Here is a 129,934-nt window from a genome sequence, read left to right on the forward strand (position 1 = left end):
CTTTTTCTCTTGCTTTATTTATCGTTATGTCTAGCTAAATTTCCTACTAGGATTTAGGGGATTCAATGATTGTTGTTAGTTGATAATTAGGTTTACAGATCTTTCGTTGTTATTACGTCTCTGTTGTTAATCATTGCAATTAACTGTAACTAGCTTATTTAATCGATGCATTTAGCTTAATTAATCTTGGTAAGCCTTGACCTAGACCGGAAGGTTGGAAGGGGTGAGACCTGCAGTGAACATTAGGATGCTTTAGTGAGGGCGGAAGCTAAGCTAATAGTTTTTAGGGCGAATTGAGACCGGAAAGAGATATTCGTTGCCCCTTAGACCGATACACGCGACTGATCTGTGACCTTAGCTGCAATTATCGACTTTCATTGATGACCCGACAATCCTAGTTCTCTCTCTCTTTCGTTAATCACTCTTACCCTTTTCTCTTGCCTTAATCTCTTTTAGCTTAGTTTAAACAATTTAAACCCCTCAATTATGACCGTAGACAGACTAAATTAACAAGTAGATAGTGACCGCCTCCCTGTGGAGATCGACCCTACTTACTACTAGCTTCTATTAGTGTATCTAGGTTTTATTTTTGGTACCTGACGACGGTATCAAATTTTGACGCCGTTGTCGGGGAGGCAACTATTTTATTTGCTTGTTTATTTTTGTCTGTCTTTAGTCTCAAGGGATTTATTCCTTGAGGCAGTTCTCATCTTTTTCTCTAGTGTTGTTTTGATAGGCCACAGGTCCTACCTAGACAGTTCTAGGTAAAAGATCATCAAAGGGTAGACTTAAGTACCTTTGATCTTCCACCTATGTTCCATCCTATGGCGCGGCAGGTGGTTTATTTTGAGAGATGTGGTACTGCTAGGCATGGGGCCGTTATCTGCTTGGCAGGGAACGACGAAGTCTATGCGTTTAAGCAGCGTAGGCAAGTCAGTTATTCCTTTGCATATTTGCCACCACATCCGCTTCAACAACGAGTTTATCAAAAACCTTCGTTTATCTTGCCCCCGCAAACAAAACCCTTCCTCCCGTTGAAGAGAATGAAGAGGTTGCTGAATTGAAATCCTTGGTGGAGGCACTTGCACTTCTAGTACAAGAATCTGATAAAGCTAGGGAAGCTCGTGTCAAGTTATTTGAATCTGAAATAGCTCAATTAGCTGCCGAGATGGATTATAGGCATTCAGAGGAGGTACTTGCTATTTGTACCAAGAGCGGTCCTTCCTATGAAGGACCTAAGCTGCCTATTGATGATCAAGATTTGTACGACTCAGAAATTGAAGAGCACGAAGCATTTCTCAAGCACTTCATTACGGTTCAGCATCAAACGCTCGATCGAACAGCCCACCTTGTTCAATCAAGTGAATTATATGACGAGGAATTTGATCGAGTAGAACCAACCACTCGATCGAACGGTTTGTATGAGGAAGACCTCGATCGAACGCCCCACACTGTTCGATCGAGTACTGCTGATGAAGAAACTCCTCGATCGAGCAATATGCATTCTCGATCGAGTGATATGGCTATGAAGAGCAATGAAATATCATCTTGGTTCGTTTTGGATGACGATTTTGATGAAGACAATGATTACGGTGAATCTTCCCTTTTCAAAGCCGAGCTCGATGCCTTGGAGGCTGCGATATATGGGACAGAACCCACAAAGGAGGGAGATGAGAAGGTAGGTGAGTCAGTAATCGTTCCTAGCACGGAGGAGGTAATATACTTTTTTGTCAATGATTCCGACGTTAGGAGCAATCAACCTGAGGTAGTTAATGATAACTTCATTATTGTTGATATTGATAGTACACTATCTCATATGACTCTTGCTTTTTATTTTGATGCCCCACCCCCTCCCGGATGGACGAATAATTTAATAATGTTTCACCGTATTTGTCATCGGAAATTTGTTAGGCTCAGATGATACTTTAGATTTCTTTCATATGCTCCTTCTTTATTTTGGTGCTACTTATGCTCTTGTGTAGCACATGCGCAGATTTATGATCTAATGCTAAGGGCCTTGAATTGCTTTGATTCTGACTAAATGGAGCGATTGGTTGAAGAAAAGAAGGTCAAGCTGGGACCTGTCTGAAACTAGCGCTACCCGGGAGGCAACCCTGATTATTATTTTTAGTTGTTTTCCAAACATTTCAGTGTGCGTGTAATAATTGGTTTTTAAATCATAGACTCTGCGGAACAATATTTAGACTTGGTCTTTTGTCGTATTTGTGGTTGCTTTTACGTCTTTGCAGGTGTCATATTGTCGCCTTGGAGAGCGCACAATAGAGAGCTCTTGATCGAGTGACATTCTACTCGATCGAGTGTTTGCAGCTATTGGTCGAATGATAATCTTCCTCGATCGAGTGACCACAAATAATGACCATTCGATCGAGACCTTATGTTTCCTCGATCGAACACTGTTGCAGCCCATTCTACTCGATCGAGTCCTTTTCCCTCTCGATCGAGTAGATTCATTCTGATTCATTTCCTGTGACGCCACTTTGAAGCTGTTTGTGACCTCCCATGTTGCTGACTGGTTTGGGGAGATCCCTACTTCGCGTTATCTTGTAAGTTTTCTACAGCTTCACTCTCTTCTTTTTAGTTTGCATTTCCTTTCCCTATTTTTGAGTATAATGAGGGCATTGTACGGTTTGTTTTGGGGAGGTTATGCATCCATATCTGTGTCTGCATGTTGTTTATACTGCATTTTTGTTATTACGTTTAATTTCTGTATACATTGTTGTTTATTTTTACAAAAAAAAAAATCTCATAAAAATTAGAAAATTGTGAAAAATTCAAAAAAATTCACGTTTACTTTTGCATATAGGTTGAGTCGGAACGGTGGATTTCAATGATGAAATTGCACTGCAATTGTGTTTTTGCTTAAGCCTTGCATAAATTAATGTATTTAACATTGTCTTTTTGCATATCTACGAGTTAATGTTAAAATTTAGCTGAACAAATAGACTTGACCTGAAATTTTGGCAACCTACTTATAATTTCTAAGTTTTAGAGCCTTATAGCTGGTGTCATTTATGACCAGTTCATATAGGATTGTGAGTAGTTACTCCTTGCATAACATGTATCATCAATTTGCACGTATATGAAATTCGATTGCTTTTTGCCTACATACATTCGAGTTAGTGGTTGCTGTCACATGCAGGGAGGCGCTTGCATTTCCCTTTTCTTTCGTTTTTACCCATTTTACTCCACATTAGCCAAATTTTCCTGTTGACCCTTAACTACATCCAATTTAGCCTGCCTTGTCAAGCTAGTTAGTGTGTGTTTTGCGGTATATAATTTTATCGATCAAAGTTTGGTTCGTATTATATCGTTCTAGAGTTGGTAGAAAAGAGAAAAAGGAGGATGATGAAAAAAATTGAAAAATGAAAAAAAGAAAACGTGAAGAAAAAAAAAAGAAAAGAAACCGAGAAAAGAAAAACATGAAGAAAAAGAAAAAAAAAGATGTTTGATTGTTGACGGTTTCACTCCTATGCTTTATTTATATCTATTGAGGAGTATGTTCGGTTCGGTTTGATGAGTTTGAATGCCAAATATGGGCATTGTGCTTAATTTTGATGGATTAGAAATGGATATGTTCCATTTGGTTATGTTTAGGTACTAGCTTGGCCGCCTATACCCTCACATTTCCAAAAATGTTTTGCCTTTTCTTACCCATTGCTTCACTTTACCATACTTTTGTAAGCCCTCGGCTGTGACGGACCTTGTTTGGTTGGAATGTGTGTACGGTAGTTAGAATTGTCTATCATATTAGTTGCATGCATGTTTATGTGGGTCGTAGTCTAGGTGAGCGACTATTTTTCTTCTTCTCTTACAATTCATATGCTTGCCCTTTGCTTCATGAGAGAAGAGTGACCCGTGAGAGTCCATTATCAAAGGTCTTGCAAGGTCGACGGTTCAGCTTTATTATAAACATCTTACAACTCGTTTGCATTTGACAAGTTTTGCTATAAGTGTTAGTTCGCTGCATTAAATTGGTTTAAGTGGACAATTTGTAGCTAGCTCTGAGTTTTCCTTTCTGTTCCATTAGTTTTGCATATAGTTTGCTTTGGGACAAGCAAAGGTTTGGTTTGGGGAAGTTTGATGCGTGCATTTTATATAGGCATTTCGTACTTCATTTGCACGTATTCCTATGCTTATTTAGTAGTGTTTAGCTACAAATGTCCCCCGAATTGTCTACTTTGGTTTCTCTTGTATTATTTGCAGGTATGATCCGGATAGGAGCGTAATCAAGTCTAAAACATGTCCCTATGCATGTATTTAGGAGATGACTTGATTCGGAGCTTGGAAACTACTAATTGTGGTGCGCAAAGAAGTAAGGTAGCTAGGCGAGCAAAGGAAGAACTTCAAGTTACTAGTGCCTAATTTGGAGAGCCATATCTCGTGTTATACAACATATTTTCAGTTGATTCAAATTGGAGATGAAATCGTGTCCTCCTAGCTTTCCAACGCTACCGGAAACGCACTGTTTGGCCAAGTAACGAAGAAATGGCAGCCGCTTGAAGTTCAGTGCGCGAAGCAGGAATTGTGCGCTAGAAATTACTCGATCGAGTACAATCTTGTTCGATCGAGTCCTTTTTCTACTCGATCGAATTGCTTATTATTGATAGTGTTCGATCGAGTACCTAAAGTTCTCGATTGAGAGGTTTTAGTTTGGATTTGTTCGATCGAGTGATATGAAGTTGCTCGATTGAGTAGTTTGCTTTAATACATGGGTTAGTTAGTCCGTGATTAGGTTTATGTTTGTAAAATCTCGCTTCCCTATATAAAGGAAGTCGGGATTAGGTCATAAACACTTATTTTTACATCTCATACACTCTAAAACACTGTTTTACCTCTCTTAATGGCTGCTACTTTGTTTTGCTCTCTTTTCTGGATCTCTTGATCTGTAATTCTTCTTTTTACTCTTTCTCTTTCTTTACTCTCCTCTTAATTTATGATGTTGATTATTCCTTTACCTTTTGCTCTTTCTTTATTTATCGTTATATCTAGCTAAATTTCCTACTAGGATTTAGGGGATTCAATGATTACTGTTAGTTGCTACTTAGGTTTACAGATCTTTTGTTGTTATTACGTCTCTGTTGTTAATCACTGCAATTAACTGTAACTAGCTACTTGAATTGATGCATTTAGCTTAATTAATCTTGTTAAGCCTTGACCTATACCGGAAGGTTGGAAGGGGTGAGACATGCAGTGAACATTAGGATGCTTTAGTGAGGGCGGAAGCTAAGCCAATAGTTTTTTAGGGCGAATTGAGACCGGAAGGAGATATTCGTTGCCCCTTAGACCGATACACGCGACTGATCTGTGACCTTAGCTGCAATTATCGACTTTCATTGATGACCCAACAATCCTAGTTCTCTCTCTCTCGTTAATCACTCTTACCCTTTTCTCTTGCCTTAATCTCTTTTAGCTTAGTTTAAACAATTTAAACTCCCCAATTGTGACCGTAGACAGAATAAATTAACAAGTAGATAGTTACCGCCTCCCTGTGGAGATCGACCCTACTTACTACTAGCTTCTGTTAGTGTATTTAGATTTTATTTTTGGTACCTGACGACGGTATCAAGTCTAGTCATCTCGTCTCGTCGTATATCTTTTGTTCGTCGTCTTAGTATGCATGATACCATGTCGAATCAAGTTGTAACACGCGTTATTTTCTTCTCGATAGGAATTCTACAATTTTCAATGAAAATGTTCAAGAACGTTTATCTGTCGACGTCAAAGAACTAAGTACTGCAGTCACTAAGCTTCAGGCCACCGTCGAAGATTTGAGTGCTCATGTCATCAATATGGAAAACCAAACTGACATGATGAAACCTTTACCATCTTCTCGTACCCCAGGGCCAGGTCATAGCTTCAACAGAACTCACCCATCTAAGAAGGCCAATGAAGACAAGGGAGTCAACCTCATGGAAACTCCCCTCAGAAGGCCGGGATGAGCTCATAGGGAATTCCTTGACCTCGGAACCACATATGAAGTAGCTCTACAAAGACTGGTTTCCCAGGGAAAACTTCATCCAATTGGTCCAACCCCAGACCCTGAAAAGATACTGCCTAGGTGGAAGGGAAATTCATATTGTCAGGGGGCACAATACGAAGGAATGCTTTTGTCTAAAGCATATTATTCAAGATATGATCGAGGATGGCAAGCTTCTTATGCCACCTTCCCTCAAGAAATCCAAGAAGATTGACCCTCTTGGGTCCAATATCATTAAACATGATGAAGAATCATTCCTAGACTGTTCTCATCTCCTCGATCCCCGTGACGACGAAGAGATCAACGTGCTTGAAGAAGACGATATCCAAAGTGGAATGCTCATGTTTTCCATTACCTTCAACAATAAATTTTCCAAGATAGAGGGAGCCATTGATAATCTAAACTCTCGGCTTTCCAACATGGAGAACCAGTTTGCTGAAATGGGTAAGAAGCTTGATGCCCAACCTCTCAAGATGGAAAGTGTCCAGGCAAACCCTCAACCTGATAGTCCTAAAGCAACAAGTGAGCAATATATTCCTAGTTCTTCTCATCCAGGAATCAAAATCAACAAAGGCAACCTCATGAAGCTTTCGTCAAAGAAAACTAACAACTCTCCAAGGTCATTCACAAAGGCTTCCGGCAAGAAGGATACACCTCCTATGAAATTTACCAACATTGGTATTACATACGCCGATGCTCTTCAGAGACTCATGGAACAACGAATGTTGAAGCCTATCGGTCCTACACTAGATCCAGAAAAGAAGTCTAGGTTCTGGGATGAGAATGTCTACTGCAAGTACCATAGAGGCAAAGGGCATGATACAGAGAAATGTTTCAAATTAAAACATGTGATCCAAGATATGATTAAAAGTGGGAAATTGTCCCTCTCAACCTTCAACAGTCCTCATGGATATATTACTTATCAGGAAACCCTTCTTAACTGTTATCCTTCCAATGTTCCCAATGATGAGGACGAGGTGCTCAAATGGGTGAATGCTCAAAAGTCAGATGCCGAAGCCAGTTGCTGGAAGAGTAAATGTTCAAGCGTGGGCCGATGATTACGAGTCTGGATCTAAGATCAAATCGGAGTCCGAGTCCAAGTCTTAGGCTTTCTATCCCATAATTGTTCAAGTATCTTTCTTGGTGTCCATTTCCATTCCTAGTGACAACCTGGGGGCTGTCCCACGAGTCAAATGTCTTCTCGAGTCTATGTTAAATACATTCGTTATCCATTTCAATAAAAGTACACTTTTTCAATCCACTTATATTCTTCTTTTCCTTTACCATGTCTTGTGACAACAAGAATTGGTTTGAGACATTATTAAAACGAACGACAACACATGCCAAGTCGATGTTAGTGCACTTAAATGATGTTCCCTTCCGAGTTGTAGAGGACCCGAAACTCTGTGTCCATTCTCTTGCCTATTCCATTTCTGGCAATAGAAACCTCACTATAACCCTAGTTTAGTACGAGCATATCTCAAGAGATTCTAGGACGAATCCAGGCCATCTCCCATGTTGACGATCCATGACGGAAGGCAAGCCCATTCCCCACAATAAACAACCCGTGTTACTAAAGACCAACCCGTTTCACACCAAAAGTGCTAGTCTGACCCAAATCCATGGTAGCAAACAAATCCGAGACTATACGAGCCATGATCAAAGATAAAGGCTCACTCAAGAGAATTGACCAAGCTCAATATCCAAGGCCGCAGTCATGCCCGTAATCCAAGACAAAAGAGTCAAAAGAACGAGGCCCAATCAAGTCAAAGTCAATATCCAAAGTCAAAGTTATCTTCAAAAACCTTAATCAAGAATCTGAGCAAAATCCGAGATATATTCCAGACCAAGAATCTAAGTCTGAATCAAGAACAAGCCTGAAATCAAATGCTATACGGAATACTGCTGAAGTCTATATAGAATCAAGACACCAATAAAGATGGTCATCTAGCACCCTCACTTAGCCTTTCACACATCACACACCCTAAGTCCTTCTCGAGACCGTTACAGGGAGATAGTTAGGAATTTTGAGAATCCTCTCAAGCTCGTCAAGTATACCCATCCTTTAGGGCCAAGACATGGAAACTTGAACCCACGTCATTTTAACCTACCTTTATGTGCTCAGGGTACATCAAGCCAGGAGACTCTATTTCCAAGCCATATTACAAGCCATAATCCCATCAAGCCTTAACTCCACAAAATCAAGCTCCAGAGAGATTTGCCCATCAAAGCCTCTTATTTCCTAGCTCTACATTCCAAATATACAATCCAGTTTCACCTTGACCCAGACACGAAGTCTTCAAATACTTTGCTACCTAGAATGGGACGAACCCATATCCATCCTTAGGGTCCGCTTTCGAGTGTGCTCACATGACAAGGAAATTTTTACAAAATTAATTATACCTCTTTGGTCTATGACCAGAGGGAGTTATCTCAAATCGATTCTTTAAGTCACTAAAGGAATATACCCTCATGACCCATGCACTTTAAGGCCCTGACAGCATAGCTTAGGCACACACGAGAACTACGATCCGATTTGATTTCACCTCTTCAGGTGGATACGTAGGCAGTCCTTTCTTACACAAGAAGGATACAACCACAACACCCAAACAAAATTAACCAAACCTCAGAACTACGATCTGATTTGATTTCACTTCACGTGAATACATAGGAAGTCCTCAAGGACACAACCATCCCAACCATCAACTTTCAACCTCAATTATCGACACCCATTTTACAACCATCCCTTTCCATTTCATAACCTTCAAACCACAATTCCCATTTATACCCAGTCTCTTTTTTACCAAATTCCAGAGTCATCTTCTCATCCCGGGGGTTTCTCTTCTGAGATGCCACCCTTCCTTTATTCTTCATTTATTGTGAGTCGAGCTAGTGCTTGGTCCGGACAATGACAAAGGTCTTAGATCGATTCTCCAAGTTATCGTGCCTTAAGAGGAGTCCCTTTTACAGCAAATGATGGCGAAAGATGTCCAAGTAGACAGCTGATCCGTGGCTCATGCCTTGCCTTTATATGCCGTCATCATTCTTGCAATTCTTCTACCTTTGAAACTGATACGCATTGTCACCCACACTTGGCTTGGGGTTGCGCATACTTAAGCAAAGTCTGTCAGAGTCATCCCCGTGTCGCGTCCTAGTAGGTCTGCGTCCGCGTCTGTCACGTGTTTAAAGCCCATTTGAATATGCGTAACGCATTACAAGCAACAATTTTATAAATAAACAAACTTTGCAAAACCTATGTGTTTCCTCATTTGAGGTCCATGTGCTGATTGCTTACGTGCATATGTGTTTATGTGCTATTTTCCTGTTAGATTGCGTTCTTCTGTGGCTACTAACCATGCAGGTAAGTATCGGAAGCATAGCTCGCTCCAACTGGGGGCTTCGCCCAAATATTCATTTTTCCCAGCGATGGTCAATGTGTTCCCCAGCAAGAACTCATGATCACTAAATACAGTTCATGTGCATCTCCTCTTTATCGGAATTTCGCTTGCGGCGACCCAAGCGGATTTTCTCCTCAGCGGTACCAAGGACGCACCATTGTCAATCAAACACCTTTATTTTCCTCAACGATGCTAAGGATGCATCGTTGTCGATCCTTTGTTTTCTCCTCAGCGGCGCCAAGGGGGCGCCGTTGTTGACTCAACATATTATTCTTCCCCACGGAGGTCGAGAGAAACAATTCCCGGAGAGTTATGTCCTTTCAGATACCCTTTCACGATAAACCTTCGGATCTTTCAGAAATTTGCAATAAACCTTCAGATTTTTCAGAAAAATGCCTTAATATTTCACATAACCCATTCAGGATAAACCTTCAGATCTTTCAGATCCTTTAGATATCTTTCAGACAACCCTTCAGATAACCTTTAGATAACCCTTTCAGGATAGTCCTTCAGATAATCCTTCTTTCAGCCTTCCTCCCTTCAGATAATCCTTTATTCCTTCAGGATAATCCCTTCATATGTTCAGACAACTTTCATATAATCCTTTCAGTAACCTTCAGATAACCCCTTTTTCAGTAAATTCCAGAAGTTATTTTCAGTTAAGTCCTCATGTTTAGTCCTTCAGAGAGATGTCCGTCAACCTTTCCTTTGGAGATAGCCTTCATAGTTAGCCTTCAGAAGTGTTAAGAAGTTTCTTCAGAATCCATGTAACCCCTAATGCCTTCAGACACCAAGATCTTCAGACCAAAGAGTTTTTCCGAAGCGCTTTCAGTCTCATTTCACCCAGGGGTGTCTAAGGTATGGTTTCTTCTTATGGCTGGAGAGCTTCCTTACGTAGTCTAATGGACTTTAAATGACCCTCCTCGATAGTCAACAGACTCTAAAATGTTCCCGACGACAGGTCCTTGGCTCAGACCCCTTGAGCCGCCTCGCGTCGCCATAGTCGTCAGGTTGTAATCTTTGATTGACCTGATGGCTATACTTTGACTTTCGTCTTGTCCAAGCCTCACTCAAAGTGGGGGCTCTGTAGATACCTCATTTCTGCACCTCCCGCCAACCACCCAGTGATGATTGGGCCGCTTGTTTGGTACGCGGAACGATTTATGACAGTCCGTAAGTTTATCGTCAAGTGATAGCTCAAATACTTGTATCTACCCCTTGGTCGTCATCTGCGCGCCGATACGGTTGTTTTGACAGTAATAAGAGTTCATTTGGAGTCCGGGTCAAAAAAAACGGTTCATTTTCTAAGAAACCGTTTAAAAATGTCGAGTCGGAATGCTCTAGAATATTCTGGATATTTATTCCATAATTTAATTTTATATCTTTTGGTAAAATATATCCTATAAATCTATTTTACTAAATAAGGAAGTAGAGATCCACCGCAATTCCCTAAAAGAAACGCGGAATTCTTTCTTCCGCAGCAGGAAACCTCTGGCGAAATGACGCAGCAGATGCTGTGCCTCTTCAAAGGATTGCAGCAGCTGTTGCGCCTCTTCCCCAGCTCTTTTCTGTCTGTTTTCAGATTTTTCCGTGATTTGTTTCCAAAGTTTGAGTCATTCCATAACTCTTCATATTTTTTAGTATAAATAAGGACCTTCGTTCCACATATTTTTCACGCGAGTGTCCGCCCTTCTCTTCTCCCTTTGCATTCTAAGACTTTGCTCTAAGCTTTCGACGCCTACATGCTTGATCAATCGACCACGTAAACTCATATCATTCTAAGTACCAGTCACATTTGCATGACCGTCCAATTTGACCACTACACCATAATTAATCAATAATTCAATCTTTTTAATTCATTTTTCAAGGGCACTTTCATATTTGCATAGATCGAGTCGAGTTACCACTAAAAACCGATTTAGTTAAATCTCGCGACGCTAACATGTAAGTCTGAGGGGTTAAAATCCCAATTTTATTTATTGTACTTTTATTTTGTATTTATTAATATAAATTTACATCAAAAGCATGCTCGAAACCAATTTTAAAACCACTATTATCAAACCGTTTTTACGGATTAGCAGTAACCAGGCGTCGAGAAGAAACGCAGCAACAGTTGCGCCTCTTCGAAGGATCGCAGCATCTGCTGCGCCTCTTCTAGAGGCTACTTGTTGCTCCTGCTCTTCTTCTTCTTCCTCGGGTTTCTACGGTTTTCATTCCCTTTTTTATTTTCTCTCTTATTTTTCTTCTTTCTTCGTATTTTCAGTACATAGGCCATGTTTTAATAAATTCTCTTAAATTATTAACATTTAATTAGGCTTAAATCCCTTATAATCAATATTTGCGGGTTTTCGTCACTAATTCAAACCCGGATTTTAGAAACTAGATTTGTCCATATCCAGTTTCAGGTATTCACCCCTTGTACATATTTTCATATTATATTTTGTTTCGTTGTTATTTCATCTTTTAAACCAAGTTTTGTAAATAAATCAATTCCGACATCGCAAATAATATATAACTTATAATAATTCGTTTTTAATTATTTTCTTTCACTTTATGACGATCCCAGATGCATGTAAATCAATTAATGACTTCTACTTGAGTCGTATACTAATAATCAATGTAAATTAACCAACGAACATTAACAAACCACAAGTCTGACTTTCACAGTCAGAACCCAACTCAAGAACAGACGCATGAAGTGCTGCGCCTCTTCCAGAAGACGCAGCAGATGATGCGCCTGTTCTGAGGTGGTTTCTGCCTTTGAACTCGTCTTGTTTTGACGTAGGGTTTCTAATTAGGATTTTAATCAACTATTATTCTTATTATCGCTATAATTCGACATATTTTCCATAATCCGACATATTTTCCATATTTTCTATTTTATTTTTAATTCTCTATTTTTTTTTCCTAATTTATTTTATTTCCTATTTTCTTTTAATTTCCTTATTTAAATCAATTTTCAATTTTCTTATTTTTCCAATTTTCCAATTTTCCAATTTTCTAATTTTCCTTATTTCATTTATTTTTTTCTTTTATTTCTAAAACTCTTTTGGACATGTTTATGATGCAAATATAATTATCCATTGTAATTCCATTGTAATTCATTTATTATAATTTACTTATTTATCGTTCTTGTATGATTTATTTATCTGCAATTCACATGTAATTAATCTAACTTCCTAATTCGACTCAATTGTTTGCTAATTCTTTGTTCACCGGCATAGTTTAATTCACATGCTAGGATTAATCTATTGTTTGTTTGTTGCATTGCATGCATATAATCGACGACATATCAAATATGAATAACTTCCCTAATCATTAGTAGAGGCCGCTATCGAGGCGGGTGATGTGACCATAATTAGAGCATATTTAGTCCCCGAATTAGCCTTGTTCCCATGCTTTTTAGTGCATATTTGGGTCATTTATTATCTTTAGTCCTTTTTTTTGCATATTCTTTGAGGTTTTGTGTCCTTGGTAGGAAAGGAGTGCAAACCTTGCATTTTCATGGCAAAATGAAGCTAAATTGATTGAATTCAATGACCAAGCATCAAAGAGAAGACAAGATTAGAAGGCCTTTGTACATACTATAGTAGATGGGCAATGATGAGAAAAGATCCTTGCATTCCCGAGGAAATCCTCAAGGATTTTATGAAGAAAAAGGAAGAAAAGAAGAAGGAAAGAAGCTGTAAGACAATCCGAGCGGATTGTCCACAAGTCGCCCGTCCAGCACCTCCTCCACAAGACGCCCGTCCAAAACACCCAGAATCCGCCCGTCTTCCCCTTCTGAACGCCCGTCCAGAATCACCCAAATCCGCCCGTCCCGTGCCCTGGACACCCGGATTCTCTAACAGCCTTTTCATCTTCTACAAGCTTCAAGGAAGGATGCGCATATTTTTCGAAGACCGGCGAAAAGGAGACCGGAGTCTCCCTAGAGACCGGCGATTCCTCAAGGACTTAATTGTCATTTAAGCCCTTAGTAAACCCTAATCTATGTAACTAATCTCCACTATAAATACCCCATTAGGCTAATTAGAAGAGTATGTTCTTCTTAGCAATCTTTAGTGTAGTTAATATCAATCAAATCTCTCTTTAATCTTGTAATCAACATTTAATCAAGTTTTAATACAAGTTTCATTTCCTTAATCTCTCTTTTGTTCATCCTTTGTTTTGGGTAATTGAAGATTATTTGGGTTATTATTGGGAGATTGACAACCTTCCAATCTATCATCAAGTACTTCTATTATTCTTTGCTTCATTATTGGAATCATTAGTAGGTATAATTCTCTTAATCCCTTTTTTAATTATTGTTAATCATTTTCATTTATTCATCATGTTTCACTTTGTTGGTATGATTGACAACCTTGCTAGCATGTTCAACATGATAATGAGTGAGTAGTTTCCTTAGCTAGGGTTAATGGGTAATTAGGGGAAACCAACATGGGGGATGATTCATGCTTAATTTAATATGTTTTCATAGTTTATTTGCTTGCTTGTTGTAATCTCAACTTATGTACAAGTTATGTTTGATGAAATGCGAGCCTATGAATCCTTGCATTTTTTACCCATCACCTATCTTTTCAATGAGACTTGTAAGACATAAACCAACTCGATTCTCATTAGACCATGCATATAGTTGAGTAGGGAAGATTAAGTCGACTTGTAGGTGTTGTACAATCTAATCGATTCGGCTCCGGGACCCAAACTTTCCTAGGATTGTAAGATATAAACCAACTCAATCCATCACAACAATAATTGCTTGCTTATAATTTGAGAATATGTTTGTATGATCAATTCCCATGAATACCCTATGACCCCATGATACCCTAGTGCTTTTTATCAATTGTTTACATCCCTTTTATTTCATCTTGCTTGTTTACTTTCATTGCTATTTAGTTTACTAATCTTCTACTTCAAACCCCAAATTGTGACACCCTTAGATACCACTAGTTGCAATAGAAAATCTCATCTCAATTCCCGTCCCTTGGGATCCGACCTTTACTTGCCTCTTTACTAATTGTAGAGTTGTTTATGAAGTTATAAATTGTGTTTAATTGGATGTGTGACGACCAACTCTTGTCCTATCAAAATGGCGCCGTTGCCGGGGACGGTGTTAACTTGATTTAGATTTTCTTATATTGTTATTAGTTGTGTCTTTCTTTGCCTTGGGGAAGTAAAACTCCTCAAGGTTTGTTCTAATTATTTTCGAGTTGTTTGATATTTTGCATGTCTAGAAGATCACAAGGTAACTTGTTACCCTTTGATCACGAAATTGAAAGGACTTTGACAACCAATAGAAGACTTGCTAGGAGAACTTTGAGAGGTATTGGTGAGGTTGTAGATATTCAACCAAACACTATTGAGTTCATCAACCCTTTTGCAAGAGAAGGTGAGGAGAACCCAACACAAAATACAACACAAAATCAACCCACAATGCCTAAATTTTCATCACATTCCGTACCCACCGAGGAGAACCTACCCAATGGTACTCCCACACCACAACACTTAACCGGAAATTTTATTGCCAAATCCGCATTTACCCAATTAGTCGAAAGAAGCCAATTTGAGGGGATGCCTAGTGAAGACCCTCACTCTCATATGGAGACTTTTTGTGACTATTGTGATGCGATATCTCAAACCGGTGTAACTCAAGACCAAATTCGATGGGTCTTATTTCCTTTTTCTCTAATTGGCACCGCGAAACAATGGTTGAAAGGCCTTGATAAGGCTACTCTCGAAATTGATTCTTGGAAGAAATTGGCTCTAGCTTTCTACAAAAAGTTCTATCCACCGGAAAAGACTAACATGCTAAGAGCTCAAATTACGGGCTTTAAGCAAAGAGATGAAGAATCTTTGTATGAAGCTTGGGAGCGATTCAAAGGAATTTGTCGCTCATGTCCTCACCATGGACTTAGCGAGTGGTTCTTGGTACAACAATTTTGGAACGGCCTTTATGAAGACTCAAGAAACATTCTCAGTATGGGATCAAATGGGATGTTTACGAAGTTGATGACAATCAAACTTGGAACAAAATTGAGGAAATGGCGGTCCATAACTCACAATATAGTAGACCTCGCAAGGGTACTAGAGGAGGAAAGCATGAAGTGGACTCTATTACTCAATTGGGTGCTCAACTTAGTGCTCACATTGATACCATCAATTTGAAGTTTGAAAAAGCAATGGCTAGACTTGAAGAAGCCTCAAAATCACCAAAGCATCATGTTAATGCCATGAAGGCATCTTCATCAATCCCAAGTGGGATATGTGAGAATTGTGGAACTTTGGGACATGACCAAAGTGAATGTAGAGGAACAAATGAACAACTGAATGCTTTTCAAGCATACAAGAGTGGTACCCCTTATTCAAACTATTACAATGAGAACACCAAATTCCATCCAAATCTCTCATACAAAAGCCAAAATGTTCAAAACCCTCAACCAACATACACCCCACCTCCCATGAGAAACCAAAATCAAAGACCCTTTTACAACCAAAACCAAGGTTACCAAAATCAAACTCCATACAATCAACAAAATGACCAAGGTTTTGATGTTCAAAAAGCGGTCCTCCAAATGCAAAAGAATCAACAAGAAGTTTTCACTCAAATGCAAATGGATAGTCAAGCAAAAGAAATCACCATCAACAACATCCTAGCCCACACCAAAATGTTGGAAACCCAATTGACTCAACTAGCATCTTCAAACTCACAAAGACAAAAGGGGCAATTACCACCTCAAAGTAATCCCCCAAGACATGAAACGGTTAGTGCCATCCACTTGAGGAGTGGTACAAGGTATGAAGCACCGAAGAAGCAAGTTGAGGATGAAGTTGTGGAAGCTAGTGACAAAGAAGAAGTTGTGCAAAACTCCAAGGATGGAGAACCATCAAAAGAATAATTTTCAAAGAAAAATGAAGACAAGGCCAAGGAGAAGGAGCCCATTGTGATTAGACTTCCTTTTCCGTGTCGTCAAGCAAAGGCCAAATTTGATGACCAACTTGGAAAATTTATGGCGATTCTGAAGAATTTGGAAGTCTCGATTCCTTTTACGGAATTAATCAATCACGTGCCGGCCTATGCAAAATACATGAAAGACATCCTCACAAAGAAGAAGTCGATCCGGAAGCTTGAGACTATCACCTTCACTAAGGTGAGTAGTGAAATACTTCAAGGGAGTTCACCTCCAAAACTTAAAGATCCGGGAAGCTTCTCAATACCGTGTACCATTGGCGACACCACGATCAACAAAGCCTTATGTGATCTAGGGGCTAGTGTGAGTGTTATGCCGTACTCGATGAGTAAAAGGTTAGGGATGGGAGAGCTTAAATGCACAAATATCACACTCCAAATGGCCGATAGATCGACGAAGACACCATTAGGGATATGGGAAGATGTTCCCGTAAGAGTTGGGAAATTTTTCATCCCGGTGGACTTTGTCATTGTTGACATGGAAGAAGACTCCAATATTCCAATCATTCTAGGAAGACCTTTCTTGCACACCGCGGGTGCGGTGATTGATGTGAAGCATGGAGAGCTCACTCTAGAAGTGGGAGAGAGCATAACTTTCAATCTTGACAAGACCATGAGAGCTCCCCGTTTACATGAACCATGTTTTATGGTTGATCATTATAGCCGGAAGGATAATAGGAAGAAGTCGGAATTCCAATGGAAGAAGAAAATTGATGATGCTCCATTCAAAGAGCAAGTGAATTGTAGCAAAGAGAGCTTGAAAAGCTCACCAAAGTCAAGCAATGAAGAAGATGGCCTCATTGGCCAAGACAAGAAAGTGGGAGAGTTGTCTCTATCAACTCAAGAGATCTTTAGTGACCAAGTAGATGAAGTTTGTGGTCTTTGGGACGATGAGTTTGAAGAGATTTTCAATCCCTACATTGGTAATGCTATCAATAAAGACCAACATGAAGGACAACAAGGGCAAAGCTCTATTGAAGATCTTTATCATGATAATGAACAAGATTTTGACTACTTCTTCAAGGTGTTGAGCAATATCAACAACACCTTGGACATGCCCCTATGACATCTCACTAAGGATGAGAGTTTGGTGGAGTCCTCTCCAAACCACCATTTGTAAATATTTCTAACCCCTTAACTTGCATTTTAATTCTTACATTGCATTTTTGTTATTTCTGGATTTTTATGCTTTGATCAAGATAATTATCATTTTTGAGAGAAGTGAGGGAGGGACTAATGATTTTAATTGATGTGTGGTGCTTTAGCTTAGTGTGGGGATAACAATTGTCTAGGCTATTCATGCCTTAGTAGTGCCCCTACAATGAAGAACACGGGATTTGGAGAATGAAAATGACGCGGGATATGCAAGTGCACGGATGGAACTGAATCCGGGTAGACTAGGAGGAATCCGAGCGTCCTTAAGGGGAATCCGCTCGTCTTTAGGGAATCCGAGCGTCCTTGGCTGAAACCGTCCGTCCAACTGAACTGTAGAATTGAAAATTTGGGACTGTCGAAGAATCCGAGCGTCCCAGCAGAGAAGACGCTCGTCTGAAAGAATCCGCTCGTCTTTGCAGAAAGACGCCCGTCTTTTTGCCAGTGCAAAATAAGAAAACTCGCTGTAACAAAATCCGCCCATCTTTGAAAGAATCCGCTCGTCCTGCAGTCGAAGAATCCGAGCGTCCCAGCTGAAAGACGCCCGTCTTTAGGCGAGAACTACTGAACCCAGATTAGGCAAAATCCGAGCGTCCCGAAGGAAAAACGCTTGTCTTCCCCCTACAGTTCGAAATTTTCGGGTGTTTTTAAATACCCCTCCCACATTCATTCCTTCATTCAAAACACTACCCATAAACCCCAAAACCCAAAACCCTCATCCTCTCCACCACCAAAACAAGATTTCCTCAACCAAATTCAACAAAATTAAATCCAAACTTCCTTTAACAACAATTAATCACTCCTTTCCCAACAATAATCAATCCAAGCACCAAAATCTTCAACCTTTGAGTCAATTTTTGAAATACAAAGGCAAATCCTTTCATCTTAAAATCGATTTGGGTATAATTGAAAATTGAAGATTTTCAATCTTTTCTTGGTATAATCATCAATGGCAAGAACAAAAGGGTCAACAAAGGCGCACTTAAGGCAAAAGCTCTCTCAAAAAGGCAACAATGCCTTCAAGCAAAGAAAGCTTCAATGGCTATGGTGGTTGCTAGTGCAAACTTGGAAGTTCAACAACAACAAAATCCTCCCTTGGAAGCAACAACATCAACAATGATGCCTGTCGTTGTGTGCACCAAAAATAATATTTATAAATTCCGAACTACAACTAGCAAGCGGTAGTAAGGGTCGATCCGCAGGGAGGTAGGGAGATAATAGTTGCTATATATTTCAGTCTGTCGGGTAACCGTTGTGGGGGTTTTGATGAGAATTATAACTAAATCTAATGACCAAAACTAAATAAACGAATAATAGAAGCAAATGATGTAAACAATGATAAAAGAAATGCTAAGACGGTCGGTTCACTATAGCTGCGATGGCACAAAATCCTAGGTAAGTCCGAAATATAGTCGTGTAGGATGGGTAAAACAAGTCCTCTCGGTCCAAGTTAACTAGTAACTCCTTTCGGCCTATGCTACCCGTCCCTAAGTCTCACTAATGCTAGCTCTCGCCCCGATTAGTGATTCCTAAAGCCTAAATTACATTATCTCGCGATCTCAGCATTTTAGTCGTGTCAACTCGTTAATTAATGCCCTTCCCTATCTTTCGATCTACGGGTTGGTCAAAACTAAGCATCTAACAAGTCTCCTCTCGGTCTCATTGTTAAATATTGCACTTAACGAATTATACGGTGCTAATCAGACACGAAGTCATTCGATCAACCATCTACCCCAGTCGATCGACCAACCGGCTCAGTCGGTCGACTAGTTAAGCCAGTCGATCGACCAAGCCCTAATGCGGGGTTACCTATTCTACTGCCATCTACGCCATAGATCCCCTACATCTTAGCAAGGTGATTTAGCTGCTCATACTGAAGGTAATAACAACGATAAAATTGACTAATAAAACAGACAAATTCATAATTGAAATAGCTAAATAAACGAGTAACATAAAACAATATTTTGGCTTCGGGTGATCTAACCTAGCAATTCTATACTACGAACGAAAGCAATAAAACGGAATATAAGAACAGAAGAATACCGTATAGAACAGGAAGGAAAGATCAAAACTGAATGCAAGAGTAAACTTTATTGGCCGAAATAATCTAAACTAACGAATGTTGAATTGTATTTAAGAACTGAATGATAAAAACTCGATCCTTATTCTGAAAACTAAGGTTATGTTATATAGGAATAATCCTGCGTAACCTCTATTCCTAAACCTAATCACAATGGGCTTTGGAATTCTCGATCTTTTAACTTGCGCAACAGCTCGTGGGGTGGTCGATCGACCACTTGGACCAGTCGATCGACCACATGCGCTGTACAGAATTGCATTCTGTCGATTCCTACAGCGCGCACCGATCTTAAACAGCTGTCATTTCTTCGTTACTTGGTCAAATCAGGCGTTCTACGCGGCGTTGGAAAGCTAAGAGGATAAGCTTTCACCTCCAATTGGAATCACTTGATTATCAGCTCTAGAACTCGAGATATTGCCATCGGAAGCAGGCTGCAATGTCGAGAAGCATTCTGACAGTATATAGACCATGTAGGTCAGTCTATAGACCACTGTAGCTGGTAGTTCGCTTCTAAACTCTCGCAAATATGTCTTTCAGGCCTTGAAATGCGCATCAAGTTCGCTTCCCGAGTCTTTACTCCATGTCAAATGCAATGCTAAACACTTAGGGACGGATTTGGCTCATTTTCCGCTGAAATCTTCATATTTCTGCAATATCACCCAAAAAGGAAGAAATACACGAAACAAGGGAAATAGTAGCATAAACTACTCAATTGAGCTCTGAAATGCGTATGAAATGAGGTGCAAAACATCATATATTAGACACGCATCAAACTTCCCCAAACCAAACCCTTGCTTGTCCCCAAGCAAGAACTAGACTCTATCCTAGAACCTAATGGAACGAGTTCAATCTCAGAGCGAAATGCAACATGTAAAGCCTAAACTAATTTAATGCAACAACTAACAATCAATTAGTAATATGAATCATGCAAACGAGTTATATAGCCGTTAAAAATAAAGCTGAACCGTCGACCTTGTAAGACCTTTAAAATTGGACTCTCACGGGTCACTCTTCTCTCATGAAGCAAAGGGTAAGCATATATATGTAAGAGAGGACGAGAAATATCCGCTCACCTAGACTACGACCCACATAATCATGCATGCAACTAATATGATAGACAATTCAAACTAACGTACATACATACCAACCAAACAAGGTCCTGTCACAACCGAGGGCTTACAAAAAAATATGGTAAAGTGAGGCAATGGGTAAGAAAAGGCAAAACATTTATGGGAATGTAGAGGTATAGGTGATCAAGCTAGTACCTAAACAAAACCATATAACAACATCCATTTCTCACTCAATTATTGAATTAAGCACATGCCCTTCATTTGGCACAAAACTCACCAAACCGAACTGAAAATACTCCTCAAATGATATAAAATAGAACATAGGAGCAGAAACCGTCTCATCAAACAACATCTCTTTTTTTTCATCCTTTCTTTTCTTTCCATCATTTTTTCGAATTTTTTATTTTTTCAACTTCTCTTTCTCTTTTTTTTTTTCATCCTCCTTTTCTTCATTAAATACCAACTCCAAATCACTGGATACAAACCAAATTTGGCACAATAAACTATATTTCGCAAAACAATCTAAACTAGCTTGACAAGGAAGGCTAAATTTGGATGTAGCTAAGGGTCAACAGTTAAATTTGGCTAATGTGGAGTCCAATGGGTAAAATGAATTAAGGGGAAATTGTAAGCACCTCCCTGCATGTGACACCAACCACTAACCCGAATGTATGCAGGCAAAAAGCAATTGAATTTCATAAATGTGCAAATTAATGACACATGATATGCAAGGAGTAACTACTCACAATCCTAGATAAACTGGTCATGAATGACACCAGTTATAAGCTCTAAACCTCAGAATATAAGTAGTTTGCCAAAATTTAAGTCAAGTCTATAATCCAGCAAATATTTTAACAAAAACTCGTGGGCATGCATATGTGATTCTACTAATAACATGTCAATTAAGCACGGCCTAGGCATAAACAGATGAAAATGCAATGTCATCATTGAAATACTACCGTTCCGACTCGACCTACATGCTAAAATAAACGTGATATTTTTTGAAATTTTTGAAATTTTTCAAGTTTTTTGAATTTTTTTTGAATTTTTGGTATATATAAGGGAAAATAAATGACAAATATAAGACAAAAATGTAAACGTGAATGCAAGCAAATGAAATACAACGCAAAACCCTTCCCCAAACCAAATCACACAATGTCCCCATTGTGCAAAATCATGTAATGAAGAAAAAAAAAGGAAATGGGATTTTGCGTTAAAATTAATTAAAAAGACATGAAAAGGACTCGGAAACTCACAAGACTTTAAGCGCAGCAAAAGGAAACCTCCCCAAACTAGCGTGAGCTAGGAGGTTTCAGTAGCCAGCAGTGCTACCAATAAATACCTGAAAGGACAGAAAATACCGCGCGTAATTCCGATAAAACAATTTATTAAACGCAAAATTATGTGTAAAATAAAGAAACAGAAGAAAACAGAAATGAGTTGGAGAATAAAGTGGAGAAAAGACTCCTTGAACTCCGCAAATCGACCAAACACAGCAGGGGAATGATCGAAAACAGGTACAGCAGCGAACATGGTCGATCGACCGCATCACCCAGTCGATCGACCAGAGTGAACAGGAACAGAAGCTCCTGGAATTCGCAGCCTAGTCGATCGACCATAGGAGGCAGTCGATCGTCTGGGAAACCTGCTGTAAGTTCTGATTTTCTTCGAATTAGCTCAATAAATTGAGCTAATATGGTCTATAAACTTGTAAATGCACATAATAACACGCCCAAAATTGCGCAAAACCCAAAGTAACAGACTAAAGCCTAAATAAATCCTAAGCAAACATATTAAAGTGAAGTCTCACGCAAACCAAAACAATAAATAGTCTAAAAGCAAGAAAATAGTCTTTAAAAGGTCGAAGAAACGAATCAACGGAAACTGCGGAAAATCTCCGACCAAGGCTTCTGTCTACATGAAGTAGCTTCCGCAGTGCTCATCTCAGAAGCTGGACTCCACTCTACTCCGACTGGAATACTCAATGGATCATCTCTAGCATCTTAGCAAGCATGGCCATCATCTTCTAGCTCCTCACACTCAAGATCCGACTCCGAAATTTTGACTGCCTCCTTCTTCTTGGGCTTCTCATCCGGCTCCCCGTCAGTGCCATTGCTAAGACATCCTAGACCACCTCTCTGAACAATGGGTTCCTTCACAGTTGAAGCAGCGAGCGGTTCTTCCTTCCCCAAACCAGTTCCTGCAACAGTCAAAATAGAAGAATCTTCCTCCAATTTGCTCCCATTCTGGGCGGAGGTGTCATAACAGAATAGGCACACGGGGTGCCCATCGAAAGCACAAAATAAGATTTCTTTTCGAAATCATATTACAGTCATGGCCCACATGGGGTCTTTTTTCCTAGGGACCGGGCAAACATAATAGAGTGCTTCCCTACCTTAAATCTCAAAGTTCTTTCCCTTACATCAATTATTGCACCAAAAAGTGTGCGAAACGGTCTTCCCAAAATAATTGGGGTGTTGACATCTTCAGGAATATCCAAAACAACAAAGTCAACAGGGAAAAAGAATTTTTCAATTTGAAAGGCACATTTTCTAAGACCCGCATCGCCGAATCGCAGAACGGTCGACCATTTGCACGATCATGTCGGTAATAGCAAATCTAGTCAATCCCAATTTCTTAGCCGACTCAAGGGCATAACACCGACACTAGCCCCTAAATCACATAGTGCCTTCTCAATTGAGAAGGTACCAATATTACAGAGGACAGAGAAACTACCGGGTCGGACGGTTTACGGCGACTTTGTGAGTTAAATATGAACTAGACTCCTCAGTTAATTAGACAGACTTAACAACATTCAAAGACCTTTTCTTAGCTAGCAACTGTCTCATAAACTTCATATATGCAGGTACTTGATTAACTAGCTCTAAGAAAGGTACTTGCACATTAAGACTACGCACTAAATCTTTGAATTTATCGAACGTTACCTCATCTTTGGTTGGCACTAGTCTTTAGGATAAGGAGTCGTCGAAGTAGCTTTGCCCTCTCCTCTAGATCTCTCATCGGCATCGTGGACTTAGGCTGAAAATCCACTACTTTGTCTTTGTTGTAACTTGACCCTTCTTTAGTCCGTCTCAGGAATGAACCATTGACCGTCGTAGGGTCGTACTTTGGAACCGGAACGGACCCATCAACATCTGGATCTTGCCTCGATGATTTCGGAGCTGTAGTACCCCGAAACAAGTAATCCCTCAAGTTGTCTGGCATTGGAGGATGGAATGGTTCGTCATCAGCTGCTTCCTCAGTCGATCGACCATATTGGTCAGTCGATCGACTGGTTTCAACAGTACCAGAAGCTATGTCATTTCGCGGATCGGTCGATCGATAGGTGATATGGTCGATCGACCGTGATTTCTTGTTGATCGTCTTTTTCTCACCCTTTTTCTTCTTCCCTTTCGCCAGCTTTCACGGGTCCATCGAGAGCGGCACCCGCTCCTCGTGTCATTGCATGTACGGTCTCAATACGCTGATTCGAGAGTGGAATTGACTCAGTATCTCACTGCATTCTTGTCTAATGTAGCAATTTGAGATTTCAGCTCCATGATTGAGACCTCATTTGCCGCATTACTTTTCTGTACCTCTACCATAAGCAGCTGTACTAGACTTATCAATTCTGCAACTTCATTATTTGACTCTTGCTGTGACGGAGTGGATGGTGGTGGGGCTTCATAAGGAGGCTCATATGGTTGATGCAGTGAAGTAGGATCGTAATTATACGAATTGTCGAGCTGAAGTTGATGAAAAGCAAACCTTTTCTCATTAGGGTGCCTGCATGCCTCAGATGTGTGTCCCGCTCCGCCGCATCTCCCGCAAAACGGCACCTGCTACTCCTGAGAATGGAATATGGGTACACCGTTCTGAAGTATTGTAGATAGGACCCCTAGGACCTAACAAAACAACACTAGAGGAAATGGTAAGAACTGCCTCAAGGTACTCAGTCTTCCCTTGAGGCGAAACACAGACTAAAATAAAAAACAACTAAAACTAGCGCTGCCTCCCCGGCAACGGCGCCAAAATTTGATGCCTGTCGTTGTGTGCACCAAAAATAATAATAAATTCCGAACTACAACTAGCAAGCGGTAGTAAGGGTCGATCCGTAGGGAGGTAGGGAGATAATAGTTGCTATATATTTCAGTCTGTTGGGTAACAGTTGTGGGGGTTTTGATGAGAATTATAACTAAATCTAATGACCAAAACTAAATAAACGAATAATAGAAGCAAATGATGTAAACAATGATAAAAGAAATGCTAAGACGGTCGGTTCACTATAGCTGCGATGGCACAAAATCCTAGGTAAGTCCGAAATATAGTCGTGTAGGATGGGTAAAACAAGTCCTCTCGGTCCAAGTTAACTAGTAACTCCTTTCGGCCTATGCTACCCGTCCCTAAGTCTCACTAATGCTAGCTCTCACCCCGATTAGTGATTCCTAAAGCCTAAATTACATTATCTCTCGATCTCAGCATTTTAGTCGTGTCAACTCGTTAATTAATGCCCTTCCCTATCTTTCGATCTACGGGTTGGTCAAAACTAAGCATCTAACAAGTCTCCTCTCGGTCTCATTGTTAAATATTGCACTTAACGAATTATACGGTGCTAATCAGACACGAAGTCAGTCGATCGACCAGCTACCCCAAATCGATCGACCAACCGGCTCGGATCGGTCGACTAGTTAAGCCGTCGATCGACCAAGCCCTAATGCGGGGTTACCTATTTCTCGCCATCTACGCCATAGATCCCCTACATCTTAGCAAGGTGATTTAGCTGCTCATACTGAAGGTAATAACAAAGATAAAATTGACTAATAAAACAGACGAATTCATAATTGAAATAACTAAATAAACGAGTAACATAAAACAATAATTTGGCTTCGGGTGATCTAACCTAGCAATTCTATACTACGAACGAAAGCAATAAAACGGAATATAAGAACAGAAGAATACCGTATAGAACAGGAAGGAAATATCAAAACCGAATGCAAGAGTAAACTTTATTGGCGGAAATAATCTAAACTAACGAATGTTGAATTGTATTTTAGAACTGAATGATAAAAACTCGATCCTTATTCTGAAAACTAAGGTTATGTTATATAGGAATAATCCTGCGTAACCTCTATTCCTAAACCTAATCACAATGGGCTTTGGAATTCACGATCTTTTAACTTGCGCAACAGCTCGTGGGGTGGTCGATCGACCACTTGGACCAGTCGATCGACCACATGCGCTGTACAGAATTGCATTATGTCGATTCCTACAGCGCGCACCGATCTTAAAACAGCTGCCATTGCTTCGTTACTTGGTCAAATCAGGCGTTCTACGCGGCGTTGGAAAGCTAAGAGGATAAGCTTTCACCTCCAATTGGAATCACTCGATTATCAGCTCTAGAACTCGAGATATTTCCATCTGAATCAGGCTGCAATGTCGAGAAGCATTCTGACAGTCTATAGACCATGTAGGTCAGTCTATAGACCACTGTAGCTGGTAGTTCGCTTCTAAACTCTCGCAAATATGTCTTTCAGGCCTTGAAATGCACACCAAGTTCGCTTCCCGAGTCTTTACTCCATGTCAAATGCAATGCTAAGCACTTAGGGACGGATTTGGCTCATTTTCCGCTAAAATCTTCTTATTTCTGCAATATCACACAAAAAGGAAGAAATACACGAAACAAGGGAAATAGTAGCATAAACTACTCAATTGAGCTCTGAAATACGTGTGAAATGAGGTGCAAAACATCATATATTAGACACGTATCAAACAACTCCGGAAATTGCTCAATTATCAAACTATCCGGAGGTAATTTTCATTTCTAACTCCCATAGGGATACATTTTCCAAGTATGCTAAGAAATCCATTCTACCCACAAAATTCATATGTGAAGATTGTTGGAGTAGTGTCCTCCACAATGAGTGCGTTTACATATTAAATCTCGTAAAAGGAATATCGGGGATTTATTTTATTTATTTGTCAGCTGGTCATCATTAATCGGTAATGATTGGCTGACTAGAGTTTTACATTATTGTCGTGTGACGGCGTTGATCAGCTGATCCCTTTAGGTCACACCTATAGGATGACGCCCAAATAGAATAAATTAATTGTTTGTATGAGATACGAGATAATTAATTCCTTGTATTACTTGAGTTTTAATTAGTCACGTAAAAGTATTATTTGATGACGGGTTACGAACTCGGGACAAGGAGATTTATTATTTAATTATGTGATATTTAAATAATAAATAATTAGAATTTATTAATAAATTGTTAATTAATTAATTTTATACGATATGTGTTTTTGTTTTGAAATGGAATTAATTAGCTATTTAATTTTTACAAGAGGTTGTAAAATTAGCTAAGTGGGATAATATTGACACATTGTATGTTGATAAAATGGTCTTATGATTACTTAATGGTTAAGTAGTTATTGGTAGTTAATTTGTATTATTTAAGTGTTAAATAATTAAATTAATATTTAATTATGTAAGATAATTAAATATAAGACTTATAATCATTTGTGGGGCAAATGTCGAAAACCGAAATGGACTCAAATATGTCCACTTGACCGATTTTTTGAGAGGACAACAAGTGTCCATTAAGTGGCAATTTCCACTTAGTTTTGTTCCCCATTTTTGCCTATAAATACCCACTTAATCACACCATTTCTTATGTTTGGAAAAATTTGAAGAAAATTTGGTCCTTTTGGTGTGCTTTGGCTGGTTTACCTTCATCACCAAGAGACCAACTTTTCTTCTTATTTTGTTCATCATTTTTCATCTTAAAACACATATAAAAACTAACTAATAATATTATCAAAGTAATAATATTAATTAGTACATCAAATATACAATTACAAGGTTACTACTATTATTAACTAGTTATTAATTTTAGTAGTATTTTGGGTTATTCTTGGGTGCCACCAAAGGAGATTACCTATATTGGTAATTGGTGTTCTTGGAGGATCATCCATAGTTGCATAGCTCAAGAACTATAAAGGTAGGAGACCTTTATAGTGCCCATATTTTGCCTTATAGCAATGTAAGGAACTTTTGTCTTAAGATGGTTTAATACCATCTTTTATACATTTTATTTGCATGCATGTAGATTTAGACCACATTAAATTAATTTGTAATTTTAATATCATAAGATGAGTATTAATTTGGTCTAAATAACTAACAAGTGGTACCAGAGCATTGTTAAATACATGCATGTTGTCTTAAGACGATTTTAGTAATTTATGAGATAAATTAATAAAATTGATATTATGTTACTAAAATTCGTTTTATCACATAATATAGTCTTGCATGTAAATAATCTGGTCTAAGGATAATATGGGATGAAAATTTGATTTTGTAAAATTTTTCCACTTTTTATAACTTAAATTGGCATAAAATTGAGTAAAAATGCATTAAAATTAATTAAGAGTTAATTAAATTGGGTTGCATGTTAATTTTATGCATATTTATTTATAAATAACCACATGCATGTTCTATTTATGAGATAAGTAGATACTTTAGGTTAATGTGATTAATTTAGGTAGTTTATTGATTTTTATTTGATAAAAATGGGTAAATAATGGTTATTTTATAAATAAATATTGATTTAACTTTAGGGCTCGAAATTTCTGAATTTTTAGCTCCTGGAAATTTTTCCAAAATGTACAAAATTTTATTTTAAGTCATTTCAATTTTTATGGTTTGATTTAGAATTAAATCGTAAAAAGTATCGCTTTACCGATTAAATTGTGGAATCTTTTTAAATAAATTTTAAAAACAAAAATTTTCACTTGCATGGCATTTTTGGTGTAAGGTCAGAATGTTCATGGTTTTGAAATTTATTTTTCCATTAATTTTTATATTAAATGGAATTTTTGTATGATAATTGTGAATTATTATATCATTTTTGTCACAATTGTGTTTTAATTCCCATATAAATTCAAGATAATTGTTGAAAATAATTATTTTGATGTTAGAGCAGATTAGTATGATGAGTATTTCTTAAAATTGTTTTAAGAATTGATTATGAATTTTTATTGGTAAAAATTCCGTCAAAGCAAGCTCAAACGATCGTTGTTGGTAAGTTAGACGATTTGGCATGTCATTTTCCATAATGCATTTTATTATTCATTTAGATGAATGGTTTTTAGAATTATTGTTATGTTATTTTTCCTAATATGGCCATAGGTAGAAGTTGGTATTTCCCGAAATGTAAGGGAATATCGACTTGTTTTGTAATTAATTGCGATTTCGCATCGCCTAATTTGTAATTAATTAATAGTTTTATTTTAATTTTATTACAAATTGTATAATAGGGTATTGTTATGTAATTTAATTATTAGTAATTAGATGAAGCTACTAAAGACGGAGTTTTCATGAAGACGGTGTTTTCGGAAAGGCGTTCCGAAATCCTAAAGAAGGAGGCCAATTTATGAAGACTCAAGGGGCCAAGGAGTTGGTTTCCGAAGTGTAATAATTTTAGTTAATTAGATTAACTAGGTGGTTATATTAGGACTTGTTTGTTTTAATTCTTTTATGCATTCATGCCAAATCGTCACTACATGTTTTTTTTTTTTTTTTTTTTTTGTTGTTATCGATTTAATCGTCTAGCATTCACTAATTTTGTTCACTTAAAATTGATAGACAATTAAATTGATAAGATCTCTCACATTTTGTTTAAAATTGAGATTAAGCCTTACCAAATAATAGCACCTATGAATCCCTTCTTCATTAGAGGTAGGTTCGGATCACCGAGGTACACTCTTTTTACGTTGGGTAAGTAGGGTAATAAAAGTTATTACGCGTGAAAATTGGTTGGACTCAACGGGATAAATATGGGTTGAATCGGTCCACCGTGCCCATATTTATTCTGGGGCTAAAAGATAGATTTTAAGAAAATCCGTCAACCAAGAGTCCTAGTAGTAGAATCAGTCAAAATGTTGACTCACCAAATTTATATAAATATGGGTTGAATCGGTCCACCGTGCCCGTGTTTATATAAAATTGGATCTTGGAATCATTTATATAATTCAGTGGGAGATCATTATATAAATGGGAACTTGTTAAATAGTTTCACAAGTTAAATATTTCTAGACGATAAATGTTAATCTTTCCTTTATTTCCTTTGTAGTAATCACGATGACTTCTACTAGTGAAACCGCCACCATAGCTAGAGATTCATGGCTACGTTCTTTTATGGACAAATATGTATTAAAAGCCGACGGTAGTAATTTTAAAGATTGGGAAAAACAACTTCGATTAGCTGCCGCAGGTGATGGCAAATTACGCTACCTTGTCGATCCCTCTCCCCCTTCGCCTAGTACTAGGGCCACTGCCGATGTAAGGGAGGTCTTTTCAAATTATCAAAAAGAATCCGCTGCAATAAAAAATGTTTTGATTTTTTCAATGGATCCTGCTTTACAAAGGCAATGTGTCAAGTTTCGTGATGCACATGAAGTATTCTCGAGGCTTTCCACTATGTTTTCTCAAGCCCCGAGAATAATTCAGTATGACACCGTTGTTCGTTTCTTTGAGGCTAACCTCAAAGATGGTCAACCTGTAAGTCCACACGTACTTAAAATGATTGAGTACGTGGAAACTTTAGAGGGGTTGGGATGCAAGATCCCCGACGAACTTGTGGTGGACCGAGTGCTCCACTCTCTCTCGCACGTCAAGGGATTTACCCAATTTAGGGTAAATTACAATATGACAAACATGAGAAAGAGTTTACAGGAGCTCCATTCTCTGCTTATGCAAGCAGAGAAGGACATGGGATTGAGTGGGAGTACGAGGAAAGATGTGCTTGCGATTAACGTGAAGGGGAAGAAGCAGTTTTAGAGGAACGCAGGTAAGAAGCCCGTTCAGGGGGAGGGCAAAGGTAAAGCAATTGCGAATTGCTCTACCAAGCAAAAACCTATAAAGGGTAATCCTCTTGAATATACTTGTAATTATTCTAATAACAAGGGACATTGGAGACGTAATTGTACAAAGTACCTGGATGATATAAAAGCTGGCATTGTGAAGCCGACATGTAATTTCTCAACTGAATCTTTTATGATAGACATAAATTATGCTTCAAATACAACTTGGGTATTAGATACTGGTTGTGGTTCTCACTTGTGTAATCATTTGCAGGGCCTAAAAAGCATAAGAAACCTAAACAAGGGTGATGTCGATCTCCGAATGGGAAACGGGTCTAAAGTAGCTGCCGTCTCTGTAGGAACTTATGTACTTAGTTTAGCTTCGAGGTTGGAGTTACATCTTAATAATTGTTATTTTGTACCAACGCTATCTAGAAATATAATATCCGTATCTGTGTTAGACACAGAAGGGTTTTCCTTTGTAATTAAAGACAAGTGTTGTACTTTTTCCCTTAATGGGATTGTATATAGTCAAGCTATTTCAATCAATGGTATTTATATTCTAGATATTTGCAACGATGTTTATCATTTAGATAATAAAAGAGTCAAAACAGGTGATCCTGATCTATCTTATTTATGGCATTGTCGATTAGGACACATCAACGAGAAACGCATTAAAAGACTAGTGTCGACTGGTGTAATTAAACCTTTTGATTTCGAATCATTTGGTACATGCGAATCTTGTCTTCTTGGCAAGATGACTCGTTCACCTTTTCTAGGAAAAGGATCTCGAGCTAGTGAGTTATTGGGTTTAATACATACCGATGTTTGTGGCCCAATGACGATCCCGCTAGAGGTAATTATGACTATTTCATTACTTTTACCGATGACATGAGTAGATATGGGTATATCTACTTAATGAGGTATAAAAGTGAAGCTTTTGATAAGTTCAAAGAGTTTCAGAATGATGTAGAAAACCAATTAAATAAGAAGATTAAAGCATTACGATCAGATCGTGGTGGGGAATATTTAAGCAATGACTTTAAAGATCACCTTATAAAATATGGTATTGTATTTCAGTTAACTCCTCCTGGCACACCACAATTAAATGGTGTGGCTGAAAGGAGGAATCGAACTTTATTAGATATTGTTCGATCGATGATGAGTCAAACAGATTTACCTAAGTCATTCTGGGGTTTTGCCATTTTATCTGCTGTACAATCACTTAATAAAAGTCCCACTAAAGCAACAGACAAAACTCCATATGAGATATGGAAAGGGAAAGTCCCGAATCTGCGATACATGAAAGTATGGGGTTGTGATGCTTATGTCAAGAGCAAGTTTGACGATAAGCTTGCACCTCGTTATGAAAAGTGTATTTTTGTAGGCTACCCTAAGGAAACTTGTGGATATTACTTCTACAATAGTAACGAGAACAAAGTGTTTGTGGCTCGTGAAGCTGTCTTTCTAGAAAAAGAATTTATTTCTAGAAGACAGAGTGGGAGAAAATTTGAACTTGACGAAGTTCAAGAGCCACAAACTGATATGACAATACAGGAAGATGTTCCTTCTACGTTTGAATCGGTTATTGTTCCTTCTGAACCTAGGAGGTTAGAAAGGGTTAGTCGCCAGCCTGATAGATACCTTGGTATTATCGAGGAAGATGGTGACTATGAGGTTTTACTTTTAGAAAGTGATGAACCCAAGACCTATAAAGCAGCTATTATGAGTTCTGACTCTAAGCTATGGCTCGAAGCCATGCAATCCGAAATGGATTCCATGTACGATAATCAGGTATGGGACCTGGTTGACTTACCTAAAGATGTTCGACCTCTTCAGTGTAAGTGGATATTCAAGATTAAAATCGGCATGGATGGACATAAAGATGTCTACAAAGCTAGATTGGTTGCAAAAGGTTTCACTCAGGTTCATGGTTTACACTATGATGAAACTTTTGCACCATTTGCTATGCTTAGATCTGTTCGGATAATGTTAGCGATTGCTGCATTTCATAATTATGAGATATGGCAAATGGTTGTCAAAACCGCTTTCCTGAACGGGTTTCTGGAAGAGGAAGTGTTCATGACACAACCTGAGGGTTTGGTGGATCCTAAAAATCCTAACAAAGTATGCAAACTTAAGAGATCCATTTATGGTCTTAAGCAAGCGTCAAGGAGTTGGAATTATCGTTTTGATCATGTTATTAAACAGAATGGTTTTTCTCGAAGTGTTGAGGAACCATGTTTATACATGAAGTTTAGTGGGAGTAAAGTTGTTTTCTTACTTCTTTATGTGGACGACATATTACTCATTAGGAATGATGTAGATATGCTTGCTTCTGTTAAGAAGTGGTTGGGAAATCACTTCGAAATGAAAGATTTGGGAGAAGCTCAGCGCATCTTGGGTATCCGGATCTATAGGGATAGATCCAAAAGGATATTAGCATTGAGTCAAGAAGCCTATATCGATAAGATTCTTGACCGATTCAATATGAAAAACTCCAAGAGAGGTTTTCTACCTATGGGCGGTGGGATCACTTTGAGTAAGTCACGGTGTCCTCACGAGCCTAAGGATATTGAACGCATGAAATCGATTCCCTATGCTTCCATTGTTGGATCGATCATGTATGCTATGATGTGTTCTCGTCCGATGTCTCGTATGCTTTGAGTATGACGAGTCGTTTGAGAAAACTCCGGTGAGAGTCATTGGATAGCCATCAAGAATATTCGAAGTACTTGAGAAGGACTAAAGATTCATTCTTAGTGTTTGGAGGAGAATCGGAATTACGTATAAGAGGTTATACGGATGCCAGTTTCCAAACCGATAGGGATGATTTGAAATCCCAGCCTGGTTTTGTCTTTTTGTTGAACGGAGGGGCGGTTTCTTTGGAGAAGTTTTAAAGAGTCAGGATCGCCGATTCTACAACGGAAGCTGAGTACATTGCGCCTCGAAGGCTGCAAAAAGGAAATTTGTTTGGATTAGGCAATTTTTAGAGGGTGAAAGTAGTTCGACAAAGTGAGGATCCTATCTCTTTGTATTGTGATAACAGTGGGGCTATTTTTCAAGCAAAAGAGCCCAAGTCTAGTAACAAGTCTAGGCATGTACTTAGGAAATTTCATGTAATTAGAGATTTAATCGAAAGGAAAGAAATTACAGTTTGTAAGGTTGGGACGGTGACAACATCATCGATCCTTTAACCAAGCCATTGTCTCAATCTAAACATGATAGTCATGTAGTTTCGATGGGGTTGAGACGAATGCCAGAACTGTTGCAAATTATATGATATGTAATAATCAAAATATTGTATTTATTATTTCATATATGATAAGTTGCATTTATCGTTATATTCAGTTTTATGTCTGAAATTATATACTTTGTTTTCTCCAAATAGGTTGTAAAGACAATGTCGAACCCTATTAAGTGAACTGGATTAACATTGTATTTAGTCCTTAGTTACTTAATGAGGTGACGTCTCGGAGTGACTAGATTGTAAGGCGATAGATGACGAGTTCGATTGTCATATGGTCATAGTGATGATGGTCGATTACATAGGCATATTGTGAGACAATTTGTCGGACAGTGACCGTTTATAGAGTCCTTTTGTTGCTAGGTCGTGGCGAGGACTTCTATTTATTCCTTCGAGTCAATTCTTTAGACTGGTGACTATTTGTCTGAGTTGGTACGGTTTTCCGGTGGCTTTGGTTTTTGTTCTAGGTCGCACCGTAAAAGGAGGCCGATGAGCATTTACTGGGTCATTGTGATCTGTATCGAACGAAGAAAATAGGTCAACAGGATTGTCCTTTTAAGTCATATTTTATCTCAAGGCTACTCGAGGAGAGATGACTGTGAATGCGTGGCCACGCTCGGATGCGATCTATAGTAGATTATCCGGTCAGACAGTCATTCTCCTGATCGAGGAAACCACTTTATGATATGATGACGTGCAAGAACGACCTGAAAGACATCTTGCATTGAGTGGGAGATATTATTGGACAAGAGAATTGGTAACGCACACTTGTGTCAGACAAGTGGGAGATTGTTGGAGTAGTGTCCTCCACAATGAGTGCGTTTACATATTAAATCTCGTAAAAGGAATATCGGGGATTTATTTTATTTATTTGTCAGCTGGTCATCGTTAATCGGTAATGATTGGCTGACTAGAGTTTGACATTACTGTCGTGTGACGGCGGTGATCAGCTGATCCCTTTAGGTCACACCTATAGGATGACGCCCAAATAGAATAAATTAATTGTTTGTATGAGATACGGAATAATTAATTCCTTGTATTACTTGACTTTTAATTAGTCACGTAAAAGTATTATTTGATGACGGGTTACGAACTCGGGACAAGGAGATTTATTATTTAATTATGTGATATTTAAATAATAAATAATTAGAATTTATTAATTAATTGTTAATTAATTAATTTTATACGATATGAGTTTTTGTTTTGAAATGGAATTAATTAGCTATTTAATTTTTACAAGAGGTTGTAAAATTAGCTAAGTGGGATAATATTGACACATTGTATGTTGATAAAATGGTCTTATGATTACTTAATGGTTAAGTAGTTATTGGTAGTTAATTTGTATTATTTAAGTGTTAAATAATTAAATTAATATTTAATTATGTAAGATAATTAAATATAAGACTTATAATCATTTGTGGGGCAAATGTCGAAAACCGAAATGGACTCAAATATGTCCACTTGACCGATTTTTTGAGAGGACAACAAGTGTCCATTAAGTGGCAATTTCCACTTAGTTTTGTTCCCCATTTTTGCCTATAAATACCCACTTAATCACACCATTTCTTATGTTTGGAAAAAATTGAAGAAAATTTGGTCCTTTTTGTGTGCTTTGGCCGGTTTACCTTCATCACCAAGAGACCAACTTTTCTTCTTATTTTGTTCATCATTTTTCATCTTAAAACACATATAAAAACTAACTAATAATATTATCAAAGTAATAATATTAATTAGTACATCAAATATACAATTACAAGGTTACTACTATTATTAACTAGTTATTAATTTTAGTAGTATTTTGGGTTATTCTTGGTTGCCACCAAAGGAGATTACCTATATTGGTAATTGGTGTTCTTGGAGGATCATCCATAGTTGCATAGCTCAAGAACTATAAAGGTAGGAGACCTTTATAGTGCCCATATTTTGCCTTATAGCAATGTAAGGAACTTTTGTCTTAAGATGGTTTAATACCATATTTTATACATTTTATTTGCATGCATGTAGATTTAGACCACATTAAATTAATTTGTAATTTTAATATCATAAGATGAGTATTAATTTGGTCTAAATAACTAACAAAGATGCCTTGAACAAATTGGGTGTCCTTGAACAAACAAAAGCCTTCTTTGAAGCCATGGGGTTGGGAAAATTGTTTGCTACAAGAGAATTGACATACCCCTCCCTTACCTTGGAATTCTTGAGTTCTTTGAAAGTGACTAAGGTAGAGACTAGAGAATACATCGAGTTTCGCCTTGCCAATGTGAATAGGCGCATCACCTTTGATGTTTTGAGTAAAGCATTAGGTCTTAGTGATACACCTCATTATTATAAGAAGCCCGAAAAATATGACCCCGCTCCTCTTTGGGAGGCGATTTCCGGGAAGAAATTTGAGAACTTTCATGCTAGTCGCGCTCTATTAGTCCACCATCCGGGCATTAGAGTGTGGCACAAGGTCATCGGGAATACTATTATTGCAAGAAAAGACACTAACCACTTTACCAAGCTCGATTGTGTTCTCCTTGAGTCGGCCTTAAATATTGGAAGGGAATTCACCAAGCCTTACAATGCTCTAAGGCTTTTGGTGGAAAGTTGGCTCAATGTTGATTGTGGAAAGCAAGGCACCGCTTTTATCGTAAATGGAGGTCTAGTTACTCTCTTGGCCAAGTACTTTGATCCGAACTTCAACAAGGATAGCAAGTATGTGGCGAAAAAAGGGGGTCATCTCATTGACATGGATGCCATGATTAACAAGTACAAGTGGGTTACCCATAATCCTCTTGACACCAAATATGGGTGGTTCACCAATGATGCTAGATCTTTTACTTTGCCTTCCAAGATATGCCGCTTGAGTGTTCATAGAACAAACTACCTTCTTCCTCTCTCAAAGGAAGCTGAGTACATCATCCGTCAACAAAGGGGTGAAATTGAAATGCCCTCCTCCTCCATTGTCACACCACCCTATCCATTTAAATATCAAGAGTTCAAACCTGAAGGTGTTGAAGTGGGCAATGACTACATGACTCTACTTATGCAAGAGATGCACAAACAAGCTTATAAGGACCGGGAATATGCATACTTGGCCCAATATCCACCCCTCCTTCATTTAGCTAGGCAAGGACTACTTGATCCTTCATGTCCTTTGCCTAGTTGGGCGGATAAGGAAGTCTTCTTTCCAAGTGCATCTAGGGGTGAAAGACCGGGTGACGATGAGGTTGTCGGTGATGAGGTCGTTGTTGATGAGGGCATTGATGAAGAGGTAAATGAAGAAGAAGAGGCTAATGAATATGATGAAGAAAGTGATGAAGGAAGGGAGCAAGGAAGTGAAGAGAAAAGTGGAGATGAGTCCACTTCTATTGAGGAAGATGATGACAATGATGATATGGTGGAAGACTAGCAAGCTTTGGAGGCTCCTACCCTCTTAAGGTTTGTCTACTTCTTTCTTTGTTTTATTTATTTTATCTTGATCATAGTTGGAGAGTCCTAGCAACATAGAGGACTAACACCTCGGCCCCATTGAAGTGTTCTTATTTCATTGTTCCCACTTTTGAAAATCCAAAATGACAATTTAGTTTCATGCATTGCATCTTGTGTGCATGAACTACCCCATACTTTAAGACATTAGAAATAATGTCTATCTCGGTTTGGGGAAGTACATGCATACGCAACGGGAGGTAATCTAAATTACACTCTCCGTCATAAACAAAAACCCATGCATCATGTAGTATAGATTAATATAGCTTGCATGTAGTGTAGAATTCATGCATCATGCTTGCATAGTTTCCCATCATTTTGGGCATTGAGGACAATGCCCATGATAGTGTGGGGATGGGGAATTCTAACTTAACTTTTATTCAAAAAACCAAAAAAAATCAAAAAATTTGAAAATCCAAAAACAAGTTCATTTCCTTTGTAGTGTAGACTTGTATATATTGTTGTATATATTGTATTTGTTCTATCCTTGTTCACATTGATCGACTACGCCACATCCGAGACATGAGGATATTGAAGACCGCATGGTATGATCTTTCCAATCTCCTTTTTCCTCTTTATGTTAATGACTATGTGGCTTTATTTTGATTGATGCGGTATAACAATGTGAATTTAGGACTTGCATTTAGTTTATATGGCATATTAGTTGGTAGAATCATTTGCATTAGGATGTTTATATGCTAGTTGCATCATGGCTTGTAGTTTGCATGTTAGAAAATTTTGCGAAACCGTCTACTTGGGAAACTTGACAAGTGTACATAGGCCCTAGTAGATGCTTTTTCTTATTAAGACTTTTCTTGTTAGAATACTTGTAAAACACCCTAGGATGTGTCATGCTAGTATCCTTTGACCCATGGATTAAGGCCTAGTCAAGAGTACCTTGTGGTGTGATAACTCCTTGGCTACCGTTTATTCCAAGGTGACCCTTGAAACCATGCATCCATCATCCATGTTCTACCATACATTTTGTCATCAAAAAGGGAATGGGCACAAAAATTGTTCAAAAGTTTGCAAAATGCATCAAATGAAAAGAGGAGCAAAAATAGACTCCTAATGCTTCAAATATAAGGCACCCTCACTACATATGGGGTGACTTTGAAAATATTCAAAAGAAATGCAAAAAGTTGTCAAGTATTGAATTGCCAAAAATCAAAAGAAATGGCAAAATAAAGTGTTCTCAAATGTTACATGCCACAAGAAATTGGGGGGGAAAACAAAAACAAAAGCAAACTCCAAAAATGAAACTCAAAAATCTATCGATCCCTTTATCCATCGTATCCATTTTTGTGCATGGTAGAGAGGGGACGACCCTTCTTCTTGTCTAGGCAAGAGGGGGAATTTCGCGATCCTCCAGTGTTTCTAACACCATAGGGATTCTATTCTTGACGAAAGCATTTAACGATTGAGGACAAAGGTACCCTAGCTTGACACAATTTGGAGGTGATTTATTGGTATCCTTCTAGGCTTAGTAGTTTGAAGAAATTGCATCTATGAAGGAGTGTGTACCCTTGAATTGCTTCCCTTGTAGATAATTTCCGCCACTTAGATGAGGAAAGTGGCTATTCTTTTGTAGATGCATCTATTACTTGATTTTGTGTGCTTAATGTTTGGATGTGTCGCCATTTTGGCAAGACCCACCTTGCCTTGCAAGAAGACATCCTACCTCATGGTTGTCTTGTTGTGAGTTGAAGGGGCGGAGTGAGACCCGCTAATTGTCTCATGTCGGCTATGCTATTAGGTTAGTTTAAATAACGGTCCTAGTCTTTGTCACCTCTTTACTCGGGACGAGTAAAGGTTCGGTTTGGGGATATTTGATGTGACCATAATTAGAGCATATTTAGTCCCCGAATTAGCCTTGTTCCCATGCTTTTTAGTGCATATTTGGGTCATTTATTATCTTTAGTCCGTTGTTTTGCATATTCTTTGAGGTTTTGTGTCCTTGGTAGGAAAGGAGTGCAAAGCTTGCATTTTCATGGCAAAATGAAGCTAAATTGATTGAATTCAATGACCAAGCATCAAAGAGAAGACAAGATTAGAAGGCCTTTGTACATACTATAGTAGATGGGCAATGAGGAGAAAAGATCCTTGCATCCCCGAGGAAATCCTCAAGGATTTTATGAAGAAAAAGGAAGAAAAGAAGAAGGAAAGAAGCTGTAAGACAATCCGAGCGGATTGTCCACCAGACGCCCGTCCAGCACCCACAATCCGAGCGTCTTCCTCCACAAGACGCCCGTCCAAAACACCCAGAATCCGCCCGTCTTCCCCTTCTGGACGCCCGTCAAGAATCACCCAAATCCGCCCGTCCCGTGCCCTGGACGCCCGGATTCTCTAACAGCCTTTTCGTCTTCTACAAGCTTCAAGGAAGGATACGCATATTTTTCTAAGACCGGCGAAAAGGAGACCGGAGTCTCCCTAGAGACCGGCGATTCCTCAAGGACTTAATCGTCATTTAAGCCCTTAGTAAACCCTAATCTATGTAACTAATCCCCACTATAAATACCCCATTAGGCTAATTAGAAGAGTATGTTCTTCTTAGCAATCTTTAGTGTAGTTAATATCAATCAAATCTCTCTTTAATCTTGTAATCAACATTTAATCAAGTTTTAATACAAGTTTCATTTCCTTAATCTCTCTTTTGTTCATCCTTTGTTTTGGGTAATTGAAGATTATTTGGGTTATTATTGGGAGATTGACAACCTTCTAATCTATCATCAAGTACTTCTATTATTCTTTGCTTCATTATTGGAATCATTAGTAGGTATAATTCTCTTAATCTTTTTTTTTTAATTATTGTTAATCATTTTCATTTATTCATCATGTTTCACTTTGTTGGTATGATTGACAACCTTGCTAGCATGTTCAACATGATAATGAGTGAGTAGTTTCCTTAGCTAGGGTTAATGGGTAATTAGGGGAAACCAACATGGGGGATGATTCATGCTTAATTTAATATGTTTTCATAGTTTATTTGCTTGCTTGTTGTAATCTCAACTTATGCACATGTTATGTTTGATGAAATGCGAGCCTATGAATCCTTGCATTTTTTACCCATCACCTATCTTTTCAATGAGACTTGAAAGACATAAACCAACTCGAGTCTCATTAGACCATGCATATAGTTGAGTAGGGAAGATTAAGTCGACTTGTAGGTGTTGTACAATCTAATCGATTCGGCTCCGGGACCCAAACTTTCCTAGGATTGTAAGATATAAACCAACTCAATCCATCACAACAATAATTGCTTGCTTATAATTTGAGAATATGTTTGTATGATCAATTCCCATGAATCCCCTATGACCCCATGATACCCTAGTGCTTTTTATCAATTGTTTACATCCCTTTTATTTCATCTTGCTTGTTTACTTTCATTGCTATTTAGTTTAGTGATCTTCTACTTCAAACCCCAAATTGTGACACCCTTAGATACCACTAGTTGCAATAGAAAATCTCATCTCAATTCCCGTCCCTTGGGATCCGACCTTTACTTGCCTCTTTACTAATTGTAGAGTTGTTCGTGAAGTTATAAATTGTGTTTGATTGGATGTGTGACGACCAACTCTTGTCCTATCAGCGGGCGGGATTAGGTGTTCAGTAAAAGGACTTCCTAATACGTACCCTCACCCCTTACTCCAGATCTCTGTGAACATCCGTGTTCATTGGAATCCACGAGTGTCATTCTAGACATAGAATTCTAAGGGTACGAGTTCTTAGTGTTCATGTCACTTCTTTGTGTCTTAACATGACACGAGGTATTAGAACGGTTTCAATTTCCCATAAAAATTGGTGGCGACTCCACAAAATGCAAACGTTTGTCCCAAGCGCCCCCATGGCCCATGTCCACAAATAGGTAATCCTCGCTGCTAGTGGAGGATCACAGCCAATCCCCACCTAAGCCCCGCTCATCAACGAGCGATAACCCTGTTCATTAATGTGCACATCCCCTTCTGTGGCGTGTTCCACAGAGGGCGAAACTAGAGCGTAAAGCCACTCATGTAAGTGACTCCACTCAACAACCATCACAACAACCACACCAACTCCAACGCTCCAACAATGATCAGCAGATAATCAATCGTACACATTATAAACATAATCTTAAATCAATTAACGGTAACTGAGCAGGGAAACCCTACCTTTCCGCAATCCAAGCACACACATACCATCACTATAAACCCTTCCCCGAAATTAACCCAAAACAATAATTAGGGCCAAACCCTAAAAGACAACCTATTAGCTGATTACAAAGAACTAGAGACTTACCAAAGAAATCGAGACAAGCGACGGAAGTGTAGACTTGCGATCGATCAATTAGCCTTGAGAGTGATTAGGGTGATTAGAGAGATATGAGCGTCATTGAGTTTTTGGTAAAATGATTTAGAAATCGTAAAAGCGTAATTTATAATAATCCCTAATCACCTTAACCAAACCGCGTAATTAAACCCGTCAGGCCGGATACTTGGTTGAGTATAGAGTATACTCGACCGAGTATCCTCTACTCGATCGAGTATTCCCATACTCGGACGAGTATTCCTGGGCAGTAAACTGTCCAGAAACACACGACACACTTACTCGGCCGAGTAAGCCATATTCCGCCGAGTAACCCACTTAGAAAACCGTAGTATTACAAAAAATCTCAATGCTATCATGACATTATCCGAAATCGCTCGCCCGGGTGTAAAGGCGCTTTGATTTTCCGAAACAATCTCACCAAGGAACAACTTCAGCCGGTTTGCAAGAACTTTAGACACTAATTTATATGCGACATTGCAAAGGCTAATGGGCCGAAAATCACGTATTTTATCAGGGAATTTTTTCTTCGGAATAAGTACAATATTTGTCTTGTTCAAGTCTTTTGGTGACCGGTCACCACGCAAAATAGCCAGAATTGTACCAATCACCTCCGGACCCACCGAACCCCAATAGGTTTGATAGAAAAACCCATTCATACTGTTAGGCCCCGGCGCTTTCAAAGGGTGCATTTGGTTCAGGGCGTCCACCACTTCTTCTTCTGTGTATTCACGGTAAAGCTGGGCATTCATATAATCCGTAACCCTATGCCCCAGACCCGACAACACCTCAGCTGGGACGGTTGGATTAGACGATAAAAAGAGGTCTTGGAAATATGAATTCGCTACATGTGCCACGGCCTCATCCCCTTCCCGTGTAATACTATCATCGTCAACTAGTTTAGCAATGTAGTTCTTACGCTTTCTTTCACCGGCTCTAGTGTGGAAAAATTTTGTATTTTTTTTTCTCCGTCTTTCAACCAAAGAGCACGGGGCCGCTGCCTCCAATATTGTTCTTCTTGCCGTCTTAAGTTAGCCAATTCAACAACGAGTTTCTTCCTTTTGTGGACATTCTCGGCCGTTCTTGTGCTCTCATTTAGCTTCCCCAACTGTTTTAGTTTCCGCCTAATATTCCTCCTGATACTATTTATATTCGCACCCTTCCAAGCTCGCAGCTCTCTCCCACACTCCTCTAACACCCTCACCAGGTTTCCCCTCCCTCGCTCTACACCCCGTTCTACAGCCTCATCACACCCATCTTCTCCAACCCACATTTGCTCGAACTTGAAGTTTCGTGGCCTTTCCCCTCCACTCTCCCTCCTATTCAAAACTAGCTTAATAGGAGCGTGATCCGACCACTCTCGAGCTAGGTAAAAGAGTCTAGCAAACGAGAAAAGATCGGACCAAGTAGACGTGCATAGAGCCCTATCAATCATGCTTTGGCGGTTTGCTTCACCTGGTTGACCGTTATCGAAAGAGAAATTATACCCCTCCCACGGAACATCCCTCAGGCCACAATCATCAATAGCATCTCAAAAATTGTTCATTTGCCATTGCGGTCTGCTTCCTCCTTTCATTTCTGTCGAATATAAGATTTTATTAAAATCACCCATATAATCTAATAAAGTATTGACATTTTACTAAAAAATTAGTTCTTATAAGACGGACTTTTACCGCTTTTTTATTGTTTGTAATAATCATTTGTATTTGGATACCATTTTACATAATCCGTGATTATTTTGCAACTTTTGCGCCATTTGTACTTATATATAATGTTATACTAGTTTGAAAGTCCGTACTTCGTACGGGCTAATGACCTTGATTATTTTAAAACTAAGTTATAAAACATTATCAAACTAGTATTGGTGCCTGGCTACGCCCTGGCTACCTCTATTTACCATTAAAATTTATTTTCAATTAAATAAAATTACTTTAAAGTTGCATAACTTATAAATTTATGTTTAATATATTTTTCTATGTCATATGTTAAAATAACGATGAAATAAATTAAGAGATAAATTCACTACTCCCGCTATTAATATTTTATTTAAATCAGTTAGTTAGCTAATTGTTCATATATGCTTTCTTTTGTTGTTAGTATTGTTACTTTTATTACATTTGTATTACTACGGTTACTTTCATTACTCCCGCTGTAATTATTGTTACTTTCACTACTGCCGCATGAATATTGATAATTTCACTACTCCCGTTGTTGCTTCTATTATTTTCACTACTCCCCTTGCTAATATAGTTACTTTGACTATTTGTGATTACTAACATATTATTATATCCAATGTCAGTACAATTATTTTCCTACTAACATAATTACTTTTACTATTTAGCCATGCATTTTTAAGAGGTTATATAAATATATTACATATATGCATTAAATCAATCGAAATAATCATAGAATATTATATCTTTTGGAAATCTAGCTTGATTTATTTATCTTTTAATAACTTTAAAATATAACCTACTTATATTATATTTGTGTATGTTAAATAGTTGTATAATTATATGATTATACTAATTAATAACAACATAAGTAAGCCATGTTTATTTTAAGGAAAATAACCATATTTTGATATTCTCTAACGTTATACTTCGGCCAAAACTATATAATATTTACATTGAAGTCCCTTGGTCGGGTCCATCACACAGTGCTATCGACTAAAACTACATAGTATAATTAAGTTGTATAAATTTATTTAATTATATTGAAGTCCCTTGGTTTCTGGAATATATATATATAATATTGATAGGTGTTCCAAAGTTCAAATCCGGGTGTCACATAATTCTAAAAAAAATAATATCCTAATCCCTTAAGGTCTCGTGATACGTACTTGATTCTAAGCATTAAGTAGCCTTTAAAGCTTTGTTATCTCGAATTCTAGAAAAATTTATTAAGTACTAATCATCATAAGTGTAAGGGAATCGTGACGCTTTGATAGCCCTTATGATTAATATAAAGACAAGTGTGAAATTAATAAATAGTTTACATTTACTGTATTTTGTGAGGAGGGGATAAAGTAAATGTAAACTATTGACTGGGACGGAGAGAGTATATATATTTTGGTTGAACCATATATCTACCCTTCAAATATGGACAATTTACTTACACATGTCATGCTTTTTAATTAGTTATTTCAAATTTTTTTGTTCAATTAATAAGACCACCTTACATAATAATAATAATAATAATAATAATAATAATAATAATAATAATAATAATAATAATAATAATAATAATAATAATAATAACAATAATAACAATAATAACAGTAATAATAATAATAACAGTAATAATAATAATAACAGTAATAATAATAATAACAGTAATAATAATAATAACAGTAATAATAATAATAATAATAATAATAATAATAATAATAATAATAATAATAATAATAATAATAATAATAATAATAATAATAATAATAATAATAATAATAATAATAATAATAATAATAATAATAATAATAATAATAATAATAATAATAATAATAATAATAATAATAATAATAATAATAATAATAATAATAATAATAATAATAATAATAATAATAATAATAATAATAATAGCAACAATAGCAACAATAATAATAATAATAATAACAACAATAATAAGAATAATAATAAGAATAATAACAATAACAATAACAATAACAATAACAATAACAATAACAATAACAATAACAATAACAATAACAATAACAATAACAATAACAATAACAATAATAATTATGAGATGTTTTCTAGAGATAGAGAGAGAAGGAGATTTTCTCTGAATTTCATGACCTACAATTTAGAGCCGCTGTCAGCTTCAACAATGGCGGTTATGACATTTAGCGATAATCAATTCTGATCTTTAGCTTCATCTAGTACTCAAAACAAATCAAAAAACTCAAAAAAATCTACGAATACAAATAAGGAGACTATTGTTTCTTCCTCAACTGTCTCAACTCAGGATAAAAATGAAAAACAGACAGGTCAGGCTTCAAGTTCTAAGGGTCCTATTTTAGCGGATGCTCGAAAGTCTAAATCTTTGGGGGAGCTGAATGGGATACCGATTCTTAACTTGGGTGATGTTGTTGAGGCTCCAGGTCCTTTTGGTTGGTCGATGAGAAAAGGTGGTAAGGATATACCTATCATGGAGCCAATTACAGAGGAGGCAGAACCTGTGGATATGCTCCAATTTTCGCAGGCTGATATTCATAATGAGGTAGAATTTTGGAAAAAATATGTTTATTGTTATATCCTTGGTGCTAACCCTCCATGGGAGATCATTGAGGATTATGTGTATCAAGTTTGGCAGGAGTTTAAGATTGATAGAGTCTCTTTTATGGATAATGGTATCTTTTTGGTGAGACTTCAATCTTCTGAATGTAAGGAGGCTTTGTTATCTTCTGGGTATTATATGTTTGATAACAAACCCATTGTTATAAAGCCATGGAATGTTGATGTTGAGTTGGTTAAGGCGAAAGTGGATGTTGTGCCTGTGTTGATTAAGATGGCAGGAATTCCTCTAAAATTCTGGGGGGATTGTCTTCCAAAAATTGCAGGTCTGGTTGGTAAGTTTGTGAATAAGGATAAGGCCACTGAAGATCGTGTTCGACTGAGTCAGGCTAGAGTTATGGCTGAGTTGCAGGTTGATCAGGCTCTACCTGATAAAGTGAAATTCCTAGATGAAACTGGGAAAGTGGTGGAGGTGAGGGTTGAGTATGAATGGTTGCCTGTTACATGTAGTTTGTGCAAGGGTATGGGGCATGTGAAGGAGAAATGTAGAAAATCTACTCAGAAACCCAGAGTCAAGGCAGTTCAGAACAAACCTCAGAAGGTGTGGAGGCCTGTTCAGAAGGCTCAAGTCACTCCTCCTGTGACTGAACCTCAGAACCAGCTGTTTACTCCTGAAGTGTTCCCTCCTCTGGTTCGTACTGTTAAATCTACCCCAGCAAGGACTATAATGAGAATGAATAAACAAGGTGGGCCTGTTGGTGCTAGGGGTACTGGCAGTGTAGGGCCATTTACATTTATTGAGGCTTTGAACAAACTGGCTACACCAAAGGAGAGTGTAGGTCAGAGTCGTAAGGATCCCCCCCGCTATCTGGTTTTAAATGCATAGTATGGGCTTTTGGAATATTAGGGGTTTGAATGATATGAATAAACAGAAGATAGTTAAGTGGTTTATGCAAAATAATGGTGTGGGCTTGTTTGGCTTACTTGAAACCAAAATAAAACCTAGTAATTTGTTAAAGAGACTTACTACTTTATGTGATAGGTGGAGTATTTCAACTAATTGTAGTTGGCATAAAGGGGGGAGGATTTGGGTTTTCTGGAAACTTGAGTGCTTCTCTATTTAATTTCTTGATTATGGTGCTCAATATATTCATATGAGGGTGAATTCTTCTACTGATGGAAAGGAGTTTTTGTTGACTATGATTTATACTCATAATGATGTTTCTGAGAGGCAATCTTTATAGAATTTTCTCAAAAATGTTGCTGGGTCTTGTAGTCTTCCTTGGCTTTGGCTAGGGTATTTCAACACCGTCTTGTCTCCAGTAGAAAGGTTAGGTGGTAACTCTACTAAAGTGGAGATGGAACAGTTTCAGGATTGTGTGTCCATTTGCTGTATGGAGGATGTCCAAGCTACTGGGGCTTTATTCACCTGGTCTAATAAACAGGACCCTGTGGATAGAGTCTATAGTAGACTTGATAGAGCTATGGGAAACTTAGAGTGGGTTGAAGAATTTGATGATTATTGGGCTCACTTTCATCCACCTGGTCTATTTGATCATTCTCCTTGTACTCTATCTGATAGGAAGAGTGGGTTGCAAGGTAAGAAGTGTTTCAAATACTTCAATATGTGGGGGCAATCTGAGATGTTTAGAGTGTCAGTGAAGTTTGGCAAAGGCAGTTTAGGGGTACCAAGATGTTTCAAGTGATTAAAAAATTGAAGGCCCTCAAACCTGTACTTAAAAATCTTAGCAAATCTTGCTTTTCAAATATTGAAAATAGCTACAATATTACAGTGGTATTGTTGGAAAATATTCAAAAAGAATTGGTTAATAAGCCTGGTAATACAGATCTGATGCAGCAGGAGCATGATGTGGCACAAGAATTGAAAGAACTCCTTGCTGCAAGGGATAATTTTTTGGTTCAAAAGGCTAAAATCCAGTGGTCTTTGGAGGGAGACATTAACACTGCGTTTTTTCATAACTCTATTAGGAAAAGAATGATACAGAACAAGGTTTTGAGTATTGAAGATCAGAATGGGATTGTCTGTACTGATGGTGAACAAATTCAACAGGCTGTCCTGAGTTACTACATGGAGTTGTTGGGTTCTCAGACTTCAACTGTGCCTGTTAATGTTCATGTAGTTAGAAGAGGGAAGTGTTGTACTGAGAGTCACTGGGAGGCATTGAATAGACCTGTTACTGCAGATGAGGTGAAGAAGGCTCTTTTTAGTATTCCAAAGGATAAATCCCCTGGACTTGATGGATACACCAGTCAATTTTTCAGGGACTCATGGGATCTTACTGGTGGTGATGTTACTGCTGCTATTCTGAATTTTTTTGCGACTGGGAAGTTACTAAACGAGATGAATGCCACTCTAATTACTTTGATACCTAAGGTGGATAGGCCTGTTAGTGTGAAACATTTCAGGCCTATAGCATGCTGCAATGTGATTTACCAGACCATTTCCAAAATTCTTTGTTCTAGAGTAGCTGGGATTTTACCTGACATTATTAGCAACAACAAAGGAGCTTTTGTTCAAGGAAAGAGTATTTTGGAAAATATTTTAATTTGCCAAGACTTGGTTAGATGTATAATAGGAGGAATGTCTCCCCAAGATGTATGTTTAAGTTGGATCTGCAGAAAGCTTATGATACTATTGAGTGGGGTTTCCTGGATCAAATGTTGAGTGCTCTAAACTTCCCTGAGAAAACTAGGCAACTAATTATGACATGTGTAACTTCCACTAGTTTTTCTCTTAATCTGAATGGAGCTTTGTTTGGGTATTTTAAAGGCAAGAGAGGGTTAAGGCAAGGGGATCCCATCTCTCTCTTGCTATTTACCATTTGTATGGAGTACCTGACAAGAGTGTTGGATTATGCTACTTATAAATGGACTTTTAGGTTTCATCCTTTGTGTAAGGTTCTGAGGTTGAACCATCTCCTATTTGCAGATGATTTATTGTTGTTTTGCAAAGGGGATACTCAGTCTATTATGCTTTTGCTTAGAGCATTCTCTACGTTCTCTGCTACTTCTGGTCTGAAGGTGAATGCTGCTAAGTCTAAAGTTGTTTTTAGGGGTGTGCCTGAGAGTATGAGAGCTGAGATTCTCCAAATTTCTTGTTTTAAGGAAGGGGATCTCCCTTTTAAGTACTTGTGGATCCCTATCCAGGCTGGGAGATTAACTAAGCTGGACAGTAACATCTTGGTTGAGAGAGTTGTGGCCAGAATTAGAAGCATTGGGGCTAGAAAATTGAGCTATGCAGGAAGACTTACTCTAGTCAATTCTGTTTTGAATACCTTACACAACTATTGGGGATCCATTTTCTTGATCCCAAAGGCTGTGGTAAAGAGAATTGAGGCCATATGCAGAAGTTTTTTTTTGGGATGGTGGGTCTGAATATCAGAGGGCCCCCTTGATTGCCTGGGATAGGGTCTGCTGCAGGAAACAAGAAGGTGGTTTGGGTGTCATAAAAGGTGAGAATTGGAACATTGCAAGTGTTGGGAAATTGGTGAATTTGTTGTATACTAATGCTGACAGGTTATGGGTTCAGTGGGTTCATCATATCTACTTAAAAGATCAGGAATGGCATAACTATGTTCCCCCTACTGATTCCAACTGGAATTGGAGGAACATATGTAAGGTTAAGGGTTTGATGTCCAGTGGGTATGTGAATAACCATTGGATTCATGATCCTAAGGGTTATAGCATTAAGTCTGGTTATGGTTTGTTGCAGGGAGGACACCCCTCTGTTGGATGGTATAAGGATGTCTGGGATGCATGGTGCTTCCCTAAGCATTCTATTATTTGTTGGTTGATTCAGCATGAGGCTCTTAACACATGTGAGAAAATGTCATTGGGATTTGCAGATCGTGTGATAATCAATGTGTGTTGTGTGAAAATGGGACTGAAACACATGAGCATCTCTTTTATAGGTGCAAATATGGTGAGCAGATTAAGAATCAGCTGGAGCAATGGTTACAGATTCAGCTTGATCCAAATTGTATGGGAATTTATATGCTTCAGCAGAGAGTGTGCAGGATGGCTCTTGCAGCTTTCTGGTGTTGCTTATGGATTGAAAGAAATTCTTGCAGGATGGAACAAAGACTTAAGTGTCCTGAGAGATTGGTGCAGGAAATAAAAAGATTGCTACGTGCTCGGATACAATTGAAGCTTGCAGGAGGTGTTAGACTGCAGGACAAAAATTGGCTGCAAAAGTTAGATATTATTGTATAAGTAGTAGGCATTGAAAATGTCTTGATCATTGGAGTGTATGGAACCTATGTAATCTTGATTGAAAATTTAAGTAATACAACAAGCTCCCATTTAACCAAAATAATAATCATAATAATAATAATAATAATAATAATAATAATAATAATAATAATAATAATAACAATAACAACGACAATAATAATAACAACGACAACGATAACGACGACGACAACGATAATGATAACGACAACGATAACGACAACGACAACGACAACGACAACGACAACGACAACGACAACGACAACGACAACGACAACGACAACGACAACGACAACGACAACGATAACGATAACGACAACGATAACGATAACGATAACGATAATAACGATAATAACGATAATAACGATAATAACAACAATAACCACCAAATAATAACAATAACAACAACAATAATAACAACGATAATAACGATAATAACAACAATAACACCAAATAACAACAATAACACCAAATAACAACAATAATAATAGTAATAATAATAGTAATAGTAGTAATAGTAGTAATAGTAGTAATAATAGTAGTAGTAATAATACTAATAATAATAGTAGTAGTAGTAGCAGCAACAACAATAACACCAAATAATAACAATAACAACAACAATAATAACAACGATAATAACGATAATAACAACAATAACACCAAATAACAACAATAACACCAAATAACAACAATAATAATAGTAATAATAATAGTAATAGTAGTAATAGTAGTAATAGTAGTAATAATAGTAGTAGTAATAATACTAATAATAATAGTAGTAGTAGTAGCAGCAGCAACAACAACAACAACAACAACAACAACAACAACAACAACAACAACAACAACAACAACAACAACAACAACAACAACAACAACAACAACAACAACAACAACAACAACAACAACAACAACAACAACAACAACAACAACAACAACAACAACAACAACAACAACAACAACAACAACAACAACAACAACAACAACAACAACAACAACAACAACAACAACAACAACAACAACAACAACAACAACAACAACAACAACAACAACAACAACAACAACAACAACAACAACAACAACAACAACAACAACAACAACAACAACAACAACAACAACAACAACAACAACAACAACAACAACAACAACAACAACAACAACAACAACAACAACAACAACAATAATAATATTTCTTACAAAAAAATAATAATAATAATAATAACAATAATAACAATAATAACAATAATAACAATAATAATAATAATAATAATAATAATAATAATAATAATAATAATAATAATAATAATAATAATAATAATAATAATAATAAGGGAAAATGGCAAACTACTACCTATTATAGTTAGTAATTTTCAAAATACTACATAATATACTTAATTTTTCAAAATACTACCTATATAGTTACAACTCTTCTCAAATTGCTACCAAATAAGCTAAACTAGGTTCTAATTGAGGTTAAATCATCAAAAAAATCTGAAATTAATGTAGTATATTATCCATTTTGCCCATCTTTACCCACTTAAACTCACCACCATCACCAAAGTCCCACCATGTTAGATCACCACCAATACCTCTACCACCTAACCATGGTATCGTTATCACCCCTAATTAGCCATGCCGCACATTCTAACAAGGGTAGATGTTAGGGTGTGGTGGGTGGATGTTGATAGTAGTGGTGGGTAGATGAATATTATGAAAAAGGAAAGATTGGAATAAGGGGTAGGATTATTAATAAGGGTATAATGGGGTAGATTATTTAGAATTGAATTAATAGAGGAGAAATTAATGAAAATCATCTTATAATGGTTAATTAAGACCTTATCTAGGTTATTAGGTATCAATTTGGCAAGAGTTGTAACTATATAGGTAGTATTTTGAAGAAAACATTATAATATGTAGTATTTTGAAAAATCTTAACTATAATGGGTAGTAATATGCAAATCAGCCTAATAATAAGGAAAATAATAATAATAATAATAATAATAATAATAATAATAATAATAATAATAATAATAATAATAGTAATAATAGTAATAGTAATAATAATAATAATAATAGTAATAGTAATAGTAATAGTAATAGTAATAGTAATAGTAATAATAATAATAATAATAATAATAATAATAATAATAATAATAATAATAATAATAATAATAATAATAATAATAATAATAATAATAATAATAATAATAATAATAATAATAATAATAATAATAATAATAATAATAATAATAATAATAATAATAATAATAATAATAATAATAATAATAATAATAATAATAATAATAATAATAATAATAATAATAATAATAATAATAATAATAATAATAATAATAATAATAATAATAATAATAATAATAATAATAATAATAATAATAATAATAATAATAATAATAATAATAATAATAATAATAATAATAATAATAATAATAATAATAATAATAATAATAATAATAATAATAATAATAATAATAATAATAATAATAATTGTAATAGTAATAGTTATAATAAAAGTAATAATAATAGGGTTGGTTAGGAGAGGGTTTCTCTCTAAAAGAAAGGCGATTTTCTGGCGATTGCAATTTTGCGATGATCTCCGATTAATTTCTTTCCTTTCCAACCATGGGTCGACCGAAGAAGCTTACTGTTACTGTTCTGCAGCCACGGCGGGGTAGATCTGAGACGGAGGATCAAATTTTTACACCCATAGGTAACCCTAGTTCTGTTAATTCTTTAATAGTTACGGTGCTTGAGAAGTCAGGGGGTAAAACTGTAAGTGGGAAGACCATCGGAGTTGCGAAATCGACTCCTAATGTCAGACAGTCCGGGGGTAAGGTAGCCAGTACTAAGATAGTTGAGGTAGGGCAGTCCTCGACTCCTGTGATTAATACTACGAGAGTTGTGGGTGAGCCTGTTGTGGAGGATCCTATTCCAAACCCCACTCCTGTGACTCAGGATGCTGTTCCTGTAGTGGTTGTACCATCTGTGGCGGGGAAAACTCGTTGGGTTGATAAAGTTACAAATTCTGCTGTGGGAATGGAACTACATTCTGTTCCTGATGCTTGTTCTTCGGGGGTAGTGGTAATAGAGGTTGAGGATATACAGAGTGAACTTGTCTACTGGCAGAATACTTTAGTTGGTCAATTTATTGGAGGGAAGCCGGCTATTGCACAAGTTAAAGAGTTTGTGAAGAAGCAATGGACTCATGTTAGTCCACCTGATGTTCTTTACTTCAAAAAGGGTTGGTTTTACTTTCGTTTCACAAAGTTGGAAGATATGAATACCATTCTTAGGGGTAATGCCTGGAACTTAAATGAGCACTCTCTCATTCTTAAACAATGGACTCCACAGTTTCCTACTGAGCTTGACAAGATATCCAAGGTGCCTGTTTGGGTCCTACTTCATAATTTAGACCCACACCTCTGGTCTGCCAAGGCTCTTAGTAAGATTGCCAGTCAAATTGGGACTTCATTGTATGCTGACCCTGTGACTACGAGTAAGGGGAGATTATCCTTTGCCCGTATTATGGTTGAAGTGGATTTAGCTAAACCTTTGCCAGATTTTGTGGCCATACACACTCCTTTTTTGGGCCAGATTCTGCAAGGAGTGAAGTATGAATGGCTTCCATTTTACTGTACTCACTGTAAGAAGCTTGGTCATGAAGAGAAAGTGTGCAAGTTAAAGAAAAAAGAAACCAATCAATCTCAGGGAGAGCAGGCTAAAGACAGTGGGAAACTGACTGTTGAGGAGCCTACTGTTATCATTTTGGACAAGGCTGTTCTTGTTCCTAATGTTACTAAGGAGGTTGGGGATATTGGGGCCTCTAGGGGGGAGGGAGTGGTGGTAACAGTGCCTGATGGGGGTGGTCAGTCAGGTACTGTGCCTACCCTTTCTTCTCTTAGGGTGTCTAGTGGGAGGGCTTCCTTAGATCATCATGAGCATGGTGTTTGCCCAGCTCATGCTTTGCCCAATAGCTCACAGATCACTAGTACTGAATTGGTCCCTGGTACTCAGGATGAGACTAGGGGGAGTCCCAGGCTCAAATTCCTGTTTCACCAAACCAGTTTGCCCTGCTGGAGGTTAGAAATGTTGAAAGTTAAGCAAATTCAGGATTTAAGGTCCCTCAAAGGGCACAAATCTCAGTGGTCATGCAGATTCAGGTTCCTGCCAGATCTTGGACAGAGCAATAGGTTAGCGATGAGGATCACCCCCCCTACATTCTCCATGAATATAGGGGTTTGGAACATTAGGGGAATGAATAAGCTACTAAAGCAATCAGAGGTTATTTCGTTTTTCAATTCAGCTAGGTTAGATATTTTGGGTATTGTTGAGACTCGTATTAGAAGGAATAAAGCTAATAAAGTTCAAAGGAGGCAGTTCAAACATTTCTTTGTTCTGGATAATTATTCTTCATATATTAATGGTAGAATTTGGGTTATTTGGAAGGATTCCAGTATTGTGGTTACTGTTCAGCAGAGCACCAGTCAGTTGATTCATCTTTTGGTTACTAAGGGGGCTCTCTCTATGGATTTAACTTTTGTGTATGGCTTCAATCATCCTGCACAGAAGTTGCCTCTTTGGGAGTATATGGTGGAAAAACATCAGTGTAATGTGCCTTGGATGATTCTAGGGGATTTTAACTGTGTCAGGACTCTGGAGGAAAGGATTAGTTCTGATCCTCCAAACATGGTGGCTCTGGGGGAGTTTAATGATGCAATTGCTCATGCTGGTTTGGTGGAGCTGAACACGCAGGGCTGCTGATACACTTGGACCAACAAACAGGAACATGATGATTGTAAGTGGATGAGGTTAGATAGGGCTTTGGTAAGTTCTTCTTGGCTCTTGGCTTATCCTGATTCTAGTGTTGAAGTTTTGACCCCTGGTATCTCTGACCATTCTCCGCTAGGGGTTAACTTGGGGGTTAGAACTCAAGCTAAGAAGGCCTCCTTTCAATATCTTAATTGTTGGGGGCAGGATAACCTCTTCCTGCCACTGGTGCAGAGAGAATGGCACAAATATATCAGAGGATGTCCTATGTATAGACTGGTTCAGCACCTTCATGGGATTAAAAATCAGTTGAGGAGCCTTCATAAGGATAAATATTCTAACATCTCTGAAAGGGTTGCTAAGCTTCAGCATGAACTTCATCTATGTCAGCAACAAGTTCAATCTGATCCTACTAATAAGACTTTCCATGACGAGGAGGAGCTGCACAATAAAGCTTACTGCAATCTCAGAAATACTGAGCTTAATATTGCCTATCAAAGAGCCAAGGATTTTGATATTAAACAAGGGGATGCTGGGAATGCTTATTTTTATTCTAAGGTGGCTTCTAGACGGAATACTGCTAATATTTCCAAAGTACTGGATATTTATGGTCACTCTTGCACTGACATGGATGGAATTTCTAAGGCTTTTCTGGAGTATTACACTAGTTTGCTGGGTAGTAAGGAGTCTGTGGCAGGTTTTGATGGCAGGGTTATGGCAAATGGTCACTGCCTTACTAGGGCTGAGAGTCTTGCTTTGCTGGGCCCTGTTACTCCTCAGGAGGTTCAGGACGCTTTATTCTCTATAAATGTTAATAAAAGCCCTGGACCTGATGGTTTTTCTGCTGGGTTTTTTCGTGCTGCTTGGGGTGTTATCCAACATGAGTTCTCTGCTGCAATATTGGACTTTTTTTGCTACTGGGAAGCTCCTAAAGGAAGTTAATGCTACCATTATCTCCCTTATCCCAAAAAGTGCTTCCCCCTCTTCAGTGTTAGACTATCGTCCTATCTCGTGTTGTACCACCATATAAAAGACCATTAGCAAAATTTTGACTGCCAGGCTTAAAAAAGTCATGCCTCTTATAGTTCGTATGGAGTAAGCTGCTTTTGTATCAGATAGGTCTATATATGATAACACAATGCTTGCCACTGAGCTGGTGAGGGGTTATAGCATAGGATATAAGACTCCTCGATGTGTGGTTAAGGTTGATATAAGGAAGGCTTTCGACTCTGTCAGCTAGGATTTTCTTGCTTCCATTCTCCCCCAATTTGGCATTCCTCACGATTTCTGTAACTGGATTATTACTCTTGTTACTAGCTCTAGGTTCTCTCTGATGGGTGATGTCGTCGGGTCCCCCAATCAAACACATTTATAATTCTCAACAAACAACTAGTTAGTGGTAAGTCGAGGTCGATCCATGGGACGGTGGTTACTCAAATTATTCAATCTAATTATGGTTGTGCTTGGGATTGTCACAATTATAATGGGTTGATGATTCTAATCTAATAAAAGCAATAAACAAGCAACAAAAGGAAAGATGTAAACAAATGACTAAAAATGCTAGGATATCATGGGTTCATAAGGAAATCATGGGAGTTGATCATACAAACATGTTCTCAATTATAAGCAAGCAATTATTGTTGTAAAGGAACCGAGTTGGTGTATGTCTTACGGTTCTTAGGAAGAGTTGGGTCCAGGAGCCGAATCGATTAGATTGTACAACACCTACAAGTCGACTTACTTTCCCCCTAATCACTTCTATTCATGGTCTAACAAGACTCGAGTTGGTTTATATCTTACAAGTCAAGTTGAATAGATAAGAGATGGTTATAAATGCAAGGATTCATAGGCTTAGCATTTCATCAAACATAACATGTGCATAGGTTGACATCACAACAAGCAAGCAAATTAATTATGGAAACATATTAGATTAAGCATGAATCAATCCCCATGTTGGTTTCCCTAATTACCCATTAATCCTAGCTAAGAGACTACTCACTCATTATCAAGTTTGACATGCTAACAAGGTTGTCAATCATATTAACAAGGCAAAACATGATGAACAAGTAAGAAAGATTAACAATAATTAAAAACAAGGATTAAGAGAATTATACCTATGGAGATTCCAAAATAATAATGCAAAGAATAATAGAAGTACTTGATTATTGATGGAAGGTTGTCAATCTCCCAATAAACCCAAATGATCTTCTAATTACCCAATAATAAACTTGAATTACTCAATAATAAACTTGAACAATAATTAAAGGAAAGATTAATGTGTGATTTGTGGAAAGATTAAAGAGTAATCTATTCTAATCAACTCCTAATGAAGGCTTATCCTAATCTAAAGAAGGATTGATTTAATCTAATGAAAACTTGATGGTTTGATTATTACAAATGGGGTATAGATAGTAGTACATCATTAGGTTAAGCAAGGGTAAATTAGTAAATAACAATGCTAATTGTTGAGTAGGGAATCACTCCTCTCAAGAAAAGATGCGGGTCTCCTTTTAGCTAATCTTTCAAAAATATGCGCGGATCCTGGATCACGTAGCAAGGAAAAGCTTCCTGTCCAACAATACGCTCGCCCCGTGCTGAAAATGAGTGTCCTGGGCCTCAACCCGAGCGGGTTGAATTTGACCCGAGCGGGTTGATCAGTATCCTGCTCCAGATAAGCTTGACCCGCGCGGGTTGAGCTGTTGTTCCCTTTCTTTTTGCTTTTAAGCCTAAGATGCCTCTATATACTCTTTATTTCTTCTTCCTTGGTCATCATTCTTGCCTCCTCTTCATACTTAGTCCATCAAATATTGTCAACAAGCTTCCAAATATGCATGAAAGACGGGAATTTCCGCCTTATTATCTCCTTTCCTATAAAACATGTAAAATGCACTAGGAAAGCAAAATAGAAAGCATTTGACGGATAAAATGGTCATGAAATGTTATAAAAGTATGCAAAATAGGTTCAATTAGGGAACTAAATGTGCGCAAATAATGTTCACATCAAATATCCCCAAACCGAACCTTTACTCGTCCCGAGTAAGGAGGTGACAAAAACTAGGACCCTTATTCAAACTAACATACTAATATAGCCGATGTGAGACAATTAGCGGGTCTCACTCCGCCCCTTCAACTCACAACAAGACAACCATGAGGTAGGATGCCTTCTTGAAAGGCAAGGTGGGGCTTGCCAAAATGGCGATACATCCAAGCATTAAACCACACAAAATCAAGTAATGGATGCATCTACAAAAAGAATAGCCACTTTCCTCATCTAAGTGGCGGAAATTATCTAAAGGGGAAGCAATTCAAGGGTACACACTCCTTCATAGATATGGTTTCTTCAAACTACTAAGCCTAAAAGGATACCAATAAATCACCTCTAAGTTGTGTCAAGCTTGGGTACCTTTGTCCTCAATCGTTAAATGCTTTTGTCAAGAATAGACTCCCTATGGTGTTAGAAACACTGGAGGATCACATAATTCCCCTTCTTGCCTAGACAAGAAGAAGGGTCGTCCCTTCTCTACCATGCACAAAAATGGATACGATGGATAAAGGGATCAATATTATTTGAGTTTCATGTAGAAGTTTGCTTTTGTTGTTGTTTTTCCCCCCAATTTCTTGTGGCATTAACTTTTGAGAACACTTTCTTTTTGCCATTTCTTTTGATTTTTGGCATTTTCAACACTTGACAAATTTTCAACTTTTGCATTTTCTTTTGAACATTTTCAAAGTCACCCCAATTAGTAACTAGGGTGACTTATATTTGAAGCATAGGAGTTTTCATTTTTGTTACTCCTCTTTTCTTTTGATGCATTTGCAAACTTTTTCTTTTCTTTTCATTTCTTGAACTCAAATTTGAATAATTTTTGTGCCCATTCCCTTTGATGACAAAAATATGGTAGAATATGGATGAATAATGGTTGCATGGTTTCAAGGGTCACTTTGGAATAAACGGTAGCCAATGAGTTATCACACCATAAGGTACTCTTGACTAGGCCTTAATCCATGGGTCAAAGGATACTAGCATGACACATCCTAGGGTGTTTTACAAGTATTCTAACAAGCAAAGTCTTAAGAAGAAAAAGCATCTACTAGGGCCTATATACACTTGTCAAGCTTCCCAAATAGACGGTTTCACAAAATGTTTCCTAAATGCAACTACATGGCATGATGCAAGTAACATTTATACATCCTAATGCATATGCTTCTACCAACTAATATGCCAAATAATCTAAATGCAATCCTAAATTCACATTGTTTATACCGAATCAATCAAAATAAAGCCACATAGTCATTAACATAAAGAGGAAAAAGGAGATTGGAAATATCATACCATGTGGTCTTCAATATCCTCATGTCTCGGATGTGGCATTGTCAATCAATGTGAACAGGGATTAACAAACACAATATATACAAAACAGTATATACAAGTCTACACTATAAAGGAAATGAACTTGTTTTTGGATTTTTCAATTTTTGTTGTATTTTGTTTTCATGAAATTAAAAGACATATTTTTGTGATTTTTCGAAAATTTTCAATTTTTATGCATTTTTGGAATATAAATTCCCATCCCCCACTTTATTTTAGACATTGTCCTCAATGTACATGTAAGAGTAGGAATAAAAAGGAAATACATTTTTATGGATTTTGATTTTTTTTTTTTTGAAATAAAGTACAAATGTAATGATATGATATGAATGAATGCATGCTCTAACTAAATGCAATTCTAAATGACATATATAACAAATGAATGTAATCTAAATTATACTATATGATGCATGATTTTTAGTAAACTATGGTCACCTATGATCAAACCTCCCCAAACCGATTTAAACACTATTTCTAGTGTAGAAAGAAATAGGTTTGGTCATTAATGACTATGCATGAATTCTAATCTATATGCAACTATCTACATGAATCATGTGAGATAAAATACAATGCAAACTAATCTAATCATGTGAGATATATTACAATGCAAACTATACATGAGAGATAGGGAAAGAAGGGTCTTACAATCACGATCTCAATCAAAGCCTCTATCATTAAGGCTAACATCATCTTCACTTTATTCTTCTTCCTCTCCTCCTCTTTGGTCATCTTCATTCATGCCTTGGTTTGGGAACAATAGGTGTGGTTGCACCCAAGAAGGCCTAGGACCATTAGGATCAATAAACCCTTGTTGTGCCATATGGTAATATTGAGGATAAAGGGCCAAATAGTTGTCTTCTTGCCCTTGGTGGATCCTAAAATCCATGTTGCTCATCATACCCATCAATATATCCATGGCCGATGGTGGGGAGCTCGAAGGAGGAGAAGGAGGAGGTGAGTAGGGTCGGTAGACATGGGGGAATGGAGGTATCTCCGCATAAGAGGGCTGAACACCATGAAGGAATGGTGGAAATCCAAGGCTTGGACCTTGGGACGGTGGTGGTGCATGAGAAGGAGTAGAAGGTGCCTCCTCATGTCTCCTAGGTGGTGGAGCCGCAATCCTCTCAAAGGGGAGGAGGTAGCTCGGCATAGGTGCAAAGTAGCTCGACCTAGGTGTGGTTGGAGGAAGGTCCCAACAAGGAAGGGTGAATGTAGTGCTTCCCTTGGTGTACCAATCAATACCTCCCAAATCATTATATTTGCACCATTTGTGATGCCTAAAGATGACCTTCTCATCAAGTAAAGTATCTCCGGGTAGAGCCACATACCTCCCATCATCATTAAACCCCGGACATAAAACATCGGCCATCCTAGTCACAAGACCACCCATCACAATTCCCTTTGATTTTGTCGCACCCCTTGATAGATTTCGAAATCGGACAAGTAATTCAAGAGCGGGATTAAAGTTGTACTTTGGCAAACCTTGGAGATTCAAATATGACTCAAGAAAAGTCATGTCAAGTTGACTCACACATCCCGTGTCACTCCTACCATGAATAGTCCCCGCTATAAATTGATGCCACATCCTAATAACTGGATGACTAAAAAGACAAAAAAAAGGCTGAATAGAGAGAGAATGCGATTAGGAAGCGATTTAGGGTTCTTCTAATTTTGTTACTGCAATGGCTCGACAAAAGAGGAATAATCCCAAATCTAATAGAGTAATTAGAGTAATATCACATAATAATTCATCAAAATCCAAAAAAATTAGTAATACGCCACATAATAACGCTAGTGGATCGCGATTTCAATCTTTGGAACATGATGATGATGTTCTTCCTGCTGATATTCAGTGCGAGGAACACGCTTCTGCTTCTGAAGATGGTATCCGTCCATTTACCCTTAGTAATAGAATGAGTTCGATTGTGGAGGAGGAATCCGATGATGGTAGCGACTGGACGGAGGTTTCTCATCGTTCCCAAGAGTCTGAATCGTCTAGGGTAAGTCCTCTTCAACTAACTAGTGCTGATGTTGAGAATAAACTTGAATATTGGTCTACTGCCGTATATTGTTACGTGTTGGGTTCGAATCCGCCGTTTAAAGTGGTTGAGGGTTTTGTTAAACGGGTATGGGGATATACTGAGTATGAGAAAATCTCTTTTCATTCTAATGGTATCTTCCTTGTTCGGTTCAAAACTGAAGCCATGAAGTTGCGTGTGTTGCAAGCGGGTCCTGTGTTTTTTGATAACAAACCTGTGGTTGTTAAGGAATGGACCCCTTCCTCGAAATTGGTCAGGGAAACTGTGGATATGGTGCCTATTTGGATCAGATTCTATGGTTTGCCACTGAAATTTTGGGGAAATGCTCTGATGAAAATTGCTAGTTTGGTAGGGAAGCCAGTGCGTGTTGATAGTAATACTCACCTTAAAACGTTCATTGGACATGCTAGGGTGATGATTGAGGTTAAGATGGGGGGAAACTTTCCTGATGTTATTGAGTTTGCTGATGAGATGGATGTTGTGCACAGGCAGATAGTCCATTATGAGTGGAAACCTGTTTTGTGTGCTGGGTGCAATGGACTAGGTCATATACAGAGAGACTGTAGAAAGCAACAGGAGCCTAGGCAACAGAAGAAGAGGCAAGTCTGGGTACCTAAGAGGCAGACCCAACAACCTGTTGAGCCTGTACCTCCTGTGGTTCCTGTGGCTCCTAATCCAAATCTTCATGTAGTCCAGTCTCAGTCTGCTGGTGGGGGTTATGCTAGAGGGATGGTTACTCCTATACCATGCTCATTCACTCCATTGTCTCCTACTAGAATTATCACTAGATTGGCTAGGCAGGGGACTCAACAAGGAGGTGGGAGGAGAACTTTTATGGAGGTCCTTGAGCATTCTGTCCACTACAGGAGGGTGCTTGAGGAGGACATGCCTGGGGGACATCCTTTGCTGGAAAATGGGTAGCATTGGGTTCTGGAACGTGCGTGGTATGAATAATGAGAATAAGCAAAAGGACATTAGGTGGTTTTTGCATAATAATAATGTAGGTGTTTTTGGTTTACTAGAGACTAGAGTTAGATTTCCTTCTATTAATAAAGTTCACCAAGGCATTGGAAGTGAATGGGCTATGGTTAACAATATTGATAGTCATGATGGAGGCAGAATTTAGATTATTTGGGATGAGACTAATTACAAGATGGAGGTCTTGAGTTCTGAAGCTCAAGTTATCAATGCTAGAGTCACTTTTATCCCTACTGGGGATATTTGGTGGATTTCTATGGTCTATGGTTTTAATAGGGTGGGTGATAGGCTACCTTTGTGGCATTCTCTTCAGTTGATGCATCAGGTGGTGGCTGGCCCTTGGGTGGTTATGGGTGATTTCAATAGTGTGCTTGCAATGGATGAGAGGATTGGTTCGAGATTTCATTGCAGAGATGAGAGATTTTCAGATTTGTGTGGATAATTGTGGTATAGGGGACATTCCTGCCCATGGAGCCTTTTTTACCGGAACAATAAGCAGGATGTGGGGGATGTGGTGTTCAGCAGGATTGATAGAGCCATGGTTAATGATGAGTGGCTAATCAAATACCCTGATACTCTTACTATGTTCCACCCTGAAGGCCTCTTTGACCATTGCCCTTGCACAATGGCTTTGAAACCTGATGGGGTAAGGAAGAGAGGAAGTTTTAAATACTTTAACATGTGGGGCAAGGACTCTGAATTTCTCAAGATAGTCAAGACTGTTTGGGAGGCTCAAATTCCTGGTCATAAAATTTTTCAATTTGTCAAGAAGCTGAAACAGTTGAAGAGGCCTTTGAAGGAATTAAATGGTGCTAGCTTTGCTCAGATAGAGACTACTGCCAGATTGGCTCAATTAATGCTTCAAGAGGCTCAGACCAAATTGCAGTTGGACCCCAGGAATGTCTCTCTTCAGAGGGAGGCTCGTGATGCAGCTTTAATATATAAGGATAGGGCTGAAGCTAAAAGGAGCTTTCTAGCTCAAAAAGCTAAAGTTCAGTGGTTCTCTGAGGGGGATGGAAACACTAAATTTTTCCATAGTGCTATTAAGGCTAGGAGAATGCAAAACAAGATACTAGCTATCAAAGACATGGATGGGAAGATGGCCTCTACTGCATTAGAGATTGAGGAGGCTTTTATTCATTACTATCAGAAGTTGTTGGGGGCTTGCACACCTGTGACTAGGGTTCATATCCCTACTGTTAGGAAGGGCTCTGTTATTAATTTGGATCAGAGGAATCTCCTTACTGCTGAGGTAACTTCCAGTGAAATTAAGGAAGCCTTGGATACTATTCCTCCTAATAAGGCACCTGGGCCTGATGGGTTTACTTCCCAGTTTTTTAAAGATGCTTATGAGGTGGTGGGAAATGACTTAATTGAGGCAGACAGAATTTTTAACTCTGGCAGGATGCTGAAACAAGTCAATGCCACTACTCTCACCTTGATTCCCAAGAAGGTCAGACCTGAGAGTGTAGCTGATTTCAGACCCATTGCATGCTGCAATGTGATTTATAAGGTCATTTCTAAAGTCATTTGCAATAGATTGGCTAGAGTGTTGCCTAGTATTGTTAGTGAGAATCAAAGTGCGTTTATAAAAGGGAGAGATATAGTGGATAACATTCTTATTTGTCAAGACTTGGTGAGATTATATAAGAGGAAGTCTTGCTCTCCTAGGTGTCTTATGAAAATTGATTTGAAGAAAGCTTATGACTCCATTGAGTGGGAGTTTGTTAAGCAAATGATGAAGGCTCTGAAATTTCCTAGGAGATTCATTCTTTGGGTTATGGAATGCATTTCCACTCCTTGGTTTACCTTATCACTTAATGGTAATAGCTTTGGGTACTTTCAAGGCAAAAGAGGCATTAGACAGGGGGATCCTATGTCCCCTTTGCTATTTACTCTTTGTATGGAGTACTTAAGCAGAATACTTCTTGAGGTTACTTCTACCATGGAGTTTAGCTTTCATCCCCTATGTAGGCCACTCAGTTTGACTCATTTGTGCTTCGCAGATGACTTATTAATGTTCGTAGGGGGATAGAGGTTCAATAAACTGTCTTGTTGAGAGCTTTTGCTACATTTTCAAAGGCTTCTGGATTGGTGATGAACTGTGAGAAATCTGACATTTATTTTAATGGGGTGAGAGCTGAGGAGGTTCATTACATTTTGAGCATTTCGGGTTGAGAGAGGGATCCCTTCCTTTCGGTACCTAGGGATACCTATATCTCATAAGAGGATGGCCATAGGTGATTGCTCTAGACTTGTAGAGAAAGTGGTGCTGAGAATAAGAGGATGGGGGGCTAGGAAATTAAGTTATCTTTGGGAGATTGGTCCTTGTCCAAGCCGTGTGTTGACACAACCGCATTCTTTTTGGGCACGCATTTTTCTTATTCCAGTGACTGTTCTTGATAGAATAGAGAGGATTTGCAGGAATTACTTGTGGGGTGGTTCTGAACAATTCCATAAAATTCCTAATGTTGCTTGGGAAAAAATATGTTGTGATAAGAAGTATGGAGGTCTAGGAATTGTTCATTGCAGGAAGTGGAATATGGCTATGATGGGCAAATTTGTTTGGTGGTTGGTGTCTAAGGCTGATCATATGTGGATTAAGTGGGTTAACCATATTTATATTAAGGGGCAAGAATGGCTCTCTTACATTCCCCCTGTTCAGTCTAGTTGGTCTTGGAGAATGATCTGCAAAACTAAGGAGATTTTGAAGGATGGGTTTTCTGTTTGGGAGTGGGTGAGCACCATGGTTACTCTGTTGCTCATGGGTACCACTGGTTGCAAGGCCCCAAGGATAAAGTGAGCTGGTGCCCTCTGATCTGGAATAAACTCAACCTCCCTAAGCACTCGTTCATTGGGTGGCTTGCAGTCCAACATAGATTATTGACAAAGGATAGGTTGATGCAGTTTGGGATCATCACTGATGGCCTCTGTGATTTGTGTATGGCTCATCCTGAAACACATCAACATGTACTTTATGACTGTGTTTTTAGTGCCAGATCTTTGGAGTTTTTGAAATCTTTGGCTAGGTGTTAATATGCCTTGATGATATTATTGGTTGGAGTTTACAGTGGAGATGCAGATCATTGATGAAGAAACACATTGTCTTTGCTGCTATACTTGCAATGATATATCATATCTGGCAAGCTCGTAACCTTTGCAGGATTGATCTTTTGGTACCTAAACCTGAGGTGCTTATTGCTAGGGTGAAGACTGATGTTCAGCTGCGGGGTAAAAACATTACATGGGGGACTAAGTTTCAACAGATGAAGTGGTTGCCATGGACTAGTATGATTTGAGTGTGTATGCTAGTAGGCAATGTTTTTTTTTCGGTTTGATGTACTTGGTGAACTTGTAATCTGTAACTCTATATATTTCTAATATATTTCACATTTCACCAAAAAAAAAAAAAAAAATAACTGGATGATGAATGTAAAAGGCACGACACCTCTTAAAACCATCTAATTCTAACCCGGTGATCGCTCTCCACAAATGTGACTCCGTGAACCCCACGGGTTTCTCAAGGTCGATCTCGGGTATCGCAAGTCCAAAAATTTCACCAAAGGTACCCAAGTGTATTTGATGGGTCTTGTAACACCCGCGAATTTTCTATTTTGGCAATTAACCGTTTCATTGTCTTATTTATATTTTAATTATTTAATTTAATTAATTTCATTATTAAACATGATTTTTATAAATATTATATTTTTAAAGCTTAAGTTATACAAAATAAATATTTTGGTCGGATAATAATGATAATAATAATAATATCTCCCGTCTTGAGTTATAGTGGGCTTGAGACGAAAATTCTAGCGGAAACCGACTCAATTTGAGTTGTTGGGCTTTTTATAACTTATGGGCCTTTTCTTCTTCTCTTTTCTTTTCATAAAACCCTCACCTAACACCTCACAACTTCATCTCCCTCTTCATTTTTCTGAAATTCATCTTCAACAACCCTCACCATTTTTATACATCTATCTTACAAATCTTCAAAACACCATAATTTGCTCAATTCTTATCCGATTCAAGTGATTTTCGCGTCTATCTCTTCCTCTCATCGCCCTCCTTCTTTCTAGGTAAGAAAAGATCCGACTTTCCTCCATTATTGGGGCTGTCGAGCCATCCTCTATATGGTACCCTTTTTCTAGTTTCGATTTTTAGTCTTATTTTGTGTTTTCTTATGTTTAGGAGAAAGGTGAGTTGGCCCGGAAGTGGATTCTTGCTTGTGAGACGATTACATTAGAGATTAAGAGCAAAAAGGTAACGGTGATGGGTTACTCGACATTATGTCAAATTTGTGTGTTTATATTTTGTAGTTTGTTCATATGTATGTTAAAGTTTGAATCTTTTCTTGTTTCACATGTATGTTGTTGAATGAGTTTGTATGAACAACCATCTCATGGTTGGTTGAAGAGTTTTAAGCATGTTGTTACATTGATTTTCAATTGGGTAAAGTTGTGATGTTTGGATGAATTAATTGTTTGATTTTGGGTCAAAATCTTGTGCTTGAATCCATCAAGATGTGTGACAATTACATTCTTGTGGTTTCTATTAGGTATTATTGTGTTAACATGTATATTTAAGAGGAATTTGGGATGAAAAATTGGTAGGAATCGACTTTCGGAAAGGGTAGGAAATTGTCGTGCAAACAGTCCGGTGGCAGGGGAAAACCGCAGGCTCCGGCACCCACCGCACTCGGCACCCACCGCAGCTCCGGCCACTATCGCAGGCTGCGGTTTAAGCCTGACCAGTTTTCGTAAAATGGCCATAACTTCTTCGTTACTTGTTTGTTTGAGGCTTATGACCTACCGTTAGAACCGTAAGAGGATAAGCTATCACCTCCAACTGGTTTCACCTCATTATCATGTATAGAACTCAAGTTATGACCGTTTGAAGTTGACCCTTGTTGTAGTCGAGTACTAAACTTGTTGTTATAGATTGGGTTTTGAGTTTCTTGTTGGGTATGCATCTTAACTTTGGTTCTAATGCTTGTGTATGATGTGTTGAGACTCTTTTATCATGGGAGTACTTGATATTTGTTATACTCTTATACTTATACATGCTTCACATGAATTGTTTACGTTATGTTTGTGCAATCATTGTTACTCGTACTTGTGACCGGAGCGTGACGGTTTACATTGTGTGACTACTCGACATTCCTTATTTATTTGCCCTTGGCCATTGGGTCACGATTATGTGCCATTGTTTCCGAGTTGGGCTGTCTTCCTTCCGCCTCTTCGGACCTTGGGGTACGGATAGGTACCATGGTTCCGATTTGGGGTTACTCGACCTTGGGACACGGCTAGGTGTCATGGATCGAGTCTTGGATACGATTTGGGATTGTATGTCGAATCGGGTGTCATCCATCCCGAGAGTCTGGCCAGATTTAGACTAGGACCGTATTATGATCGTCGTCCTACCAGGAGGTTGGAGTCTAGAGGTTTGTCTTGTTTTGAGTCAATCCTTTGTAAATGTCTTGCTTGTTACGGTCATTGGCGTGTTCTTATATACGAGAGTGCACGTCTTCTATAACTATTTGTGAGAGTCTTGGTCCTATCGGATACTAGTGGTGAGATGCAAGCCCCTAGTTGCGATATGATCGCCGGGATTGATGTTCCCATCCGTTCTTATGGTGAGATGTAAGCCATAAGTATGAATGTGACATTAGTAGCCACGTCCCGTGCTATGGTTGTTAAGAGGTTTTCAAAGGAATGGCTATTGGTTTCCATCCATGTATTTTCTATTCAATTGATCCGTTGTTTACCTTCTTCATATGATTCGATGCCTAATCTCATATCCATGTTTTGGTTACCTTGAATGCATGTTTAATATAATGTACCATGCCTATCTCATTAAGAATGCAATATGCCTATCTCGTTATGATTATCGTTATATTCCCTTGTCCATATTATTCAAGTATGATGCATGATCAATATGTTTAATTAAGTTCTTGCTTATGTGCATTTTGACATATTGTGGCTGGGAGAACCCTGAGTTACTCCCCACTGACTGTGGCGTTCATGTTTACATGAATGACAGGTTTGTGATGCAGATTATGGGGAAGACGTGTGAGCTAGCGAGAACGTTGAACCTTGGACCTTAGTTATAGGTTGCTTAGACTCACCTATCGTTAGACTTGTGTTTATTCGTGGGATATCTTTTCCCCAACGCACTTGTTTTAAATTGTAAAACTTAATTATCTTTCTTTTCATTTTTGTTTGATCACTTATGGTGAATTTCGCACTTTAAACTCTTAAAGGTTCTTTTTTAAATCTCGTAATTTCCGCTTTATTTTTGATGCCCTATCGAGGGGTCTCACAGTTGGTATCAGAGCATATGTTGCTCCCGGCGCACACACATGTACCCCGAATTTAAATTGAACTTGACCTCAAATAATAAATGAGAGATGGGTAGGACTAAGGACCTAAGTTGGTAGTCTCTTTGTGCATGCTATATGTTAGGTGCTAACATGGTTGACTCTTTGGTGTCTTGAGAAGATGGTACGACCAACCAAGGTGGAGAATACTATCATGGAAGCCCTTACTCTAATTCTTCGGAATCAACGGAATGCCAATGCTCATGTGAATCATCGCCCTATCCGCCGTGGCAAGAGGCCATCTGTGCCCTCATCCTCGTCTTATCCTAGCAAGAAGAGGTTGGTGCCGAGAGTCCAAGGACAAGGAGTACAAGACCATGGAGGACAAGAGCCGTAGTGCAAGAGCCGAAAGGACAAGTACCTACATCTACTAATAGGCTTAAGGAGAACCGCAAGTGCTTCAAGTGTGGGCAAACTTATCACCCCGGGATTGGATGCTATGCTATGCCCTTGAAGTGTTACCATTGCAAGAAGCCCGGACATCTCTTCAGGAATTGCCCCGAGAAGAAGACTATCCCTCCTCCTCTCCCTCATGCTCCGGAAACCGAGCCAAGAAGAGTCACTCTTGTCGAGAATCAAGTCGGAACCGCCGTTCCTCCCGACACCGTTATGGGTGTGTTTTCTATCCTTGATCCACCTTTCCTTACTTTTATCCCGTGATGCTCATCCCTCCTTTCTAAACTCTCTTTTGCTTTACCTTGGAAGCTAGGTTGGTACCCGCCCGACCTATCCCATGTTTTTGTTTCTCCTTCCATAACATCTTGCTTAAGGAACTCTTTCTCTTGAAGGATTTCCTTACCGTCTCGAAGATACCTTCCTCTCTTTGAGTGCCTTGTCATATTCCCTTATCTGTGTGCTTCTATGCCTTTCGCAACTCTTATTCCATATCTTAGGAGTTGTCTTTGTACCTTTTCTCCTTATAATGCCCCTCGTGTATACCTTCATCTTTGCCTTATGGAATGTTAACTCGGTCGGATAAGTTGGCTTTTGTGGAGTTTGTTTGTGTTTTGACCCTTAACCCAGTTTTGAGAGGTCAGGATGTCAGAAAAGACTTAGGTAAGGTGATGATAAATACTTAGTGATTCTTATACCTAGTTCCTTGACCAAGTAAGTATAATTGATTGGTGGATTCTTCGTGTCAGGAATAAGTTGCCTATGTGATTAAAGTTATAGAACTTGGCTTTGTTGTTTATGTTTGGGATTTGAAAGCTTAGTAGGTTGAGCGTCGTCACCTTAGGAGAATATGAGATAGATTTATGATAGAAGCCTTGAATAGAACCCATTCTTAGATGTTAAAGGTCCCAAATAGAATGGTGATGTGATTTGATATTAGTTTTCCCTTGAAGAATTTGGTTGAGAAGTCTTTGTTAATTCGTTCTTTGGTTTTTAAAACATCGAGGTTGTGTCGAGAACTTGAGATAAAGAGACGTTGTTATACTTGAGTGGTAGACTTACTTTAGGGATATCCTAATATGTGATAGGATAGGTGAACAATGAGTCTAACCAATGTATCAACCCTTAAGCGAGCGTTTATTTTTACCTTGATCAGCCATAGAGGTGTAACCCTTGAAGAGAGACTTGCATATAAGGAATGAGATGAATTGTCTTAACCCATGTTTTGGAATTTGGTTGTTTTGTTATGATGGTACAATATCCTAATAGGCGTGACCCTGTTAGAAAGAACCTTAAGTCTTAGAAAGCGTATGGGTTAAGCCTTGAAGTCCTCATTCGTACCATTAATCATCTTCCTTCCCTCCGCTTATACCTTGATTAGATTTAATTCTTAAGCATAAAAGTTACTTGTCGTTTCCTTGACTTGAATACCTCTCTAATTCTAATGTCTCTTACTTGTGTTAACTAGTTACCTTTATTGTTGACTCCTTTAATCTCACACCTCGTCATGTTCATGTATCCCTTTGAAATTTCCTATCATTTCTTGACCTAGTTATTACCCTTTGTTTCTTTAGTGGAGTGATGGCTTTGTTGGCTACGTTGTAGAGTGAGTGAGATGCCCTTGAGGATTCTTTGCAAACCTTGATTTCGTCAAAATTGGATTAGTGGCACTTGAGTTGAGTTGGGTAGGAAAAATTGTATGACAATCTATTTACTTTTGGTTGGTGGTCTTTAAGATTTGGGGAATGTGATCATTTAGGCTTGTGAATTCGGGTGTGAATAAGATTTTGGTTTGGAGTGTTAGAAAGTATAAAGACCTGGAGATTTTGACCTTTGATTTAGGATTTTACCATAGTGAGAACTCCTAGTAGTCGATAGTTGGTTATGTGTGTAACTCTTTTAGTAGTTTTGATATTTCATGGAAATCGTTTATAGATGATTTATATTTGAGAGTTATGGAATCACAATTGTGATGGAGTGACTTGACCCACGGGGTAGCATAGGAGTAAATTGTGAGTATTTTGAGGAAATTTTTGGGAGTTATGTGGTTATGAGTTTAGTGGTTAGGAAGTTTTCGGAACCGTTCAGGGTGACTTTGTTGTTCGAGATTTAAGTATCTAGTGTTTCCTTGTTGCCTAACTTCCCGTCCTCTTTGACCATAAGTGTTTCCGTTCATACCTCTCTTCCTCGTTTATGCTTGCTCCTCCTTTAGAATTTGATGCTAACCTATGGAATTCAATCTTTGATAGCCTGGTAGATTCGATTTCAACTCTTCTCCTAGGAAGTTCATCCTATCTCTTTGTTGGTTAAGTTTGAACCCTCTTAGCGTATCTTGTTTTCATGATATCTAAGTTACTTTTCAATTCATAAAATTTCTAAACGTTTCAAACTACCATTTTTGGTTCGTCGTTAAAGGTTTATGTTACTTTTACTAAACCCTACCTATTTTAAGAGTTCAAAAATGAAAATTTGATTTAGTTATCCTTTTGTCCTACGAGTATAACTCCTTTTTATTGATTTTTAATTGCTAAACCCGAGTTACTTTTAACTTTGCTCAATTTCTAACTAGCTTTGGTCTACTTATGATTTCGTTGTCAAAAGTTTAATATTATATTTTCAGGAATTTGACTTCCTTTTTAATTTAGAAATGAAGCCTCTACTTCTATTTTGACCTTTGCAAAAGAAAATTTGAGTGAATTGCCTTCTCTTTTGATTTTGACGTTGATCGGATGTTAGAACTCGTTATTTGAAACGTTTAATAACTTGTTCTGCGCTTGTCGGCGAATGATTTTTGTTTTAAATTTCTCTTAGACTTGGAAAGTTAGCGTTCTTGTGTGCACGACAAGAGCAATTTCGTTCCATGAATGAGACTTATACTTTTGAAAACTCTTCATCAATGTCTTTGAAAGTATTTTGATTTTTGATTTATACAAATGATTTGCTTTTGACCATATCTTTGATTTGGAATGTGATGTTCTTGAATGCGCAACGAGAGCATTTTCGTTCCTTTGATGAGAATCAGTTATTTCGGAAAATTTTAATTGAGACTTTGAAAGGATTTTGATTCTTACGATAAGTAACCTTTTGAATGTTTTGGTTACCGAATTCAAAATTCCGGTTTTATTTTATACGACATTTCATTTCCATTTTCAAGTTTCGAGGACGAAACTTTTTAAAAGATGGGGTGATTGTAACACCCGCGAATTTTCTATTTTGGCAATTAACCGTTTCATTGTCTTATTTATATTTTAATTATTTAATTTAATTAATTTCATTATTAAACATGATTTTTATAAATATTATATTTTTAAAGCTTAAGTTATACAAAATAAATATTTTGGTCGGATAATAATGATAATAATAATAATATCTCCCGTCTTGAGTTATAGTGGGCTTGAGACGAAAATTCTAGCGGAAACCGACTCAATTTGAGTTGTTGGGCTTTTTATAACTTATGGGCCTTTTCTCCTTCTCTTTTCTTTTCATAAAACCCTCACCTAACACCTCACAACTTCATCTCCCTCTTCATTTTTCTGAAATTCATCTTCAACAACCCTCACCATTTTTATACATCTATCTTACAAATCTTCAAAACACCATAATTTGCTCAATTCTTATCCGATTCAAGTGATTTTCGCGTCTATCTCTTCCTCTCATCGCCCTCCTTCTTTCTAGGTAAGAAAAGATCCGAATTTCCTCCATTATTGGGGCTGTCGAGCCATCCTCTATATGGTACCCTTTTTCTAGTTTCGATTTTTAGTCTTATTTTGTGTTTTCTTATGTTTAGGAGAAAGGTGAGTTGGCCCGGAAGTGGATTCTTGCTTGTGAGACGATTACATTAGAGATTAAGAGCAAAAAGGTAACGGTGATGGGTTACTCGACATTATGTCAAATTTGTGTGTTTATATTTTGTAGTTTGTTCATATGTATGTTAAAGTTTGAATCTTTTCTTGTTTCACATGTATGTTGTTGAATGAGTTTGTATGAACAACCATCTCATGGTTGGTTGAAGAGTTTTAAGCATGTTGTTACATTGATTTTCAATTGGGTAAAGTTGTGATGTTTGGATGAATTAATTGTTTGATTTTGGGTCAAAATCTTGTGCTTGAATCCATCAAGATGTGTGACAATTACATTCTTGTGGTTTCTATTAGGTATTATTGTGTTAACATGTATATTTAAGAGGAATTTGGGATGAAAAATTGGTAGGAATCGACTTTCGGAAAGGGTAGGAAATTGTCGTGCAAACAATCCGGTGGCAGGGGAAAACCGCAGGCTCCGGCACCCACCGCAGGCTCCGGCACCCACCGCAGGCTCCGGCCACTATCGCAGGCTGCGGTTTAAGCCTGACCAGTTTTCGTAAAATGGCCATAACTTCTTCGTTACTTGTTTGTTTGAGGCTTATGACCTACCGTTAGAACCGTAAGAGGATAAGCTATCACCTCCAACTGGTTTCACCTCATTATCATGTATAGAACTCAAGTTATGACCGTTTGAAGTTGACCCTTGTTGTAGTCGAGTACTAAACTTGTTGTTATAGATTGGGTTTTGAGTTTCTTGTTGGGTATGCATCTTAACTTTGGTTCTAATGCTTGTGTATGATGTGTTGAGACTCTTTTATCATGGGAGTACTTGATATTTGTTATACTCTTATACTTATACATGCTTCACATGAATTGTTTACGTTATGTTTGTGCAATCATTGTTACTCGTACTTGTGACCGGAGCGTGACGGTTTACATTGTGTGACTACTCGACATTCCTTATTTATTTGCCCTCGGCCATTGGGTCACGATTATGTGCCATTGTTTCCGAGTTGGGCTGTCTTCCTTCCGCCTCTTCGGACCTTGGGGTACGGATAGGTACCATGGTTCCGATTTGGGGTTACTCGACCTTGGGGCACGGCTAGGTGTCATGGATCGAGTCTTGGATACGATTTGGGATTGTATGTCGAATCGGGTGTCGTCCATCCCGAGAGTCTGGCCAGATTTAGACTAGGACCGTATTATGATCGTCGTCCTACCAGGAGGTTGGAGTCTAGAGGTTTGTCTTGTTTTGAGTCAATCCTTTGTAAATGTCTTGCTTGTTACGGTCATTGGCGTATTCTTATATACGAGAGTGCACGTCTTCTATAACTATTTGTGAGAGTCTTGGTCCTATCGGATACTAGTGGTGAGATGCAAGCCCCTAGTTGCGATATGATCGCCGGGATTGATGTTCCCATCCGTTCTTATGGTGAGATGTAAGCCATAAGTATGAATGTGACATTAGTAGCCACGTCCTGTGCTATGGTTGTTAAGAGGTTTTCAAAGGAATGGCTATTGGTTTCCATCCATGTATTTTCTATTCAATTGATCCGTTGTTTACCTTCTTCATATGATTCGATGCCTAATCTCATATCCATGTTTTGGTTACCTTGAATGCATGTTTAATATAATGTACCATGCCTATCTCATTAAGAATGCAATATGCCTATCTCGTTATGATTATCGTTATATTCCCTTGTCCATATTATTCAAGTATGATGCATGATCAATATGTTTAATTAAGTTCTTGCTTATGTGCATTTTGACATATTGTGGTGGGAGAACCCGAGTTACTCCCACTGACCTGTGGCGTTCATGTTTACATGAATGACAGGTTTGTGATGCAGAATATGGGGAAGACGTGTGAGCTAGCGAGAACGTTGAACCTTGGACCTTAGTTATAGGTTGCTTAGACTCACCTATCGTTAGACTTGTGTTTATTCGTGGGATATCTTTTCCCCAACGCACTTGTTTTAAATTGTAAAACTTAATTATCTTTCTTTTCATTTTTGTTTGATCACTTATGGTGAATTTCGCACTTTAAACTCTTAAAGGTTTTTTTTTAAATCTCGTAATTTCCGCTTTATTTTTGATGCCCTATCGAGGGGTCTCACAGTCTCATTACACAACCTAAATTCCAAAGACATCCCATATCTTTCTCCTTAAAATACTTTGAGACTACACAAGAATTCCAAGGTGAGGCTAAGATATGTTTCCTCATGCATATTAAATAAAGTCTCAAGACCCATTCCTCTAAACAAAGACTCGGTTTGTTCTTTGACGTGGAGTGATGTCGTCGGGTCACATCCAATCAAAACACATTTATAATACTCAACATACAACTAGTTAGTGGTAAGTCGAGGTCGATCCGTGGGACGGTGTGCTTTGGGTTCTAAGTCTATCTATCTCGATTTATGCTAGTGTCACAATTTGTTTTTTTTTTTTGATAAAATGTGAGTATATATATATCAAAAATAGGATTTACATGGAATGCAAATCCTTAGTTACATAAGGTTCTTATGGCAAAGCCAAGATACATCATTAGCACTCAAATTCTCCCTCCCTCTTCCTCTAATTCTAGCTTTCATACCATCATTTATCTGCAAGGCAACCTGTCTAGGATGCATTAGAACCATATCAATCCTGCACTTGTTCCTCTGGAACCAGATAGAATAGAGTGCCCCCAAGAACAAAGCAATCTGAACTCCTCTCTGGACAACTGTACCTCCTCTATTAGCCCACCACATTAGATCAACCGCCAGAGGAAAGCAATTTGTTTGGGTTTGATGATTCTAATCTAATAAAAGCAATAAACAAGCAACAAAAGGAAAGATGTAAACAAACGATTAAAAGTACTAGGATATCATGGGGTCATAGGGGATTCATGATGTTGATCATACAAACATGTTTACAAAGTTGCAAGCAATTAATGTTGTGGAGGAACCGAGTTGGTTTTATCTTACGGTTCATAGGAAGAGTTGGGTCCCGGAGCCGAATCGATTAGATTGTACAACACCTACAAGTCGACTTACTTTCCTCCTATTCAACTTCTATGCATGGTCTAACAAGACTCGAGTTGGTTTATATCTTACAAGTCAAGTTGAGTAGATAAGAGATGGTAAAAATGCAAGGATTCATAGGCTTAGCATTTCATCAAACATAACATGTGCATAAAGTTGACATCACAACAAGAAAGCAATTTGATTATGAAAACATATTAGATTAAGCATGATTAATCCCATGTTTGTTTCCCCTAATTACCCACTAATCCTAGTTAAGTAACTACTCACTCATGATCAAGTTTAACATGTTAATAAGGTTGTCAATCATACTAACAAAGCCAAACATGATGAACAAGTAATAAAGATTAACAATAATTAAAGCAAGGATTAAGAGAATTATACCTATGGAGATTCCAAAATAATAATGCAAAGAATAATAGAAGAACTTGATGATTGATGGAAGGTTGTCAATCCCCCAATAAACCCAATAATCTTCAATTACCCAATAATAACAAACTTGAACAATAATTAAGGAGAGATTAATGTGAGATTTGTGGAAAGATTAAAGAGTAATCTTTTCTAATCTACTCCTAATCTAATCTAAGGAAGGATTTGTTCTAGCTAAGAGAGATCCCCCTTTTGATTATTACAAATGGGGTATTTATAGTAGGGATTCATTAGGTTAACTAAAGCTAAATTAGTAATTACACTTTTGAGTTTTAAGGAGGGAAACGCTTGTCTTTTTGGAAGGATGAGCATCTTTCATGGAGAAAGAAGAAAACGAAAGTTGCTGCAAGGGAATCCGGGCGTCCAAGGCATGAAGACGGGCAGATTGTAGGGAAGACGGGCGGATTGGTCTCGGGACGCTCGAATCCTGGGCTGTGTATTTATTTTTTTTTCTTTCTGTCTAACAATCGGAGGGTCTTGAGGGGAAGACGGGCGGATTCCTTCAGGGGACGAGCGTCTTCAGTCTCGGGACGAGTGGATTGGCGAACAACTTCTTTGTTTGAGCTCGGATTGTAAAACGGACGTCATTTTCTCATCTGGACTCCTATTGGAGTGATTCAAAAGCCTAGATCCCTTGTTTTTTTGACGCCGTTCCATTTAGCATATTTTCAGAGCCAAAAGAGCAACCCTTGGTTCGGTTTTCGACCTATTTCTTCATGCAATGCCTTCCTTCTCGTCATCCATGCTTTTTAACCTTATGAGCCTTCAATATACTCTTTATTCCTACATACTTGGCCATCATTCTTGCCTCCTATTCATACTAGTCCATCCAATATCATCAAAAAGCTTCCAAATATGCACGAAAGACGGGAATTTCCGCCCTATTATCTCCTTTTCTATAAAACATATGAAATGCGATAGAAAAGCAAATAGGAAGGTTTTGACGGATAAAATGGCCATAGAATGTTATAATAGTATGAAAAATAGGCTCAATTAGGAGACTAAATGTGCGCAAATAATGATCACATCAAATATCCCCAAACCGAACCTTTACTCGTCCCGAGTAAAGAGGTGACTAAAACTAGACCTTTATTTAAACTATCCTACTAATATAACCGATATGAGACAATTAGCGGGTCTCACTCCGCCCCTTCAACTCACAACAAGACAACCATGAGGTAGGATGCCTTCTTGCAAGGCAAGGTGGGTCTTGCCAAAATGGCGACACATCCAAGCATTAAAGCACACAAAACAAGTAATGGATGCATCTACAAAAGGAATAGCCACTTTCCTCATCTAAGTGGCGGAAATTATCTACAAGGGAAGCAATTCAAGGGTACACACTCCTTCATAGATGCAATTTCTTTCAACTACTAAGCCTAGAAGGATACCAATAAATCACCTCCAAGTTGTGTCAAGCTAGGGTACCTTTGTCCTCAATCGTTAAATGCTTTTGTTAAGAGTAGACTCCCTATGGTGTTAGAAACACTGGAGGATCGCGGAATTCCCTCTCTTGCCTAGACAAGAAGAAGGGTCGTCCCTTCTCTACCATGCACAAAAATGGATACGATGGATAAAGGGATCAATAGATATTTGAGTTTCACTTTGGGAGTTTACTTTTGTTTTTGTTTTTCCCCCAATTTCTTGTGGCATTTGACATTTGAGAACACTTTCTTGCCATTTCTTTTTTATTTTTGGCATTTCAATACTTGACAACTTTTCAACTTTTCTTTGCATTTCTTTTTGAACATTTTCAAAGTCACCCCATATGTAGTGAGGGTGGCTTATATTTGAAGCTTTAGGAGTTCTATTTTTCCTCCTCTTTTCATTTGATGCATTTTTGCAAACTTTCTTTCACTTTTCATTTCATTTCTTGAACTCAAATCAATTTCTTTTTGTGCCCATTCCCTTTGATGACAAAATGTGGTAGAACATGGATGATGGATGCATGGTTTTAAGGGTAACCTTGGAATAAACGGTAGCCAAGGAGTTATCACACCACAAGGTACTCTTGACTAGGCTTTAATCCATGGGTCAAAGGATACTAGCATGACACATCCTAGGGTGTTTTATAAGTATTCTAGCAAGCAAAGTCTTAAGAAGAAAAAGCATCTACTAGGGCCTATATACACTTGTCAAGCTTCCCAAGTAGACGGTTTCGCAAAATTTTTTAACATGCAACTACATGCCATGATCCAACTAGCATATAAACATCCTAATGCAAATGATTCTACCAACTAATATGACATATAAACTAAATGCAAGTCCTAAGTTTACATTGTTATACCGCATCAATCAAAATAAAGCCACATAGTCATTAACATAAAGAGGAAAAAGGAGATTGGAAAGATCATACCATGTGGTCTTCAATATCCTCATGTCTCGGATGTGGCGTAGTCGATCAATGTGAACAAGGGTAAAACAAACACAATATATACAATAACATATACACGACTACACTACAAAGGAAATGAACATGTTTTTGGTTTTTCAAATTTTTATGGTTTTTTGAAATTTTCAATTTTTTTGGATTTTTGAATAAAAGTTAAGTTAGAATTCCCCATCCCCACACTAATATGGGCATTGTCCTCAATGGCCAAAATGATGGGAAATCATGCAAGCATGATGCATGAATTCTACACTAAATGCAAGCTACACTAATCTATACTACATGATGCATGGTTTTTGTTTATGACGGGGAGGATAATTTAGATTACCTCCCGTTGTGTATGTATGTACTTCCCCAAACCGAGTTAGACATTATTTCTAATATCCTAAGGTTGGGTGTAGTTCATGCACACACGATGCAATGCATGAAACTAAATTTGTCATTTTGGATTTTCAAAAGTGGGAACAATAAAATAAGAACACCTCAATGGGGCTGAGGTGTTAGTCCTCTATGTTGCTAGTACTACTCCAATCATGATCAAGATAAATAAATAATATACGAGTTAACAAAACACAAACTTCTTTTCATGAAAATTGAAACTTAAAGAGAGGAGATGAGGAAACTTCACTTAAGCTTGTGATGGATGCCTCTCGCCCGCTCCACCTAGCTATGAAGTAATCCTCTAGAGATCGGCATCATCTCCTTCTAGATCACTATCCCATATCTCCTTTGATGCATCACTCATATTCGGGTCCATGAACTCGTCCTCTTCACTTTCAAGCTCCACCGTGTCCCCTCCGCAAGAATTGTTGCTCCCCTCCTCTTATCTCCCGTTTGCCCCTTCATTTGCCCTCTCTGAATTGGGGAAGAGTAAGTCCATTTGTGCCCATGAGGGAAATGCTCCCTCCTCACTAATCTTTCCCTTTTGAACCATATCGTGGTATTGAGGAAAAAGTGCATAGTAATTATCCACGGTGGTTTCGTATTGGCGGAAGTGCAAATCTTGTAGAATTCCCGTGACAAAGTCGTCACGGGGGAGGATGAAGGGGTTGGGATGGTTATACGGTTGATAAGGAAATGGGTAGGGAGGCACTTTGATCTTCTCATCTTGAGATTGTTGCTTTTGTTGTTTTTGTTGATTTGGAGGTGGTGGTGCTTGTCTTGTTTGAGTTGGGTTTGGAGGGATGAGGTAAGATGGGATTGGTGATAAAGGTCCTCTTCTTGGGGAAATCCATGGTAGGCCGGTCATTGGTAGAAAAATCGGATCACTTCCTTTCGTTATCCACTTGATCCGCTTTTCAACCCTCTCAAGGGTTATCCAATGATGATGAATAAGAAGAAGATCTTCATTTATCCTCGTGTTTCCCGAAAGAGGGGCAAACTCATTATTCTCATTGAATCTCGGATTGAAATGCTTCGCAAGCCTAGTAATGAGCCCTCCATTCACAATGTGTTTCATCCCATCATCATCACCATTCCTAAACTTTGCCCATTTCTCGAGTAGCACTAGAGGTGCATTGAAGTGGTACACACTTCTTCCTTGAATATTGAGGTAGGATTCTATAAACACAAGGTCTAGTTGGTTCACGATCGCCGGATCTCGGCGAGCAAAGAGGGTGCCCGAGAGGAATCGATAAGTAAGTCTCAAGATCGGATTTTGAATATGAAAAGCGAGACATTCCTTGTTGTGTATGAAATCCCGGCCGGTCATGGCCCTCCACAAAGGTTCAACACTGTATTTCTTTGGCTTCGATGTCCGGGTAGGCGAAACATCGAGTCCAAGCACATTCACGAATTCTACAAGGGTCATCATCCTTGAAACATTTTCCAACCTAAATTCTATGCAAATTGTTTTGTTCAAGGTTGTAATCTTCAAAAAGCTCAAAAACTTAAGCACAAGGGATCGATAAGTTTGCTCATACATGTGGAAAAGGGTAGAGAGACCAAATACTTCAAAGAGAGCTTCCACTTGGTGATAAATCCCAAGCTTCCTCAAGGTATCATGACATAAAAACTTAATAGGGAGAATGTTCTTACTTAGAAGCCGGTGGAAGACTAGTCTTTGCACATCATTGATAAACTCAACATTTGAGAAGTCATCAAGTCTTGTAAGATCCACTATTTCTTCATGCTCCCTTCTTAATGTGTTGACATGGGAGGTAGAAGAACTTCCCCTCATCCTTGGTCTCCTCCCATTCCTAAAAGAAGGTCTCCTTGGTGCCATTCCTTGATTATTGAGCTGGGATTTTTGATTTGTTAAAGAATAAAGATGCTCCTTGTGGGTTGAGTGTTGCCTTTGAAACCCTAGCAATTTGAGGCTTTTTGATTTTGTGGGGTAAAAGAGTGATTTGGATGTGCTTTGGAGTCATAAGGAGGTGGGTTTTTATAATACAAGTGGAAGGAAGGGTGATGTGTCACAAATTGTGTGGTGGGGTGTAATTAAATTAAGAAAAGTCGGGCCAAATTATCGCAGGAAGACGGGCGGATTCGAGCATAAGACGCTCGGATTCAAGCTCCTCGGGACGGGCGGATTCTAGGTAAGACGCCCGGATTCTGTCATAGTTAACTTTCCAAAATATAACGCCACAAAGACGGGCGTCCCGACTGCAAGACGCTCGGATTCTCTGAAGACGAGCCGGGCGTCTTTTCTCAAAGACGGACGGATTCTGAGACAGTGAAATTTCTTGAAATGCACAGGCAAAAAGACGGCCGTCTTTCTGCAAAGTCGGGCGTATTCCTTCGGACGAGCGTCTTACCTGCCGAGACGCTCGGATTCTTCGACAGTCCTAAAATTTTCAATTTCACAGCTTAGCAGGACGGACGGATTCTTCCCAATGTGCCCGGATTCCAGCCGGACGGGCGGATTCCATTGAAGACGCACGGGTTCAAGCTGCGAATTTTCCTTTGATTTCCTTTCCTCTCATAAATGCTTCCCCACACTTGAAGATTGGTTCCTTCCTTCATTCAAAATTCGTTAGTGACCCTCCCTCACTTACTCTCATGGAAAGAGTTTATGCCTATAATTAAAGAAATGCAATAAAATTATAAATACAAGTTAGAGGGTTAGTATATTTACAAGTGGTGGTTTAGGGAGGACTCCACCAAACTCTCCCTTTGATGGTTCTTTCAAGGATGAGGAGGCCCGAGGTAGGTGACCTCGACCTCTCCAATAAACGCTCCCTCATAGTATGGCTTCAATCTTTGACCATTGACCTTGAACTTGCTTCCATCTTCCGCCTTTAGTTCAAAATCTCCATATTTTCCAACTTCGGTTATCACATAGGGACCCATCCATCTAGAGTTCAACTTTCCCGGAAAAAGTCGGTAGCGGGAATTGAATAGAAGGACTTTGTCCCCTTTATGCAAGGCATTTTGTCTAATCCTCTTGTCATGGAGCAATCTCGTCTTTTCTTTGTAGATCTTGGCATTCTCATAGGATTGTAGTCGGAATTCCTCCAACTCTTGAATTTGAATCATCCTCTTTTGGCCGCTCAATTTGAGATCAAAATTAAGTGCTCGGATTGCCCAAAAAGCTTTGTACTCCAATTCGATTGGCAAGTGACATGCTTTTCCATAGACAAGCTTGTAAGGGGAGGCTCCTATGGGAGTCTTATAGGCCATCCTATAAGCCCAAAGAGCATCATCAAGCTTTGTGCTCCAATCTTTTCGGGTCTTGTTCACAACTTTCTCAAGGATTTGCTTGATCTCTCTATTTGAAACTTCAACTTGACCGCTTGTTTGGGGATGATATCCCAAGCCGGTTCTATGTTGAATACCATACTTGGTCAAAAGAGATGCAAGTTTCTTCTTATGAAAATGCGTTCCTCCATCACTTATGATTGCTCTAGGAACTCTAAATCTTGGGAAGATTATCTTCTTAAAGAGCTTGATGACCGTTTTTGCATCATCATTTGGAGTGCCAATTGCCTCCACCCACTTTGAGACGTAGTCGACGGCTACAAGGATGTACTTATTCCCATTGGATGTCACAAACGGACCTTGGTAGTCGATCCCCCAAACATCGAAGATCTCCACCTCTAGAATGCCCCTTTGTGGCATTTCATTCCTCCAAGAGATATTCCCCGTTCTTTGACAAGCATCGAAATGAATGATGAATTCTCTTGTGTCTTGAAACATTGTAGGCCAATAGAAGCCCGATTGAAGAATTTTTGCAATGGTCCTCCTTGCTTCATGGTGCCCACCGTAGGGTGATGAGTGACACCCTTCCAAGATTCCTTGGACTTCCCAATGAGGGATGCATCTCCGGTAGAGCCCATCACTACACTCCTTGTAGAGGTTTGGGTCATCCCAAAAGTAACTCTTCACTTCGAATAGGAACCTCTTTCTTTAGTTGTGGTTCAAATTTGGAGGGACAACTCTTCCAACAATATAGTTAGCATAATCGGCAAACCATGGGGTGATGTGCCTTTCAAGTTGTGTTTGAATGGCCATCAAAATATCATCAGGAAATGAGTCATTGATCGGAGTTTCTCCATGTTCATCATGAAACCGGATCCTTGACAAGTGATCCGCCACTACATTCTCGGCTCCTTTCTTGTCTCTTATTTCCAAGTCAAATTCTTGAAGAAGTAAAATCCATCTCAACAACCTTGGTTTTGCCTCCTTCTTTATCAAGAGATGTCGGAGAGCACGGTGATCCGAAAATACAATCACCTTGGATCCAAGTAAGTAGGAACGGAATTTGCCTAAAGCATAGACAATGGCAAGAAGCTCTTTCTCGGTGGTATCATAATTCACTTGGGAGGGATCAAGAGTCTTGCTTATATAGTAGATGGCATGAAGAGCTCTTCCTACCCGTTGGCCAAGAACCGCTCCAACGGCGTAGTTACTAGAATCACACATAATCTCGAACGGTAGTTCCCAATTTGGAGGTTGAATGATCGGTGCCGAGATTAGTGCTTCCTTGATTCTATTAAAGGCTTCAACACACTCATCAGTGAAATGGAATTGGGCATCTTTGAGCAAGAGTTGAGTGAAGGGTTTCGCTATTTTTGAAAAATCCTTTATAAAACGGCGGTAGAAACCCGCGTGACCGAGAAAACTTCTCACCCCTCTAACATTTACGGGAGGTGGGAGTTTCTCTATCACCTCAACTTTAGCTTTATCGACCTCGATGCCCTTTTCCGAAATTAAGTGACCCAAAACAATTCCTTCATTGACCATGAAGTGACACTTTTCCCAATTTAAAACAAGACTAACATCTTCACATTTTTGCAACACAAGAGAAAGATTATGCAAACATGAGTCAAATTCCTTTCCATAAACACTAAAATCATCCATAAAAACTTCCATTATGGTCTCTAGGTAATCGGAGAAGACACTCATCATGCATCTTTGGAAAGTGGCGGGGGCATTACATAAACCAAAAGGCATCCTCCTATATGCAAAAGTACCATAAGGGCATGTGAAGGTGGTCTTATGTTGGTCATCCGGGTGTATAGGGATTTGGAAGAATCCCAAATACCCGTCAAGGTAACAAAAGAATTTGTTGGAGGCTAACCTCTCAATCATTTGGTCAATGAATGGTAGGGGGAAATGATCCTTTCTTGTTGCGGAATTCAATTTTCGATAGTCAATACACATACGCCAACCGGTGATCATCCTTGTGGGTATTAGTTCATTCTTTTCATTTGTCACTACCGTGGTACCTCCTTTCTTGGGTACCACATGAACGGGGCTAACCCACAAAGAATCCGATATGGGATATATGATTCCCGCATCAAGTAATTTCATAACTTCTCCTTTGACAACTTCTTGCATGTGGGGGTTCAATCTTCTTTGAGGTTGAATGTTAGGTCTATGGTCTTCCTCTAGATGAATCCTATGCATGCAAAAGTTGGGACTTATCCCCTTAAGGTCATCTAGATTATAACCTATAGCCTTCTCATGTTGTTTCAACACATCAAGCAATTTTCCCAATTGGTTCTCATCAAGTTTATCATTAACAATCACGGGTTTGGTCTTTGATTCATCAAGGTAAGCATATTTCAAATTTGGGGGAAGGGGTTTTAAAGTAGGAGTTTGTACCTCACTTTCCTCCTTTGGAGTTTCATTGAGAATTTGCTCCATCTCCATTAGGCATTCCATTCTCATAGCGTATTCAACTTGTTCTTCATTCTCATCAATCTCATCACATTCAAATTCCATGATGGATTCCTCTTGCTCTTGAGCTTGTAAGATGTCTTCTAGGATGGATTGCTCATCTTCTATAGATTGACATGCTTCCACAAGGATGTTATGCACTAATTCGGATTGTGCATGAGTAAGTTCTTTGTTAGCTAGAGCGGCCTCGAAAAGATCTACCTCCAATTCCCAATACATATTTTTAGCCTCACTTGCTTCCAAGGCTTCCAATGCTTGCATGGGATCTTTGAAGAAAGGTATACTTAAGTGGTCCTCTACAACACAATCTATAAGGTCCATCTTGCAAAATATCAAACAACTCGAAAACAATTAGAACAAACCTTGAGGAGTTTTACTTCCCCAAGGCAAAGAAAGACACAACTAATAACAATATAAGAACATCTAAATCAAGTTAACACCGTCCCCGACAACGGCGCCATTTTGACGTGGAGTGATGTCGTCGGGTCACATCCAATCAAAACACATTTATAATACTCAACATACAACTAGTTAGTGGTAAGTCGAGGTCGATCCGTGGGACGGTGTGCTTTGGGTTCTAAGTCTATCTATCTCGATTTATGCTAGTGTCACAATTTGTTTGGGTTTGATGATTCTAATCTAATAAAAGCAATAAACAAGCAACAAAAGGAAAGATGTAAACAAAAGATTAAAAGTACTAGGATATCATGGGGTCATAGGGGATTCATGGTGTTGATCATACAAACATGTTTACAAAGTTGCAAGCAATTAATATTGTGGAGGAACCGAGTTGGTTTATGTCTTACGGTTCATAGGAAGAGTTGGGTCCCGGAGCCGAATCGATTAGATTGTACAACACCTACAAGTCGACTTACTTTCCTCCTATTTAACTTCTATGCATGGTCTAACAAGACTCGAGTTAGTTTATATCTTACAAGTCAAGTTGAGTAGATAAGAGATGGTAAAAATGCAAGGATTCATAGGCTTAGCATTTCATCAAACATAACATGTGCATAAAGTTGACATCACAACAAGCAAGCAATTTGATTATGAAAACATATTAGATAAGCATGATTAATCCCATGTTTGTTTCCCCTAATTACCCACTAATCCTAGTTAAGTAACTACTCACTCATGACAAGTTTAACATGTTAATAAGGTTGTCAATCATACTAACAAAGCCAAACATGATGAACAAGTAATAAAGATTAACAATAATTAAAGCAAGGATTAAGAGAATTATACCTATGGAGATTCCAAAATAATAATGCAAAGAATAATAGAAGAACTTGATGATTGACGAAAGGTTGTCAATCCCCAAATAAACCCAATAATCATCAATTACCCAATAATAACAAACTTGAACAATAATTAAGGAGAGATTAATGTGAGATTTGTGGAAAGATTAAAGAGTAATCTTTTCTAATCTACTCCTAATCTAATCTAAGGAAGGATTTGTTCTAGCTAAGAGAGATCCCCCTTTTGATTATTACAAATGGGGTATTTATAGTAGGGATTCATTACGTTAACTAAGACTAAATTAGTAATTACACTTTTGAGTTTTAAGGAGGGAAACGCTAGTCTTTTTGGAAGGATGAACATCTTTCATGGAGAAAGAAGAAAACGAAAGTTGTTGTAAGGGAATCCGGGCGTCCAAGGCATGAAGACGGGCAGATTGTATGGAAGACGGGCGGATTGGTCTCGGGACGCTCGGATTCTGGGCTGTGTATTTATTTTTTTTCTTTCTGTCTAACAATCCGAGCGTCTTGAGGGGAAGACGGGCGGATTCCTTCAGGGGACGAGCGTCTTCAGTCTCGGGACGAGCGGATTGGCGAACAGCTTCTTTGTTTGAGCTCGGATTGTAAAACGGACGTCATTTTCTCATCCGGACTCCTATTGGAGTGATTTAAAAGCCTAGATCACTTGTTTTTTCGACGCTGTTCCATCTAGCATATTTTTAGAGCCAAAGGAGGAACCCTTGGTTCGGTTTTCGAGCGATTTCTTCATGCAATGCCTTCCTTCTCGTCATCCTTGCTCTTTAACCTTATGAGCCTTCTATATACTCTTTATTCCTACATACTTGGCCATCATTCTTGCCTCCTCTTCATACTAGTCCATCCAATATCATCAAAAAGCTTCCAAATATGCACGAAAGACGGGAATTTCCGCCTTATTATCTCCTTTTCTACAAAACATATGAAATGCGATAGAAAAGCAAATAGGAAGGTTTTGACGGATAAAATGGCCATAGAATGTTATAATAGTATGCAAAATAGGCTCAATTAGGGGACTAAATGTGCGCAAATAATGATCACATCATTCTTCAATACCAAGTTTATCCAAAATCTGACGACAAATGAAACGAGCAGGCTCGAATTCCTTACCAAGTAGTTTCAAAAATCGCCTCCTATGCTCATTTTTGATGAATACTACCTCCGGGAAATCATCAAGTTGCTCAATCTCCGGTACTAGCTCCTCTTCTTGCATTTGGAACTCCGGTGGAGCATTAGAATTGATTCCTTTCCTTCTTTTTGATCCCTTAGTAGTAGTGGCCTTACTCTTGCCCCAAAAACTCATTGTTGTAGTCTTGAAATCCACCAACTATCACTACCCAATAATGCTTCAAATTTCCACAAATAAGAGCCAAACAACCTTGAAAATGCCTTACTAGAACACTAAAAGCAATGTAGTGAAGCTAGAAGGCAAAAATCAAACCCGAAAGTCAATTGTTGCTCACGGATTTTTGGAGCTCCAATTTTTGAAATGATGAAAATGGGTGATTTTGAGCAATTAGAAGGTTGGAAAGTTGGTTTTTATTGTGTAGAAATGGACTGGAATGATTTTTAGAGTAAATTGATGGTGATTTGGTTGGATTTTATGGTTATTTGAGTGAGTTTTGTGAGTTGAGGTTAAGCTTGAAGGTAGAAGATGAAGATGGTAGGTGAGATTTGAGTGTAGAGTAAAGTTGAGGCTGAAAAACAAGAGGTATACATGGGTTATAGGCTGAACACGGGTGGGTTGGAGGTATCCTGCCCGTGATTCTGGGCATATTCTGCATTCTGGAGCTGGACCCGCTCGGGATAGATCTGACCCGCTCGGGTTGTCAGTGAACCCGCTCCAGATGAACTCAACCCGCTCGGGTTGACAGTGACGACGAGCATTTTTCTTAAAATCTGCGCGGATTCTTTGTCAGAGAACTTTTCTTCTTTTCTTGTCCTTCAACCCGCTCGGATTTGTCTCGGGATGCTCATCTTTTTTAAAATTTCGACCCAACACCTTTCTCATGATAACAAACTTACTCACAAGCCCAAATTCTCCATTTTCTTCATTTCTTTACATTTTTCATCTTCTCATTTTCATTAATTTCCTTCAAAAACTCAATTAAAATATGAGATCCCTCCCTTTCATCTCTCATGCAATTAAATGAATGCAAAACTACACTAAATGCATATATACAAATTAATGGTTATTAAGGAACTCCATCAAACCAAAGATTGAAAATTAACAATTTCATGGAAGATTATCACTAGCACTCAAAGCACGTAGAAGTCGATCAAATTCTTGGGAGTGAGAAATAAATAAGCATGGATAACAACACAAGATTATGCAATGAAATAATGCCCAAGTAAGAGACCAAACAAGTATGTCAAGAACATTATGACAAAAATCATAAGAGAAATGATAGATGGTAGGAACATGAAATGGGTAGTTGGTTGGCAATTCACTCAACTCGTCCTCCAAATAATCAAAATCACCATATTCAATGCAAGTACTATCATTATCATCCAAGGTGATTTTAAGGGTGTCTATTTGGGGTTCCCAAATGTCCTCATCATATTCCTCATCCCAACAACGTCCATTATCAAAGGGATTGTTGTAACAAGGTTCACCAAGTTCAACACAATTGTCTTCCTCAAATATGTCATCCTCAAAGGGTGAGTTTTCAATTAAGCTCGCATCCTATCATTCTCACTTTTCCCATTAACATCAAATTCCATGGAGGTTGATTTCATTGAAACACAAGAAGAGTAGGATGACGGCATCCAAGCATTGGTTTCACAATCAAGAATGTACTCCTCCTCATCATCACTCTCCTCATCTATCACTCCATCTTCCTAAGGTGGGGTAATTTTGTGGGCATAGTAGGTTGACTCAAGGTTATAGGAAGGTTTCTCATCCTCATAAATCTCATTTTCATCATAGTTTTCCTCAATAAATTTTTGAAATGTGGTTTTTATCGCTTCTATACCTTCCTTGGCACTCTCAAATATGTCATGTATAGTTTGCTTGAGACAATGGATGGTCATGAACTCAACAAATTACCAAAATTCCTCACAACTCATATCACATATCCTACCACCACTCAAGTGAAATGCCAAGTTGCGGGTTTCAAGGTTCATGCCATTATAAACAACACAACATGCTTCATAATTTGAAAGAGTAAAACCATGATGCCAAGCATGAGTCATATAATCTTTAAATCTTACAATATATTTATCAAATGATTCATTTTCATATTCCCAAAAAGTCAATGTAGACATGATAAACATATGAAATAGAACAAGTACAAGAAATAAAATTCCCAAGGAACCAAGATTCCTCAAGAAGAAGCATAACTAAAACTAGACAAAAGAACAATTCAAATAAACAACACCGTCCCCGGCAACGGTGCCATTTTGATGGGTGATGTCGTCGGGTCCCCCAATCAAACACATTTATAATTCTCAACAAACAACTAGTTAGTGGTAAGTCGAGGTCGATCCATGGGACGGTGGTTACTCAAATTATTCAATCTAATTATGGTTGTGCTTGGAATTGTCACAATTATAATGGGTTGATGATTCTAATCTAATAAAAGCAATAAACAAGCAACAAAAGGAAAGATGTAAACAAATGACTAAAAATGCTAGGATATCATGGGTTCATAAGGAAATCATGGGAGTTGATCATACAAACATGTTCTCAATTATAAGCAAGCAATTATTGTTGTAAAGGAACCGAGTTGGTGTATGTCTTACGGTTCTTAGGAAGAGTTGGGTCCCGGAGCCGAATCGATTAGATTGTACAACACCTACAAGTCGACTTAATTTCCCCCTAATCACTTCTATGCATGGTCTAACAAGACTCGAGTTGGTTTATATCTTACAAGTCAAGTTGAATAGATAAGAGATGGTTATAAATGCAAGGATTCATAGGCTTAGCATTTCATCAAACATAACATGTGCATAGGTTGACATCACAACAAGCAAGCAAATTAATTATAAAAACATATTAGATTAAGCATGAATCAATCCCTATGTTGCTTTCCCTAATTACCCATTAATCCTAGCTAAGAGACTACTCACTCATTACCAAGTTTGTCATGCTAACAAGGTTGTCAATCATATTAACAAGACAAAACATGATGAACAAGTAAGACAGATTAACAATAACTAAAAACAAGGATTAAGAGAATTATACCTATGGAGATTCCAAAATAATAATGCAAAGAATAATAGAAGTACTTGATGATTGATGGAAGGTTGTCAATCTCCCAATAAACCCAAATGATCTTCTAATTACCCAATAATAAACTTGAATTACTCAATAATAAACTTGAACAATAATTAAAGGAAAGATTAATGTGTGATTTGTGGAAAGATTAAAGAGTAATCTATTCTAATCTACTCCTAATGAAGGCTTAACCTAATCTAAAGAAGGATTGATTTAATCTAATGAAAACTTGATGGTTTGATTATTATAAATGGGGTATATATAGTAGTACATCATTAGGTTAAGCAAGGGTGAATTAGTAAATAACAATGCTAATTATTGAGTAGGGAATCACTCCTCTCAAGAAAAGATGCGGGTCTCCTTTTAGCTAGTCTTTCAAAAATATGCGCGGATCGTGGATCATGTAGCAAGGAAACGCTTCATGTCCAACAATACGCTCGTCCCGTGCTGAAAATGAGCGTCCTGGGCCTCAACCCAAGTGGGTTGAATTTGACTCGAGCGGGTTGATCAGTATCCTGCTCCAGATAAGCTTGACCCCCGCGGGTTGAGCTGTTGTTCCCTTTCTTTTTCCTTTTAAGCCTAATATGCCTCTATATACTCTTTATTTCTTCTTCCTTGGTCATCATTCTTGCCTCCTCTTCATACTTAGTCCATCAAATATCGTCAACAAGCTTCCAAATATGCATGAAAGACGGGAATTTCTGCCTTATTATCTCCTTTCCTATAAAACATGTAAAATGCACCGGGAAAGCAGAATAGAAAGCATTTGACGGATAAAATGATCATGAAATGTTATAAAAGTATGCAAAATAGGTTCAATTAGGGGACTAAATGTGCGCAAATAATGTTCACATCACTTTCTAAAAATTAATGGGAGCTCGGTTGATTTCTTTGAAGGTAAGAGAGGTCACAGACAAGGGGATCCTCTTTCTCCTCTTCAGTATGTCCTATGTATGGAAGTTTTGACTAGGAGCTTGAAGGACCTCAAGCTTTCCCCTCAATTCAGTTTCCATCCTAAATGCAGTAAGTTATCTCTCTCGCATTTAATCTTTGCAGATGACTTGTTGGTTTTTGTGAGAGGAGATTTGCCCTCAGTTCAGGCTGTCCATAACTGTCTTGCTCAGTTCTCAAGAGTGTCTGGGCTTACTCCTAATCCAGCCAAAACGAACATATATTTTGCTGGTGTGACTAATGTGGTTAAGCAGCTTATTCTTACCAATACTGGGTATGTGGAGGGCTCCTTCCCGTTTAAATATTTGGGCACTCCATTGCATTCCTCTAGGCTTACCCGTGCTCTTTTTCAGCCTCTATTGGCTAAACTTAAAGGTAAGCTTGGCTATTGGACTGGACTGCAGCTTTCTTCTGCTGGGAAAGTGCAGCTCATAAACTCAGTTATCTTTGGGATGGAATCTTTCTGGTGTGCCTGTATGTTGCTCCCAAAGGGCATCATCCAGGAAATGGAGAAGGCTTACAGACAGTTTCTCTGGGGGACTGGTGAGAATAAAAGGATGGTTTTCTTTAGTTGGGCAAATGTCTGTCGTAGAAGAAAACAAGGTGGGTTTGACATTAGGGACATTCTAAGTTGGAACAAAACCTTGATGCTCAAGATGTTCTGGAACTATAATCATAACTGTACCTCTATCTGGATGATTTGGTCCAGGGAGTACATTTTTAAGAATCTTTCTTGTTGGGAGATCTCTTCCACTGAGTGTGTGTCACTTATTTGGCAGCGTATTCTGGGAATCAGAGATGATTTTGTGCTGAAGCTGGATTCTCAGGATGCTGCTCAGATGCTTTTCCGAGAAAGCAAGCAAGTTCATCTTCTTAATCGCATTATTAGCAATCCCCGGAGTTTGGAGGGTCAGTTCTTATCGTTGTTCATACCGTTGAGTTCCTTGCGTCGAGGGTAAGACCTATGTACCCTTTTTATTGTCTTTCCTTTGATTTGGTTAAACCCTAATTTGGAGATTTGGGGGTTTTATGTGTAGTATGTGATTTGGTAGCCTCTATGTGTTGTATGATAGGAGGAGGGTTCATAGAATAAGCTTTTTGACTCAGCAGTAGAGACCGTCTGATTGTGTGCATACCAGGTAGGATTTCCTACTCAGTATTAGTCCCATGTTGGGATATTGGTTGATGTATTATGTTTGGTTGTTTGATATAGTAATTGTATTGTGTTTGTGGTTGTGATCGTTGTTGATGGTTCGCGAGGCGTGGCCTCGGCTGAGTGGGGTCACTTGCGGGAGTGGCTTCACGCCCTAGTTTCGCCTTCTGTGGAACCCGCCACAGAAGGGATGTGCACATTAATGGACAGGGTTATCGCTCACTATGTGGAGCGGGGATTTGGTGGGTACGGCTGCGGTCCCCCACTGGCAGGGCTGGTCTAGTGGACAGTCAGTGGTTGAGATGGTTGGATTCGGCGTGAGTGTGTGTATGTGACAGTTAAGCTGTCTTGTTTATCTTATTGTTGGTATATATTGAATTGTGTGATTAGTACTGACCCCGGTGTTGTTTTGTAAACCTGCGGTGATCCATTCGGGGATGGTGAGCAGATATTGAGCAGGTATTGAGATGAGTACTGGGATAGCTGGGATGCCACGACATGATGATAGGAGTCTTCCGCTGTAGCTTATTAGTATTTACATTTCAGTTAGAACAGTCAGTTTGAGAACATGTATCGTACTTTTGGTTTGGTTTTGAGATTTGTAACTCTTCGCTAAGTATTTATAATAAACGTTGTTTCTTCATTGTTATTTGATTATCATTGCCTCGGGTAACCGAGATGGTAATGTCTTCATACCTGAGTGGTCCTGGTAAGGCACTTGGAGTATGGGGGTGTTACAAATGCATCTAATAATTACACTCTCACATGCAAGTTGTAAATAATTCAGGTGAAAAGACACCCCTATTCATGATTATTTGATTAAATGAGACATGTGTCAAATGGCAGTTGTAAACTAATGCATGTGAAAAGACAAATAATACTACGCTCATAAATTTTAACTTCTCCTATTCTTATCCAAAGCAGTTTATATATAAAACTCACTATAAATACTCTAAACTAGTGTGCTAATTACAAAATCTAAAGAATAATCATAGAAACCGTCTTCACTCCCTTAAAAAGTTACTCTAATTTCTGTTTTTTTTCCTCTTATTATTTTTTCCCTGCAAAAGAAATGCATATCTTTATGTAAATAAGTATATTGAATATTATTGCAAGAATAATGCAGTAATCGAATTCTAATATGCTCTGGTAATTTATTTCATACAAATAAAGGTTCATATATAATGTATTCCTGCCAATGTCCATTGTCATGCCTTTAAAGGAACATTTATTTTGTTGATAATGTTCATAGGAAATATTGTTGTCCATTTTGATATAGCATATATAAAATGTATTGAATGTTAATGACAGTAAACGACATAATACTATTTAATTAATATTAGAAATACTTACAAAAGCCATTCAAGACTGTTTCATAATCAGTTTAAATATAAAACTCACTATAAATACTTGTCTAAACTAGTGTGCTAATTACAAAATCTATGGAATAATCATAGAAAATGTCTTCACTCCCTTGAAAAGGTGCTCTGGTTTCTGGTTTTTTTTTTTTGTTCTTATTATTTTTTTCCCTGCAAAAGAAATGCATATCTTTATGTAAATAGTAGCCTATATAACATTCTGATTATTTCATTTATAAGTATTATTTGATTAATCAGTATGTTTTTTTATCTTGTGAAAAGATATATATACTTTCGTCCCCAAACAAATTAAAAGTTGCTTCAGGTCTGAAAATCAAACTGCATTTATGGCTGGAACGTTTTGCCAAAATTAAGTATAGTAGATATTTCAATCTGGCAACGTGATTAATATTTGCAGGAGAAGATTATTTTACCTTTTGCTGTAATCTGTTTTCACAATAACATTGTTTGCTCTTTGCATGATTATACAATGTCAAAGCCCACGTTAATTTGTTTTACCCTATAGTATGGCCTTAAATATGGTTGAAGTTGGTACTTTCCATAATGCCTTAAGTTTATTGTCACTCTTTTTAAAATACGTTTATTTTTTGCCTGAACCAGAATATGAGTTTCGTTACCAATGTGGAAATAATGTCGGATATCGAGCAAAAATACGCTGACGTTGAGTATGATCTCGCTGAAATGAAACGCAAAAGAGATTCACTGGATCAATATCTTATTGAGGTGCTTGGTAAAAACGAAGTATTAGAAGAACATCAGGAATGGATGTACGAGAAACTTGACATAGCTGAAGTGAATGCAAAGTCACTATAACAGAGGCTGGACATTGCTGAAGCGCAGATGAAGTTTATCACGGCTGAAAAAGACAGCATGACCCGGCAACTTGAAGCTAATAGACAAAAACAGTACACAGAGGATGACATGGACCGTCAGTTTCTCACCGGTGTCACAGCTGTACGAGAATCATATGCTCTTGTTGATCGTGAAAATACTATACCTTGGCCAGCAGTCGTGAAGGCTATGGAATTAATGGACAGTTATAAGAAACGTATAAGGGAGGACTTGCTAGAGGATGAGAGCAGTGTTCATGTTTCTGTTTGCAGTAAACCCAGAAAGGGTTAAGAACTTTGATTTAATTTATGTATAATTGATGTGACCATAATTAGCGCATATTTAGCCCCCGAATTAGCCTTGTTCCCATGCTTTTTAGTGCATATTTGGGTCATTTATTGTCTTTAGTTCTTTGTTTTGCATAGTCTTTGAGATTTTGATCCCTTGGTAGGAAAGGAGTGCAAATCTTGCATTTTCATGGCAAAACGAGACTAAATTGATTGAATTCAATGACCAAGCATCAAGAAGAGGCAAGATTAGAAGGCCTTTGTACATATGATAGTAGATGAGCAATGTTGAGAAAGGATCCTTGCATCCCCGAGGAAATCCCCAAGTATTTTATGAAGAAAAGGGAAGAAAAGAAGAAGAAACCATGCTGAGCTACAATCCGTGCGGTTTCTTCACAATCCGCCCGTCCTCCACAAGCACAATCCGTGCGTTTTCCCTCAAAGAACGCCCGGGTCAGCAGCCACAGAATCCGCCCGGATTCCCTTGAAGACGCCCGTTTCCCCCGCTTGAATCCGCCCGTCCCTACTCCAAAACGCACGGATTCCAGTACAGCGAATTTCGTCTTCTCCAAGCTACAAAGAAAGAAGCCCTTCCTTCGAAAAATACCGGCTTCTCCCTGCTCAATCTAAAAAGTGTAATTACTAGTTTAGCCCTTAGTTAACCCTAATGCATCCACCTAATTTCCACTATAAATACCCCATTAGTCTAATTAGAAGAGCATGTTCTTCTTATCAATAATTAGAGTAGTTAATAGCAATCAAATCTCTCTTTAGTTTTGTAATCAACAATTAATCAAGTTCTAATACAAGTTTTATTTCCTTAATCTCTCTTTTGTTCATCCTTTATTTTGGGTAATTGAAGATTATTTGGGTTATTATTGGGAGATTGACAACCTCTCAATCAAGCATCAAGTACTTCTTTTATTCTTTGCTTTATTATTGGAATCATTAGTAGGTATAATTCTCTTAATCCCTTTTTAATTATTGTTAATTACTTTCATTTATTCATCATGTTTCCTTTTGTTGGTATGATTGACAACCTTGCTAGCATGATCAACATGATAATGAGTGAGTAGTGACCTAGCTAGGGTTAATGGGTAATTAGGGGAAACCAACATGGGGAATGATTCATGCTTAAATTAATATGCTTTCATGGTTTATTTGCTTGCTTGTTTTGATCTCAACTCATGCACATGTTATGTTTGATGAAATGTGAGCCTATGAATCCTTGCATTTTTTACCCATCACCTATCTTTTCAATGAGACTTGTAAGACATAAACCAACTCGAGTCTCATTAGACCATGCATGTTGTTGAGTAGGGAAGACTAAGTCGACTTGTAGGTGTTGTACAATCTAATCGATTCGGCTCCGGGACCCAAACTTTCCTAGGATTGTAAGATATAACCCAACTCAATCCATCACAACAATAATTGCTTGCTTATAATTTGAGAACATGTTTGTATGATCAATTCCCACGATTCCCCTATGACCCCATGATACCCTAGTGCTTTTTATCAATTGTTTACAACCCTTTTAATTCATCTTGCTTATTTACTTTCATTGCTATTTAGTTTAGTTACCTTCTACATCAACCCAAATTGTGACACCCCTAAGACACCACTAGTTTCAATAGAAATCTCTTCTCAATTCCCGTCCCTTGGGATCCGAACTTTACTTGCCTCTTTACTAATTGTAGAGTTGTTTGTGAAGCTATAAATTGTGTTTTGATTCGGACGTGACCCAACGACAACATCTATAAAATTGTGAACGCGAAACGGACCGATAAAAAATGGCGCCGTTGTCGGGGACGGTGTTAACTTGATTTAGATTTTCTTATATTGTTATTAGTTGTGTCTTTCTTTACCTTGGGGAAGTAAAACTCCTTAAGGTTTGTTCTAATTGTTTTCGAGTTGTTTGATATTTTGCATGTCTAGAAGGTCACAAGGTGATTTGTTACCTTTTGACCGTGAAATTGAAAGGACCTTGACAAACAATAGGAGATTTGCTAGGAGGAATTTGAGAGGTATTAGTGAGGTAGTGGATATTCAACCAACTATTGAGTTCATCAACCCTTTTGCAAGAGAAGGTGAGGAGAACCCAACACAAAATACCCCACAAAATCAACCTACAATGCCAAAATTTTCATCACATTCCGTACCCACCGAGGAGAACCTACCCAATGGTACTCCCACACCACAACATTTGACCGGAAATTTTATTGCCAAATCCGCCTTTATCCAATTAGTCGAATGGAGCCAATTTGGGGGGATGCCTAGTGAAGACCCTCATTCTCATATGGAAACCTTTTGTGACTATTGTGATGCGATTTCTCAAACCGGTGTGACTCAAGACCAAATTCGATGGGTCTTATTTCCTTTTTCTCTAATCGACACCGCGAAACAATGGTTGAAGGGCCTTGATAAGGCCACTCTCGGAATTGATTCTTGGAAGAAGTTGGCTCTAGCTTTCTACAAAAAGTTCTACCCACCGGAAAAGACTAACATGCTAGGAGCTCAAATTACGGGTTTTAAGCAAAGGGATGAAGAATCTTTGTATGAAGCTTGGGAGCAGTTCAAAGGAATTTGTCGCTCATGTCCCCACCATGGACTTAGCGAGTGGTTCTTGGTACAACAATTTTGGAACGGTTTATATGAAGATTCAAGGAACATTCTCAACATGGGATCAAATGGAATGTTCACCGAAGTTGATGACAATCAAACATGGAACAAAATTGAGGAAATGGCGGTCCATAACTCACAATATAGTAGACCTCGCAAGGCTACTAGAGGAGGAAAGCATGAAGTGGACTCCGTTACTCAATTGGGTGCGCAACTTAGTGCTCACATTGACACAATCAATTTGAAGTTTGAACAAGCTATGGCTAGACTTGAAGAAGCCTCAAAATCACCAAAGCATCATGTTAATGCCATGACGGCATCCTCATCAATCCCAAGTGGGATATGTGAGAATTGTGGAACTTTGGGACATGACCAAAGTGAATGTAGGGGAACAAATGAACAAGTGAATGCTTTCCAAGCATACAAGAGTGGTACCCCTTATTCCAACTATTACAATGAAAACACCAAGTTTCATCCAAATCTCTCATACAAAAGCCAAAATGTTCAAAACCCTCAAACAACATACACCCCACCTCCCATGAGAAACCAAAATCAAAGACCCTTTTACAACCAAAACCAAGGTTACCAAAACCAAAATGACCAAGGTTTTGATGTTCAAAAAGCGGTCCTCCAAATGCAAAAGAATCAACAAGAACTTTTCACTCAAATGCAAAAAGATAGCCAAGCAAAAGAAACCACCATCAACAACATTCTAGCTCACACCAAGATGTTGGAAACCCAATTGACTCAACTAGCATCTTCAAGCTCACAAAGACAAAAGGGGCAATTACCACCTCAAAGTAATCCCCCAAGACATGAAACGGTTAGTGCCATTCACTTGAGAAGTGGTACAAGGTATGAAGCACCGAAGAAGCAAGTTGAGGATGAAGTTGTGGAAGCTAGTGATAAGGAAGAAATTGTGCAAAACTCCAAAGATGGAGAATCATCAAAAGAAGAGATTTCAAAGAAAAATGAAGACAAGGTCAAGGAGAAGGAGCCCATTGTGATTAGACTTCCTTTTTCAAGTCGTCAAGCCAAGCCCAAATTTGATGACCAACTTGGAAAGTTAATGGAAATTGTGAAGAATTTGGAAGTCTCAATTTCTTTCACGGAATTAATCAATCACGTGCCGGCCTATGCGAAATACATGAAAGACATCCTCACAAAGAAGAAGTCGATCCGGAAACTTGAGACTATCGCCTTCACTAAGGTCAGTAGTGCAATACTTCAAGGGAGTTCACCTTCAAAACTAAAGGATCCGGGAAGCTTCTCAATACCGTGTACCATTGGCGACACCACGATCAACAAAGCCTTATGTGATCTAGGGGCTAGTGTGAGTGTTATGCTGTACTCGGTGAGTAAAAGGTTGGGGATGGGAGAGCTTAAATGCACCAATATCACACTCCAAATGGCCGATAGATCGACGAAGACACCATTAGGGATATGGGAAGATGTCCTCGTACGAATTGGGAAGTTTTTCATCCCGGTGGACTTTGTCATTGTTGATATGGAGGAAGATTCCAACATTCCAATCATTCTAGGAAGACCCTTCTTACACACCGCGGGTGCGGTGATTGATGTAAAACATGGTGAGCTCACTCTAGAAGTGGGAGATGAGAGTATAACTTTTAATCTTGACAAAACTATGAGGGCTCCCCGTTTACATGAACCGTGTTTTATGATCGATCATTATAGTCGGAAGGATGAAAGGAAGAAGTCGGAACTCCAATGGAAGAAGAAAATTGAAGATGCTCCATTCAAAGAGCAAGTGAATTGTGACAAGGAGAGCTTGCAAAGCTCATCAAAGACAAGCAAAGAAGAGGATGGCCTCATTGGCCAAGAAAAGGAAATGGGAAAGTTGTCCCCACCAAATCAAGAGATTTTCAATGATCAACTTAATGAAGTTTGTGGTCTTTGGGACGACGAATTTGAAGGGATTTTTAATCCCTACATTGGTAATGCTATCGATCAAGACCGACAACAAGGGCCAAGGTCTATTGAAGACCTCTATCATGATAATGAACAAGCTTTTGATTACTTTTTCAAGGTGTTGAGCAACATCAACAACACCTTGAACATGCCCCCTTGACATCTCATCAAGAATGAGAGTTTGGTGGAGTCCTCCCTAAACCACCATTTGTAAATATTTCTAACTCCCTAACTTGCATTTCAATTCTTGTATTGCATTTTTGTTATTTTTGGATTTTTATACTTTGATCAAGATAATTATCATGTTTGAGAGAAGTGAGGGAGGGACTAATAATTTCAATTAATGTGTAGTGATTTAGCTTAGTGTGGGGATGGCAATTGCCTAGGCTATCCATGCCTTAGTAGTGCCCCCACAATGAAGAACACAAGATATGAAGAAGAATGGAAGAATGATAAGAGGTATGCATTGTACACGGATGGAACTGAATCCGGGTACAAAGGGGTCGAATCCGAGCGGATTCAGAAGAATCCGCCCGTCTTCAAGCAATCCGGACGTATTGGGTAGAAGACGCACGTCCTGAAATGAGCTGAACTTTTGATACTTTTGATCGTCGCCGAATCCGGCGCCCGCATCCTAATCCGCCCGCCTTCAAAAATCCGCCCGTCCTGAAGGGAAGACGCCCGTCTTCTTGGCTGAAGAAAACAAGAAAAATCCCTGTAAAGGAATCCGCCCGTCTTCTACAGAAGACGCACGTCCCGTGTTTGCAAATCCGAGCGTCTTCACTGAAAGACGCCCGTCTTTAGGCGAGATTTTCCCCAACCCAGAAAACGCAGAATCCGCCCGTCTTGCCCCTGCAGTTCAAAATTTTCGGGTTTTATAAACCCCCTCCCACCTTCATTTCTTCATTCCTTCATTCATAACACTACTCAAAACCCTCAAAACCCTCATCCTCTCCATCACAAAAACAAGATTCCTCAACAACATTCACCAAAATCAAATCAAAACATCCTTTTAACAACAAATCAATCACTCCTCTTCCAACAAAAATCAAAACCAAGCAGAAAATCTTCAACCTTTGAGTCGATTTTTGAATTCATAAAGGCAAAGCCTTTCACCTTTAAATCGATTTGGGTATACTACAAATTGAAGATTTTTCACTCTTTTCTTGGTTTAATTCATCAATGGCAAGGACTAAGGGAGCAACAAAGGCACCAAAGGCAAAGACACTTTCATTAAGGCAAAAGACTCTTCAAGCAAAGAAAGCATTGGCTATAGTGGTAGCAAACCCAAACTTGGAAGTGCAACAACAACAACAACAACAACCTCCCATGGGAACAACAACATCTACTACTCCGGAAATTGATCAACTTGCAAACTATCCGGAGTTAATTTTCATTTCCAAATCCCATAGGGACACTTTTGCCAAGTTTGCTAGAAAATCATTTCAATCCACCAAGTTTATTTGTGAAGATACCTTAGAAAAATTGGGTGTCCTTGAGCAAACTAGAGCCTTTTTCAAAGCCATGGGGTTGGAAAAATTGTTTGAATCAAAAGAATTGACATACCCCTCCCTTACCTTAGAATTTTTGAGTTATTTGAAAGTTAACAAGGTTGAGACTATGGAGACCATCGAGTTTCGTCTAGCTAATATTAGTAGGTGCATCTCCTTTGAGGAAATGGGTAAAGCTTTGGGTCTTAGTGATTCTCCGAGTTATTTTAAGAATGTTGGGAAATATGACCCCGACCCTCTTTGGGAGGCGATTTCCGGAAGGAAATTTGAAGACTTTCATGCTTGTCGCGCTCTATTAGTCCACCATCCGGGCATAAGGGTGTGGCACAAGGTCGTAGGGAATACCATCAATGCAAGAAAAGACACCAACCATTTCACCAAACTCGATTTTGTTCTTCTTGAGTCGGCTTTGAACGTTGGTAGGGAACACACCAAGCCTTTTAACTTTCTAAGGCTCTTGGTGGATAGATGGTTAAATATTGATTGTGGGAAGAAAGGCACTACCGTTATTGTGAATGGAGGCCTAGTCACTATCCTAGCTAAATACTTTGATCCTAACTTCAACAAAGATAACAAGTATGAGGCGAAAGAAGGTGGTCATCTCGTTGATATGCATACTATGATACACAAGTACAAGTGGGTTACCCATAACCCTCTTGACACCAAGTATGGATGGCTCACTAGTGAGGCTAGTTCTTTCACTTTGCCTTCAAAGATTTGTCGATTGAGTGTCCACCGGACCAATTATCTACTTCCCCTTTCAAAAGAGGCCGAGTATATTATCCAACAACAAAAGGGTGAACTTGAAATACCCTCCTCTTCCATTGTCATACCACCTTACCCTTTTGAGTACCAAGAGTTCAAACCGGAAGGTGTTGAAGCAAGAAATGATTATTTGACTCTTCTCATGCAAGCAATGCACAAGCAAGCCTTTGAGGATAGGAAAAATGCTTACTTAGCTCAATATCCACCCCTCTTACACTTAGCTAGGCAAGGACTACTCGACCCATCATGTCCTTTGCCTAGTTGGGCGGATAAGGAAGTCCTATTTCCGAGTGCATCTAGGGTTGTTCCGGCTGATAATGAGGTTGTTGGTAATGAAGAGGTTGATGATAACATTGATGAGGAAGCAAGTGAAGAAGGAGAAGAGGATGATGAGCAAGGTGAAGAAGAAGGTGAAGAAGCAAGTGAAGAGGGAAGTGGCAATGAGACCACTTCTAATGAGGAAGATGATGATAGTGATGATATGATGGAAGATTAGCAAGCTTTGGAGGCTCCTACCCTCTCAAGGTTTGTCTATTTCCCTCTTTGTTTTTAATTATTTTTATTGATCATTGTTGGAGTAGTCCTAGCACCATAGAGGACTCACACCTCGGTACTTTTGAGGTGTTCTCATTTTATTGTTCCCACCTTTCAAAATCCAAAATGACAAAATTAGTTTCATGCATTGCATAGTGTGTGCATGAACTACACCCATCCTTGGACATTAGCAATAATGTCTAGTTCGGTTTGGGGAAGTTAATGCATACACAACGGGAGGTAATCTAAATTATCCTCTCCATCATAAACAAAAAACCATGCATCATGTAGTATAGATTAGTGTAGCTTGCATTTAGTGTAGAAATCATGCATCATGTTTGCATAATTTCCCATCATTTTGGCCATTGAGGACAATGCCCATATTAGTGTGAGGATGGGGAATTCTAACTTAACTTTTATTCAAAAACTAAAAAAATTTGAAAGAATTTCGAAAATCCATAAAAATCTGAAAATTGAAAAACCCAAAAACATGTTCATTTTCTTTTATAGTGTAGTCATGTATATATTATTGTATATATTGTTTGTTCTATCCTTGTTCACATTGAATGACTACGCCATATTAGTGTGAGGATGGACAATGCCAATATATTGCTTTATTTTGATTGATGCGGTATAACAATGTGAATTTAGGACTTGCATTTAGTTTATATGTCATACTAGTTGATAGAATCACTTGCATTAGGATGTATATATTAGTTGCATCATGGCATGTAGTTGCATGTAGATAAAAAGTTTTGAAAAGTGCCTAATTGAGAACTTTGACAAGACCAACTAAGCCATTACAAATACTTTTTCAACTTAAGACTTTGTTTACTAGAATGGTTGTAAAACACCCTAGATAGTGTCATACTAGTGTCTTTTGACCCATGACCCAAAGCCTAGTCAAGGGTTTGCATGTGAGTCACCTATCCAACCCCGTGATGCGATGTGGACTTGGTTAACTTGTCTAGGTGACCTTGATTGACCTTGTGGTAAGGCAACCCAAAAATACTTTCTATCAATAAGCTTGAAGTGCTCATTTCGAAAATTTTGTCGTGTGGAAGTAATTTATTGCTAAGGAAACCTCAAATGCTATGAAATGTTGAAATGTTGAGAAATTTAATTGTTTTGATGGAGGCGTACCACTTCGATGTGCTTTAGAGAGGGATCCATTGAATTGGGCCCCACACGGTTGTGAATTCGACCGCCCAGAGACAGAGTGACTATCACCCCGAAAAGCTATTGTCTAGAGGTTAACCGGTTGCCTAATAAGCGATTGGCGAAAGCAAAGGACACTAGCACGGAAGGGACAAACCCCATCTTAAAATTTTGAAATGTGAAAGTTAAATGAGGACAATTTTGAATACTAGTCATATCCACCTTTGTTTATAACGATTTGAGCATTTCATTCCCAAAAAGCCTTTTTGTCAAGCCACTTTGTCGAGCTTGGGACGATCCATGACCTTTAATTTTGTATAGAATTCGAGACTTGTCATGTCATATGCTACTAGCATCATAGGGATCATCATTCCACCACCATCCGATCGCTCTTGACGAAAGCATTTGGAAATTGAGGACGAAAGTAGTCTAGTTTAACACCATTTGGAGGTGATTTAGTGCCATCCTCTTAGCCTTAGTAATTTGTTGAACTAGTATTTGTGAAGGATTACATGCTCTTAAATTTGTTCTCTTTTGGTTGCCTCCGCCACTTGATGAGGAAGTGGCTATTCCTTTTGTAGATGCATCCATTATTTGATTTTGTGTGCTTAATGTTTGGATGTGTCGCCATTTTGGCAAGACCCACCTTGCCTTGCAAGAAGGCATCACACCTCATGGTTGTCTTGTTATGAGTTGAAGGGGCGGAGTGAGACCCGCTAATTGTCTCATATCGGCTATGTTATTAGGTTAGTTTAAATAATGGTCCTAGTCTTTGTCACCTCTTTACTCGGCACGAGCAAAGGTTCGGTTTGGGGATATTTTATGTGACCATAATTAGCGCATATTTAGCCCCCGAATTAGCCTTGTTCCCATGCTTTTTAGTGCATATTTGGGTCATTTATTGTCTTTAGTTCTTTGTTTTGCATATTCTTTGAGATTTTGATCCCTTGGTAGGAAAGGAGTGCAAATCTTGCATTTTCATGGCAAAACGAGACTAAATTGATTGAATTCAATGACCAAGCATCAAGGAGAGACAAGATTAGAAGGCCTTTGTACATATGATAGTAGATGAGCAATGTTGAGAAAGGATCCTTGTATCCCCGAGGAAATCCCCAAGGATTTTATGAAGAAAAGGGAAGAAAAGAAGAAGAAACCATGCTGAGCTACAATCCGTGCGGTTTCTCCACAATCCGCCCGTCCTCCACAAGCACAATCCGTGCGTTTTCCCTCAAAGACGCCCGGGTTAGCAGCCACAGAATCCACCCGGATTCCCTTGAAGACGCCCGTTTTCCCCCGCCTGAATCCGCCCGTCCCGACTCTAAAACGCACGGATTCCAGTACAGCGAATTTCGTCTTCTCCAAGCTACAAAAAAAGAAGCCCTTCCTTCGAAAAATACCGGCTTCTCCCTGCTCAATCTAAAAAGTGTAATTACTAGTTTAGCCCTTAGTTAACCCTAATGCATCCACCTAATTTCCACTATAAATACCCCATTAGTCTAATTAGAAGAGCAAGTTCTTCTTATCAATAATTAGAGTAGTTAATAGCAATCAAATCTCTCTTTAGTTTTGTAATCAACAATTAATCAAGTTCTAATACAAGTTTTATTTCCTTAATCTCTCTTTTGTTCATCCTTTATTTTGGGTAATTGAAGATTATTTGGGTTATTATTGGGAGATTGACAACCTCTCAATCAAGCATCAAGTACTTCTTTTATTCTTTGCTTTATTATTGGAATTATTAGTAGGTATAATTCTCTTAATCCCTTTTTAATTATTGTTAATTACTTTCATTTATTCATCATGTTTCCTTTTGTTGGTATGATTGACAACCTTGCTAGCATGATCAACATGATAATGAGTGAGTAGTGACCTAGCTAGGGTTAATGGGTAATTAGGGAAAACCAACATGGGGAATGATTCATGCTTAAATTAATATGCTTTCATGGTTTATTTGCTTGCTTGTTTTGATCTCAACTCATGTACATGTTATGTTTGATGAAATGTGAGCCTATGAATCCTTGCATTTTTTACCCATCACCTATCTTTTCAATGAGACTTGTAAGACATAAACCAACTCGAGTCTCATTAGACCATGCATGTTGTTGAGTAGGGAAGACTAAGTCGACTTGTAGGTGTTGTACAATCTAATCGATTCGGCTCCGGGACCCAAACTTTCCTAGGATTGTAAGATATAACCCAACTCAATCCATCACAACAATAATTGCTTGCTTATAATTTGAGAACATGTTTGTATGATCAATTCCCATGATTCCCCTATGACCCCATGATACCCTAGTGCTTTTTATCAATTGTTTACAACCCTTTTAATTCATCTTGCTTATTTACTTTCATTGCTATTAAGTTTAGTGACCTTCTACAACAACCCAAATTGTGACACCCCTAAGACACCACTAGTTTCAATAGAAATCTCATCTCAATTCCCGTCCCTTGGGATCCGACCTTTACTTGCCTCTTTACTAATTTTAGAGTTGTTTGTGAAGCTATAAATTGTGTTTTGATTCGGACATGACCCAACGACAACATCTATTAAATTGTGAACACGAAACGGACCGATCAATAATTATAATCTGCAGTTAAATTTAGAAACATATGCGTTTTCATTAACTATTATTGTCAGAACATATTTGCAGTTTATTCTGAATGTTTATTTGAATCTAAATTATTATCATGTACCTAAGCTTTAACTTTTTAGAATTGACCCTTTCTAATTTAAAGCCAGTTACAAGAGTGATCGACTATAATGTACCTTCAACATTTTACAAATGTCCATATTATTATGTAACGATGTACCAAAGCTTTAAACCCGCATTTCTTTCAAAGATTATCGTCTTAAAACAAGGGAATGGGTTTAAGGTTGGATTAGGCAGACCGCGGTCTGCCTAATCCAACCATAAATCCTTTCCCGTCCCGTTTTAGGATACTCAACCCCGTAGTTTTAATCCCGTCCCCAAAAAGGGTTCACTCGGCCCCTCTAGGGTGTCTTTTTGTCTTGCCACCTTCGAATGAGAAGCAAGGGAAAGGGTTTAGGGTTCGATTTGGCGGATCCGTGGTAGCGGTCTGCCTAATCAAATTCTAAACCCTTTCCCGTCCCGTTTTAGGATACCGGTCCCCCCCAAAAAGGGTTCACTCGGCCCCTCTAGGGTGTCTTTTTGTCTTGCCGCCTTCAAATGAGAAGCAAGGGAAAGGGTTTAGGGTTGGATTAGGTGGATTTGCGGTATCGGTCCGCCTAATCAAACCCTAAACCCTTTGCCGTCCCGTTTTAGGATACCTGGCCCCCCAAAAAGGGTTCACTCGGCCCCTTTAGAGTGTCTTTTTGTCTTGCCGACCTCGTAGTTTTAATCCCGTCCCGTTTTAGGATACTCGACCTCGTAGTTTTAACCTTGTTTTAGCAACATACTTCATTTTATCAATATTACAAATATTTACAAAGCCATTTAAGGCTTAAAAAAAAAAAGAAAAACGAAAACAAACATTAAAAAGCAAGTAAAAACTAAAAGAGGAAATAAATAGTTAATATATGAATTAATTGTATTGGTTTATGTGTAATTTACTCTCTAATTTCTAAACTAATTCCAAATATGGAAGGGTATTAATTGTTTTAATACAACCCACTGGGTTGTATTTATCATTTCCCTTATTTTTTAACAGTTACAGTATACTAGTAACTACTACTAACTACCTACAAGAAAAAAGAAATGAATAAAAAAATAAAAGTAGTAACCAATTTTTAGCTCAGTCATTTTACATTACCAGTATAGACGTTGTCATAAGAGAATTGTTCAACAGCAGTATAATTTTGAAGTTACGCCCAATTTCGTCCGTTATACTAAGGTATTTTCTTTTCAATTTCGTTTCTTCTCTATCATAATTCTAATATAATGTTTAATTTGGATCACTTAATTGTTCAACAGCAGTATAATTTTGATGTTTTGATTTTTGATATTTATACTGCTTCACTGTTAAAAATACATTCGGATTAATGTGCATGAATTATTTTTTCTACATTTTGAAATACATTCGCATTTTTCTTCCCCAATTTTAGATCTCTGAAGTATTCTTTCAACATTTACTTTCTAGTTTCTGTTAATTTTGGATTTTTAATTGAACGTAATAATATATTGTTCATACAGCTTTAAATTAATGTGCCTATTGTTTTTAATATAGAAATTGTTCTGAATAATCTAAAAGTACATTATCTTTGTGACTAATGTACATTTCCTAAAGTTAGGTAACTGGTGATTATCTCTACTTGTCAATTTTGTATTTTCAATTGAACGTAATAATATAATACATTCAGCTTAAATTAATGTGCCGTTTGTTTTTAATATAGAAATTGTTCTTAATCATCTAAAAGAACATTATATTTGTGATTAATGTACAATTCCTAAAATTAGGTAACTACTGATTATCTCTACTTATTAATTTTGTGTTTTCAATTGAACGTAATAATATAATGTACATTCAGCTTAAATTAATGTGACGTTTGTTTTTAATATAGAAACTGTTCTAAATCATCTAAAAGAACATTATATTTGTGATTAATGTACATTTCCTAAAATTAGGTAACTGCTGATTATCTCTACTTGTTTTGTAATTTCATTTTATAATTACAGACTATGGAGCAGGAAGATAAAAAATTTCAAAAGCGAAGAAAAGTTACTTTTATTTTTCCACCAGCTGAAAGTTGCACTGATGGTAAAAATGAGTGTGCTCCATTTACAAGAAAACATAAATCAGCTACTATTAACAGTAAATCTAAGTGTATACAATCTTTCGCAAAGAAGATAAATGAAGAAAGTGACGATGATCTTGCAGTTAAGAAACAAATTGTTTCTGTTAATAAACAAATTGTTACTGTAAAGAAACAAAGTCCTCAAAAGGGTAAAGTAAGTAATAAGATGGTATTGGGTTCCAAGTGTAAGCAGAAGTTTGATTTCTCTTCGTTTAAAAGTGCATATACGAGAATGTCTCCTACAGGAGTAGTTGAGATAGTTGAACGTTTGTCATACGAACAGTGGTGCGCGCTAGAAGAGATTTTATTTAGTGGGCTGTTTTGGTTAAGAGTTCGTTCCATTCCTTTAAAGCTTGGGTACTTGGTTAATTAAGCAAAGATAACCCATACCAAAACTGTATTGATCTTCTTGATGGTGAGAAGCTGTTCTTGAAGGCTTCTGATGTAAGATCAACATTTGGATTTCCAATAGGCCCTAAAACAGTTGAATTATCCAAAACTCATACTGAATCAGAACAGTTTCAAGAGTTTTATGCCAAATGGAAACAACAATTTGGTATAAAAGATGGACAAGTTTCACTCAAAACGCTTGAGAATTGGTTGATAAATCATGATCATGGTGGTGATGAATTCAAGGTTAACTTTGTTGTGTTTGCTATTTCTTTGCTAATGAGAAACACCCAAAAGCCTTTGGTTAATCATCATGTTTTGAAATCGTTGATGAATGTTGATGAAATCAAAGATTACAATTGGTGTTCCTTTTTGTTAAAAAGTCTCCAAGAGAGCAAGATTGAGTGGGTGGAAAAGGAGACTCACTTCGGCGGGCCACTGTTGTTTTTGGAGGTAAGAAGTCTCAAAAAATATATTTGAAGTTCATAAATTAATTTAACATTGCAAGGTACGTTTTCATTCTCCTCTAATTATTTTATTTTATTTTATTTTTTTGCAGCTCATCTATGTTGATCGCGTTGTTCATGTGGAACAAAAAGTTGAAAGAGATTATTATACGTTGGTAGGTTGGACTAGTAGTTTGTTATCATCCAGAGAGAAGGATGAGATGAAAAGCGGTATGTTTAGAAATGGTAAGTTGGAAGCACCAATGGAGGAGGTGGTTGACAATACAGGTGTCGAATCTGTCTATGAAACAAAGGACTACACCGAGGAGTATATTCTTGATCTTGCTAAATGTATAACTAGTTTAGCTCAGAACATATCATCTGTTAAGGCTAAGTTAGAAAAAGTAGCATCAATAATTAAGGAGAACAAGACTGCTAAGAAGCTCTGTGATCATGCATTTAGTTTACTCAATTTGTCAAATGAGCACAGCTCCGCTGATAGTGAAAGTTCTTTCGGTACTAATGTTGCTGATATTCCAGATGTTGTTCCTGCTGTTGAGAATGATGTTAGTAATCATCCTTTGGTTCTTGAATTTTTGAATAATGTAAACATAACTTTAAAAAATAGTATTCAGGTTGAAAGCATGTCATTAAAGAGGCCGATTTTTTATACATACAAAAAGGTAAATATGTTGATCATATTTTTTGTTATATTATGTTAACTTGGTGCTTAAGTGTATTGTTATTTAATTTGATACATTTCAACTATTCCAGAAGCCTTGTGCATTGAGAAAAGAAGGTGAATTAGTTGACAATGTGAATGAAGATAACAAGGAAGAGGTGTCAAAATGAGAGTCAGAGGAAAACAAAGTTGAAACAGTTGAAAATGGAAATGAACACAAGAAGGAAGAGATGTCAAAAGGGGAGTCTGAGGAAAACAAAGTTGAATCAGTTGAAAATGGGAATGAAGATAACAAGGAAGACGTGTCGGAAGAGGAGTTTAAGGAAAACAAAGTTGAAACAGTTGAAAATGGGAATGAAGACAACAAGGAAGAGGTGTCAGAAGGGGAGTGTGACAAAAACAAAATGTCTGCTGATGACAAGGATGTACGAAATGATTCGAACCATCTTTATGTTGATAGTGACGGGGAGAATGATCAAGAAGCCAATACGGATAATGTTATAAATACCCTTGTATCACTACTACAAATCTAGGCAACTACAACGCCCCTTTAACAACGATTATTCACGAAAATCACAATAGACGTTGTAGAATGTATGGCGCGAATTTTACTAAAATCAATTACAACGGGTATGGTTATAAAAACCGTTGTTATTAGTTTTAACAACGGGTCACACATGCACAACCGTTGTTAATAATTTGGCGCAAAATTGGCACAAAGTTAGTGAAAAGTAATCACAACGGTTATTTTTGAAACCCGTTGTTAAACCTTATTTAACAACGGGTGTTTTTTACAACCGTTGTTAAAACTTATTTCACAACGGTTGTTGTTTAATAACCGTTGTCAATACCTTCCATACTATAAACCACACAAACAGAAGTCTGCTGCAGCCACAAAACACAACCCTTAATACACAAACACAAACACAAACACAGCAGACAAACAAACACAAAACACATACACACTCTCTTTCTCTCTTTCTCTATTTCTCTCTTTCTCATCGTCGCTTTATCTTCTCGCCGTCACTGTGATTTCATCGTCTATTACATTCTGTATTTATCAGGTAAATCTCGCCGTCACTGTTAGTTTCATCTTCATTATTTTCTTTTACTATTTATTTCTTTTGCATGTATGTGTTTTTATCGACCATTATGTTATTTGTTTAAGTATTGTTCGCATAATTAGTTAGTAAAACAATGAAGAAGCAAGATGAAGAAGTAAGATAAACATAATTAATATATATATATATATATATATTTATAAATACATAAATTAAAAAAAAAAATTACATATGTAAAAATGCAATTCTTATATTTTCATGGAGGATCTTATTCTGCTCTATCGTATCCGTCCTCTCCTCCTTGGCTATTTGGAGGTTCCGTTCAGCAGTTGCTATATCGTCATATAGCCGCAATCACTTCTGCCGCTCCGTCAAGCCATCTTCTTTGGCGTGCTTGGTGCGGATCGAGCTTCCGCAAGGTAGCTCTGAAACTTTCCTCAATATGGAGGAACCGGCGGATGAAGTTGTTGTTGTTCTCGATCATGGTAAGAGTCTTAAGGATGAAATCATTCATTTTGTTGGAGTTTTTGAGTTTGTTTTGAAAGATTAAGTAGAGTTTGTTTTAGCAGTTAGAGTTTGGAGATGAATATATGAGATAATGGAAATGTTAGTTGAGATATGCAATGTATTTATACTAAGCAATGTGTGGGTTGAGTTAATTGCTTTTTAATTAATATATATGTTAGGAAGTTGTGCCATAATCATCATCATATCTCTCAATAATCTTTCGCTTCAAATCCTATTACTAACCCTTCTCATTCCATATTATCCGTTCATATGTACAAAGTGATGTCGGTAATAATGCATGTATCGGAATTCTAACAGGCCGTAATTATGCATGCATCTAGTAATATTTAATTTAATTTTTTTTATTTTTTAAGAACAAACAACAACGGTTATTTTAAAACAACCCGTTGTCTTTAGTTATAACAACGGTTTTATATATTAAAACCCGTTGTTATAACTTTCCCCCCAAAATTGAGTCACACTTTCCACAACGGGTTTTTATACATAAAACCGTGGTTAATAGTTTTAACAACGGTTTCCTTAAGTAAACCAACCGTTGTTAAAACCTTCTACAACGGACGCTTTAACAACGTCCGCTTTTTTATATAACAACGGTTTTTGACCGTTGTTATAGCTTGTATCTGTAGTAGTGTATGTAGCATGTTATCTAAAGATTATAGTGAAGAACCCAAGGCAACCAATCCCAACCCAAGCTTAGATATTAGTATTGAACTTGATTTACTAAGAGGAGACACTGACCCATGTACAGAGCCATCTAAGTTTCAGCACTGTATTGTTGACTACGTCTACTACACTAAGGGAAAAGGCATTGTTCTTGCTAGGTATATTTTATTCTACTCATTATGTTTCTTTTATTTAATCATTCTGTACATTTCGTTTGGGTATTATGTGCATTATTAATAAAGATAATTTACATATGTGTAATTAACTGACTTGTTTTGTGTAACGTTTGAACCAGTGAAAAGCTCTTTGAGTTTAAGAATGTCGTGGGTACCCGATATCTTTTTGCATCTCTAAAACCACCTCGGTATATAGCAGATGCTGTGGTTGATTGTTGGTCAGCTTACTTGAATTTCAATGAACTTGAAAGAAATTCTTCAGCACCATGTCGATTCTTTGCTTCAACTCTCGTATTTGTAAGTAAAATTTTATTTCATTCTATATTACAATAATTTTATGTTATACAAGTGTATATTAATAGAAGAATATTATGTTATATGTGTGTAGCAAGCATTTCAAGGGCAAAGGAAAGAATTCAAATTTCAAAGACAATTGGAAGTATTCAAGAAGCATCTTAGAAATGAGTTAAATCATGCTGGGATTATTGATGTGACAAAAGTTGATATGGTTAGCTCAAACAATATATATAGTCAATACACAGTGTTATCTGCTGCTAATTCACTCTCGTAACAAATTTTATCTCTGTTGTATCTTCTAATCTTTTCTTATATAAAACAGTTTTTTTTCCCAATAATATCCGACAAGCATTTTTACCTGTTCGTATTCAATATGGAGAAGAACAAGTTTGTCATTCTTGATAATTAACAGCATGATGAAACCCTAAAAACTCATTATGGAAACAAACCTTGGAATATGGTAATTGTTCAGTTGCCTTTCATTGGTTATTTTTTCTTTTACAATGTCATATTTTTTGCACGGTCTCTCTAGACAGTTTGATCTGAATTTTTCCATACAGCGTAATGCTTTGGCAGAATATTTCAATGACATTGGTGATTTGAAGGAAAGAGTAAGAGCAATGGAGCCTGCTGTATTAAAAATACCTTGGAGAAACCATCAAAATGTTGTTGACTGTGGTATTTACACAATGAAACACATGAAAACGTACAAGGGGGGTCAGTATTGGTCTTGTGGGTTGACAAAAGACAACGTAAGTTTCTAAACAATTTATATCCCATAATTTTAAATGTACTTTTGGTTTAATAAAATGATTTTTCTTAAAGTATTAAAAGCACATTCTTGTTTAGAAATTACCTATCCTCAAGATATTCTAACTTTTGTAGATGGTGGACTTCGAATATTGAGAATCAAATATCTTTGCACTTTGGTTTCATCCAAGTGCAACATTGTTTGTGATAACGTTTTAACAAAGGTGAAGCAGTATCAAGAGAAGCCCTTCCCAAAGAAACTGGATTCGTCTGATGAAGAATTCTACGAGGATAAATGTGGTGATGAGACTGTTGGGGATGGGGAGATAGGAGAGGAGGTAGTTGGAAAGAAAGAGAAGAGTACCGATGATATTGGTATCCGTGACAACAATGAGACTGTTAGGGTTAAGAAGAGAACAGTGGAGGTAGGTTGTACAGAAGGGAATATACCAGATGGTAATGATGTTTGTGAGAACAATGACAGCACGACAGATGTGAGTAATACAAATGACATAGCTAGGATAAAAGATAAGAGTACAAATGAGCATAATGTGCTTGACAGTGATGACACTACCAAGGGCAAAGTCATCAACAATCAAAATGTTCATGAACATGAAACAAGTCAACCAGAGTCTCTGAGCATCCTTGCAAATCGTAATTTACTAAGCACAGATACATGCATTATTACTCCTCTTACTGACTTTCAGAATTGCATTGTTAATTATGTGTCGTATAGTAGAGGAAAATATACCGATATAGCCAGGTATATATATATCTCTACTAATGTACAATATTTAAATTTAAAATGTTCTGTATCCTGTTTTCAGTTAACACTGGTAGTCCTGAACCAGGGAACTTCTTGTGCATGTGGGTGACATTTCTCTTCGGCGTATTGAAATGGTAACGCTACGACAATCTAAGTATTTAACGAGTGATGTGATCGATTGGTGGGCAAAACTTTTGAATGCCAAGGAATCTAGAAGAAACTCTTCAGAGCCATATCGATTTTTTTTCACCACAGCTGTGTGTGTAAGTCAAATATTTATATAAACTTATTTCAACAAGTAAATTTTGTAATGTTGTTTCCCTTGATTAACATCAGAAACTTTACTTGTCTTGCATACAGATGATGCTTCAAGGAGAACTGGACACTGTTGAAAATTTTATGGTGATTAAGGATATAATGAAAGAAGAGTTTACCCAATTCTCGGTTAACCCAGATAGAATTGATTTGGTTAGCATCGACAATATACGCTCTTTCTGCATGTTATATTTAATTTGCTTGTTGCCTAATTAAATCTTTTAAAATCTAAAGTTCTTCTTCCCAGTTATATATAAAAGGCATTACCATTTACTAGTTATTGACATCAACAAGTATAAGTTCATCATCATTTATAATGTGCATCATGACGGAAAACCAGAAGAATTTTTCCACGATAAACCACTGTCTTTTGTAAGATTTTATGCTCTCTTTTGCTTAACAGCACTACATGCTGTTCCTATTCATTATTATGAATGTACAATGACTTTACATAGAGTGTACCTTCCCCAAAAATATGGTCTTTCTTAATTTTCTTATTTTTGTGATATTGTAGCTCATAATTATTAGTGTCCTAATGTTTTTCCCCCCTTCTCCACCAGCGTAATGTTCTAGCAGAATACTTGAAAGACATCGGTGTTTCAAAGGTAAAAGTTGATCGCATAAAAAAACTGCAGCCTATTCTTGCAAAGATGAAGTGGAGGAACAACACTAACAAGACTGATTGTGGTGTTTACGTTATGAGACATATGAAGACATTTAAGGGTAATCTAAATTGTACCTTTGGGCTTAAAAAAGGCGATGTAAGTTTCAGAAGTAATACAATTATTATTAATACATAATTCAGTACACATTTGTACATGTTCTAACCCCTTGTTTTCTTTACTTTCCTAGGATGCTCCCCTACTGATTCTGCGGAAGAAATACATTTCATATATGATTTCAACATAAGGCAATGTATGTTTTGAAGCTGTACTAAAGAAGGCAATGGATTTCCGTTCAAACCCACTGCCATGGGAAGAATACGACGATGAAGATGAGGAAGATGCTGAATTCAAGCCGTAAAAACTTTTTTAGTTTCGTTTGTGACATGTGTGTGAGTAATGTAACATATTGAGGAAGCTACGACTCGAACAACCTGAATTTTGAAAAAAATTTAATTCAAGAGAGTGTTATATTCCGGAAACAAATTTCAATAAAGTTTATTATGTTCGTGCAGAACAACAATAATGTTTATTGTGAAAAACGCCTTCAAATTATTGTACTCTGGGAAAACAATTCCAATCAAGTTGATGATGTCCCTGCAGAACAACAATAATGATCCTTTAATACAAATGTAATATACTTTGGCTATAAGAGTAATATACTTTGGCAGTAAAATCGAATTGTACATACAAGCCTTTAAGAATGTTCCTTGTAGAACAATAATAATAATCCTTTAATACAAATGTAATATACTTTTCCTATAAGAGTAATGTACTTTGGCAGTAAAATCGAATTGTACATACAAGTCTTTAAGAATGTTCTCGCAGTGTATATTATGGATGTCTATCCTTGAATCAAAAATTTGCATCTTCCACTTCGTTATCAGATTCATCTTCTTCATCGTCGTCCTCCACATCATCAGATTCATCTCCTTCATCGTCGTCATCTTCATGGTGGTATTTGGTGAATATGCAACAGAATGTAAATTAAATATTAGATTTTATAAGGAGAAAATGGCCAAAATGAACAACTAAATTGATATACATTTAATGTTAACCATATATACATTGCTGAAATTCTCATCTGTGCCTTCAGAACAACCATAATGTTCATTGCACAAAGAGCTTATGTGCCTTCATATAAGACTGATGATTTTGGAAGGTAAACACTATGCGCTATACTTATATAATTAATAATTATTTAACATTAATGTAATATGCTTTAACAAGAAACCAAATTATACATACCTGACAGATGGTTTGTTTCTTTGCAAGTCCTAGAGTTGTGTCCTTGGCGACCACATGTTTTGCAGTACCTCTTCTCTTTTACTTTCTTCTTTAGGGCTTTTAACATTTGTGATTCAATTCTCGTGCCCTTGGTCCTACCCTTGTTTTTAGATTTTTTAGGAACATGAATAACCAACTTCTGAGGTATTTTGTAGCCCACGTACTTTTCTATTTCTTTCATCTTGTCTTTCTTCTTTGCTGGAACACTTCTGTTACTAATCATATCCAATATAATATCTCTCAGTTTTTCAATAAAAAGTTTCATGTCGTTTTCATCACACTCAGCTACGGTGACATTCGAATAAACCTCTTGCCACAGCTCAGTACTCAAACTTTTCCGGTCAGAAAATGTTTGAGAGACATCTATCAGTTTGCCATCTTTGTCAAAGATATGCTTACTCATTGCAGCTTTTGTCCATTATTGCATTATGTACTGTTCTGGTATTTTCTGAAAATCTTGGTTGTGTAGAATCCAAAGGCAGTGCCTGCCCAACAAGCCCATTCTCTGAAACATAGAACAGGAACAAGTAATCTCCATGTTATCTGGTGAATATGCTACGTTCCATGACTTATTTGGCATCTGCAAGTCTGTTAGAATATATATTTTTGTCTCATCAATCTTCTCCACATCTTTAAAACAGAAATCAGACAAAGCTGCAACCAATTCTGTTTGGAAGTCTTTGAAAATGTTGTGCAAGTATATTTCAGAAGCATGAACTTCAAGGTTTGAGTTTGTTTTCCGTGGGATTTCAGAGTATTTGTTGTCACTGTTCAACTTGGACTGCTTGTGTCTTTGTGCTTCCAAGGCACTCTTATAGCACACCCAAAACTGAACAAGGGTCAAATGAGGTGTGAGGAACCTGTCAAAGAAACTGTTTTCACTCTCAGACCTAGAAGTAACCCTCATCAAGCCAAACATGGAAACATCTTTAAAATAGGCAGGGATCCATTGTTCCCTGATATCGTACAAATGTAAAAACCACTCGTGTTCTACAAGTTGATAATCAGTCATTATCTTCCCCCATTGTTCTTCGAATTCATCGGGCTCAAGTTGGTTGTTCCAAACACACCTATTGAGCCTGGTCTTAAAATCCTCATCTTGAAACAGTTGATAACTGACTTTTTCTCTTAGTTTCTTCATTATGTGCCACATGCACAGTCTGTGTGTTGACTCCTTAAACACTTTCGGGACTACCGACTTCATTGATTTGTCCTGATCAGTAATTATAATTCTCGGCTGGCACCGCCCATTGCTTCCAAAAATGTCTTGAACAACCATCTATAACACTCAATACTTTTATCACCTATCAACCCAGCTCCAAAGGTTATGCACCTTTTGTGGTGATCAACTCCTATGAAAGGCACAAACACCATATCGTACTTGTTTGTTCCATATGTAGCATCGCGATAACACCTCACCGAACAAAGATGTAGTTCTTTATGCAGATCGGATCCGCCTAAAACACTCCAAACCAGGCACTTGTTTTCATCTACTATAAAATCAAAGTAAAATGAACTGCATGTGTCTTTTTTCCCAATAAGATTCTCAACAAACATTTGCGCATCAAAATTACCAATGTAGGTTTTTATGTCCCTGACAAAGTTTTTGAAATCAACCTCAGTAGCACCAATGTTGTCGTAACCTCCACACAGCTCCTTCTAACCTCTATAGGCTTTTACACCACCTAGTTTTAGCACCTTTACCTTTGTGACAAATTGTTTCTGTACCTCTGTCATTTTTTGGTTTCCTTTAAAGAATATTGTAGATTCCGGCGAAGCAAGTAGATGGTTATGGGCTTCATCGAATCTAGTAACAATATAAGTTCCATTTTCTTGGTATTTGAACTGCACTAATGCACGACAGTCAATTCTTGTAATCGGCCTCACACGGCTTATGTCTGTCACATCAGATTGTGCATCATTGTCAGCAGTATCACTCCTCTTCCTTTTCCTACTTTCCTTTACACCTTGCCTATTGCAGACAACATTCCTTAACGCAAAACTGTTTGGTAACTCATTGCCTTTAATCCTTTTTGTTGTTGCAAGTCTTGGCGTAAACCCACAGATTGTACAATATTCTTTGTAGAATAACTCTGCTGATTCTAGTGTTTCGAATACTTGTCCTACTTTTAGGTTTCTTTTCCTCTAGACAGAATGGAATGTACTGGAGTGCATTTAATGTTTCAATTCTTGTTCTTGGTGTCTTAAAGCTGTTATTTGTAGAAGAAGACGTAGTTGCATCACTTGTACTCATTGTCTGCTTCAACAGTAGTTAAGTAAGTAAGTATATTGACTATTATTGCATCAATAATGCAGTAATCCAATTCTAATATGCTCTACAAAGATTGGTAATTTATTTCGTACAAATAAAGGTTCATATATAATGTATTCCTACCAATGTCCATTATCATGCCTTTAAAGGAACATTTATTTTACTGCTAATGGTCATAGGAAATATTGTTGTCCATTTTGATATAGCATATATAAAATGTATTGAATGCTAATGACAGTAAACAAACAAATAGACGTAATACTATTTCATTAATATTAGAAATATTTACAAAAGCCATTCAAGACTTTCAAAAGCATAAAGCCTATTAAGGCTTATACTGAAAAAAAAAACACAAGATAATACAAACTAACAATATATTAGAAAACTAACTTAATATGTTTCTAAATTAATCTAACAGTCGGAGTCATAATAACCCTCATCACCAGACTGCTCCTCAATTTCATATTGTTGTCTGTGTTTTTTATATTGTCGTGCTTGTCGTTTATGATGTCTAATTATTTCTTCACGACTAGACATACACCTGCAAAAGCAGTATCTTTCAAGCAGCTGATCATTCTTTGTGATAGTGATTATTCCATTTTCATTTCCCCGAACCGCGTTTCGGTAATAATCCCTTTCAATTACCTTTGTGTCGTTCCCTATAAGGAACCAACTTGACCAGGCCTTGCATACCTCGGTCATGTTTTTCTTCTCTCGCCTCCCAAGTTGGTCAAAAAAAATCCGGAGGAATTCAGGAGTAGTAAGGAAATTATGTAAAGGACGACTGTGTGATGGTACATCCTTCTCCACAGGAATATTTCTTCCATCAATCCAGTTTGAAGAAAACTGGCCTACTTTCCATTGCCTATAATTATTGACGAAATTAGTTTTGTCATCAACATTCTTGTAGTGGGCTAGTTTGCATTTAGAGTAAGACATTGTTTTTTTTAAAGAAAATTAAGTAGTTTTCTGGAGAGATTAAAGGTTTTGGTTATTGAAAAAGGTTTTAGAAATGAAGATATGATGGAAAAGTGGTGGTGTTCTCTTGTGTTTATATAGTGGATTAATTGAGTATAAGAGATTAAATTTTGTGAACAATTGTGTCTTTTCAACTGTCACAAACATAATCATGGTAATTAATAAATTGGTTGAAGTTATCTATGTTACTTAAACGACTATATGTATTACGAGTTAAATTTAATTGATATTTCAAATTCCTGTCTAAATAATAAAATGTACCTTAAAAAATAATATAATGTACATTTAAGGTTTGCTTTTAAATCTCTTGCATAAAACAGTACATGCACATTATGAAAATACGTAATGGACATTTGAATTAAACCGAAAGATATTTATTTTCCAAATAATGTTTCATGTTCTTTTTTAAATAATTTAATGTACCTTTAAATATAATATAATGTACATTTTCCAAACAGTGCTTAATGATATTTTAGTTGCACCTAATTATCAGAAAATGCAAATTATAATTATAGATAGTGGACAATTTATTTGATGGAACATGTTTTTTTATAATTAATATAATGTACATTTAGAAGTAATATTCAAATTAATGTGAATAGTTGTGTCTTTTCACCACATAAGCAAGTTACAAACCGTCATTTTACTTATTGTGACTTATTGTGAACAGTTGCAAGACCACTTGCAAAAGGTAATAATTACTTGCACATCCTTATTATATATAATGCACATTTCAATAAAACTGATTGGACATTTCATTATGAAACGTGTACACCACAACACAACACATTATTATTATATGCAAAATTACTTTTCAGTTACTTCAAATTGCACACTTTTCCTTTCTCATTATTTTTACATTTTTTCTCACCACAAAGTACATTTACATTTATCATCCTCCTAAAATCAAACAAACAAACTATAAACCCTAATTTAACACTTTTCATTATAAAATTAATATTTTTGTGGTTCTGGACATTAAATCTAGTTAACTAAATTTAATCAAATCCGAAATTAAGTTGAATTTGATTAAATTCAACTTTAACATCTTCATAAAATCTATTCAACAACGATTGAGAAAGGAATTAAATAACATTGAATGAACATACCTCAATATTGACTGTAGAAAACAATAATTCCAGATGAATGACGAAATCAATTCCGATTTTCCTTACAAAGTTTTGATCTTGAAATAACTGAATAGCTGATGAATGTAAAAGTTTGAACAAATTAAATCTGATTTGCGCTTCTGAAGATTTGCGCTTCGAACACAGCAACTGATGATGAATAACCGATTTTAGATCACTAAATTTGATGTCGAAAAACAAAAATTTACAAATTAAGGAAGGATTAATGATGAAATCGATTGATTTTGTTTCGTGTGGTTTGATTTTGTTCCGTAGGTTTGATATTGCTCATATGTACACTCTTATTTTTTGTTTTCAGCGAAACTCTACTTTTCAAAGAAGCGCGCGTCTAATCTCAGCCGTCAGATAATTTGATGGACGGTTGAGAACTGTTCTCACGGTTCTCACGATAAGCCCCGTTCTCACCGGATCTCTAGCCTTATTATTATTTTTATTTTTTTTTTTATTTTTTTTGCATGAAAGTTATACTCATCTATATTCATCCATATAGGGAAAATAAATGAGAAAAGCTCTTACAAAAGCAAAACACCACCAGTAACAAACTAAGGAGCAAACTCACCCTATACTACTTATTAGCTAGCCAAGTTTTGATACACAAGTTACTGCTAATAAATAACCGACTTTTTAAAGTCCACTGAAGTTGTTTGGCAACTAAATCCGACTTTTTTGAATGAGAATTGAATATTCGATTATTTCTTTCCTCCCAGATTGAATAAACCAAACCAGCTAAGCAGCTAGAGACCAGAATCCTTTTCCAAGCACATAACCCTTCCCTTGCAGAGAGCCTGTACAACCAGTTTTTCAAAGAAAGATCAGACCAGCTGCCAGGTACACCAAGCCAATTTAACATCAATCTTCGAACATGCTGAGAGTATTGGCATCTAAAGAATAAATGCCTATAAGACTCCCATTCTCTTTCACACAAACAACACCAATTCACCAAAGGATAACCACGAGCATTTATCTTATCAATAGTTGACAAGACCTGAAGAGTAGCTTGAGTGGCACAAACTTTATGCTTAGGAAGGATCTCTGGAAAGGCTAGAGCTTTAGTCCAGCCAAGCTTGCAGCATTTGGTTCTGAAAATATCATAGGCCTTACCTACAGTAAAGTAGCCTTTTAGGACACAAGAGTTAAGGGCATTCTGAGCAGCATGTGGTTCTCCTGTAAGAACCAAAAGTTGATCCCTGATCTTGAGAATAGCACGAAAGCTTTCAGCATAATGTGGTTCGCTTTGCACTGTCCAGATGGAGGAGCTAAGAGTAATATAAGACTCAGTCCAGTGAGCCCAAATCTCCTCTTTATCTTAGGTAAGCATCCATAACCATTTACTGATGAGTGCTTTGTTCCAGCTCAAGAGTTCTTTTATGTTAAATCCACCTTCTTGCCATGGAGCACAGATAGTCCCCCAACTTTGAAACACCATCTTGCGCTTTCCAGGCTGTGTACCCCAGAAATAGTCCCTGCACAACTTGGTAACCAGTTTTGCAACAACTTTGGGCAAGAGCAAGGCAGAACACCAATAATTTTCAAGGCCAAACACCACTGAATTAATGAGTTGCAGCTTGCCAGCATAGGACAATAGGTTCCCTGTTCAATGTTGAATAGAAGCCTGAATTTTATCCACCATATTATTAAACATACCAGGAGCCAACCTTCTAGGATTCATAATAATGCCCAAGTACCTGAAAGGGAACTGCTCCTCAGAATACCCAGTGAGGGCCCCTATTTGTTTTTTGACCTCCATACTAACCCCACCATAGTAGATGCTGGTTTTGGCAGGATTGGCATGTAAGCCATAAACCTTAGCAAACTCTTCAAGACACCTAGCCACAACTACAACAGAAGGTACATCCCCTCTCATAAATATCATGAGATCATCAGCAAAAACCAGATAATTTAGTCTTAGTTTTGCACACTTAGGATGAAGAGATACTTGGTGAAGAAGGGAGAGTCTTCTGAGTTGTCTAGAAAGGATTTCCATACTAAGCATAAAGAGGTATGGAGACAGAGGGTCCCCCTGCCTAACTCCTGATTTTCCAAGAAAAACCCCACAGAGATCACCTTTAATCTTTAAGGAAAACCAGGTGGAGGCAATGCAACCCATGACCCAAGTGACAAACTTACTAGGAAATCCCAACCCTTGAAGCATATTCTGAATAAAATTCCATTGGAGAGACTCAAAAGCTTTTTTAATATCAACCTTTATCAAGCATCTAGGAGAGATGAGGCCTTGATTGTATCCTTTAATTAAGGTCTGGGACATCATGATATTTTCAAAAATGTTACGACCCTTAATAAAAGCTGCTTGCTCATTACCCACTAAACCAGGTAGAACAAATTGAAGCCTATTTCCAATAATCTTGCTAATGGTCTTATAGAGCACTAAGCAATAGGCAATAGGTCTGAAATCATGGACAGTAAGAGGCACATCTTTTTTAGGGACTAGAGCAAGAAGGGTGGAATTAACCTTCCTCATCATTCTACCCTTTCTAAAGTATTCCTCTACAACATAGCAGAAAGTGTTCCTTACAGTGTCCCATGATTGCTTGAAAAAACCTGAGGAGAACCCATCCTGCGCTGAGCTTTTATTAGATGATATGCTAAATAAAGCCTTCCTGATCTCCTCTCTAGTCACAGAAGCTATAAGTTTTTCCCTTGCCTCATAAGGAACCTTGGGGCCATAGGAAAAAACAATGTCACTAATGGGAGCAACAATAGTTTCACCACCTAGAAGACTGGCATAATAATCCACAAAAGCAGGGTTGACACTTTCTATACCATATCTAATGATTCCATCTTTATCCTTGATCATGCCAATGGTACTGTAATGTTTCCTAAGAGCAATTTTAGAGAAAACGAAACTGGAAGGACAATCTCCTTTCCTAATGTTATGCACCTTAGCCTTCTGAAATAAAATATCCACTTCCATCTTGAAAAGATCAGCATACTAAGCAGCCAGATGTCTCTCTTGCTCAATCAGAAGAGGAGAGAACAGGACATTTTGCAATTCAGTTTGGCAATATTCCAACTGCTGCCTAATATCCTGTACCCTCTCAGTGATGTTTGTAAAAATCCTTTTTTGTAAAAGTTGAAGAGAGATCTTCACCTTTCAGAGTTTAAAGAATAACTTATACATGGGAGTACCATAACAGGGAGAATTCCAAGCAGTCTCCACAATACTCTTATAATCAGGGTGATCTTGCCAGACATTAAGAAAACTAAATCTCCTTTTGATTGGACTAGAAGGAACCACAGAGACCAGCAGGGGGAGTGATCAGAAGGACCTGGATGCAGACCAAGGGCAAAAGAAGCAGGGAACATGGTAATCCAAACTGGGTTTACCAGAACCCTATCTAACCTAGCCCAAGTTCTTGTATCAACACCCTGCTTATTAGACCAAGTGAACTCAGACCCCATGCTATGCATGTCATCCAAATAACACTTAGCCAAACAAGCATTAAAAGCCAAAATATCCTGAGTGGCAGGGGGGTTAGGGCCCTCTCTTTCACTCATACTCCTAACAACATTAAAGTCACCCAGCACAATCCAAGCAGAGGAAGTGTTTGAAGAACAAGCAGCTTGTCCCACAGACCCACCCTTGCTAAGGGATCATTCAGACCATACACACAAGTAACTGCAATAGATTGGTTTGTTGCCTTAAACCATACATCACAATGAATAAGCTGCTAATGAAGAATCACATTACTAATAGTCACAGTTGAAGGATTAAAGTAAAGCCAAATCCGACCCTGAGATTTATTACTTACAATGCCATAAGAAGGAAATTGAGACATTATTGCTTTCTCTTTATTAGCCTTGACATGGGTCTCCACCAAGCCAAGGGTATCTAATTTATTCTTAGATAAAAACCTACTAACCTCCAACTGCTTAGAGCTATCATTAAGCCCTCTTATGTTCCATGCTGCAATCTTCATGATTTTCAGGGGGCATGGGTTCAATATTATACTCCAAGTTCTGATGGTTAGCATCCAAAGATTCCAAATTTTCCTCCCCAGCTCCAAGAGCAGCATAAGTATTTTGGAGTATAATCACTGAAGTAGATTCATCTGCTCCTGAGGTTTGACCAATACTTGCACCAGGTATAGGGGTATTAGTGTGTGGAGTCACCACAACTGGCCTCTTCCCCCTAGCCTTAGAAGAGCTTGCATTAGCAGTGGTCCCACCAGCAGGAGTAGTAACAGCAGGCTGAGTAGGAGCTTTCTTCTTCCAAACAGTCTGAACTACCACCTTATCCTTATTTAGCTTACAAAAATTTTCATTATGACCTAGCTTTCCACAACAATGACAATAGAATGGCTTCCACTCATAAACAATTTTCTGTATTATCTATCTGTGATAAGGAGTATTAATAATAACTTTTTTTTTGGTATAATGTAAGCTTTTATTAAACAAAACATAGGACATGGAGTACAGTTTTTTAGTCCTATTACAAACGGCAACAGACTAAATGAATTACAAATGGATATCTAAATGTTGCAGCCAATCTTTATCCCTATTAGGCATTCTAGGACTAATCTTTTGCAACAGACGAGCCCTAATGCAATGCTTCAGATCAGTTATCTTCTTAGCAGGTAAAGTAAGAGTAAGGTTCAATCTGCAAGTGTTCCTTTCCTGCCAAATGTAGTACCAGCAGGCCATATAAGCCATCCTGCACACAGCTTTCTGCAACTTAGAGTAGCCATTCTGGTGATGGAACTGCAAGTGTAGCCACTGCTCAATTCCAGTAATAATTTGAGAGCTATAACTGCAGGACCTAAACAGGTGAGTGTGAGTCTCAACAGCTTGGTCACATAAGACACAGTTGTCAATAGAACATATCCCAGATGCTTCAGCTTCTCCCTGGTCTGCAATCCCCTCTGCATAATTAACCAACCATTGAATGAGTGCTTAGGCAAGCTCCAATTATCCCAAACAGTTTTATACCACTGGACAGGGGGGTGTGGTCCCTGTAGGAGTATTAATAATAACTTGCTCTGGCAGCTCAGTTGCCAAATCTACATCAACCATAACCCTTTCAAAGGATAAGCGTGCCTTACAGTTAGTGGTCAGGTCAGCATATAATGGCTGTCCAACCTTGCTAGCAAGCTTACATAACACTACATCAAACCATAGAACAGGATCCAGTTCAGGGAAAAGAATCCAAATAGGAACAACAGATAGCTTGTCCATTTCCATGGAAAAATTAGGAGTCCACTTCTTTAGGACTAAATAATTACTACCTAAAGACCATGGTCCACCTTTCAGAACCTCATCCATGTCTTCATCACTAGTAAAACGAAAAGAAAACCATCCTCTTTGAAAGTATTGGACTGCAGGTAATGATACATGATTCCAACTCTTAGTAACGTAGGCCTGCATTTGTGCCACAGTAGGACGTGCACCCAGAACATTACCCGTTAAAGTATATTGCCAAAATCTCAGTTCACCCTCCACATCATATTCAGAAACATCAATCTCAGTGGAATCAGCACTACGCTTACAGTAGTGAAGACTCATCCCAACTTTTGGCTTGACAACCTTATTCCAACCAGTTGCCCCCGCAGCAGTAGCAGGAACTGCAGTAAAAGCAGGCACTGTAGTAGCAGTTACAACAAGAACCTCAGACACCCCTGATGTGGATCCTGTCCCCAAACTAAGCACCAGAGAAGGCTTATCCTGGGTAGGAACCTCAAAATTGCGCTCAATTTCCTCCATTAAAGCATCACCAGTTTCTCTAAGTGAACTAATCACCGAATTATAGGTTTTAGGCCTACTATGACTACGAACAGCAGAACCAATCAACCCATTAACAACAAAAGGAGTGCGTAAAACATCGACTGAATCCATAGGAGAATCCAAATTTTGGGCATCCACCACTGCTTGGTGCAACACCGGACGCCCACGAGCTCTACCTCGAGGTCTAGCCATGAACAAAACTAAAAAAAGAAAAATATTTAAAGAAGAATTAGATCGAAGAAGAAGAATCAGGAAATCTAGGGTTCGCAGAATCGTTGAAAGAAGGCGCTCTCTCTCTTCATGATTATTATTATTATTACTATTATTATTATTATTATTATTATTATTATTATTATTATTATTATTATTATTATTATTATTATTATTATTATTATTATTATTATTATTATTATTATTATTATTATTATTATTATTATTATTATTATTATTATTATTATTATTATTATTATTATTATTATTATTATTATTATTTTTATTATTATTATTATTATTATTATTAATATTTTTATTAATAATAATAATAATAATAATAATAATAATAATAATAATATTATTATTATTATTATTACTATTATTATTATTATTGTTGTTGTTGTTGTTGTTGTTGTTATTATTATTATTATTATTTTTTTTTTTTTTAAGGGATTCGCGCAGCTTTCATAGATAGAAAAATAAAAGTTTACATGAAATTGGTGGGGAGCCGAGAGACAATCTGGGCCCCCACACCCTTAGCAACAACAAAGCTAAGTCTAGTAAAAATATAAGTAGCCACCCGAGCCCCCGCATCCTGAGATACCGAGAATTTCTGGATCCGCTTAAGCAAGGCAACAACATCCGACTCAGCTCCCCAAGCGAAGAGAAAGAGAAGGGAAGAAAACCATAACCAGCTGCCGCGCATAAATCCCCATACTATGCACACTTACGCTGAGCAACATCAGCGACAACCCAGCCGGGCACAAAATCCATTATCTCAGTCTAAGCCAAGGGAGAAGACCCTGTCAAATCGATGCACATATCACGCCCTACGTCCCAGGAATAAAGCAGCAAATCCGCAGGACGAAGAGAGCCACCATGTCTGTCAACCAAACCGATATCAACCTCCTTACCCGTAGAAATACCAGACCTATAGCAGATGTCGAATAAGGTGTCGCGAACGAGGTTGTGCCGATGCTTAACACCCATAGTACCAGTACAAGAAACATCGTGGTCCCCGTAAACTTCATCAGCAAAAACCCGAGAGCAAGCAGAACGAGGCCTAGATACCGTGAATAACTGAACACCCAGTCGATATCCAAGCACACTACGGTAAGTCCTCCCGTTCATAGTCTGACCCAATCCAGAGATAGGAACCGCACGCAACTAATCAGAGGAGTGGGCACCCTGCTGAGACTTCCACAACGCAAGCTGACGCGGTGTCAAAGAGAAAACAGATTCTGAAGCAGCAACAACCGTCGCGAAATATATATCTGCCAATTTCTTCATAGGTTTGGGGGCAGCAATTTCACTAGGGTCACGTAAGATAGCAGAACCTGTAGTCTCAGAAAACACCCGCAAGGCATCGTCGAAAGTACGACCAACATCTACAATACCAGAAGGTCGTAGGAGCTTAGCCTGCAAATCAGCAGACTGCAAGCGGGACGCTAGAAAAGCACAGTGTAAAACATCTCCCGCCGCATAAACATCAAGTCCACCAAGATGAAAAGGGAATGTAGCAAGGCGCCACTGCCAATCCCCAAAACCAGGTCCGGACGCGGTGACAATACGTTCCAAGCTGGAACGAAGGGCAGCATCGAAAAGAAGATGGACCGAAGCAAAAACATAGGGGGAGCAAGTACGAAGAGAGAAATAGAGCTTAGAAATACCAGTACAAGCTCTAAGTAGAAGCAACTCACATTTCGGGTCCTCAATCCTCGCGACCAAGTCCATAAGCTCAATGGTCTTAGTCACTCTCTTCGCCACAATCTCACTGCCAAAAATAGGACAAGTACTGACAGGTCCACCTAAAACAGAGACACCACGCAAGGGCCGAGCAATAGAAGGTGGGAAAACCCCGGGAAGCCAACTCTGAGGATCCTCAACAGGCCAAACGATCTCAGTCTTGGCGACATTAAGATGCAGTCCAAAACAAGGGTCATCTGCCATAATCAAATTCAAAACCCTCCCCACCTCCAAAGTGTCCCCAACAATGGTGCCATCATCCAAGTACCATGCCTACATAGTAAGGTCAAAAGAGTCTCGGATTTTGCACACTAAGGGATGCAAAACCAAAGCGAAAAGTAAAGGGCCTAAAGTATCACCCTGTTGGACACCCTGACAAGACCACAAGCAATGCTCTCCATAAAAAATACGGTGTGGACACGGGGGGCCCATGGGGGCGCTTGGGAAACAAGCATTTGCATTTGTGGAGTCGCCACCAATTTTTATGGGAAATTGGAACCGTTCGAATACCTCGTATCATGTCAAGACACAAAGTAGTGACATGAACACTAAGAACTCGTTACCCTTAGCATTCTATGTCTAGAATGACTCTCGTGGATGCCAATGAATACGGATGTTCACAGAGATCTGGAGTAAGGGGCGAGGGTACGTATTAGGAAGTCCTTTTACTGAACACCTAATCCCGCCCGCCTCGATAGCGGCCTCAACTAATGATTAGGGAAATCGTTCATATTTGATATGTTGTCGATTATATGCATGCAATGCAATAAACAATGTTTTGATCCTAGAATATGAATTAACTAAGTCGGTGAACAAATAATTAGCACTTATTAATGTTAAATTAAGGTTTAGAATTAATTACATGTGAAGAATAAGTAAATAAATCGTCCATAATAAATAAATTGCGATAATGGAAATTAGAATAAATTACAATGATTTAATGATTTACGTCAAAAATATACTTAAGACGGATAATTTGAGAAAAGAAAGGAAAATAAATAAAGGTTAGATAGTATGGACAGATTAAGGGTGATATTACGATTAATAGTCGATTAATTACGTAATTAAAGAATTAGGTCAAAGCAAGAACGGAAGTTCAGAGACAGAAATCACCCAGGAATAGGCTCAACATTGCTGCGTCCCTTGGAAGAAGCGCAGTGGTCACTGCGTCTGTTCCTGAGGTGAGTTCTGGCTGTGAAGTCAGAACTGCGGGTTGTTAGCATTCATTGGTGTTTTTAACGATTGATTATTGATGTATGACTCAAGTGAAAGTGATTTAATGCATTAATTTTACATATGAATCGTCATAAAAGCGATAAAAACGAATTAAAACTAATTAGAATGAATTAAAGGCTAATTAAAACGAGATATGTCAAACTAGGTTAAATTGATGAAGACGGAAACGAGTTGAAAGGCGTGACAAACTGGAAATAAACGATAAAAATATGTACAAAAGTGAATCTCAGAAACTTGATATGAACAAATCGAGTCTCTAAAAATCCGGGTTTGATTTAATGGCGAAAACCCGCAAATATCGATTATTAGGGATTAAGCCGTAAAACAAAGCATAATTATTATTAGGATGTATTAAAAGATTTATTATGTATGAATGAAAGAAAGAAAATAAGAAATAAGAACAACAGGAACGAACTAACAGGGGACGGAGGAAGAAGAAGAAAAGCAGGAACTGCGGCAGCCTCTGGAAGAGGCGCAGCAGAT

The 129,934-nt window shown here is 37.9% G+C and overlaps 3 protein-coding genes, 1 long non-coding RNA gene and 2 other non-coding genes across 6 annotated transcripts; 3 read left to right on the forward strand and 3 right to left on the reverse strand.

Annotated features, from left to right (window-relative positions):
• The first annotated feature begins 824 nt into the window (after positions 1-824).
• On the forward strand, positions 825-50,011 carry LOC141620164 (uncharacterized). The gene is made up of 8 exons (XM_074437104.1): positions 825-932; positions 1,079-1,315; positions 45,510-46,613; positions 47,023-47,377; positions 47,572-48,359; positions 48,419-49,120; positions 49,182-49,558; positions 49,711-50,011. Exons 1-8 carry the CDS (start codon positions 825-827, stop codon positions 50,009-50,011), a joined length of 3,972 nt encoding a protein of 1,323 aa, XP_074293205.1.
• On the reverse strand, positions 15,199-15,305 carry LOC141624314 (small nucleolar RNA R71). The gene has a single exon (XR_012534121.1). It is a non-coding gene; the product is annotated as a small nucleolar RNA R71 (small nucleolar RNA).
• A 12,724-nt stretch (positions 50,012-62,735) lies between the features above and the next one.
• Positions 62,736-65,496, forward strand: LOC141620165 (uncharacterized). The gene is made up of 5 exons (XM_074437105.1): positions 62,736-64,130; positions 64,225-64,301; positions 64,604-64,996; positions 65,095-65,167; positions 65,269-65,496. The coding sequence occupies exons 1-5, from the start codon at positions 62,736-62,738 to the stop codon at positions 65,494-65,496; spliced, it is 2,166 nt and encodes a 721-aa protein (XP_074293206.1).
• A 605-nt stretch (positions 65,497-66,101) lies between these two features.
• Positions 66,102-68,408, forward strand: LOC141621834 (uncharacterized). Its single transcript, XR_012532716.1, has 3 exons — positions 66,102-66,273; positions 66,386-66,457; positions 68,237-68,408. It is a non-coding gene; the product is annotated as an uncharacterized LOC141621834 (long non-coding RNA).
• Positions 68,409-97,330: 28,922 nt separating this feature from the next.
• Positions 97,331-97,437, reverse strand: LOC141624915 (small nucleolar RNA R71). The gene has a single exon (XR_012534717.1). It is a non-coding gene; the product is annotated as a small nucleolar RNA R71 (small nucleolar RNA).
• Positions 97,438-116,537: 19,100 nt separating this feature from the next.
• LOC141620166 (protein FAR1-RELATED SEQUENCE 5-like) lies at positions 116,538-117,398 on the reverse strand. The gene has a single exon (XM_074437106.1). The coding sequence runs from the start codon at positions 117,396-117,398 to the stop codon at positions 116,538-116,540; it is 861 nt and encodes a 286-aa protein (XP_074293207.1).
• Positions 117,399-129,934: the final 12,536 nt, after the last annotated feature.

Source organism: Silene latifolia, chromosome X (genome assembly GCF_048544455.1).
Source record: "Silene latifolia isolate original U9 population chromosome X, ASM4854445v1, whole genome shotgun sequence".
Taxonomy (NCBI): Eukaryota; Viridiplantae; Streptophyta; class Magnoliopsida; order Caryophyllales; family Caryophyllaceae; genus Silene; species Silene latifolia.

Coding starts and splice junctions, on each gene's coding strand:
- LOC141620164 (XM_074437104.1), top strand. CDS start 825: ATGGCGCGGCAGGTGGTTTATTTTGAGAGATGTGGTACTGCTAGGCAT. Junction 46,614..47,022: donor TGGCTACACCAAAGGAGAGT/GTAGGTCAGAGT, acceptor CAATCTTTATAG/AATTTTCTCAAAAATGTTGC. Junction 49,121..49,181: donor TCTTGATCCCAAAGGCTGTG/GTAAAGAGAATT, acceptor TCTGAATATCAG/AGGGCCCCCTTGATTGCCTG.
- LOC141620165 (XM_074437105.1), top strand. CDS start 62,736: ATGGTTAATGATGAGTGGCTAATCAAATACCCTGATACTCTTACTATG. Junction 64,131..64,224: donor TAAGCAGAATACTTCTTGAG/GTTACTTCTACC, acceptor TAATGTTCGTAG/GGGGATAGAGGTTCAATAAA. Junction 64,997..65,094: donor TGCAAGGCCCCAAGGATAAA/GTGAGCTGGTGC, acceptor GACAAAGGATAG/GTTGATGCAGTTTGGGATCA.
- LOC141620166 (XM_074437106.1), bottom strand. CDS start 117,398: ATGGTTGTTCAAGACATTTTTGGAAGCAATGGGCGGTGCCAGCCGAGA.